Raw genomic sequence first — 144,179 nt, forward strand, 5'->3', positions numbered from 1 at the left:
CAGCCTGGGCTACAACAGAGAGGAACCTTGGCCCAAGAACAAAACAAAACAAAACCAAGCAACACCCTTTCTTCTTTCCTGTGAGCGCCACTGCCTTCAGCTGATGTGGGAGCAATCTGAGCCCCTGGTCTTACAAAACTCAGTTCCAGCATCACATCTTTGACGTCACTGCTCCGCACCAACTCCACACACACAAAAACAGACACTGAAAGAGGATGTTCAGCATGTGTAAGTCATCTCAATGAAGCTGTTTGCCCTTAGAGATGGAGGGCGCCCAGCTTAGAGGCACGGGGGCCCATCCATGTCAGCGGGGCACACTAGTGATCCTGAACCAGCAGGTTCCCCCCAAGCCAAGGGCCCCATCTCCATTAGCTGCTTTTCCCACTTCTGTGACAAATAACTGGCAAAAAGCAACCTAATGGAGAGTGTGTTTGGGTTTACAGCCTGAGGAGACAGCTCACCATGGTGGCAAGGCGTGGGGCAGTTGGCAGGAGCTTGTGGTGACTGCTTGCTGACAACTCAATGGAACAGAAAACAAAACAAAACAAAACTAGCCACCAGTTAGCTTTCTCCCTTTTCCCTTCTCATTTAGGCTAGCACTAATGGGATACAGCCACTCATATTCAAGGTGTATGCTCTGCCTTCAGTTAATACAAGGAATGTCAACAGACACCCAAAGATGTGTCTCACCAGACACCCTGGATGTTACTTAATCCAGTCAGGGTGACAATCATATCATACTGTGTCCTCCCTCCTCCTTGCTGCCCCTACAAAGAGTGTCCCAAGGACAAGAACTTTTCATTCTTTGTCCTCTTTTGTACCCATCTCCTAGTAATACATGGTAGTCATGTCAGATGTTTGTGAAATGCATTAATTTAAAAACCTCAAATCTCTGTGGCCCCAGTGGATGTGGCTTGCCTGTTTAGTCAGCATTGCTGCAGACAGGGTCTGACAGTTCTCTCCTGGCAGTCGACAGTACCTTCTAGCACTATGGGGGCTAGCCAGCAGGGAAGAGCTTCCATGCCCAGTTCCCAGTGTCAGCTTGATTTTCCTGTCCTGTAACTAAGGCATGTGGTATCTTTAGCAGTAGGTTTTGCTGCTGGTTCTGAGAGCCAATTGCCTGTATTGTTTTGGATGCTTCAGGGGCCACTCTGACCAACTCCCAGGGAGGCAGCCCACCTGTGGCACTGGGGTTTTCATTGAATAAACTATGGCTTCTGGGAGCAGCATTTTTGTTTGTTGGTTGGGGTTTTTTTTTTTTTTTGTGTGTGTGTGTGTGTGTGTGGTTGTTTTTTTGTTTTGTTTTGTTTTGTTTGAGACAGGGTTTCTCTGTGTAACAGCCAGATCAACCTGGACCTAGCTCTTGTAGACCACGCTGGCCTCAAACTCACAGAGACCTGCCTGCCCCTGCCTTTTGAGCACTGGAATTAAAGACGTATGCCACCACTACCCTGCTTCTGGGAGCAGCTTTATCCACTGACAAAGGTACAGTATCAATATTCAATTTTGTGTGTGTTTTCTCCTTTATGATTTGATTAACTTATCAAGAATCAGATTTGTGACTTTTTCATACACCATTAGTTTTGATTCTCCCTCATCCCCACTTTCCGCCCTAGCCTTTCCGTCTCCAGTATTCTCCTTTCCCCTTTCATCTCTCATTGTTCCACTACCCTCTCCACACTAAAGAATCTTTTCCCCTTCTCATGCACCCCTTTCTTCTTTCCTGAGCTCCAGACACACACTCACTCCTACAGAAATATGCACAGACGTAACTGGAGACTGTGCTTTGGCCTCCCAGCCACCCAGACCCAAGTAATCACACAGAAACTATATTAGTTACAACACTGCTTGGCCAATGACTCAGGCATATTCCTAGCTAGCTCTTACATTTTAAATTAGCCATTTCTATTCATTTCTGTATCATCACGAGGCTGTGGCCTACCGGTAGGGTTCTGGCATCTTTCTCCTTTGCCAGATATATGGTGTCTGCTTTGACTCTGCCTTATTTCTCCCTGCATTCAGTTTGGTTTTCCCGCCTAGCTCTACTCTGCCCTGCCATAGGCCAAAGCAGCTTCTTTATTAACCAATGGTAATAAAGCATATTCACAGCATACAGAGGGGAACCCCACATCACACATAGAAAAGAAACTAGGGTCCAGAAAGGAGAAAGAACTTGCACTGTTGTCTTACAGAGCCTAAGCTACTTTACTTACTGTATCTTCCAGTTCCATTCATTTTCATCCATTCATATGCTGTCTCTGTCTTTACTATTGTGTAGAGCAGCAATACCAAGAATATACAAGTATCTCTGTAGTAGGATATATAAAAAGAAAAGCACTCTGCCAACTGAACCACACCCCCAGAAACTTGTTCTGATTGAAGACACTAAGGACATGTGGAAGCCAAATTCAATATGTTATTCCAGACTGGACCCCTGCCTCCTTCTTTCCTGAGACATGGTCTTATGTAGCTCAGGCTGGCCTCAAATGTACTATGATCTTCTGGCTTCCATCTCCTGAGTGCATGGGATCAGTATCTTATTCTTGAAAAAAGCACTACCAACTGTCTTTGCAACTTTGCTCTATGGGATGAGAGGGGTGGCAAAGGAAGCTCCGACACCCTGAGAGAAGAGGTAAAATCAGCCTTGATAACAACTGTGTCACCATAGGGGGCATTTTGCTTTGTTTTGATTTTTTTGGTTGCTGAGTTTTTTTTTCTTTTCTTTCTTTTTTTTTTTTTTTGAAACAGGATTTTTTTATGTAGCCCAGGCTGGCCTTGAGTTCAAAATCTACCTGTCTCTGTCTCAAGAGGGTTGTGACTACAGGTTTTTCCACCATGCCTGGCTGTACGGGGCTCTGGCATATGGACAAAAACAAATGCTACAGAAGATTCCAGAATTACATAGAAGTGATGTATTGTGAACAAGAAGATAGTTAATTAAAAATCAGTCATTTTGGAAAAAAAGTTTGGATCCATTCTTCTTTGTATAGACAAACACAAATTCTATATAGATCAACCAGATGCTTGAAAATATCAAATACGTGCCGCAATGACACTCCTTCATCAAGTCTAAATGGCATCCCCTGGTTAAAAGGGTGGAGTCACAGTTGGTTACCCATTCACAACAGCCGGTCACTTCACTGGGTGTCACAAAACTGTCACAGCTGGAATGAGAATGGCCCCCAGCCAGTGGCACTGTTTGGGGAGGTTCTAAAACACCTCAGGTATAGAGTGTAGGTGGCAGACCTTGGGCAGTAGGAGTAAGGCTAACGGACTGTACTCGGCCCTGTTCCTGCCAGCTGGAGATGGCTCACTCATGAATGAGCCGCTTCACACTCCTGCCACAGCCACAAGGTGTGAATTCTCCCGTGCCTTCCCCATCGGAACTCACTGCATTTTCTCAAACCATGAAACGAAACAAGTCCTTCCTCTCTCAAGTCGCTTCTTCAGGTATTTTATCAGAGCGACAAGAAAAAAAAAACGATGGTTTTCCAACTTTGTCCTTTTGCTTGAGTGTGTGTGTCTATGTGCGCACGCCGTGTGTTTGTGGGTACCTGGGGGAGCTAGATGAGGGAAGTCAGAACCCCTGGAGCTGTTGTGAGCCATCCAACATGGGTTGCTGGGAAGTGAATACATCTTCAGTCCTAACACACATTCCTATCCAATGCTTACCGCTCCCGAGTCCCAACACAAACCCATGGATGAGATGGGGACCTGAGAGTCTGTCTCCTGAACCCCAGTGCTGCTGTGCACGGGGACATTTCACTTTCCTAGGAACACCAGGTTTCCCGTTTTCAGATCTCAAGCACATGATGTACAGCCTTTAACTGCTCTCGACTTTCTAGGCTTTCTTCCAGAAAGACTTCCTAAAGTTTAAGAGTTGCTTATATACCTGAGTTGTGCTAACACTCAGACTTGTACACGGAAAAATAAAGACGATAATTAAGACTTGGCCAATAAAAATGTGAAGTGATGTCCTTAAAAATCCAAAAAAAAAAAAACCCCACTTTTTTTGCAATATGACACTGTCGTCTACATATGTGGTGGGCTATGGTCATACCTACCCTGGAGATATGAGGCCCACAGGCAGCAGAACATACCTAAATGGTTACGTGGGTAACTCAGAAACGCTGGCGTGCAGAAAATTTTCATAAAAAGAGAGGCTCCTCCCACATCCGTCTCATCAGATTAACAGTGACAGAGGGAAGGAGGGAGAGATCATGCCATCTCTTTTCTCATGGTTCCCCCATTGCTTCTCACCCAGGAAACTGGTTCCAAACCCTTCTAGCAAAGCTGCCCATTTCTTGGCCCATGACTTCCTCTCTACACTGGCCTGCAAGCCCATTCCTGGGACAGTTCACCTTGAATGGGTCTACTTGGTGGACCCCGCCCTCCCCCTGCAAGCAGGCAGTGGCCCAGAACATACACCACCGAGGAAGGGACTTTCCACAACTGTCACCTCTCTCTGCTGAACTTGTCCACCGCTCACCTGGGTTAATTATTCAGAAAGCATTTTTGTATATGCAAGGGATTTATCAACAACCTTTGGAAAATGAAATGCTAAAATCTTTACTGTTACGGTAAGGTAATATTGTATACAACCCTTTGTCTAAGTGAAGAAGACAACATTACAATTTGGTGCCACGTGTCTTTTGTTTAGACTTGCTTGGATGTACGTGATTTCAGAGCTGACCATTTGCTATTGGATAGCCATTTCCTGGGCTGACCCCTGGGGCAGACGGAGTCTCCCTCTCTCAGCAATGGTTAGTTTCCTGGAGCTCTGTGTCAATGCGATCCTGTGAGATGTCCCCATCTACGCTGCAGGCCAGCTGTGCTGTCACGGTTCAGGTCTTGTTTAGGCGGCCACATCGTTAGGGTACGATAGGTGTAGCTTGTGCCATTTCTAAGTACCACAATCTCAGAGCTGACGTCCTGGTCCCCTGGCTCTTCCAACTCTTACACTCTTTCTGCCCACCCCTCTTCTGCTATGTTCCTTAGGCCTCACATCTGGGGCTCTGCTGCAGCTGTGTTGATGGGGACTGGGGACCCCATGGTCAGTTGTGGATTTCTGTTATGGCCTCCCTCTGCTACACAGAGAAGTTTCCTTCATAAGGGATGAGAGAGAAACTGATCTGTGGGCAAACGATAAGCACTCAGCATGCAGCTAGGAATCACGCTGGTTTAGTAACGTGACAGTACTAGGCTCTCCTCTAAGACCCTCACTTGCTTTTTCCCAAAAGAAAAACATTCAAATTAAAACACGAACATTTAATTGCCTTTAAATAATACATGAAATAATTTACATGCTATACATCCCAAAACACAATGAACATAAATCCAATTTTATAAGACATTCACACAGACTTTTGCCAACATACGCCCTGTACGTCACCCAGGATGTTATCTGTGTGTGAGCACACAAACACACATGTGTATGTGAAGCTGAAGATTAGCATACTGAACCAAAATGATGACTATAGGAAGTCTGCCATAGAAGAGTCTAAAACCACACCTGATAGAACCAAGGCACAAAAGCTTCCTGTTGTGGCCACAGAGATTACGTTTCCTTTCCCAATGTCTAAACACCATTAATTATATGTTATATTTTTATAGTACATTTCTGTTACTTTTTAAAATGCAGTGTTTTTATTACATAGGTTTTACGGAAGTGAACTGTAAAAATAAACAGGACTAGATAAAAATCACATACAATAAAGCTTTCTTCTTTTTCAAAAACAGATACGTATGTTCAAAACTAATACAAGAAATATTACAGATACAGGTGTAATCAGGAGATATGTAAGATAACTTATGTAGATTTCTTAGTGCCCTTGAACTGTACCTCACGCCTTCCATGGTATTAGGCTCTGTTTTAAAGCCAGCTGGTAATACTGTCAACTGGAGGAGATTTTTGGAAAAGATGTGTACGCCCTAGTGCACAGAATAACAATGACTGTAACAAAGAGAACAAACCCTTCCCAGAGCGAAAGCTGCTTTTGTTGGACATTAACTGGCTCCCCTCAGTGCTCCCTTCCTGTTCCTTCTATATTTTAAGAGAAAAGAGACATATTCCACATAAAAATGATTGTTTCAAAACTCACATAACCAAGCAAAATCCCCCACTATCAGTCTGCCCCTTTTTACCTCACCTGAAAGTTCGTAGGCAGGTACACGACAGGGAAATGTTCTAGGAGATCAGGCAGTTCCGAATGTAGTTAGTACTCAGAACACATTAGAGCTTTGCCACTTCAAACGTACAGTTATCAAAGGATTAAAGCCAACCACGAAGAAAGAATTAAGAGAATGCAATAATCTGAAAGTAAATGCCAAATGTGCTTATACTAGTCTAAGAAATCAGTCCTCTAAGCTGTAAATAATGAACTGTCAGCTGCAGCTCGAACCAACGACACCCAGAACAAAGGAGGCCTTAGCGCTGAACATGGGTGGGCTTGGCCAATTGTGAACTACCAGAGTCTAGGCTCTCTATGCAGGAGCGCCGCCGCAGCGTGCGACTGTCAGGGAATGAGAGTGCGGATCTTTCCATGAAGTAAGGCTAACTAAGGAGAAATCAGACATCTTGTCTGTGGCTATAACGCCAAAAGAAAAAGCTGAGAATTTACTTTAAGGCTGTCTCAGAAGTACTTCTCATGGCACTTCCATGTAAAATGTTACTATGTGGCAAACACGCAAAATCACACATCTCCAGGCCTAAAAGCACATGCCGCGCCAATCATTAAGGGGTCACATGGTCAGGTCTGTTTTCTCAGAGTTAAACTACACTTAAGGAAAGCTATGTGAGCTTAGTTGTAATTAACATCTGAACCAACAGCCTGTCGCTCACTGGTGTACTGTGTAAACCATTTTCAGTAAGTGCACCCAATACCACCCACTTCCTACAGAAACGAACATCGCTCTTGCTACAAATGGCACTTAGCTGACTTATTCCTCTCAAGAGCAGTCATGATCCTTTTCTCAACTATTCACCTGCTGTTAAGCCCCAAAGTCATTAGAGAAATTCCCCTGCCGCGTGTACAGAGCATCCTCCTCCAGCTACACACTTCTTACACGACAGTCAGTCCAGGCGACACTGAAGGGACCTAACAAGTCATCCTTGCCACACCGTACTCCAAGCTGACCACAGCAGGCTCTGACTTGGAGAACTCCTCAGGGTAGTCGCAGTACCGATTATCCGCTGGGCTGCTGCCCTCTATAGCGCGAAGCGTGTCGTTCACCGGGAGCAGACTCTGCTCTTTCAGACACAGGGAGGTTTTGAGGGCAGGCGGTTCAGGGTGAACGCCAAGCAGCAAGTCCTTCGTTAGGATGCCATTTTTGCACTGCGTAATTTTCTAAGACAGAACATGGAGAAAACATTAGTAACTACAGATACTAGGTGATCAGTCTAGGTTAAATGAAGAAAATCTGCTTTTGCAAATGTTCCCCTTGTACATGAGACACAATTATAAACTCAGCAACTAAAAATCCCAATTTAAAATGTATCAAAGAAAATTTATCAAAGAAAACTTTATTAAATTTTTACAGTTGTCAACTGAGTCAACCAGATTTGACTGGAAAGGTAGCTAGGTTTTCACATGCCAGAAGCACAAATGTACTTAAGTTTAACAAGCAATCATTTTATAAGGACTCGGATGTAGAGGACATGCTCAACCTGAAGTCACTATAACACAACAATGAACACACATTATTCAGCTAAGGGTTCTGCTGACCATGACAAGATTCCCAGAGGGTGTCCCTCACTAAGGGCTGCAAAGTGACCTTTGGGAGGTCACATAATCTTTTTACATTTTTTTCTTTTTTAAACATAAGATTTAAAGTGCCTTTTGGCAGGGCATTACACTCTCCAAATCAACTATCTCCAGACAATTGTCTCATGTGTCTGTCTTGCCCTTCCTCGCCTTAACACTAACATGTCCCTACAGCTGCCTCAGCAGCAGATAGGACAGTCCCCTAAACAGAAACAACTGTCGAGCATTTAAACATATATGTGTGTATATGTATACAGATATATACAGACAGACATGTTTGTTCATTTAGCTAATATATGATGGCAGAGAAATGACTATAGGAAAATCTTATCATGGAGCGAGATTTAATACACACATGTAACAGAGCATAAAGGTAATAGTAGGGTGGAAAAGAGAATAGGCCAGACAAAGCTATTTTCATTAAACTGAGCAGAGAATTAGTGCCTCATATATAAGGAACCCTGAAAAATCATAACGAAAAAAGGCAAACAGGCCAAGAGAAAGTGAGACAACTTGGAAGTTTATTCTCAACAGAAGGAAGTAAAATGTCTAATCAACTTTCTTCATCTGTAATTGAGGAAACCCAAAATGGAAGACACCTTCATGTAGTACATTGAACAAATGTTCTATTAGACAACTCAAAATACTTACAGCTTCTAGGTCTTTAATGTCTTCCTCTAATTGCTTGTTTTGCTCATTCATATTCATAATTATATTCAATACAGACTGTCGAGGATGGAGCGTCCGATCAAACTGGTGATACATGTTTCTCCAAAACCTTTATGACAAAGAAGTTTTTACCAAACACCGTTCGATGGAATAGTGAGCTCTGAGCTCTTAGCACAAGTGGGAACAGCTCACCTGGCCTGTTCTGAGCTCTATAAACAACTGAAAGTAACTCACACACAGTAACGATGCTCCAATCTGATTAGGACATGCTGTACACAGGTTCTAAAATAACACACTGTTTATAAACATACAGTGTTCATTAAAATCAAGAGAACAGTGTAAAAGCATGGGAATGCTAACTTTCTTCATTTGGTCATACAACAATCGCATTTCACCCCATAAATAGGTTTAATTAATGTAACAGTTTTAGGGGCTGGAGAGATGGCTCAGTGGTGAAAAGCACTGGCTGTTCTTCCAGAGGCCCTGGGTTCAGTTCCCAGCACCCACAAAGAAGCACACAACTGTCTGTAATTCCAGTTACAGGGAATCTGATGCCCTCTTCTGGCTTCCATAGGCAACACACACGCACGCACGCACACACACACACACACACACCCCGCACGCACGCACGCACGCACGCACGCGCACGCACGCACACGCACACAGTGTACAGATACCCACACAGGCAAAATACTCATGCAAATAATAATAATAAAATAAATACTTTTTAAAGTCCCTAAAATTTGTTTTTATAAAATCACATATAAATGCTTCAAAGGTGCCAACTTACTTAAAATTGAAAGAAACTGTATTTGGCTCCAAGACTGTCAGTCTCTCAGATTTGGAACTGTAGAGAGGATTTAAGTACTTCTGTCTGTCATCCAAAAGAAAGGGCCACAGGGAGTAAGTCTTCTCCTTCAACCTTCGAGAACAAGGACAATACAGAAGTCTCACCCAGGTGCACAGTATGCTGCTAATTCTACAGATGAGGCCGTAGCTCCCAGTGACTTCCAGCTGTAGATTAATCGCTCCTGTCTGAGCTCTCCTTTCCCTGTGTTTTCTTTCTCATTTGTGACAACGTGTGAGAAACAAGTACTGTTTCTCACCCTTGTTCACCTGGGGATTCTTCTCACACACCAGGACTGCCCAGCCCCACCATGTCTACTCGGGGATTCTCACGCACCACGAATGCCCAGCCCCACTGCAGGGCATTGATGCAGCTGCTCCCCCTTGTTCTCACAACCCCATGCTGGGCCATGAGAGTTATTACACAGGACAGAAACACATTTCGGAAGAAGAATTTGAAATGCCAGTTACATGCTTGTCTAAAGCACACAGACAGCTGGCTGCAGAGGAGGCGTCTACACAGCAGGTGGGCCTTACAGATGTTACAGGCATGTACCAGTGCCACGTGCCCTAGGATGTAGAAGAACGACTGCTAAGAAATATCCATTGTTATTTTCCTCTTCTCATTGTTTCAGGGTGTTTGGTACCAATTGAGAAGGTTTTCCTAAAATAAATTTTGTACCCCAAGAAAAGTCAGCTGGCCTATTACAGTAAGTCATTGCGACTACAGTGCACAGCTAATGCCGTCTTATTTGTTACTGCTCATCTCTGCACAATGCGCTCATCTCTTACTCCCTGCACACCTTTAGAATTTCCCATGTCTCCTTGGTTTTGCTGTCAGCTCTCCTGGAAGTGTGGGCATGTGGCTGTCTTCTACCTACAGCCAGGGCTGGCCTCTCTCTATGTCACGCAGGAGTCCTAGATTCGCTGTTACTGTAATAAATCTAAACTCTGAATCCAAACCCAAAACACAATCTCGTTAGGAAAGATCACGCATGTAGGCAGTGAGATTTACTGAGCTGGCTACATATCCTACATGCACTTTTCTGGATACTATTATTCTTCAAAATATATTTCAAAATGTATTTTTAATATTACTTGGGAAGACATTAGTAAGGTACTTTAACTTCAAAACTACAGACAATAAACTCTGAAGTAAAACTCAGTCCTATCTGAAACTGTTGAGGCATTTCATTTTGCAGCCATGATTTAGGGTGGGCTGACTTGGGGCGTGCAGGAGGAAAAGGCCCATTTTATCACCCACTTACTTGAGTTCCTCTCTTTCCTTCTGACAGTTCCCAATGAAGTTCCCGAACTGGCATGAATGAACATGCTCGTGGATCTGAAGGAGAAACGCTTCGTTGAACTCAAAGGCTTGTGGGAACTGCTCAGTCAGATGCCACACACACTCCAAGAACTGAGTAAACACCGGGGAGACTTCCTTCGGGTCACCGTCCAAATGGCCACACCTAGCCCCCCGCAGAGAGCACATGCTTTTAAAAATGCCTCTGAAAGAAGTTCACTACTTAGGTATTGCCAATGTAAACACACAACACTAATACATACATCACATATAATACAGACATATAAAAGTCCACCTGTAACCATCATTTTAGTGCACATCTGTAACCACTGCAGGAGGACCAGAAGTACAAGGACAGCAGTGCTACAAGATTGTCTTCGTCTCAGGAAAAACTCAATGGCCATGAGAACTAGCAGAGATGCACATCTGGCTCCATTCAGTTCATAGCTACAGTTCTCGCACCACAGAGATGTGAAAATCCCCAAGAGGAACACAGTGGTACAATTTTGCAAAGACAGAATTGCCACTCACCTCTCTGAAAATTTATGCCCAAATGATATCCAGTCTTTTTCTATTAAAACCTAGTGAGAGAAAGCAAAAGCAACTATATAACTTTTTTCAATGTAAAAAAAAAAAGTGACAATTCTGCTAAGAACAGAAACAAAAAGATAAAAATACTACAAGTAAAAACACGGCCAGACCCTACACTGGAGTACGGGCTACAGGAGAGTGAAGATCCACACGAAGTGCGCTCAGGACAGACTATTGCTGATGGGTTTAAGAGCACATCTGGTAGGGCAGAATTACATTTTTGTACCTATAAAAATGACACCAAAAAAGGCTAGGAAAAGCCAGGTGTGATCCAGCACTCAGAGGCTCAGGCAGGAGAACAGAGAATTCAAGACCATTCAGGACTTTATACGGAAACCCTGACCTCAAATAGAGTTTAGGCTGGGAGAGGGGAACTAGGAAAATGTAAATTAAAGCTCTAATAATGAGTAGTACAGGGGGATGGGTTTTTCAAGCCATTTGGCTTATTTGCACATTGTTTATATAAAACATGTAAGAAAATGAAGAGCAAGACTCCATCTCTTGGAAAACAAACCAAAGTCAATAAAAGTGACAGCTTTTACTCAGATCCCAATGCTGATGTCCAATACCTCAGGCTGAACTACACACTTGAGTCTTTATGTCATGGATTCTCGACCGAATAATCCCACCAAAATAAAAGCTTTTCCTTTTCTTTCTTTCCTTTTTTAACCAGCTTCTCAATATGAAACCTAGGTTGGCCTGAATGCTCCATGCTCCTGTCTGAGCTTCCCAAGTGCCCCACCACCGCCAGCGAGGGAACATGTCTCTAGTGTTTCCAGTCAGATCTGAAGCAACCTCTTAGAATCTCATCACACAGCCACCAAGCACGCTCTTGTCAAGATGGTCATCTTTTTTGGCATCACCAGTGTTGTCTTAAATCTATTTAACATAGCAAACTGGTCACGGATGCAGCTTCTCAAGCACATTCCCAGCTCTATCAGGGATGGCTTTGTCACCTCCACCCTGTGACCGCAGGTGGGGATACGGCTGTCACCCTGGACCTCCACCATCCTATGCATCCTAACTTAGTATCTCTCGAGCCTGCTGCTCTCCTTAGCTTGGAAACCTAGGTGAGGACTCCGATCCTCCACTCTCTTTAATCCATGGCTGCACTGGTCCTCCTTTGCCATCGTGCCCTGAGCCCATCACCCCGTCTACTTGCGTGTGCTCTGCTGACTTACTTTCAATTCTCCCTCTTCAGCGGGCCTAAAGCTGCTATCCTGGACCCCCAGCCTCCGTCCCACTCCCTTCTGACTTCAAGATGCCAGGGTAACTTTTTACAGAGCATCTATTTCTCATCAAGCAACTGTAGTTTTGTTGTATTACTTAACAGCTCTCAGTGCCCAGGGGGAAAGTACACATCCCAGCATCCTCTTCTTCAGATTCTCACCCTACAATTCGTGGGTACCAGGCTTACTCTCACACTCCCTCACACATACCTATATCTCCTAAAGGGGCTCTGCTGTGCTCCTGGTCATTTCTCACACAGCTTCATCCAAATGCCTGGCAATGAGCTAAGAATAACACTTGTCACTTATATTCTCAAAGTAAGCTTAACTGTATTTTTATTAGTACATTACAATAAGTAGTTTCTTATTTCCAGTTAGCTTGTTGTTATTCCATCTGATTCAGTATGATAGTTGAGCCAAATAACAGTGCTGATCCTTGTCACAGGATACTATTTAATAATTATAAGATTAAAAGCCTCTCGTGGCTGGAGAGATGCCTCAGTGGTTAAGAGCATTGAATGCTCTTCCAGAGGTCCTGAGTTCAATTCCCAGCAACCACATGGTGGCTCACAGCCATCTGTAATAAGATCTGGTGCCCTCTTCTGGTGTGCGTGCATACATGGAAGGAATGCTGTCTACATAATAAATGAATATTAAAAAAACTCTTTAATATCTCATCACACACTCACCGTGTATTTCTATGCAAATTTTTGTTTTGGTTTTAGATAGCTCAGGCTGGTTTCAAACTGATGACACAGTAAAGGATGACCGTGAACTCCGGACACTCCTCTCTTCACCTCCTAAATGCTATGCTTGCAGGCCTAGCTTAATACAGCTGGTTTAAATGTAAAATTTGAAAGTAAATCTAATCAAATACAAAACAGAAGATAAAATCCTGACTAGGAGAAAACTGTTCAACTAGAAATTTGGTTTCACAGAAGAAAATGACACCATGGTGTTTCCCTTCTCATCACGGTGCTGTGAAATAAACGTGGGGGAAAAGAGCAACAGTTTTGTTGGTAACAATTTAGAACGGTGGCGGTGGGAGGGGAGACGGGGACGACACATGCCAACCCTAGATCTGAAGTGTTTTGCCAAAAAAATGTGGCACAAATGGAGATCAGTCTAAGCGCAGGTCCTCTGCCATAGAAGCGCTGACATCAGGGGCCCCAGGGTCTTTAACCAGAGCTGTCCTGTGCAGGATCAACTGCCCAGCAGAATCTCCCAGCTGTACAACCTTAATATAAAGCTGTCTTTGAATATTGTCCAGCATCCCCGGGCGGATGAATCACTGGGTCCGATGGATAAGTCCTTACCATGAATCCTTCCATCGTCCTGTAGTAAGGCTCCAGCAAAAGCGAGCCCAGGGAACAAACTTGGGAAGTCCGATCCCAGCCATCCGAACAGTGCACCAGCACGCTCGCATTTTCAACCACTATTGCCTGGGGGGAAACGACACGTTCAGAGTCCTGTACAACACCCTTCACACAAATCAGCAAGGCTTGGACTAAAACTCACACCAGAAGGTGTATATCATAAAGAAGAGCTGGCCCTGCAATGACACTGTGGCCACAGCAATTAGAACAACACAAAGCAAACAAACAAAATGTTGTTTCTAAGTACCTGGGGATTGTAAACCTCTGTACTAGGTACCACTTCAAACTGAAGTGGACTCCATTAAAGAGTTCAAGAAGAGCGAGCAAAGGTTGTTTGAGCAGAACAAACCTCTGAACCTAGGCTAAGTCCATTTCTTCCCAAACATGACAAACCCCAAACCAATGCGAGACAGTTACCTTGGCTAAGAAGATTGCAGCATCCAAAACAGCCTTGATATGGCGAAGCCATCCCGAGCTCTCCAAACCAGAGTAGAAATCGTTGACAGACAGCCCCTTGTTGCCATTCACTACGAAACAGGGAGGAAGGTTTTCAATTAGGACGGGGCTAGAGCTCCCATCCATCCTTTCGGGATATCTCAAGGGGAGTGGAGTGGAGAAAATGCAAACAAATGAAAAGTGCTTCAGAGGCTGAATAACACTTTGGGGGACATTTTTCAGTCCTTGGGTGGAAAAGAAGTGTTCAATCACCTTAAAAAAAGGTAGTGCTAATGTTTAAATTTTTTAAAAATTACATCATAACTAGGATGTGCTGAATATTCAATGGTCTCTAACAACAGCGATTTGTAAAACCATTAGAACCATGCAGATAGAGAAGCTACAACCCAAAATGGGGCCACTGAGCACCTGAAATGTGGCTAGGCCAAAGTGAGCTATAAGTGTAAAAATATTACTGCTTTCTAGGACTTGATGACAAGGAAAGATGGCGCTGGCTGTGGCTGTGCAGACCTGGAATCCCAACACCTGAGACGCTGAAGCAAGAGGACCAGGACTTCAAGGCAAGCCTTGGCTACAGCGTGAGTTCACGGAAACTGGGAATCGAATAAAACCCTTCTCAAAAAGGTATGAGCAAGCAATTGAGTGAGAAAAATGGAGGGGGAAGGGAGAAAGAAAGAGAAGGAGGGAGAAGGGGGAGATGGAGAAAGAGAAGGGGAGGAAAGAAGGAAGAGGGAGGAGAGAGAGACTAGTCTACCAGTTTTTATACTGACTACATACTAAAATAATACTTTTACTGTCAAGTATATTATCAGCATCAATCCCATGTTCTCTTTACTTTATGAGTGTGACCAACAGAGAATTCAAAGCCCTATGTGACCATTACTGTATTTCTATCTTACAAAGTTTTCTAAAAGGTGTACAACAATCATACCTTCTAGTAATTTCTGAAGACTGGATCTCATGACATGAATATTTTCTATTCCAACAAACTGGAATCTAATATTCGAATAGTTGTCCTCGTTTTCGTAGCCTTTGCCGGCCGCTCTGTTCGCCATCGCATTCAGCTGAAATTCAAAAGTGTAGAAATTCACAATCCAATTATTGTTATCTTTAGTCTACCAAAAACACTAAATCACACATGTTAGGCAGGAGAGCATTTATTCAAGAAACTCATCAAAACTGAATTAGCTACTATTTTTTAACAAACAAAACTGCCAAATCCCCAGCAGTGACAAAGGGCAGTGTGTGGGGAAATGTAGCTGCCACACAGAAAACTCTAGTCCAGCAGACTCGCCAACTCAGGAAGACAATTCATCTACATTCTCATCAGCTTTCCATGTTTCCTTCCATAACAACTCAGAATTGGAATGAAAGGAATGGTTCCTGGAGAGCTCAGACTGCAGACTCAGACTGTGTGCTCAAAGCACAGGTGCCCTGAGAGCCAGATGTGGACTACGGCGCCATGCCATGAAGCTTGCGCACAGAGACTCGTCGCTGTGCTACAGCTGTGTTGTGTGCAGCATCACCCACCAGTTTGGCACAGCTCCGAGAATCCTGCCTATCATAAACTGGTCTCTAGAGGAAAAACAGACTGTTGACTCATCAGAGACCCTTAGGATTCGCTTGCTGGCTTCTGTCATACAATATGTTACTATAATTAGCATTCTTTTCATAGGAGTATGAATTAAAAAAATGATCTAAACTGGCAGAAACTAACTTTTCATTAAGTGAATGGGCCTTGGGTTGGTAACAAGTACAGGTGAATTGGACCCACGGACTCATGAGTTACCAGCATCCATGACTGAAGTAAAATGTAAAATGCTTCCACATCATCACTACTTAATTTTAATGTAGAAAAACAAGTGAAAAAAATCAGTATTTTCTGTATCGATGACAATTAGATAAATAAAAACTATTAGGTCTTAAGCTGCAAATCACAGTCAGACTTCATCTTCAAAATGTACATATTATAGTCATCTTTTATATCTAACATTGCCTAAATTTTGGTTCATTGGATTACAAGCCTCCAGTAACAAGGGGACACAGTTTTTCTTATGGGACATTACCAGCTCTTGAGTCCTCAGAAAGTCTTTTATACTTAACAAAAGATTATCAATACCAACTTCTAATTGTTAATACTTTCTAATTTACTCGCGCTATCCTCATCTTCCCTAGTCCCACGGTCCTGGGTGAGGCTGCACAGCGTGAGCATCACTGGAAACACCGTGTCCCTTCCACAGTCTGCCTAAAATCGCTCGAGGTCTACAGTGCTCACTCGCTTTCTCTCATCGCTTTCTCTTATTTTCTCATCATTCCAGATCTTTGAAGAGATCCTCACTATAATTCTGCCAATGTTCTTTTGTGTAGCCCACCAGCTCTGCATGCGATGCTATAACAGAAATCAGAATAAAGTTAGCTGTCACTGCTGAAGACTGTAATCACTCTAATTTCAGGGTCCTATGAGAATCAGCTCTCTACTGTGCATAGAAGCACAGACTCAGATTCGGTCTCAATAACAAGAATTTAGCCTCGTACCACAGATGCCAGGAGAGCAGCAATTTCCTGTTCATTACAGTTCTCTGGTTCAGTGTTTCCTGCATTAAATAATTGTTTCCTCGAGTTTTTAATCTTTCAATTATGGCCAAATTATTTCAATACTAAGTGTTCTGTCAACTGACAGTTTTAGTAACAAAGAGAGTAATCAGCTGGGGTTGGTGGCACATGCCTACATGTCTATAACTCTGGCATTTGGGAGTAGAGGCAGAATGACCACAATCCTTAGCTACACAGTACAAATGTACATGAGACCTTGTCTCAAACAAACAAACAAAACAAAAACAACTAAAACAGAGATGGCTCAGAGGTTAAGAGCATTGCCTGCTCTTCCAAAGGTCCTGAGTTCAATTCCCAGCAACCACATGGTGGCTCACAACCATCTGTAATGAGGTCTGGTGCCCTCTTCTGGCCTGAAGGCATACGCGCAGACAGAATATCGTATACATAATAAATAAATAGTTAAAAAAAAAAAAACTAAAACAACAACCAAAAAAAAAAAAAAGAAGAAGAAAACTAGGGGAAAGAGTAGTATGTAGTATTAAGATAAGACTTAATACATCTTTAAGAGTTCCATATATGGCAAGGCATGGTAGTACACATCTTTCACACATCTTTAATCTCAGCACTTGGGAGGCAGAGACAGGATGATCTCTGTGAGTCTGAGGTCAGCCTGGTCTACATAATGAGTTCTAGGACAGTCAGAGCTACATAGTGATAGCCTGTCATGAAAAAACAAAAACAGAAACAAAACAGAGTTCCATATAGGTGTGTAAAGGTGTGTGTGTGTGTGTGTGTGTGTGTGTGTGTGTGTTTCAGGAGACAGAGGAAATCATGACTTAGGGCACTGAGAACTGGTCTCCTAATTAGTATCCTTCAGAAGATTGATTTTCTTCATAACATTAGTCTCTGTTAACTTGAAACTACAGTTCAGGTATCTCTGGGCACATATATTTATTCCCATCAATTAAAGACATAAACAATAGAGATAACAGATGCACTTGGATACAAACCTTGGGCCTGGTATCCACAACATACATGTAATGGTTTCCTGAGTTGGCTGCACTAATGGCTTTAAGCAACTTCTCGTCCTCTACACACCGGGCACTGAAGCCTGACAGTGGCTGGCTACATCGACAAATGGCAGCCTAAAAAGACAAACCAGATTATACAAAGACTCTTAAAAGTTTTGAAAAACACCTAAAGTGTTAAAAAAAACAAACACACTATATATTTTAAAGTCAGAAAGAAAATAAGAAGGCATTAACTTTTGAATACTATTGATTTAAATACCTGTCAGAATCTAGGTGTTGTCGGCATTTCCTTTGGTGTTTGAATGAAAATGGTTCCCGCAGACTCACAGGGAGTGGCATTACTAGAGGTGTGGCCTTGATGGAGAAGGTGTGGCCTTGGAGAAAGTGCATCACTGGGCTTTGAGGGTTTAGATACTCAAGCCAGGCTCAGTATCATACTCTCTTCCCATTGCCTGCTGATCTAGATGCAGAACTCTCAGCTCCTTCTCCAGCACCATGTCTTCCTGCATGCCACCATGTTTCCCACCATGACAATAATGGACTAAACCTCTGATCCTGTAGGCCAGCCCAGTTAAATGCTGTCCCTTATAAGAGCTGCAGTGGTTATAGCGTCTCTTCACAGCAATAAAACCCTAGGGCACGTCCCAATATCCTCTTCTCCTAAGAAAACTAAATGTTTCCATACCTGGTTCACACACACACACACACACACACACACACATACACCCCAAATTAAAAACACCATGGCTCCAAGGAGCAGCACTTGGTCAGCTGTCTATAAAGGAGGACACACGTGTATTCTAGGGGTTCTATAAGCTACAAAAAAAACCTCTCAGCTCAAGTTCAAGTAAAGAAGATGGGCTAGCAATAGATATGGAACAGAAAATTCTAAGATGTTGCTGTGAATACTACGGGTACTGGGAACTGAACTAAGTCTTCTGAATGAGCAGGAAGCACTCTTAATCATGAGCCATGTATTCCGCCCTTAAAGGAACTTAAATTAACAACATCTTGGGCTGGAGAGATGACTCAGCAGGTCAGAGCACCTTCTTCCAGAGGACCAGGTTTCGGTTCCCAGCACCTGCACGGAGACTCACAACCTTTTGAAACTCCAGTTCTGGGGAATCCAATAGGCACCAGGCACGCACCTGGTGCACAGACATACATTCAAGAAAAGCACCTATACATGTAAATAAGAATTAAAGTATAAATTAACAACATCTGAAATTTTATTTCCCTACTAAAAATCAGAAAGTTTTTTATAAGGTGAGGCATAAAGATGAGGAAAGATGATCTAAGAGGAGGCATATCTATAAAAAACCAGTGGTTTGTCTTTTACTATATTTTACTTCCTTAAAAAAACTGAAAGATTTAGAAGCATGTATCTTTCTTCACTCTTCTCCCTATCCCCACCAGCTTAACTCTACAGAAACACACCAATGGAGCAGCAGGGGGAAAGTGTTACAAATACATATCTGTATATTTTTCTTGCACACACAAAATACTATCATAAAAACTACAATGGCAGAAGAAAATGAGGACTGTTATGTTGTTTTTAATGTTTTCCCCTATCTTCTGACGATACACAACTTTTAGTCAGTTTTCTGTTGTTTAGTGTGGTGTCCTAGCTCTCTGAGCATAAACAGGCTTCTTGTTGTTGTTTTAAAAGAACATTCTACATGCCTTTTACACCTAGCCTCTATTACTAAGTCAACCACTGACTACTTTCAGCATCTGTCCAATAAACAATGTGTGCTAAAAGGGTGTGCCCAAGAAACTCCCTATGGCTTAAGGTACTAGAAGTAAGTTAGAAACTTCTGTTTAAAAATTTACCTGAACAAAGTTCTAAGAAATACAAAGCCTATGAAGCCACCAGGACAATCAAGGACAAAGAAGTTCCAACAGAGGTGTGGTGACATCTGGGGCAACAGCAGACTGGCAACAGGCGACTGGCTTGGCAGAGGAAGTGCCTGCTACAGGAAGAAGCACCGGGAATCGAGCAGCAAGGCAAGGTCATAGCTGGCACCTGCTGGAGCAGGGTGTAGCTCAAAAGACAAGCAGCTAAACACACATAAAGATGAGCTGTGACTTCCAGATCTTCCCTCGCTAAACACAAAGTTTAGTCTACAAAGAGGATTAACTTCACGAATGGACCCAGCAATGGATGGGAATGAAGCCTTGAACTTCTCTAACAAGAAGATAAAATGTAGCCTACCCAGAAGAATGTAAACTCCCACCACCCCTGCAACTGTGACATCACACTAAGGCCTTTGGCTGATCCACCAGCAAAAGCACACTGAGAGGAAGGCAAATGCACAGAAGAAAAAGAAAAAGTGCAAAGGCTTCAGACTCCTAACAGCTAGAACACGAGGAGAGGGAGAGGCACACGAAATTCCATAAACACACACACACACACACAAAGCCTGTCTGCTTGAGAGCTGTTGACACCAAATCAGAAAACAGGAAATAAACTAAAGAAATTCAATAAAAGTAAAGAACAAGGAATAAAGAACCTGAGAGTTGGATGAGAATACAGTTAAACTCTTCCGAAAACAGAAAGATATGGAAAGCAGGAGGAAACCTGTAGATATGGAGGCTTACACTGGAAGCCTGTCAACTTTAAAAACCAAAAATACAAAGAAAATGAACAGAGAAAAGAAAATGCTGCAGAAACAGAAGTGTCTTCTCCAAGCTGAGATCAGAGTTTCTGGGTCACATGTAAATGACATGCACACGCTCCTCTCTTGTAATTCATTTAACGTCACGAAGGGAAGTCACACCATGCAACCAGGTTCTCATACAGGTCTACTGGAAGAGGAGAGAGAACGGGGCAAAAAAGCAGCGGGGTGGGGGGGGAAACGACACATACCAGTTCCTGGGGACAGAGTGGTGGAAGACAGAGAGAGAGAGAGAGAGAGAGAGGAAAACAGAGAAAGAGGGGAAAGTAGCAAATGTGCACAGGGGTGCTCTTAGTGGCTGCAGCTGAGGGCATAACCTATCAGGACCCCAAGGGCAGGCCCGTACAGATGCCTGAATACTAACAAAATCAAAATGAAATTCCTGAACCCAGGAAAAAAACCTTCTGGGTGGGAAGGGGAATGTGTTTAAAAGTGTGTTTACAAAGGCTTAGGAGTCAAAAATGGCAAGGTACTCAACCTACCCGTGTAGAAGCTGCCCTGAACCTCAGCCATCAGCAAAACCTGCTTTCTGAGCTTGCAAAGATGCACACAAGACACATTTAACACAGCACGTAAGCTGGGAAGGTAAGTTCCCAAGGGGTGAGGGTGAAGCTCAGGGTAGAGCAGGGGACCCTGGGTTCCAGTATCAACAACAGGTGTGTGCAGACACACAAGAAGAGCAAACCCTGCCACCGCAGCAGTGTGGACATGCCTCCTCTACCTGCTCTTACCAAATTCTTCCCATGGGAAGGGCTCACACTGTTCAGACAGAGCCCAGATGCCCTGGGTTCCCTTCCTGCTTTCAGGGCCTGCCTTGGCACAAGCAAGCGATCCAATTTCTCTAAGTATACATAGGACTAAAGGAAAACTAGAGAAAAGAAACAGACTTATCTATTCACTGGTCCCATTATTAAAGAATTTCTGGAAGAGAAAAGATAGGAAAAGAGAATTTCAGGGTAGTCTTCTTGTAAAACTTCAAAGACAATACTGAAAAGTCAGCATGTTTGTTAGCAACATTTTAATGGCAAACCTGTGAAGTAAAAGCTAGCATTCACTGCCCGGTGTGGTCGCATACACCTTTAATTCCAGCACTCAGGAGGCAAAGGCAGGCAGATCTCATGAGTTCAAGGCCTGCTTAGTCTACATAGTGAGTTCTAGAACAGCTAGAGTTACACAGTGAAACTCTTATCTCAAACAAACAAACAAAAAAGTTGATGTTCTTCTGGATGCTTAGAGCATTACCTGGGTTCACTGCACTTACAAAGTTAGAGAAGTCTCTTACCTCAGTGCCCTGACGGCAGTAGGACAGGACCGGAAGTCTGCCCTTGCTCCGGAAGTTGGAACTGCCCATGATCATTGGCGGGGTGGCTGTCTTTGGAACATACAGCTCTCTTGGGTAAGTCTCACAGACCTGGAAATATCAAATGTGAGTACTTAACTCCAACCGGAAGCTGTGAGGACAGAGGAAGCAGATGGGCTCACTGCAGATCTTTAGCGCTCCTCCACCCATCCACATGCTGTCCCCAAGGCGCATACCCAGCTCCATAGCAGACCTGCTGCTGTGCCTCCCTCACTCTGTGTCCACATCCTGAGGAACCTACGGAGATCCCGGTGGAGCACCCTGCTTTCCTCCCTCCTATGAACCCACTCATGCCTCCTCCCCATTCCAAAGTATCAGCTCCCAATACCTAGAAACACATTTTACCCACACTCCCAGTGACCACACCTATCAGGACCCCATATAGACCTCCCACCAGGCAGCACACAGTGATCACATTCTCCTAAGAACCAGAGAGGAAACAGTAACCAAGGAACAAAACACACACCCAACAAAGACGAAACCAGACATCAGCACCTAGAATTACAATCACCCCAAAACCAAATGGCTAGATGTCAGAGTGAAAGCAACCCTACCAGCAGGCTGTGAGTATTCCAACACCGATGAAGCTCAAGAGAAAGACCTTGAAACAGTCTCTATGAATATAGTAGGTCTTCTAAGAGGAAATGAGTAAATCCCGTAAAGAAATCTATGAACACACACACACACACACACACACACACACAAACACACAAAAAAACCCACTAGAAATAAATAAATAAAACTGATCAAGACCTGAAGGTGGAAACAGAATTAATAAGGAAAACCCAAACTTAGAGAAGTGTGGAAATGAAAAATTCAGGAATTCAAACAGGAATGTCAGAGGCCAGCTTCAGCACCAGAATACAAGAGATGAAAGAGAGAATCTCAGATACTGAAAACATGGTAGAATAAATGGATACAATGGTCAAAGAAAATGTTAGCTAAAGAAACTCCTGCACAAAATATCTAGGAAACCTGGGACACTATGAAAAGACCAAATGTAGGAACAGAAGAAGAAACCCAGATAAAGGGCACAGAAAATACTTTCAACAACATCCTGGAAGAAAATTTCCCTTACCTAAAGGAATGCCTATCAAAGCACAAGAAACCTACAGACCAGCAAACAGACTAGACTAGAACAGAAGGTCCCCTCAGCATACAATAATCAAACCACTAAATATACAGAACAAAGAACAAATATTAAAAACTGCAAGAGAAAAAAAGCAAGTAACACATAAAGGCAGATCTATTAGAATTACATCTGACTTCTCAATGAAGATTCTAAAAGCCACTAGAACCTGGACAGATGTTCTGCAGTCTCTAAGAGACCACAGATGCAAGGCCAGACTATTATACCCAGCAAAGCTTTAAGTCACCATAGATGGAGAAAATGAGACATTTCATGATAAAACCAAATATAAGCAATATTTATCTATAAATCCACTCATACTAAAGGTGCTAGAAGGAAAACTCCAACCTAAAGAGGCTAACCACACCCAAGAAAACACAGGAATAAATAATCCCAGACTAGTGAACTCAAGAGGGGAAGTGCGCACATGCACATAATCACACATGCATGTTGAAGCATGCATGCGTGTGTGTGCACACACACACATACACACAAAAGCACTGTCACCACCACCACTATTAAAATGGCAGGAAATAAAAATCATTAGTCACTGATATCTCTCAATATCAAAGGTCTCACTTCCCCAATAAAAATACACAGACTAACAGAATGGATGGGAAAACAGGATCCATCCTTCTGCTGCATCCAAGAAACACACTTCAACATCAAGGACCTATCACCTCAGTCAGGGAAAAAAATAGAAAAAGATATTCCAAGCAAATAAACCTAAGAAGTAAGCAGTGTAGCCATCTTAATATCTGGCAAAATAGACTTCAAACCAAAACTAATAAGAAGAGAAAGGGAAGGACACTACATACACATCAAAGGATAATCTCACCAAGAGAACATTGCAATTATTAACATCTACGCACCAAACACAAGGGCATGCACATCCATAAAAGAAAGACTACTATATCTTAAATCACATATTGACCCCCACACACTGAGAGTGGAAAACTTCAATATCCTACTCTTACAAGTAGACCGGTCGGTCATCCAGACAAAAACTGAACAGAGAAATGCCAGAGCTGATGGACACTGTAAACCAAATGAACCTCAAGGATATTTACAGAACATTTCATCCTCACACAAACAAACATGTCTTTTTCTTTGCATCTCAAATTTCTCTAAACTTGACCACGTACTCCGACACAAAGCCAAGTCTCAACAATACAGGAAAATTGAAATAATACCTTGCACCCTATCTAACCACCATGAATTAAAACTGGGTATCAATAACAGAAATAACAGGAAGCTTACAAACTCATGAAAACTGAACAACTCATGACCTAATATGAATCAAGAAATTAAAGACCTTCTAGAATTGAATGGAAATAATATACAATATACCCAAACTTATAGGTGTTGCACGATATTTGCTCACACTATGAACCCCAAGATTATGTTATCGACTGGAAAAACCTGCCTCTAGCTGTGGTGTGGCCCAGCTCTAGTATACACCCTTAATCCAAGAGCTTTCTGCTTATGGTCAACAAAATTAGATAAACTCAATCATAGGTCAAGAGGCAGAGCAAACAACCAGTTGACAGGAAGTAGTCATAGAGAGTCAGAGGGAGTCAGGGAGACGGATAGATGCACAGGAAGTAGTAGGGAGGGACTCTGAGTTTGGGGCAACAGAGGAGGAAGATCAGATGGCCGCTCCCTCTGCCCCTCTGAGCTAGCAGGTTTTCTCCCCAGCACTTGGCCCTTCAGTCTTTATTGGTAAAATAGAAAGACAGAGACGTAGTTAAACAACATTCGTCTCTCTACATGGAGGCAGCCAGGCGGTGGCTGCAGTGGCTCAGTCAGCAGCTGAGGCAGAGGTAAGATCGGGTGTAGCAGCTGTGCCTCAGACATAAAACAACATATGGGACCCAATGAAGGAAGTTCTAAGAGGCAAGTTCATAGCACTGAGTGTCTATATAAAATACTGGAGAGATTTAAAAAGTAGACAAAAACCATGAGGCTAAGTTAAAAAAACGTCCAAAAAACTTCAGGACATTTAAAGAAGTGACAGCAGTACCTGCTCTTCAGATGGCTGGAGGAGCCCTGCCGCATGCTGCCCGCTGGAACTATGTTTTGACCTGCCCCAGAGGCTGGCTTACCTTGTACTCTCGGTTGGCATCAGACAGTTTCCAATTCTCATTGGGCACGCCCATCCTCTCATATTCCTTAGCAAGGTCAATGACCTGCCAACCCTTCAGTCGTTCAGAATCATTTTGTTTGGGATTATAAGAGAATGCATAGAGATCTTCATATTTTGCTGTAAAACAATAAAACTCAATACAATGTAATTTATAAGGCAGTAGACTACAAACAAAACTAATTTCCAGGATTTTTCCCTTTTATTTTTTCTTTAGAATTTTCAACAAAGAGGTGGCTAAGACATGTACATATCTGAATTTAATATTTTCTGAGTTCCATAAAACCAATGACTATAGCTAAAGTCCTATGTATAGACCCAAGATTTATGTCATAGCAAAAGGTATTATCAAAGTTAAATCTTCTATTGCATGCTTTTCTCTTTTCTTGAATATTAGATTTTTAAAACAAAAATAGACACATCTTATTCATCCTTTTCCCCAAATTCAATGCAAACAAAACGCCATAACAACTATAAATGGCCAGGTGTGGTACCCGCCTAAAGCTCCAGCATGCACAAGACCCAGGCAGGGCTCTGTTTGAGAGCAGCCTAGACAACACAGTGAGAGCACATCTAAGAAAGAAACAGAGAAGGATCGAACAGGAACTAACAGAATGAAGATGGCAGAGAATATGAAACTGCATAACACATTGTTTTCAATTACTTTAACATGTATGGCTGTTCTGTTTGCACCTAAATATATGCAACACTTGTTCTTGGCACCTGTTCAGGCCAGAAGAGGGCATTGGATCCTCTGGAACTGGAATCATTGATGGTTGTGAACCATCATGTGGGTGCTGGGAATCAAACTCAGGACCTCTGGAAGAGCAGAGAGTGCTCTTAACTGCTGAATCACCTCCTCCAGTCCCAGAATAACCCATTCTTATAGGTCAGTATAGACCCAAACAAGCAAGGCCATCGGCACATAACTATCTCTGTTATATACCTTGATTCCACTAGGACAATGGAATGTATCAGGCTCTGTGTGCTCAGAGAGAACATGGACCTGCTCCTAAATCACTCATAAGGGCCTCCATCTAAACCGAAATCCACGCTAACAAGTAATCCAAGTATGCTTGGGGCAGAAGTGTGAGGCCCACAGAAGGGGGTCCGCTCCTCCTTTACTGGAGGTCAGAGAGCTTCAGCCTACTCGCCTACTCTTGTTCTTTCAAAATTATTGAGAAGAAGTCTGACGTAAGGAGCGGCTGCAAACAAGATATCCTGACCTAGGGTGTGGTTACTTAGTGTTTTGGATATTAAAATAGTCCATAGAGGTGGATCTGCTCCACCTTGACTAAAAGTCAGAGAATTTAAGCCTAATCCTTCAAGGATATGACAGAGGTTTGAGCCAGGAAGTGGCTGCCTACAGAATACTTGGTCTAACTGGTTATTACATATCCCGCCTAACAGAATACTTAACTAAAGGATATAGTTGCTTGATATTTCAAGTACTGAAGCAAGAAATTGTTTCGTTTGTCCTTTGTGTCATGTTAAAGCAGTCTTTTGCCTTCTTCCCCGCCCCGTTTCTGGACTGGAGTGTATAAGCATATGGAGAATAAATGTGGACGTATTCGGTATTCACTGGATTGCTCTCCTGGTACTATCCTATGTCTCTGCATTCCTTTTGTATTCTGTCCTTCCTCCCTAATTTTTCTAATCCAGTTGCCCCTACCCTGGAACATGCAAGCCCCGTCAAGGCTGGACCCCAACATAGAAGCCTTCAGAGCCCTAAGCCGGGGTAATGGTAAGATTCATTTTTAGGGCTTCTATCCTTCCCAGCCCTCCATCTACTAAGACAGGATTCACTCTTGTCTCTGATACATCTACCACCCTCACCACTGCTGCTAGAGGACCGTGACCTTCTGGGACTTTCCATTTAGTAATACCGCTTTCATTAATAGAGAACACCCACATTTAGAACACAAGTGAGCAGCTAGGGAGGTAGGTTGGTCAGTAAAGTACTTTCTATGAAAACAAGAAGACCTGCGTTCAATCCCCAGCATCCAGGTGAAAGGCCAGGTGTGGTAGCACATGGCTGGAACCCCAGTGCTGGAAAAGTAGGGACAGAAGGCTCCCTGGGGCTTGCAGCAAGCCAGCTTCACCTGAACTGGCAAGTCCCAGGTCCCAAATGACTGTCTCAAACAACAAAGTGGGTGGCTCCTAAGTAAAGGCACTGGACCCTGGCCTCCATACACACAGGCACACATATGCCAGCACATATGCACACACACAAAGTGCTAATATAATCTAATAATATAATCTAAAGTAACATCAGGCTGTACTATATAAAAGTCTTCCCTTAACATTGTTCCTTCATTGGACACCATTCTTACAGTTCAAAGCAATTGTTTCTGTTATTTCTAAACCATTGTGGGGTATTTCTAGACCACTGAGGGAGTTGACAGTACATACAACCTAACTATAATGTAACGATAAAATAATAGTACCTTAACGTAATCTGGAAACTCCATTTCAGGTGAGATTGAGAGCTTGGCTCTCTAAGAAGCACATACCTTGTTTTGACAGTTGCAGCAGAGAGTTATAGATATCATGGCAATCTCTTTCCCTGGGAACAATGAAATGCACAATTCTGAAGTTCTTGCACTGAATCACGAGTGGGCATCCAGAAGTGGTGAGGGCAAGTTTCTCCACAGAGGCAATATGGTGGTGTAGTATCTACGGCACAAATGACCGCCCACGTCATCAGCACGCAAAGCACTGACACGTGCTCTTCTCCCGAGTGCATACACGTGAATGCTCCAATGACACCTCAAATGCTATGTGCTACCATACTTAACACATTGCAGTGACTTGGTGCCTGAGCCAAGACTGTGTTGTCATTTTTGCTAGTTTGTTTCCATGTCAGTATTGGCTGGCTGGATGAGGGGCTGGGGCAGAGTTCAGCAGCAGAATACCTACCTGGCATGCACAAGGTCCTGGCTTCCAGCCCAAGCACCTCAAAAGTTTTAATTAATTAATGTTTACCATGCGTACGAATAAAATCTCTCACTATAGACTATGCCTTGATGGCATTTTGAAAACCTAAGATCATCTCCACTGCTACTGACACTTGTTCGCTACTAAGAAATTTTACTCTTTCTCAATACCATTCCTAGCCACTTAAAATATTTAAAGAAAAATTTCTGGAGAAGAGGTTTTAGGTTCCTGAGTGATATAAACTCAGTCACAGGAGAGCTCCAGCCGTTCTAAATGCTCCTTAAAACGAAAGCAAAATAAAATAAAATTAAAATAAAAGCAAAGGCTGCAGCAGCAACCTCCACCCTGCTGAGTAGGTTTTTTCTATCTGCTCATCTTCAGTCGAAAGGTGAGGGACGGATGACTGACTACCTGTGTGCTACGTAAGTATGGTTATATTATGCTAAGATTACCAATTATATTAACTGTACATATTAAACCTAAGGCTGACATGCAAGAATAAGCACATATAAGTAATCAAGGAAAGCTTGAAAGAGCCTTAATGAGATAAAGTGTCCATGAAAACTGCACAAATGGCTCACACACAGAGCTCACACTCAGGAACTAGCTCCACTAACATTTGCACAAAGTTGCTCATAACCATCCGACAGTGTCGTCTCCACAGAGAACTAGGGACAAGAACCTGTAAGATATACGACGTAGAGAGAATATTGTATCATTATTAGGATCCCAGCTAGGACCCCAGATCATTTCTGGAGAGCGACAAAGGGGCCTGACGTCACGTGAGTGTAAAAGAAAGCCTATTTGTACAGAGAGAAAGAGGGCCCAGTGTCAGAAAGGCTGTTTCTAGGACCACAGTGCTCCCGCTACAGAGACCCCAGGAGAGACCAAAGGGCTACACTGCTAAGACGGCAGGAGAGAGAGAAGAGAGGGGAGCAGCAGCATCTCTTCGCTGACCCTCAATCTGCAAGCCTCTTATCTTACTCACTGCACTCACGCGTCAATGATGGCCAACTCTACAAGAGAAAACAAGAGCCTGCGTACTCTGAGCTGTACCGCAGGTGTGTGTGGTTCCCTGGGAGGCAGACACGACATCTCATCTCGGTTCTGCTGCTCAGAAAAGGCTAAGAACAGCTGGGATTTACTGAGCTGCTACTTTAACAGATGCTTTGCCTATCTTCTCTTATTTAACGTTTACAAAAGTGTTCCATGATAAGTGACAGATACTATGCCCTTTACAGAGAGGTATCAAGCAGAAACACTCGGTCTGCCATTCCCTTCCCTTCTCTCCTTGCAATAATCTACCTTCACCAAAATACCAAAAATGTCAGGACAGGCAATGGTGGCACACATATTTAGTACCAGCACTTAGGAAGCAGAGACAGGAGGATTTTTGTGAGTTTCAGGCCAGCCTGGTCTACAGAGTGAGTTCCAGGACAAGCTCCAAAGCTATACAAAAAACCCTGTCTCAAAAAACCAAAAGGAAAAAAAAAAAAAGTCAGGAACCTGTATGTATGTATGTGTGTGTATATATACATATACATATATGTATTCTGCAATGTTTAGTTACTGTATTTAATTACTATACTTAAATATTTAACCCTGCAAACATCCTTCTGTAATGTTTAGTTACTTCCCCCTCCTGAGGCTGACCACCAATGTTCAGCTATCAAAGAATTGAAATCCAGCAATCAAAAGCCCCTTTGACCCTAAATAATAAATCTCCTCATTGTAATCTGGCATTAAAATGCTATAGAATATGCTATACAATCCATATGGTTGTTAATGTGCACAAACATTACCTAGACTTTTAAAAAACTAAAGGAAGAAAGAGGCATTTTTTTACATTTTTACAGATGTTAAAAAGTCTAGTATTCTACGTAATTCCATATTACAAATGATATAAATGACCCAGAGAAGGGAGGCAGAGTCACTTGAGAAGAAAAAATTTGATTGATCTATGAGTGGATGCACAGGCCTGTAATCCCAGCTCTCCAGAAGATGACAAACTGCAAATTCAAGGACAGCCTGGGCCATTTAGCAAGACCCTGTCCAAAAACAAAAGCAAAACTAGCAAAAAAAAATTGGTTAAGATAAATAACCAGTGATTAAACAACTGTTAGCCCATTGTTACAGCGACAGTAGACAGTCCTGCTAAGGTCCACCTTACCCAGGTTTCTTTTTGCTGAGTGTCAATAAATAACAGATGTGTGGCCGTAAGATACAGGGTTCCCGTCAGTGACTTGTTGTTGGTACTAAACCGGTCAAGTAACTTCACTTGTTCAACCTAAGAATGAAAAAGATGTTATTTTTCATTTCAAACATAATTATTTTTATTTCTGTTGCTGACCAAAACACTGACCAAAAGCAGCATAGGGGAGAAATAGGTTTATTTGGCTTATAGTTCTAGGTCAAAGTCCACCACTGAGGGAAATCAGGGCAGAAACTTGAAGCAGAAGCCATGGAGAAACGCTGCATTCTGGCTTGCTCACATGCTCCCAGGCTGACTTAGCTGGCTTGCTTACACAGTCCAATACCATCTGCCCAAGGAGTGGTGCTGCCCACAGTGTGCTGGGCCCTTCTACATCAATTAACAATCAAGATTCACAGTTACCAATTTTTATGTAGTGTGACCAGTGTTGGGGTGGGCTTTTGGTGTGGGAGATCCTTCTGTATATGGGTTACTTTTAACGGTTAATGAATAAAAAAATCTGCCTTGGCCTGTGATAGGACAGAATAGAACTAGGAGGGGAAAACTAAACTGAATGCTGGGAGAAAGGAGGTAGAGTCAAGGAGATGTCATGTAGCCACTGCCGGGAACAGACATGCTGGAACCTTGCCAGTAAGCCACAGCCATGTGGCAATACAGAAATGAATAGGAATGGGTAAAATTAAGACGTAAGAGTTAGCCAATAAGAAGCTAGAGCGAATGAGCCTAGCAGAGATTTAATTAATACAGTTTCTATGTGGGTATTTTGGGGCTGAGCAGCCAGGAACAAACAGCGGCCTCCTACAACAGGTTTGGTGATGCAGCTGTCTTGGAGCCATGTATGATGTTGTGAGTAATCCTTCACTTACATTCCTGTAAGTAACTACAATAAACGTCATGGTTCACCAAGTTGGACTTTGGCGGTATCCTGTACTTTGGTCTGTTGTGGGCTCCCTATCTGAGCTGAGTAGAGATGTATGTAGTGTCTCCCCAGGAAGTTTTGTCACACGACACTATCCAATCATATAAAGTTCTAGAAGTATACGACTGGGTAAATTAAACCAAGAAACCACTGTTTGCAAGCTCCAGCTTATGCTCTATATTCTCCCTGCTGCACAGACATGGCTGTTGTGCAGCCAGCTCTGGCTCTTGCTCTCCTACAAGGCTCTCTTCCAATCAGCCCATGACAAGCCCTATCCTAGACTCATCTATGCCTTACCACCAAAAGTAACTCTTACTTAGAAAGTTAATTTGTTACTTATGTCACCTTGTCTCTTTGCTGAGTCCCCTGACACAAACTGTCCTAAGTTGCATTGGCTTCCTATGGTGTCCAGGATGCTGAGAACCACAACATGTTATACAGAAGTATAACAGCATTCATGTCTATTAATACTGGTGTACACACACACACACACACACACACACACACAGAGAGAGAGAGAGAGAGAGAGAGAGAGAGAGAGAGAGAGAGAGAGAGAGAGAACGCTACTACAGGAGTGCAGAGTGGGACTGGGACTAGTCAGGAGACTACAGCTTTAAAATTTAATGTCATCCACTTTATAGGAAAAACACATAAAATAAGTGCCTACCAACAAAGTTTTTAATGTACAGCTCTATCACAGGAGGCTGTGGACTATCCTTGACATTGTGTAGATCTTCAGACCAGAGAGCTCCCCACTATATCATTAATTCTATACTTCCCTGACATGTTACTGTTCTCCCACCAGCTCAAGAACAATATACTCCCATTATGAAATGATTAATCAATTGCCACCACTCAGAAGGCTGATCATCTCACCCTTCTTTACTCTCTATAATTTATTTCCACGGAGAATGAGCACTTATAATACCACTGTTCAAATGAGTCAAAACTTCAATGTAATTAAAAATATTTAATACAAGACTTTATTTGTGTGGTTAAGACAATAAGCTTATTGTGGATACTTCCCACTAGAAACTGAGAGATATGATCTAACATGCAACTCAGGTCTGACAGTGCATTTGACATATAATAAGTGATCATTTTACATAGACTGTCAGGAAAACAGGAAAGCCAGGTGTGGCGGTGCCCTGGAGCGGCTGAGGAAGGAGGATCAGGGGTTTAAGAGCAATGCATGGGGAGGGGGTGCTAAGAAAGTTTTGGGCTCCATGAAGATTTCTCCTAAAGGTCAACATTTCCTTAGTTGTCTAGGCCATTTCTTTCTTAAGTAAAAATATGTGCAGTGATATTTATTTTAATAAATAAAGCTTGTCTGGAGTCCAGAGAGTAAAACAGCCGCACTGATCAGTCTTCCAGACCAGGCGGTGGTGACACATCCCTTTAATCCCAGTAGTCACACGAGTTTGCCAAAGAAACCGGGTGGTAGTGGTGCACACCTTTAATCCCAGCACTAGAGAGGAATATAAAACGGGAGGAGACAGCTCTCAGGCCCAGTCTCATTCTGAGGTTCCTGGAGGCAGGACCGCCATTTCAGATTGAGGTAGAGGTAAGAACCAGTGGCTAGCTGTTTTGCTCTTCTGACCTTCAAGCTGAACCCCAATTTCTGTCTCTGGGCTTTTATTAATCATGCTATCAATATAACTTCATTTTATCACACTGAAAACTGAAACTTTAATTTATATACCTTTAAAGATAAACATTCCTCTCCAACTGTCAAGAGCTGGCTGAAAAGGGACAAAGTCAGCAACCAAGACCAGACCCCAGTGGGCTCTCAGGGTAGGCTCTCTCTTACCTCACTTCCTTTCACAAGAGCGGTAGTGAACACGCATGGAGCTAAAAAGTATCAACACCACTGAGAACATCAGTGACTGGAGTACTTCAAAGAGCTCCTCAGAGAAAATAAAACAGGGTTTTAAAGGGTGTGGCTATGAGCAAACAGGAAGTCTGCTTAAAAAGGAAGCCCATGTGAAGCTAAAGACAGAAATGCTTCTCTAACTCCAGCCTTAAACTGTCATTTTTTTTTTTTTCATATTCGGTGCAATTTCTTGCAAAGCTTGTCTGTAAGGGAGACAATCCCAGAGTTTACACTCCAGTTTAACTACTGGTCCCTTGCAGCTCTGCATTCCCAGTACAGACTAATACATCCTAGCTGTGCTGGTCTCCTGCTGTGCTGGCCTCCTGCAGTGCTGGAGACAGGGAAGTGCTGCACGTGTCTCTATGGAAACTGGTGCACATCAACAGCCAGTCTCAAATTGAGGGAAGAAGAAAGACAGGAAGCATCTTATTCACCCAGATGAAGATTACACCTACTATTCACTATTACTTTTGCTCGCAGGCTCATTCTCCTTTATGGAGGGTACGGGAATAGTTTTGCTACGTAGCCAAGGTTACGTTGGACCTTTCCATTCTTCTTGATGCAGACTCCTGAGACCTGGGATTGAGGCATTACAGGCGCGCCTTGCCTTGAGCAGCTAAGGATCCATTCCCCATATGAATCTTGTCCATTACCATTATATTACAATATACTATCACTATATCATTATATATCCCCAAACTCTGACTGAACTCTCCAAGTTCTTACTATTTGCTATACATGTAAAAATATTTTCTCGCCGGGCAGTGATGGCACACACCTTTAATCCCAGCACTCAGGAGCAGACACGGGCAGATCTCTGTGAGTTCGAGGCCAGCCTGGTCTACAGAGTAAGTCCCAAGACAGCTACAGAGAAACCCTGTCTCAAAAAATCAAAACAAAACAAAAAAGAATATTTATTTCCTGACATAGTAGTATGATAAATTCTTGCCATCCATTATTTTCATCTTCACAAGCCCAGTGGGGACTTACTACGGACACACAACTAGCAGCAGCTAGCTGCTAACCAGGACAGATGTTCCACCTTGTGTGGGTTCACTCCTGAATTACAACACTTGGCCTGGCATTATGTTGTCTGCACTTGAGCATCTTAGGAGTCACGAATGGCTGGTTCCCCTCCCTCCCCTCACAAACACAACCCAAATTCTGCATTTCACACGTGACTCATGTCATGCCATCCTCATCAAGTTGCCAGCACTGGAAATCACCCTGCTGACTTCCTGACTCACCCATCACCCACTCAAGCACTGCTCCTCCCATATGAGAGTACAGACAGAGCTAAGATGACCGCCTGCTCCAGTGCCCGTCTCTCCCACTAAAACTGGAACGTATCTCAGGGCAACCACTGCCTCCTTTTTCCTTCTGAGTCCCCCCAGATGGCTAGAATAGCTGTTGATACAACGAAAGTTTACTGACCTAGATGACTGCCACTGAGAACTTACTTCTCACAAGGGAAAACCAAATGGAAGATGTAACACAACACCTGACGATGGAAGTCACAAAAGAATCCCATACCTGTTCAGAATGATGAATAACAGGGTTTTTTATTTAAGGGGAAAACTTATAGATCACTGTCTTAGACAACAGTCCTCTGTACCAACAGGAGCCGAGTCTAGCAGCCAGAAGCAGGAGCCCGAAGCAAGAGAGGGGGCACATGCTTTACAACTGCTTTTAGAGTATCAGAAACCACGCCCAAGTGGGCTGGTATCTTAAAGGCTATTGGCTCAAGGAGAAGAATGTACTCCCACACCACCTCCACCTTTTGTTTAAATAAGAGAATTCCAAACCCAATACAAAACTATATACACTAGGAACAGATATCAAGTATAATTAGGATTACAACCAGCATAAACAATATTAAGCAAGGAGCAAAAGTTAAATGTTTTAATAAACATTCTATCCTAAGGAGTCTAAGTCTTGTATAGGAAATGGCTTGGCTACATCATAAGAGGGTGGTAATTATGACTATCTTATCTTCAACCCCACTGAAGGCCTGAGAAGGGAGATAATATTACTTGAGCAGGCAGGAAGTACAACCAAGCAGCTTCCAAAGCAAGCAATATATGACGGAGACAATAGCTACCTGAGCAATCACCCAAACTCTCATTTGCAACTGGCATGGACATAGCGCAAATATGATAGCAATAATCTGGAAAATGCCCTAGCAAAGATAGTCATTGTACAAGACAGCCACAGCAGCTGTCTGGCTGATGGCAATTCCGGAGTAGCCACTACAGCCACAGTGATCCCAAAGTCTCTCTCAGCTGGGGCAGCTCCACCAGGACGGGCACCACTGGGCTGGGGCAACACGCCTCCCACCACTGCTGGGGGCGCTGAAGAGATTGCTCAGTGGTTAAGAGCACTGACTGCTCTTCCAGAGGTCCTGAGTTCAATTCCCAGCAACCATATGGTGGCTCACAACCATCCATAATGAAATCCGGTGCCCTCTTCTGGCCTGCAGGCAGACATGCAGGCAGAACACTGTATACATAATAAATAATTCCTTAAACATAGACACAGTTAGGGTTAGGGTTAGGGTCAGGGTCAGGGTAAAAAAAAAGAAAAAAAAATAATAATAATAAAAAAACATAGACACAGACATATGTCCCTGAACATGTACATAAATACACAGTATTAAAGAAAGGGTACTTAATGGGTCTCTCAGTAAAAATCTATTGGCTATTAACTCAAGGCTAACCCATCTGGTCTCATTCCCTCACCTGGAACACAAAAGCAACTATTACTAAAGTAGGAACAGGTTATATAGTGAATGCCAAGTATTATACCCTGGGTGTCCTACAAATAGAGGCAATAAAATAAATGAAACAAACCTTTGCAAAATTACAACAGTTATCTGGTAAGGCAGCCTGTGGCCTGCACATCCTTGTTTACCTATCTAAGCTCAAAAAGAGGGAGGAAAAGTGTATGTGGTGTTTAAGGAGCAAATTCAGGGGCCGCAAGTAAAGATGCTTGCATCTCTCCAGGCATGCCCAGCTGAAGCCAATTCCTAGGCCCACACATGGGGGAAGGAGTGAACTGGCACACGTTGTTCTTCGACCTTCACACACGTGCCATGGCAAATGTGTACCACAGCACATATTCCTCATCCTACCCACCCCGCACACCAAATAATTTCTTTTTAAAAAGCAAATTTAGTACTTAATTAATTAAGCTGTAATGTGGAACAAACAGAATTGTTGATGGAGGAGCCACAATAGCGTTTTATCTGACGGAGGAACACAAACAGGCTTTTTTAAGTGCCCCAGTGTCAACAGGGAGGGGAAACGCTGGGCTGGGCGGGGTAACCATCAGAGACTAAGGAACTGCAGGTGTGGATGAGGGCGACAATCGGGCCTGAAATAAGCAGAGCAGAGAGGTCTAATGATTCTGGTCTAACAGCAAAACTGATGTCAGGAAGGAGAAACTGAAGAATCCTGTTTATTCATTAGTGTGGCCTTTAAGCTTGTCAGAATGGGCACCGAGAAGGGAAAGTGAGTCAGTCTTGAGCACGGTTGATGATGGAGAGTTAATCACTACCTTATTAAGTGCCAGGTTACGTTCAGACCAGGAACAACGGTGAAAATAATGACATATAACCAGCAGGTTCTACAGCATCTCGGCATACGGATGTTACAAAAATGGACACATTACTCTCAAGTTAAGCCAAAACATTTACTTTCTGCTTAAAGTTATGGAGAATATAAGAGTGGTTTGTGGGAAACACTCATCATTCTGTCCTTTGCTGCAAATCGGCCTCCAAAAGACAGAAGTGCACCATTTTCTCTGCTATAATCATCAGCATACAAATGACAAGCCAGACTAGAGCCCAGCTGCTCCTTTCCATTTCCCCACCCTGGGAGGAAGTACCCAGCTTTTCTTGCGGGTGCCTGAAGGTACCTGTTTTGGAAGCAACTACAACTATATTAGGTCACTACCACTGAAGCATCATAAAAACAGCATCAGAGGGGGCTGGAGAGATGGTTCTGTGGTTAAGAGCATTGCCTGCTCTTCCAAAGGTCCCGAGTTCTTTTCCCGACAACCACATGGTGGCTCACAACCATCTGTAATGAGGTCTGGTGCCCTCTTCTGGCCTGCAGACATACAGACAGAATATTGTATACATTGTAAATAAATATTTAAAAAAAAAAACAGCATCAGGCCTCTTAGAAAGCAAAAATCAAGTGGGGGAAAGATAATGGCAAAAGAATGAAAAAATAATGGGGCAAGGAGAAAGAAACTGGAAGGTGTGGCCACTTTGTCCAGGGGTGATAAGTGCCAGCCCACGTCACTTAACTGAACTGTTGCCAACTACAGGCTAAGGGCCTAGAGGAGAAATTCAAACTTCAGCTGATTAAAACACAGGCCATCACAAACAGAAAATTATAGTATAAGAAGTTCAGACCCTGTTCTTCCTTCTCTGTGACGGGAAGGGACCAAGGGCCTCCTTCGACCAAACTTCTGCGACCAAGGACTGTGGCTACCCTAGCTATGCTACACTGTGGGCGGTGGCTCTGGCGCACAGACCACAGTTAGCTACTGGGAGGACTCGGCTCCCTCCCTCCAGCCAGATGGCTCCTAAGACATTCAGACTGCTCCACAGACATCTTATGCAGAACTAGCTGTAGAAAAGGAAGAGGACATTACGCTGGTGTGTACGCAGCAGACACTAAGTGAGGTACCGCCTCTTCGATCCTGTGTCCTCAGTTGCTGGGACTGGCAGCGTAAATTACCAGTAAAGCAATTACGGACTTCATAAGACAGGAAAGAGCAGTCTCGGATCCTAAGTCCCGTGGGGACTTGTCAGTTCTATTTTACTTTGCTCTTCTGCAGTGCTGAGCACAGAACTTCCTATCTCTGAGAGAAAGCAGAGGTTTATAGAGGTGGCTCCATGGGTAAAGTCACTTGCTGCCAAGCCTGATGACCTGAGTTCAATCCTCAGGACTCATGGTTGAAGAGAAGGGTAGAAGAGACACCTCCTGAAAGTTGTCCTTTGACTTCTATACATACACTGCAGCGCACATGTCTCTGTCTCTGTCTCCCCCCGCTCCCTCCCCACAACTTTAAAAAGTTAAAAAGGTTTTGCAGTAGCTTGCCCTCCCCCAATGTTAATACTCTATAGAAACCCCTTTACCTACCCCGCTCTGGCTTCCTCACTAGTTCTTACCTACAAGGCCAGCGAAGGGGAAGGTTGTTGTCTCTGTTGTCCGCCCCCCACTCCCTCCCTTCCGATTTGTGTTGTCCATCCCACAGTGCCCTGGTAACCTCCAGAGTCCCTGCTGGCTTCGTTTGCTCTCCCATCAACTCTATTGTTGTCTCTCCTGGTTCAATATACCATTTTCTCAGAGCAGCTTTCGTCTGTGCAGTTCGCTGCCGTCCGCCTGGTCTCCTAGTGTGGAGGACAGTGCCTGGCCGGAGCAGACGGCAGAGGGCACAGTGGGCACAGAGAAGGGAGTTAGGGCAAGGACGGAGCTCTCCGGCCATCTCATGCACAGCTCTTCCACCTCAGCGCCCTGACTGGCATGCACCTGTCTGCGGGTCCCTGGGCCCTAACACTCCTCTTTTCTACAGTCTCAAAGCGCTCTCTTAAACAGACTCTCAATGATTACCTAGACATCCACACCTGCTTCTCTCCCTCAACCTCTCCCCTTGCTCAACAACCTCCAGACTAACTGGTTCGAGCCCCACGTGGGCACCATTTTATAAACAGACTGCTCTTTTGTTGCCAACCATCCAGACCCGAATAATCACACAAAAACTATATTAATTACAACACTGTTTAGCCTGTTACCTCAGGCTTCTTACTAACTAACTCTTACATCTTAAATTAACCCATTTCTCTTTACCTGTATGTATCGGCATGAGGCTGTGGCTTATTGGTAAGGGTCCAGCGTCTGTCTCCTTCAGCAGCTACATGGTGTCTCCCTGACTCCACCGACTCTTTCTCTATATCTCTGTTCAGATTTTCTGCCTGGCCTTGCTCTGCTAAGCCATTGGCCAAAACAGCTTTATTCATCAACCAATAAAAGCAACACATATACAGGACATTGCACATTAGTTTGAATTTCCAGCACCCACTTAAAAAGTTGCTCGGCCACATGTGCCTGTGGCCCCAGCCTTGGGGGAGCCAGACAGGAGACCTAAGGAGCCTGGCCAGCCTGTCTGAAAAGCTGAGCTTCTGGTCCAGTGAGAGACACCGTTTCAAAGCAAATGTGACGAAAATAGAGCGACATACTTAACACTGAATTTTGGAGCTAGTAAATTATTTAATTAATACTCAGCTAAAAAACTAATCTCTAATAGCAGACCACAAAGCAAATCATAACTCTAAATGATGAAAAAACAAGAATATAAAACTATTACTTATTATAAATTTAAAAAGGAAATCCTTTCAGCCATTATTTCCTAAGCAAATACTAATTTAACAATTTTATTAAAACTATTCATTCTGGGAAAAGCATACCTAGCTTCTGAAATGAGACATCAATTTAAACTCTGACCGCCGTACTGTATGTAGCTAACCCGGCAGGTCATCCAAACTCATCAATGTCTTCCTTCTCTACAAATGGAGACTCTAAAACCACTGCCAGGGTCCATTCTTAAATCAGTGACTGTTCTAATTCCATTTCTGTCACTGTGATAAAAAATACTCTGACATAAAGCAAGGGTTGATTTGGCTTAAAATTCCAGGTCACAGCCACCATTGTCGGGAAGTCACAGCAGCAGGGGCTTGAGAGTCAAGAGCAGAGAGAAAATGAATGCACGAAAGCTGTCCCCTTACTTTCTCTACTTTATACATTCAGAACCCAGACCACAAAATGCTGCCACCCACATCAGGATGGACCTCTTACCCCAACCCAATTAAGAAAAAAAAACCAATTAGGAAAAAACAAAATCCCTCACAGGTATGTTCTCAAGCCAACATGATCCAGGCAGTCCCTCATCGGGGCATGCATGTTTTCAGGCCAACGTGACCCAGGCAGTCCCTCATTGGACATCCCTCCCCAAGTGATTCTATACTGTGGCATGTTGATAATTAAAAGGAACCACCATAGTCATAATATCTAATGAATTCATATATTTGTGAAATGTGAACATTGGGAAATTATGACAATATTACATAACTGTGTCCACTGATGTAATTGCCGATAAAAGGTAACTATAATTTTTCAGAAAACAGCTGTTAAACAACATAAAACATCACTAAACAGTCAAACAGCATTATAGCCAATTAAAAATGTTTATTACATTTACTTGGGGTGGGGCAGGGTGGGCAAGCACAGGCCATGTGTGGAGGTCAAAGGGCCACTTTCAGACATCAGTTCTCTCCTTCAGCCATGTGGTTCTGGAGAACCAGTTCAGGCGGTCAGGTTTGGCGGCAGCCGCCTTTTCCCACTGAGCCATCTTGACGGCTCTACAAACAATTTCAGACCATGCTAACTAATCTACGCAGCAGAGTTGAAAACAGCAATCTATTTCCGGCTTTGAAATACAAATTTTTTGCAGCAAATTAAATATGTCTAGATTAAAACTACACATAACAAAAACAAAAACGTTGGCTATGTTCAAAGCGATCGTGTAGGATTATGCTCTTTTTTACAAACAAGGACTTACGGTAATGGTACAGTCTATATGATATATATATACAGTATCAGGCTACATGGCGAGGTTCATGTTGATCTTGCTGTGGTCTGCCTAGTGTCAGTCAAGTGTGTACACACTAGTACCTAGCAAACCTCTGTTCCACTGTAGTCCACATATACACACTTAAGATTATTCCAGAGAAGTGATTGGCTGCCACAACAATCACACGGAGCTCCCCTGAGAAGCAACTTCGGTAGGAAACCAGCTGAAAAGCTCTTAGCCTTTAAAAAGTCCTTAAAGGACCCTTATCCAAACACCAGCAAAAACAGCCTACCTAACGCCAGCATTGGCCAGCCATGAAAAGTCAGGCTTAATCAAGAACAGTCTTCAAGATCGTAAAAGCTCCAGTTACATACACACACCCCAAAGCCAGAGATATTTCTCAACCATAAACTGAAGGAGGGAATTTCTTAAATAATAAAGCAAATCAAAAAAAAAAAACTAAAAAAAAAAATAAAGCAAATCATCGAGATTTTTCCACCAGTGTTCACTCTCGCCATTCACTTAGGGATAGGGCGTGTTCTGCTCAGTGGATTCAGTGTGCTTTCACTGCGTGTGTGTGTGTGTGTGTGTGTGTGTGTGTGTGTGTGTGTGTGATTCATAGCAGCAAGCAAATGAGAGCTACAATGAGGTTCAAAGAGTAGAAGGCAGTTTCTGAGCCAACAGCTGCTAGAGCCCTGTGACCTGGACAAAAACTGGTTCTCATGTCCACTGATCCCTTCCCTACCTTAGTGCCTTCTACTGGGTATCCAATCACCCTCCCGTTTCAAATTTTAAATATCAGCAACTTAAACTCCCCAATTATTTTATTTTCCTTCTCTTTAAAAAAAAAAAGTCTTGGAAAGGAGTTGAATTTTCAGCATTTCCAATTTTACTACAAACAGGTTAGGCAAACTCCAAAATAAGTGCTAACAACAGTCCGTGTTATGTTATCCATAACATAAAGAGCTGTGAAATGTTTTGCAGAACAGTGAAGATAATTCAGCTTGTTCCCAAATGACCTGTAACTTTAAGACCTTTAGGACAGGTAGCCAGTGACTGGTATGGCTTTCGCAAAGCCAGGAGAGTTAATTTTCCTATCTTAAAATGATATTCAAACCTATTGATCTCCGTTTCTGCTTTGGTCTCTTATGAAGCTGGAATTTGGCTAACACACTGTTGGTAACAGTCCGGTGTCATTTCAGTTTTTAAACTTAAAAAAAATCATTAAAAAAATTCGTTCACTCTCTAAATTCCTTTCTCACAGAAAAATGAAGCACGAACTTGACAAGCTCGGTTATGGGGAAATTCCATGGACCTTTTACAATATGACACAGCCTTTCCCCTTCTGCATAACTGCTGTCAAGCCGGCTCCCAACACTTAGGGCGATGCCTAAAGTTGGAAGCACAGAAGTACCAGATCTAAGTGGCTGGCGGACTGGAAAAGTGAGCGGGCTCGGATGCTCTAACATTAGCACCCCGAATATGCGGGCGAGGCACGTAAGCTAGAGTATGGCCAGTTCACCCCGCACATGACGCAGGAGCCACCCGGCCGGGGTCGAACCAGCCGGCGATCGGCCGAAACCCCAAAGTAAAAAGCAGCCCCAATCTTGCCCAAGAGAGTGGAGCTCGCTGGGCTGCCACCGTCCGTCGACTCCCCAAGCACCTCTGCCAAGGCGCCTGCGCCGTTCTCACGGCCTCCGCACCCCCAAACTGCCGGCCCGCAGCTGAGGCCCCGTACCCCTAAACTGCCCGCCCGTCTCCGCCGGATGGACCCCGGCGGCAGCGAGGATCTCCGCCGGCTACCTTGGTCGTCCGGATGTGCTCCATCACGGGGCGACGCCCGCAGGCAGCTGGCTTCAGGAGCGCACCATCGGGAGAGAAACGGGGCGGTGACAGCCACCGGCAGGAACTCCCTCAACCCGCCAGCGTCAGCCAGCCCGGCGGCGGCGACCACTGCGCAGGCGTCGTCTGCGAGCGCTGTCGCCTAGAAACACTTCCGCAAACCCCAACCACCGAGGGGATCCTAGCTGCGAGCAGAGCGTCTCCAACTGAGATGGGTGCTGACCGGGTCGCACCCATGGCAGATTATGCAGCGCCCTCGCTGGTGGAGGACTGACATTGCCAAGGCCGACCCCCATTCAGCCAAACACCAACAAAGCTGGGTCCCTAAGGGGCTAGAAGACATTTCTAGGTTTGAAGATCAGTCCGAAAGGAATTGGCCAGTGAGGGAGAGACTGGATGTTTCTGAACTCCATTACCATGCCAGTTTAAATAACATTTAGAAACCCACGGGGCACCGGGCTAGTGTAATGAACTATTAAAATCTATCATGGTTATTAATATTAAATCTGACTACATTTTATTTGATCTTTGTTGCCAAGTGTTAGGATATAACGCTTAGTGGTTTGTAGATACGTCTGTGCTTTGACTTAAGATACTATATGAATGCCTTTTTTTATTTGAAAGACTTTTTTTTTTCAGGGCTGGAGAGATGGTTTATCAGTTAAGTTTGTATTGAAAACTTTCCTGATGTTTGTTTTCCCGTAAATAAGCAAAGGTAGCTGGGGATAAACAGTTTAACTTCCTAATAGTTGTAGACCCTTGCTCCTCTGGCTGCCTTCTGCTAAAGATTCTTCAATTAAACCAACGCTTTTAAAACTGTGCCAAAGCAACACAGAGAAACCCTGTCTCGAAAAACAAAAACAAAAACAAAAATTGTGCATGGGTTGGGGGTAGCTGACCAAAACTTAATTAAAAACCAAATATGCGGTCAATCCAAAGGATACAGCCTGTTTCTGGTTTTACTTTTCTTTGTGGACTTCGTTCATGCCAGTAACGACTGGTGCAGTGCCTCTGCTCAGATTTCATCTCTATATGTTATGAATTGTTTTCACCGTTTGTATAAAATGTTCTGCTCTTACAGAAACAGTGATTTAACTACAGAAAGCAAAACTTTTCATATTTTCCTGTTATCATTCTTTAGCACGTATCAAATTAGTGTGTCTTTGGTTTGAGCTGTATTAGAAAAACATACCTTTCTCTCTTTTAGTCATTAATAAGTAGTTACAACAAATGTATCCAAAAGAATTGTTTTAAGAAACAATTTATGGTCCCCTGTGTTGGGGCATGCCTTTAGTCCCAGCTCCAAAGGCAGAGGCAGGTGGTTCTCTTTAAGTCTCAGGCCACCCGGACCCACACAGTAAGACCGTAAAGAACAAACAAAACTATGATCAGCAAATGTCTGATTTGTACACCTATTTTAACATGCATATATAACCAAGGACAACAATTTTTCTGCTACAAAGGGGTCATAAGAGGAATGTTTTAAAAAAAGATTTTTTAAACAGGCTACCCTTAAACCAGAATCAATACATTTTTTTTCGGTTTTGGTTTGTGTTCATGTTCTCCTTAAGTGATACTTTTAATAATTTGGGATCTTTCACAAAAACTTTCTTTTAAAGGGAGATGCCATTAAGTTAATGTTTGGCAGAAATGAAATGATTCTCAGTAAAATTCTGGCCACATAACCAGACCTGATTTAGAGGTGGGAGCCAAATTAACATGAGCTGTCTTTAGCCCCCTAAATAATTGTACTGCCTGCCTGTACTACGTGACAGTATGGTACTACTCCTGTATTGCAGCGCCTGCACTACAGGACCATTCCCCAGCCTCGGGCAAGGGCCTGGAGATTTAAACACACAAAGACACACAGACGGAGACACAGGCCATCCTTGAAACAGGAATGCCCCTTTATTGTATACCAGAGCCGCTTATATAGGGATCCTTAACTGATAGCCACTCCCCAGCCAAACCCACCAGAAACCACTCTCCTGCCATCAGGAACTTCTGAGGGTCTCATGCTCAGAGGAGCTGCAGGCTGTCTCAGAGCAGAGGAAAACAAATTTTGTATAAGAAATTCAGGATCTGGGGGTTCACTGCTCCCAACAAATAATTAATCAACTGATTGCCCATTTTTGTGTGTGACCTGACACACTTATATCGGATGCATTTATCCTTTTAGAATGTACAAACAAGAACCCTAGCTTCCACCAACCCAGGCCGATACTGTCATCAGAGAGCACCTGACACCAAAGCACAGCCCAGTCTGCCTGGCTGTATCTTCCCCTTCGGATGTTTCCACCAATGAAACTGCAAAATGGCTTGATTTATAATGTTCTTTCTACTATAGTATTTGGGGTAACCTGGGTCTGTGTTCCTTGGGCACACTCACTCATATCTGGCTCTAGAATAAACTCTTCATTTATATTCAACCATATTATATTTCCAACTCCTGCCCATCGACTTATATTCATCATATACTATGATCTGTGACAAAAAATGTAAATTTCTCATTTAAAAATATTGTTCTTCCCCCAAAAAAAAAAAAAACATAATAAAAGCCGGGCAATGGTGGCGCACGCCTTTAATCCCAGCACTCGGGAGGCAGAGGCAGGCAGATCTCTGTGAGTTCGAGACCAGCCTGGTCTACAAGAGCTAGTTCCAGGACAGGCTCTAAAGCCACAGAGAAACCCTGTCTCGAAAAACCAAAAAAAAAAAATATTGTTCTTCCCACTTTTTTGTTTTGGTTTTTTGAGATAGGGTTTCTCTGTGTGCAGCCCTGGCTGTCCTGGAACTCACTCTGTAGACCAGGCTAGCAGCAAACTCACAGAGATCCACCTGCTCCCAAGTGCTGGGACTAAAGGCATATGCCACCATTACCCAGCTGTTCTTATCTTTAACATCAAGTTGACTGAATTCCTGTTATTTATTAGTAATATTCTGACAACCTTCTTTTTTATGATTTTGTGTTTATGTATATGTGTTTGTCTGTGTGAGTAGACACAACAGGTATGAAGGTGTCAGAGAGGATCAGAAGAGGGTGTTGGGTCCCTGGAACTGGAGCTGCAGGAGGCTGTGAGCCTTTGACTTGTATGGGAAGCTGGTCATCTGGAAGAGCAGAGCAGCACATGCTCCTAACTGATAAGCTATCCGTTATCAGTTATCTCCTGCCCTACCAAAATGTCTCTCAAATTTAAAAAAAGGCCCTTATGTAGCATCTTAAATCAATGTTCAGCCTTATCTAAAAGCCTGTCAGTGTTGCATCCTGCTACTTGGCAGCAAAGACCCCATAAAATGCACTCAGAGCCTAATACCACTATACAATCAAAGGCTGTTATAGAACGCTGGCCTCTGAGCACAACAGTTATAGCCATCCTAATCAGGGCGGTTGTGATACATGCAAGGGACCCTCTGGTAGGAAAAGGGGGTGGAGAGTGGTTAGACCCTCAGCTCAGAGTCCAGCCACTTCTTTCTGGGCTTCATCTCAGTTGTATGTGATTCCGGCCCCACTTCTGGTCTTGGTGGTGCCAGAGCATACTGGAAAGGGGGTATCAGCACTGCAGCATACTGGAAAGGGGGTATCAGCACTGCAGCATACTGGAAAGGGGGTATCAGCACTGCAGCATACTAGAAAGGGGGTATCAGCACTGCAGCATACTGGAAAGGGGGTATCAGCACTGCAGCTTTTTGGGGATCCTCCACATTACATTCACATCGCTCAACCTCCACCCAGGCTCCTGTAAGTGTAGCTTTGATCTAATTATTCTTAATTAAAAAAAAAAACGGGTGTTAGATATGGGGGTAAGACCCTGAACGATCAGAGAACGGTGGAGAAGCCATCAGTGACCTATCTATTCCATTCCTCCGTCCTTTCTCAGCCCTGCATTACTACTTCCTGTCTCCTATTTGTCCTCAGTCCTCCAAAATCTCTATGGTTAATTTTGGTCGGCTAGTGGTTAACTCCATCCTTTGATTCAAAGCCAATTTTATTGTCAGAATGCAATCAAAATATCACACAACGTGTAAGTACGTCCAAAAAAACCCACTGGTGCCCCACACTCTACTTGGGTGGAACTGTAACCTTTGTCGTTGGTGCTTTCTCTGAGGTGAGAGGATATCATTCATAACCTCTCCCCCCCACCCCCGAGCCGTTAACACTGCCATTTTCTATGCAGACTTTTTAAAATCCCTTTTAAAAAGTCACTAGCACATCATTGGGCAAATGTCCAGATGCTGAATTCAGCATTATCTTTTCTTCTCCTTTCCCGTTCTTCATTTCACCATCGTCATCGTCATCTCCCTTTAAAATGCATTGATCGCTATGTGGACATTTAAAGCACAGTAAGTCAACACTGCTGAGGGCGGCATCCTCAGAGCTTAAGAGCTAACATCTTCATCAGGGCCGCTGCGATGCTTGCATGCTCAGGCCTGTTGACAAGCCCCCAACGGAGGAAGGAGCGAGGAGGGTCATGGGTCCATGAGATCCAGCCAGTCCCTCCAGTACCGTCTATTGTCATTGGTTGTATGTTTCTGCCCTGATCGCACATGGTCTCATGTCTCCAGACATGCTGGAATATGTAGTGTGTGAAGGTTCACTGACAGAGAGACTTTATCTGTGCATCTGGGGAAGTAAGAGGCAAGAGCTGCTGGGAACGTGAGAAGCAGCATTGGGGTCGCCTATGCTCTGTAAGTAATTCACTCACTGGTTTGTCAGGTTAGACTTTGGTGGAATCACACTCGGGTTTGTTGGTCGTGTCCTGTAAGGAAGAGGCAGACATTTGTTTATGTCTCCCCAGAGAAAGAGTTCCTCAAACAGTTAAAAATAAATTAAATGGGGCCGGAAAGGTAGCTTGGAAATTAAGAGAACTGGTTGCAATTCCAAAGGACCCTGGTTCAATTCCTAGCACCCACATGACAGCTCATAACCATCTCTAGCTCCAGTTCCTAGGGATCTAATGTCCTCTTCTGACCCTCACAGGCATGTGGGGTACACACATACATGCGGGCAAAACACCCACATACATAAATATATAACAATTTTTTGTTGTTGTTTTTTGAGTCAGGGTTTCTCTGTGGCTTTGGAGCCTGTCCTGGAACTAGCTCTTGTAGACCAGGCCGGCCTCGAACTCACAGAGATCCACCTGCCTCTGCCTCCCAAGTGCTAAGATTAAAGGCGTGCTCCACCACTGCCTGGCTGTCTAACAAATTTTAAAAATTAAAACCTAATTTATATAGCTGAAATTTACGTATAAAGTGGGTAGAAAAACTTACCCAGCAGAACATAGCAGCAAACATTGTCAAAGAGCATTTATGGCCCTGAGAAATAACAGAAAATCCATGAAGTCAGATTGCGTCCTCAAGATTTATTCTATGCTCCATTTTGCCATGCTTCCTTTAATTAAATCTATTAGTTAATATGGACAGTTCCACAGGTTAAGGACTGATGTTTAGTAAAATGCCCTTTGCCTAACTGCTAAAGATGGTAAGGAAAGCGTGTGTAGCAAAAAGGTAAAGAGCTTTAGCCCCGGAGAACAAAAAGCAAAATGAAATAAAAAGAGCAAAAACAAAAAGCAAACAGAAAAGCACTGTGACCAGAAAAATTCATAGTTAAAAAGAACAATTTGTTATGAACATGAAAATTTTTCCTACACATTCCAGATATACTGAAAAGATCAGCAGTGAAGGTGGTAATAAACACAAATACCATACTTTGTTTCCTGTTTTGCCTGTAGGTTAAGAGACTTTAGGACTAGAATTAGGATTTTAGGATTTACTCTACTATTTTCAGTGTGTGTGTGTGTGTGTGTGTGTGTGTGTGTGTGTGTGTGTGCATGCAGGCACCAAAGGCATCAGATCCCCCTGGCACTGAAGCTGGTTGTGAGCCTCTTGCCATGGATGCTGGTAACTCGCATTCTTTACAGGAGCAGCAAGTGCTTTTAACTGATGGCCCTCTCTTCAGCACCAACATTCCAGTTTCAAAAGATAACTTTGTTACACCCTGCCATTACAAATTCTGTCAAGAGGCTGGGCAGTGGTGGCACATGCCTTTAATCACAGCACTCAGGAGGCAGAGGCAGGCAGGTCTCTGAGAGTTCGAGAGTTCAGCAGCCTGCTCTACAAAGTGAGACAGAACAGCCAGAGTAACACAAAGAAACCCTGTCTCAAAAAACAAAACAAAACAAACAAAAAAATTCTGTCAATATTATCAAACTTTTAATTATGGGACTAATAAAGGCCGTATGTCCATGATTTAAACAAATAACCAAACCAAACCTAGAAAATTCACTTAACTCGTAAAGCATGAACCAATGTGTGATGTATTTTATTGTTCATATTTTATTTTTCAGACCCCTATGAATAAAATAGTAGTTGCTACTCCTAAAACACTGTCCGATTCTAAAACTTGTTAAAATAAAATAAACAGTAAATCACACCACATGTCAACAGCGTCATGGTTACCACATTGAACGCTGTTCTCACGTGCTTTGGGATCTGTGTCTTGACTTTTCAAACCAGCACCAGAAATTTTCAAAGGTCTCCAGATGGCTGAGAAAGGTACAAAACGATCGTGGCTTTTTGTGTCGGCTCCTGATGGTGCAGCCTTCAGCTAGCATTGGTTTAGCTTATGCCAGATATTTTGCTCTCACAAACCTGGGTGACCTCTGGATGATCCTTCAGAGGAAGCACTTGTGGGTGGCTTGCAGGGGGTGCTGCCATAACTGGTCCTAAAGAGACAGTCCTGTGACTGGTGCAAGCACAAATCCTTGTACATCTGTGTGCACATCTGTGGCAGATGCTATGCCCCTTCTCTTGCTGTATAAGCAGGATGCTCAGGCTCACTGGATCAGTCAGCTAGGAGACATCTCTTGTGCTCTTTCCTGTGGATAATTAGGCCCAATAAAAGGTTTCTTACAAGTTTCTTTTTGGGAAAGAAAGGGTCTCACCGTGTAGCTGTGGCTGTCCTGGAACTCGCTGTGTAGACCAGGCTGGCCTTGTAGAGATCTCCCTGCCTCTGCCTCTCCAGGCCTAATAATGCAGACAGAAGCGCTTGTGACAACAGGGGGCAGTGGCAGTGAAACAACATCTGGGAAGTTGGCAGGTCAAGCAAACTCTATAGGCAACACACACATACATACACACACATACACACATACACGCATACATACATACGCATACACACATACACACACACAAACACACATACATACACACATACACACATACATACACACATACATACATGCATACACACACATACATACACACACACACACAGCTGGCAGCCCAAGCAAATAGCCAGGGTGGAAATAAAAGAAAAAGCTGTAGTACACGGAATGGAGATCTGAGGCTAAAGATGAACAGAATGGTGGACAGAACAAGGCAAGAGACATGACAGGGCCAATCACTGAAAGACTATCTTAGATGTGACCGGTCTACATGAGAGAAGCTATAACACTGGCTGCCTCAAATGCTGGGGAATCCCTGAAGCGAGGCCAGCTTGGATGCTGAAATTGCTTCTGCTACCAAGAGCTAAGGGGCGCTACTTCTAGGCTCATCCCAGAACTGTGACAATTACACAGCTCTGCATGCCAGTACCTGGAGCCCGCATGAAAACTTAACTCTTAGTGGATGCTGCCTGAGGAGGCTTTCACCAAGTTGTCCTCAGCTATCAGACACTGAGGCTACACAGGCTGTCAGAAGACCAGCTTGTTCCTGCGCACTCCAGGATTTCTACACGGGTCTGTGGTGGAATAACCTTTTTGTACACTGTGAAGATGTGTCTTTGCCAAGGTGCCTTCTGATTGATTTCATAAAGAGCTGAATGGTCAATAGGGGAGGAGGTTAGGTGGTACTTCCAGACAGAGAGAGAGAGAGAGAGAGAGAGAGAGAGAGAGAGAGAGAGAGAGGGAGAGAGAGAGAGAGAGAGAGAAGAAATCTAGGCAGAAGAGAGCCACCAGAGGACATGGATAGGAAACAGGAGAAGCAAAAGAGGTAAAAAGACATGAGGCAAAATATAAATTAATATAAACAGGTTAATTTAAGTTATAGGAACTAACAGGACAAGCCTAAGTCATAGGCCAAGCTTTCATAATTAATAAGTCTCCCTGTCGTTTTTTTGTGAGTTGGCAGCCCAGAGAAAAATCCATCTGCACAGATCAATTAAAAGGATTCAGCCAGTTGGTTTGAAACACTTGCATTTCAGTTTGAGAAGCAATTTTACTATCCCCTAGGATTTACTTCAAAGAAATAAGACACTGTACGTTTTATGTGAAACAAATTCCTTATTTCTTCATAACTGCAGTGCATTCATTCAAATGTTAGTGTAGACACCCATTAAAACTGACCCTGGGGAGGAGGGCTGGGGGGACAGGGGGATGTGTACGGGGGTGGGGGAGTAAGGGGGTGGGAGAGTAAGGGGGTGGTGGAGTAAGGGGGTGGGGGAGTAAGGGGGTGGGCTGGGGCTGGAGAGGTGACTGGTGGCTTAGCAGTTAAAAGCACTCGCCGCTGTGAAGCAGAACTCAGCTTTCAGTACCCACATCAAAGTCGGATGTGGTCCTGTGCATGCTGGTAAACCCAAAGCTGAGGGCAGATGAAGACAGGATGGCCGAGGTCTTGCTGACCGCCAGCCTTACCGAAAAACACCATCTTCAAGTCCAGTGATAAATCCTACCTAAGAGGACCGAGGTAAGAATGATAGAGAGGGTCACCTGATGCCTGCCTCTGGCCTCCATGTATGCACCTCCTCCACACACACCTCATACACATAAACTAACTCTCTCTCTCAAACGGCGATGATGTATTTCTACAGGAACAAAAAGCTAACCACAGCACAGCAAATTCAACAAGACCATAAAATAGTTTGTAGGGGCTGCAAGCAGAACCACGGGAAACTTTTGTAATGCCTCTGACACCATTTAGGAGTGTTTTCTTTCCATGGGAGGTGAAATCTGAAGATGTTTTTGTTGTCTTGGCTGGGGGTTTGACATAATACCACTGACATCTAGTGGATCCAAGCCAGCTGCAGTGTGCCAGAGAAGCCCACACAACAAAGTCCTCCTTCCTGCCCTACAGGGCACCAGTGGAGAGGTGGAGAAGGCCTGCTCCATGCCCTTCAAGACTTCTGAACTCAGCACTTTCGCATTCGTAGTTAGAAAGTGGTACTTTTAGGTGGCTCAATGCGGAAAGCACTTGCAACAAAATTTTGACAATCTGAGTTCAATCCCTAGAACCTCTATACATGTCCTGTGGCACACATGTGCCACACACACACACACACACACACACACACACACACACACACACACACACACACTGCTCTGCAAAGAATGGAAATGAGGAGAGTACAGAAAGGCGAATTCTACTGCATAACTCACAGCAAGATTCCTACAAGGAAACTTTTCAAGTCGTTTTGATTCACTCTCTTATCTGCTTTTTGCCCTCCCTGCCTCTTACTTCATGACCGTTACCATTTTCTCTCTTCCAAATGATCAGGCAGTAATCCTGATGTCAGCTAATGTCTGCTGTGATTATAAGGTGACAGGAGGGCTGGAGGGATGGCTCAGCGGTTAAGAGCACTGGCTAACCTTCCAAAGGTCCTAAGTTCAATTCCCAGCAACCACATGGTGGCTCACAACCACCTGTAATGAGATCTGGTGCCCTCTTCTGGCCCACAGGCATACGTACAGATAAAACACTATATACTACATAATAAATAAATAAACCTTCCCCCAAAAAATAAGGCGACAGAAAGGACACTAAGTACCATTTCAGTGTTATGGGGCAAGTACTGTCACTTCTCTCATTTCAAAGATGACAAAACTGAGATACAATGAAGTAAGTTGTCTGATATCTCAGAGTAGGGAAAGCCAAGAGTCATGGCAGAAAGCCAGACAGCCTGACTCCAGAGCCTGTGTTCTTCTAAGACATTCTATATTGACTTGCTTTTCAAAACCCCTATTAACGTTCCATCTATTGGTAATAGGAGAGGCCAGAAAATCATTCTGCTTAAAACAAAGCTCAAGTAATGGAAAACAAACTCAAAGTCTATGGAGCACTGAATAACTGGTGAGATGGTAAGAACTTATATCTCGAAATCTGAAGGGATGCGTGCGTGCGTCTTCAGAGGGGAGCAGGGCACTGATGCTGATGCCACAGGAAGACCATTTCAGCCAGGTCAGTCTGTTTCGATACCCTCCCAGCACGCCCAGCTAAAAGCCCAAGTGCAGGGCCCAATTTAGGAGGGAATCTAACGGGAGACTCACCTACATAGCCATAGCCAGACAGAAACTCAGCCAATGCAATGCCCTGAAGAAGGAAATCTACCTTGGCATTGAGACAGGGAAATGCCTGACATTACAACATGACAATGTCACGAGACAGATTTACGTCCTGAATTCATTTTCAGTTACCCAAGAACTGAAAATCAAGTTCTTTAGAGGTAAATGGAGTTTAAATGGGCTGGGGTTAATTGAGCCTCAAGACTTTATTGTAGCAAACACAAATCCTTCCTGGTGGAATATGCCTCTGTAATGAGCCTCAAATAATTCTTACAATTAATCTCCTAAGGAACATTAAAATAAAACCACAGCAAAGTAGCATACGAGGAAAAGATCTTGAAGTAGGAGCAACACGATGACAAAAAGAGATTATATAATGATCAGGCTTAGCTTACTAAAAATATATGCTAGATATGTATAAGAAAATAAAAGACAATAGAAATATGTGTGGTACTTAGACCATCCTTGGAGAAGGCCTTGTTGCTTACACTGGACTAGGTTCTGTGTGACCTTGTCCTAGGGAGCTGTGAACTAATGTCTACTCACTCTAGGTAGAGCACAAAGGATACACCCCACCCAAGTCTAGTTTGGGCAGCCAACAAATTCACTGGGCTTCCTTTCAGGAACAGGCTGGGGGCAGTGATGAGCACAGAGCAGTTGCACACTGAAGTCATAGCTCAGTACGAGGAGTGACGTCTCCACAAGTGTATAGATGGAGTGCCCTCTTCACACAGTGTAGCTTCACACACTACACACGCCAGCACCTCCTGACACCACCTGCTGCTGGGGCAGAACTGCGTACGATTGGGAGGTGTCAATGGAGACAGGACTTTTTAAGTTTGCTGTTCCTGGTAGCATGCCCTAGGTAATACCGCTGATCAAACATTCCAGATTGGTTTTGTCTATGCCCTGAGTCTCTGTGGAATATGGGGCCACTTATCACTGTAGAGTAACTGAACTTTGCCATACATCAAACAAGAATATATGAAAATTTTATTAAGTTGAAAGAATAATTTTCTTGTTAACTTGGAGGGCTCATCTGAGAGCACAGCGTTTCTTCTTTTTCTACTTCTCCTTCTGCAGAACCTTTTATTCGAGTTAGGTTGAAATTTTTAGTAAACTTTGAATTTTAAAGTTATAGATTTACAGATTACTGAGTGTAGTTGTTTTTTGTTTGTTTGTTTTCTTTTGGGGGGCCTGCCACCCAGCTCCCAAAGAAATACATGAAGACATACCTCTACTTATGAATGCCCGGCCTTAGCTTGACTTATTTCTAGCCAGCTTTTCTAACTTAAATTATTCTATTTCTCTTTAACTACATTTTGCCCCTGGGCTTTTTAACTTTCTTTTTAAATATCTTTTTCTTTCCTTCTTACCCCATGGCTGACTATGTGGCTCTGTGGCTGGTCCCTGGCGACCTCCTCTCCTTCTCCTTTTCTTGATCTTCCCTTTCTTTTCCCCAGATTTTTCCTATGTATTCTTTCTGCCTGCCAGTCTTGACAATCCTTTCTCCTGCCTAGATACTGGCCAGTCAGCTCTTTATTAGACCAGTCAGGTGTTTTAGACAGGCAAAGTAACTCAGCTTCACAGAGCTAAACGAATGTAGATAAAAGAATGCAACACATCTTTGCATCATTGAAACAAATGTTCCATAGCATATAAGAAAGTAGCACATCTTAAACTAATATTCCACAACTGGCTGTTCCAATATGCCCACAGCCAGTTTTTCTAATCATGAACTATTCGTCTCTACTATATTTTAACATAATCAACCCTTCCCACTGACTTCATGTGTCCTAAGTGCCAGACACGTTGCTCTGGCTAATTTTATGTTGGTATCTTCAAGCTTTGGAAAGAGTACATTTGAGAATTAAGAGACTATCTTTCTATAAAAATCTGTACTCATCTTTAAAGTTTTTTTTTTTTCAGTCAAAAGGAAATATTCTCAGACGTAAGACAGCTGCCCCACTACCCTACCCTCTAGCTATGGTGGTCTCTAGAATTTAAACACATAATAACTATTTGTTCTCTAGAATTTAAACACATAATAACTATTTGTTCTCTAGAATTTAAACACATAATAACTATTTGTTCTCTAGAATTTAAACACATAATAACTATTTGTTCTCTAGAATTTAAACACATAATAACTATTTGTTCTCTAGAATTTAAACACATAATAACTATTTGTTCTCTAGAATTTAAACACATAATAACTATTTGTTCTCTAGAATTTAAACACATAATAACTATTTGTTCTCTAGAATTTAAACACATAATAACTATTTGTTCTCTAGAATTTAAACACATAATAACTATTTGTTCTCTAGAATTTAAACACATAATAACTATTTGTTCTCTAGAATTTAAACACATAATAACTATTTGTTCTCTAGAATTTAAACACATAATAACTATTTGTTCTCTAGAATTTAAACACATAATAACTATTTGTTCTCTAGAATTTAAACACATAATAACTATTTGTTCTCTAGAATTTAAACACATAATAACTATTTGTTCTCTAGAATTTAAACACATAATAACTATTTGTTCTCTAGAATTTAAACACATAATAACTATTTGTTCTCTAGAATTTAAACACATAATAACTATTTGTTCTCTAGAATTTAAACACATAATAACTATTTGTTCTCTAGAATTTAAACACATAATAACTATTTGTTCTCTAGAATTTAAACACATAATAACTATTTGTTCTCTAGAATTTAAACACATAATAACTATTTGTTCTCTAGAATTTAAACACATAATAACTATTTGTTCTCTAGAATTTAAACACATAATAACTATTTGTTCTCTAGAATTTAAACACATAATAACTATTTGTTCTCTAGAATTTAAACACATAATAACTATTTGTTCTCTAGAATTTAAACACATAATAACTATTTGTTCTCTAGAATTTAAACACATAATAACTATTTGTTCTCTAGAATTTAAACACATAATAACTATTTGTTCTCTAGAATTTAAACACATAATAACTATTTGTTTTCTCCATTTCAGCAGCTATGATTTTTCCCTGTACCAGTTCACATCTACTTTCTTTAAAAAAAAATCATTTCCATTATCACTTTTGTTTCAAGTGCTATTTACTTTTCCTCTAACATAATTTTTTATTCATTCTTTGATAATTTCATATATGTAGACAATGTGTTTAGGTCATACTAACCCCCATTCCACGTCCAACTCCTTCCATATCCTCCACCACATGCTCCCCCCAACTTTACAGTGTCTTTTCACGGTTCAGTGAGTCCCGTCAGCGTTCTCTTTATGTGCGTGTATAGACCACACACTGGAGCACGGGCGCTCTAAGAGAGGGTTCCTCTCTGAAGAAAACAGACTCTTCTACCCCAGAAATTATCAACTGCCAAAGCTCCCTAGCTAGGAGCAGGACTTCATGAGCCCTTCTCTCACCTGCACAGGCATTTTGGCTGCTTAATCTTGTGTAGGTCTTGTGTGGCTAACCATATCCACTGAGTGCAATGGATCTTACTTGTCTAGAAGCCAACCTTCCTAAACCCATCTCTTATCTTTCTGTCTCTTCCTTCAAGATGTTCTCTGAGCTACGTGTGTGTGTGTGGGGGGGGGGATAATATAAATATTTAGGAGTATGCATTTCAACACCACTCATTTTCTCCACTCTGCTAGCTGCAGGTCCATGTTAATTTCTGTCTGCTGCAAAATTAAACTTGTCGGATGAGGACAGAGTGCTGCACTAATATGTGAATATAGAACTGGGCATTAGAAGGCAGTTTGATACTATGCCTGGTTAGCAACGTAATATCAGATTATCCTCTTGGCCAACCATGGGGTTCTTGGCCAGTTTTATAGTGTCAGACATGAGTTCTACCCTATGGATTGCGTGTTAAATTCAAGCAGAAGGGGGCTGGTTGCCCCTATATCCTTCATGCTGCTACTGCACCAATAGAGGTATCTTGCCAGGTTAGTTCATGTAGCTTGCATGGTTCATGGCTGAGAAACTTGTTGATTTTTCTCATTTAGTAGACTGTAAAGCACCTTCTGGCACTATGTACGCTAGTTGGCAGGGAGGAAATTTTCTGGTCATTACCTGCTTGATCCCTTCGTATCCTGTGATCTGTGTTTGTGTGTGTGTGGTATCTTCTCCAACAGGGTCTTACCACTAGTTCTGGTGAGTAACCAAGAGAAAATGGCAATAGCCCTTTTTGTTTGGGCAGTCTATGGGACCTCTCTATCAACGCCTAGACGGTGTGTTAGTATGCTTGGGCTACTGGAACTAAATGTGTTCTTACAAATGCAATATACCAGAGTGGTAAAATGTGTGCTTCTCACTGCGTTGGAGTTTGAGAGACCAAGATCAAGGTGCCCACAGACTGAGTTCCTGCAAATGGTCTCACGCCTGCCTTTCAGAAAGCCCCTCCCAAGGTGGAGAGCTCTGTAATCTTAGAGGGTACTAATCTCATCCTTCGCAAAACACACCTTCTGATGACATCTGACTTTAACCACCTACCAAAGGGAAATGATGAGGAACAGTGCGTTAACATTATAAGTGAAGGGACACTAGCCCACTGGAGCACATGGCTCTGACACGCCTTGCCCTTCTCTCCCTCTGCCTATCTAAAAACCCTTATATTACATTTGGAAAGCTAACCTTAAAGTCTGTTTCCTTAATCTGGCCACTTCCTCCTCCTAAGGCTGACCACCAAGGTCTATTTGTTAAAGTACTGAAGTCCCGCAATCAAAGCCCCGTTTGGCTCATCTAATTAACATGTCCAATTAAAATTAAACAGCTCATCCTAACCTGGTGTTTCCCCTTCTACCTTTATAAACCGCCATTTTTCTGTTATCCATGCTGTCTCCTCTCTGTCCAGAGCCAGTTCTTTGTCCTACTCTGGAACAAATATTCCTGCCCCTCTCTCTTATGCCTTTTCCCTTCTCCCTTGTCCTCTATATTTTGTCTTTGTCTCTTGTTTTCTGTCCTCTGTCCCACTGGAACAAATAAATGTTTGTGCTGAGATCTTGATTTTGGTGTGTCCTTAGCCTATATCCCCTTACAATAAGTATTTGGGGGACAAGATAGGACTATACTATGGATTTGGATGATGCCCTAATTCAGTCCATTGCAGGTCTTAATGCCCAAGGTTAACACAAAAGAAGTGCTGAATTATGGTTGCGTTGTGAGAAAGGAAGTTCCAAGAATTTGTCATATACAGGGCACTGAGTGCTAGATCTAGAGGCCTGTAAGCTTTTGTTCAGAGCACGACAGTAGTAGATTGCGCTTTAGAATAAATCTGAGGGATGGGATGATGGGATCAACTTCATTGAACGTTACCCTGCAGGTAGGCAAAGCTTTGCAGGAACAATACGCCAACTTTTGATGGAGAGCTAAGAGCCACATCATGATGGCGGCGCCTCTAGACCCCCTCTAGGAAGCTTTTCTTGGTGCTCACGTTAGACCAGGTCCCCGAACATTCTATTTCGTAGATCGTACGTTTCTGTCGTTGTATTTTTCACTTTGCAGTTCCTCTAGTAAATAGCCCAAGGTGTGGGAAAACCATGCGACCACGAAGCAGCCATCAGGGAAGGTCCCCAAGAATGGCAAACGCCACACCCCCTCAGTGGCAGCGGAGACAGGGAGTGCAACGCCGCTCGAGAGCCCCTCTGGAGGCACACTGTGAGCGAGTCGGGAGCATCAGGAGAGGATCTGGCCGGAAGCGTGTGTGAATTAAAATCCGTGGATTTCCGGACCATCAGAAAATACACACCCTTTTATATGGGATGCAATGACACCCAACGAAACCCAGATGCCCCCTTGAAGGAATATGAGGTGATGACCAAGGTCCTTTCCAATTCTGCGGGTTTTCGCAAGGTTTTGGGCCGGAGGCGGGAAAGAAACAGCCCTTGGGTGGGTGGGTGGGTGGGGGGGTCTTTATTCAGGAAGTAAGGCACAAAATACCGCGAGAATCTCTTGAGCAGGCGGCACTCCGGGTGTTTACCTCTTTAAGAGAGTAGGCGGGGCGCCCACCCAGGCTGCCTGACGCTAGCACCACCTCCAATCCGGTCCCAGGGTTCCCTGCGCGGCGGGTTCGCTTCCGGTTCTTTCGGCGCGCGCGGACGGCGGCGCGCTTGTGGCTCCGCCTCCTCCGGTCTCGCCGCGCAGCTGCAGGGGTTGAACTTCCCGCCGGGTCCCTGCTGGGCCACGGCGATGCTGCAGGTCCTGGCGCGGCTGTGAGGGGACGAAAGCGTCCCAGGTCTCTCCACCGTTGTTGACGGCTTCGCGCCCAGGACCGCCATGTCCACGGGGTTCTCCTTTGGGTCCGGGGCGCTGGGCTCCACCACCGTGGCCCCTGGAGGGACCGGCACGGGCAGCGGGTTCTCCTTTGGGACCGGCACGTCTAGGTAACTGTGTTAACAATTCTTCAATGGCCTGGTGCTTCCCCGCGTGGCTCGGCTTGTCGAGCTCTGCCTCCAGGCTGCCTGATGCCCTGCCAACCCCGCAGCGGGCCGGAGACTGCGGCGTTGGGGACCTGTGCTGCCTGGGCTCTGCGGTCCCCAGCCGCGCGGAGGCCCGACTGCGGGAGGAGGCCTGGCATCGCACCTTACACCTTCGCGACACCTCTGTCTCAGGAGTGAAACGGGTGTCGAATGAATGACAGCTTGTTGCTGGCTTTTCGGAATAGTAAAATAGGAGGGGCCAAGTAAACATTTCCCCTTGATGGTTCAGGTTTCATTACAGTGTTTACGATTACGGTGCATTTTGAATTTGCGATTATTTTTGTTTAACGAGATTTTCAAGTCTTTGTGCCACGGAGGACCCAATCCCGTCCTTTTAAGCCTTTATAGCACTTCTTAGTAGTAATTTTGTACCGTATGCATAACATCCTAAACACTTTTGTATTATAACCATCAACATTATTTTTTTTTCTTTTTTTGGTTTTTCGAGACAGGGTTTCTCTGCAGCTTTTTTAGAGCCTGTCCTGGAACTAGCTCTTGTAGACCAGGCTGGCCTCGAACTCACAGAGATCCGCCTGCCTCTGCCTCCCGAGTGCTGGGATTAAAGGCGTGCGCCACCACCGCCCGGCAACCATCAACATTATTGTTTCCTTTCACTCCAAGCTTAAGTAGTACATTCATCAGTTTGTGTAATATATTCAGGTCAAGTGACAGATGCATTGCTAGGGATTTCAGACGGCCATTTCAATGAAGGAGCTAAAGGTTAAAATGCAAGTTTTTTGTAAACAGTTCATAAAATCAGGAGCTGTGTACTCGAAGGACAGGGTATCTTCTGAAGCTTAACGATAATGCGGATATAGACTAAAATGGCTAGGGATTTAATATCCCAAGAAAGCTCATTTTTTTCCCCATCCCATATTAGATACAGCAGATCAAAAATAACAGTACTATCAGACTGCTCCAGTCATGTTTTTTCACATGCTTTCTTGTATTACCTATGCTGTCCGGACACTGGCCACTGTGTGCTGTATGGTCTTTTTTTTTAAATTTCACTTTTTTTCTTGTTTGGTTAATTGGCTTTAGGTCTGTCGTTTTAATTGTGTTTCTTACTGAGTTCTTTCTTATTACTTATTTTTGTTTAATGTGTGTGTGTATGTGTGTATGTTTTGCCTGCTTCTGTGCACCATGCGTGTACATTGCCCTCAGGGGCCAGAAGAGGGCGTCAGATTTCCCCCCAGGCCTGGAGTTAAGGCCCACTGTTGAGCTCCCACGTTTTAAATTGTGTGTGTGTGTAAGTGTGTAAGATCAGAGGCTGTGTTAAGTCATCTCGTGTGGGCACTGAGACAAGAAGCACTTTACCTTGCTCTTTTACACTGACCCATCTCTCTAGCTCTACTTGGTTTTAACTGTAGTCAATTGTTTGTTGTACAAATACTTTCGAGCCAGTGGACAACCAGCACAATGGAGTGCTCCTGCTATTGAACTCAATCCTGAGTTCCAGCTTTTCAGGAAGCTTCTTTGTCACCGGGGAACCACTCATTAGGCTTCATCTGCTACTTCAGCTTCCTTTTTGAACATATACATTTCTACTGCTTGAATTGCAGCTTTTCCCCTTTTGTGCCGAAAGCTGAATGACTCAACTGACTGGGATTGATGGTTTCTGGACTTCAGTAACTTGGAGTAATATTCTGACCAGGACTGTGATTGTCTTAATTTAGCTAGCCAACAGTATGTTTGTTGAGTAGGAGCTGTCTTGGGGGTTGCACCCTGAGGCTTTGTGCTTGGTAGGTGAGCCTCCACTCCTGAGCCATGCCCTGCCTCTTTTTAGGGTTTTCAAACAAGTATTCTGCTGCATTCAGCAGAAGGTGTTACCCATGTGCTCCATTACCGAACTGTATCCCCAACATCCTTTTTTATTTCATGGTAATCTCAGATGTCCAGGTTGACCTTGAAATCACTCTGTAGCTCAGGTAGGCCTTGATTTGGCATCTTTTGAGACACTCTAAGAAGCCTAGGCTAGCCTCAAACTTGTAATTCTTATGTCTCAGCTTCCTGAATAACTGGTTGCAAGCATGTTAGCATGCCTGGCATGATTTTGGTTTTCTAAAAGGGCAGAATTGGAAGTAATGAATATATAACATGAGTAGTAAGATTGTAGCATGAATAATAAAACCCAGAGACAGGTATTGGGGTTCAACCTAAAGATCAGAAAGGCAATGCAGACAGCAGCTGTTTCTTACCTCCTCTACCTCAGACTGAAATGGTGGTCCTGCCTCCACAAATCTTCAGAATGAGTCTGAGCTGAGACTTGTCTTTTCCTGTCTTATATTCATTCCTTTTTAGTGCTGGAATTAAAGGCGACTACCACTGTTGCCCAGCCTCTATGACTAACTGGTGTGGCTACTGGGATTAAAGGTGTGTGCCACCACTGCCTGGTCTGTATGGCTGGTTTACTCTCTGAACTTCAGACAAGCTTTAATTATTAAAATGCAAATGAAATATCACTACATAAAATTTCTGATTGTGTTTTATATGTTATATATAATCTCTTTTAATTTACTACGTGATTTTCAAGGTGTCAGATTGTTGAAACTTTTTATTTTCATAGCCCCTCCCCCCATGGATAGCAAACACGGGCCTCTGAGGCTGCTATGAACAATTAAGAAGCTTTGAACTTCCCATTCCCTGTTTTTACCAGCTGTTCTTTATTCAGGTTTCCAGAAGTCTGTTCAGTTTCTTCTGTGAATACAGTCTTGACAGAGGACTGGTACTATAGCAGTGATGGGGTAGCAGGGGAGAGACCTAGAATATTGGAATGTGTGTCTTTCCACATGTGTGTTCTCACAAGAGCTACATGAGCAGCTGTTGAACTATTGTACTTAAGCGTGAACTGTACTTAATGTAGTTAAAAGGAAAACAATCATTTTTGGCTATTTCAAGTATTCTAGGGTTCAGATTAAAAACTTCAGAGCCACATGTTTGTGACCTGCTGCTGATTGTCTTAACAGTCCAGTCCTCATTGCTGAAGATTCTGTAGTAGTGAGGTGGGAGCGTCACATGCGAAACACATGCTCACTGCTTCACTGTACCCCAAGCCACACAGTTTTCTTTTTAAATCTTAAGATGTGGTCTCATTAAGCTGCCCGAACTGACCTTGCACTCACTCTGGTCCAGCCGTGTAGTTGTGATTCCTTTGCTTTAGGCTCCCAAAGAACTAACAGGTTCAGGTGTGTTTCCATATTGTATTATTTAAGATTAGCTTTACATTTGGCTTGTTTTTAAGGAGAAAAGGGAGGTATTTGAACTTGTTAGAAATATTCCTCTTAATATCTTTTGGATCTAGATGTTTTGAGAGAAAACAGTTCTAAGCAGTTGGTTTTTTATTTTTCCAAAGTAAATACTACCCTTTATAGACTTTTTGTTTTGTTTTGTTTTTTATAAACAAGCACGCCTTCTGTGGGACTCAACTTTGGAACCCTCGGAAGCTCTGCCACCCCAGCATCTACATCTGCTTCTACCAGTGGTTTTGGAACAGGACTCTTTGGAGCTAAGCCTTCCACTGGCTTCACTCTAGGAGGAACAAGTTCAGGTAAGATGGATAGTCTTGTTCTCCGGGGTAAATGAGGTATTTCTTTCCTGGTTTCCACCTCTCTTTAAGAGGCCGTCACTGACTGTAGAACTCTAAAAAGAAGTAAAGGTTTGGAGGATCGGGTGAAGGAGCACCTGCAGACAAGTACTTGAAAATAGTAAGTGTGAATCAGGATGATTTTTGTAGTAGATTATATAATGCAGTATATTTTTCTTCTTTAGTAAAGATTGCTTAAGGCACTTTTACCTATTTGTTTTAATTTTTGATATTAAACCAGTTGTTTTAGCAGAAAAAAGTGTAGTTCTTGAAAATTTCCGGCACACATTTGAGTGATAGCTTTTGTTGCCAGTACTTCGGAGCTTTGGTACTAGATGCTTCAGATAGCTGCTTCCTTGTTTACCTTCCATTTTCTATCTCCAGAACCTCTGGTTTCAGGTGCTGTCTCTCATTGGCTCTTCAGTGTGTGGAGCACATTTCACAGGCATGCCCAGGAAATGAGATAACAGCAGGAACACCAACCAGTGATCTCGATGAGCTAGTTCTCAGTTCCAGGGTTCCCCTCAGAATAGCACCCCCCATACCCTCCGTACCTGCCCTTAACTTTGTTATAACTAATACTTGTTTGCGTTTTATTCTCTTTTTAGTTAAATTATACACAGCTTGTTTTATCAGAACCATTGCCCTAGAAGAAATGCTTGTGTTTGTTGCTAGAATACACATAATTGATCTTATTAGAAGCATGTTAGTTTCTGAAGGTGGGGTCTAGAAGGAAGCTATTGTCATTGGTCATTCAATTTTATCTGTGTTTCTGGGAGTAACAGCTACAATCATAAAATTAATTTTGGGTAAGAATTTTTGAGAAGAGATCAAACTCTGGTTTTCTAATGAATTGAATAACTTTTCTCCTCTCATCTAGTATTTCAGAGTAGGAGCAAGGAAAATAATTATAAAGAACTTTTTCTGGATCCCACATAATTGTTTTTCAAAACCTTTTCAGTATTTGAGTATAAAAAAAAAAACAAAAACCAATGCTTCTATATCATGCCTTTTTCAGTTACAGAAGTATTTTAAGCATAGATGGCTTTTGATGTGGAGGTTTTTGTCACACTACATTTCCAGGTATATGACTTTAGTGGGAAAAGTACCAGACTAGGTGAGAGGATTAGGATTAAGCTCTGGTGGCATCTCTGAAAAGCTTTGAGTTGTTAACTGTCCTAACCTATCTTTGGAGCAAAGCTTTTTGTTATCTATTATATTACAGAGTTATTGGACTTGGGACATAGCTCAGTGAAAGAGCACTTGCTTGTCTGCATGTGTGTGTGGGAGGCTTAATCCTTGCTGCTGTCAAAATGAAAAAAATACATTAATGAAAATTTTGGATTCTCTTTCACCTTGAAGACATAGTAGTTTCTTAGTGATAAGCTTAAGGGAAGGTGGACAACTAGAGTGTCAGCCTGTCTTCAGGCTGGGTGGCAGCAGATAGTGGGTGGCCACAAAATAGAAAGAGTGAAGGGATGTTAAAGCCCAGTGTGGTGTATGTCTGTAGTCCAAACACTCAGGAAGATCACAGGTTGAATACCAGTGTGGGCTATTCAGTGACTCTTAGGCCAGCCAGGGATAGCTAGCAGGATTGTCTCGAAAGAGAGGTATATTGCGTGTGTGTTAAGTCTTGTGTAAGATTAAGGTCATCATTGGCAGACTTTCCAACTGTTTACCAGTTAACTAGAGTTTTGACAACATTGGCTGTGAGGGCAAACAGCAGACCTTGTTCTTGTACAGCCCATCCTCACTTAGTTGTAAAGCACTGTACCTGGTGATGAGCTCCCAGTTGTCCTGAGGGCTACCCAGAAGCCTGGTTCCTGACTTCTCAGTAACTCCAGGAGAAGCTCAAATATGGGTTGCATTTCTTTATTTAATATTATTTGAGCAGTTAGTGCTTCTGAACTGTGTAGCCTGCAATATACATTATGCCTTGGACATTCAGTAGTAACTTGAATTTACAGTGGCGAACATGGCAGTAAGAAGATGATTGTGTCAAAACCACTAGTGCAGGAACGACGCATTTGTGAGCTCTGATATGGAGGAACATGTTCTTGTGTCTGATACAGTACTAAAGGACAGGGATGGCAGTGTGGAAGACAGAGGAGAGAAGGCTTATCTGGAGTTGGGAAATATTTCACACAAAGCAGATAAAAAAACAAAGTCGATGCTGGGCGCTGGTGGCGCACGCCTTTAATCCCAGCACTCGGGAGGCAGAGGCAGGCGGATCTCTGTGAGTTCGAGACCAGCCTGGTCTACAAGAGCTAGTTCCAGGACAGGTTCCAAAGCCACAGAAAAACCCTGTCTCGAAGAAAAAAAAAATACAAAGTCGAAGTCATAAACAGTCTAAGAGAATGTAAAAAATATTTTTCTTAGAACTTAGGATTCAGCGGTTGAAATGGAAGGAATAATTGATATGTGAAGATCTGGTTAAGACCACAGAAGAATGAGCAGTGTTTTGCCAGGCCTTTAGACTTTAGACATTGAGAGCTCATGGGATCCTTAAGGTGGACAGAGTTACCAGATGTTGTAGAGCCCTGTCCTCTTAGCTTTTGCTGTTTTAAAATGAGGTTAATTGTGGTCAACCACCTGGGCTCATAAGATTGGACCCACTAACATTTCCTCTTGGGAAGGGGAGGCTCACTTACACTGGGTTGCTTGCAAAGGCAGGCCTCAGGTCCTACGAGTATACAAGCAGTTTGTAAATGCTGTAGCAGAGAAACTGTTTTTCCAGTGTTGTAGTTGCCCATGCTCCTATAGCTAAGCCATCGATCACTCATGCTTCTTTGGGTCTCCCCAACTAAACTCATTGTTGACCAATGATTTCTTTTGTTTGTTTGTTTGTTTTCATATGGGATGAATAAACATTAGCTCATGTCTCCTAAAGGAAAGTTAATGCCAATACCAAGCTGCCGTTAAAGTGACTGAGAAAATCCTAAGAGTAGATGAGAGATTGGAAGAGACCGACGGGTTAAGAGGTTGTTGTTAAGAGATGGCAGGTGCCAGTAATTCAGCAATATTTTTGAAATAGAATTATTAATAAGATTTGGAATTAAAGCAATGAACAAGTAGGAAAAGTATCAAGCGTTCTGCCTTGAGTGATGGAATTGACCGGGGTGAGGAACTTAGGTTTTGCTGTGGTGAAATGCATGAGTCAAAGGGACATTAAGGTCCAGCAATCAGTGGGGATTCAGGTAGACAGATTTAGACTCATAGGGAGGCTAAACCAGCAGCTTTGTGAATTCAAGGCTAGCCTAGGTTACTTAGTGAGATCCTGCCAGTAAAACAAAGAAGCTGGTGGTGGTTAGGGCTAGACTCATGTACCTGTAGTTGGAATGATGACAGTGGAGAGAGCAGTGGAGGAAGCAGCAACAGAACCTGGGAGTACACTTAAGGCCTGAGTGGAGGAAGGAGATCTACAGGCACAGACGGGAAAGGCAGAGTAGGAAGAAGCTTGGTGTTGACAGAAGTAGGGTCCAGAAAGAAGAGGATTTTCAGGAGTATGGAATGGTGCTTGTGTGGTCTGGGAGAGCAAGGAGAATGAAGGGGATAAGTGCTGTTATAGGTGAGTGTTTCTTTTTCTTTGTTTTTGTTTATTTTTTAGATAGGGTGTCAAGTCTTTCAGGCTATCCTGGAACCCACTCTGTCTACCAAGCTGGTCTAGAACTCACAAGAGATCTGCCTGCCTCTGCCTTCAGAGTGTTGGGATCAAAGGTGTGTGCCACCACATCCATCTTCTTTTCCAAAGGACCATCTTTTTTATATTCAGCATGATTTAGTTCCAGCTTAAGCCTTTTGTTTCATACCTAAAATCCTTTTATCCTACTTGTGCTAGAGAAAAGGATCACAGACATAAGGATACTAATTAAAACCAGCATAATATCTATATGGTTGAGGTAAAATGAGATTTTGTTTTGTTTGTTTTTTAAAACAGGAACACCAGCTACTACATCTGCATCTACAACAGGCTTCAGTTTAGGATTCAGTAAACCTGCAGCATCTGCCACACCATTTACCCTGCCTGGCACTTCTACCTCAGCGAGTGGGCTCACTCTTTCATCTGCTCTGACATCCACTCCAGCAGGTGAGACAGAATGGGAAGAAAATTGAATTAGAAGAAAATTACATTAAAATTTTATCCAGTTAGAGAACATCAGTAACTATTTATATTAAACATACTATCAGGCAGGGGAGATGGTTCAGTGGGTAAAGTGTTCATTGTACAAGCATTAAAAAAATTAAAAACAAGCATTCTTTGGGAATTTTTTAATTGAATTAGTTAGCAATTTTGTCTTACTGAACTCTTGGCTTTTTAGAGCCAGGCTTAGTGGTCCACACCTAATGATTTGGGAGGATGCTTCAGTAGGATGTGGAGTTCAAGGCAAGGTTTGCCTATGCAATAAGACTTTATGAGGACTGAAGTTAGCATTGGCCATTAGAGCAGTAGAGCCATCTTGGCACATGGCTCTAGTCAGTAAAGAGGGCCAGAGGGGTGAAGTGCGGAGATGTTTTATCTCTGTTTTCAAGAGGTTGTTTACAGCAGGAAGTATAAAGGTATTTGGAAATCCACCTGGCTCAGCATTCATTTGCTTTTAAAGACAGAATTTTAAAGGCTGGGATTATAAACTGTTGCCGTTTAGAATCAGTTACCAGATCCATTGTAATAGTGCCCAAAGCTGTTGTGTTGAGTGAAGGGGCAGAGGGCAGGGTTCTGCCTTGAAGCTACCTTTCCTCTTTATTCTTAGCATTTCCAAAGCTTTCTTGAGCAAGTGGTTTCCCCAAAGATTCAGCTGTGTCAATGGGATTCTGTTTTTGAGAATGTACTATTTTTCTGTGGTGTTAAGTGCTATTTCTATATGAAGGCTTATTCCTCTCTCTCTCTCTCTTTTATTCTCAGCATCCACAGGATTTACTCTAAATAATTTGGGAACAACACCAGCCACAACTACAACAGCATCAACAGGGCTTTCTTTAGGGGGAGCCTTAGCTGGTTTGGGAGGCTCACTTTTCCAGAGTGCAAACACAGCAACATCGGGTAATTGATTGTATTTTTTTTTCCAGAACAGTAAATAGTTGTATTTAAATTTACTTTATTTTAGCTTGTTAAAAAGAACACTTTTTAAAGATAATCTATTTTTCCTTAAGTATGAAAACCAAAATAATGGTTTTCCCATGTAAGGGAACATCTTAGCCATGTTTTAGAATAGTTGTCATTTGTCCCCAGTGAGCCTATTTAAGGAAATATTCAGAAAGCTTTCTCAGAAATTTGTCTTTTAAATGAATGTCAACTAAGTCGTCTTGGGCAGGGGATGTGGCTCAGTGGTGAAATTTGCTTAGTTGGAGTTACAAGGAAGGCTTACATCCTCACTTCATGTGGTATAGCCAGGTAAGCCTGACCTTTTTTTTTTTTTTTTTTTTTTGGTTTTTCGAGACAGGGTTTCTCTGTAGCTTTGGAGCCTGTCCTGGAACTAGCTCTGTAGACCAGGCTGGTCTCGAACTCACAGAGATCCGCCTGCCTCTGCCTCCCGAGTGCTGGGATTAAAGGCGTGCGCCACCGCTGCCCGGCTGTAAGCCTGACTTTTAAGTGTGGTTTTCTTTCTGGAAGTCAAGAGAGGGCGTTTTTGAGAGTAAGTAAAGCTTTCCTGTTACTTGAAGACATTGTGTAATTATTTCACATAGGAATGTAATTTCAGGAGTTTCTGGTTAACGGTTCACCAATTAGAAAAGGTTTATATTTATTAAATTACAAAAACCTGAAAATATATCATGGGAAACAAATTTTGTAGAAAAAGTTAAATAAAAATTACCTATGTCAAATTAGATATAGTTGGGCCCTTTGATAATGAAAGATCCCCAACTTCTACACTAAATATATTGTTAAATCCAATGAGATTATCAGTATTTACCCAAATTCTTTGCTATAGAGTTGTTTCATGTTATTTTCCTAAAACAGATAGTAAGAAATTTTTTATCTTAAAGTATTGAGTCTTTGGTCAGTAAGAGGGGATTCTTTTAAAGTCAGGAAAGTTGATAAATGGTATTTGGTTCATTTACAGGCCTCGGACAGAATGCTTTAAGCTTATCTTTGGGAACTACGGCACCTGTTTCAACTGCAGGCAACGAAGGCCTTGGTGGTATAGATTTTAGCACCTCCTCAGATAAAAAGAGTGAGTGATGTTACTCCAGTTTCCTGCAATGACAGCACTGTGAAGACGCTTCCTCAGTTTCCTGCCTGAAAGAAACTGTATAGCCATTAGTACCTTTAAATTTGTTTATAATTATCATCAATATTTCACAAAGTTGAGCATAAAGTACTGGCTTTTGTGAATAGTTTAAATTTGCATGTGTATATGTCTTACATAGCTACAGTAACGAGAATGTCAGCGCTTATTTATAAATCGAGATCATGATCAGTGTGTTTTGTAATCTACTCTTACTCAGCTAACATTGGAAATACTTATGTCAGCAATTTTAGTTGACTTTTTTTTAACTCTGAAGAGAGGAGTAAGAGAAATGTACATATTTATTTCCTTTCTTTCCCCATCCCCATTGTCCTACTTTTATCCTGTGTCTGCGCTGGAGTAGAACAAAGACGATGTGAGAATAGGTACCCATGGTCACGTGTACCACCTTCCATTTCCCTTCGTTGGGATTGTCTGTTAGGAGTCGTTTGTTAAATCACAGGATGTTTCCCCCCTTTCTCTGTTATGTGTATATGTGTGTATTGGAGGATGTAAAGGCTCACAGAGTTCAGAAAAAGAATCAGATCCCCTGGAGCTGGAACCACAGACACGGGCTCTAGTAACCTAACTGGGGCTCTGTGAGAGCAGTATGTGATCGTAGTCCACTTGTGCTGGTTAGTTTTGTCAGTTGAGAAAAATGACCCCTTAGATTGGCCATGGGCAAGTCTGTTAGGCATTTTCTTGATTGTTGGTTGATACAGGAGGGTCCAACTTACTGTGCACTGGGCTGGTGGTCCTGGGATCTCTAAAAGAAACCCTTTCCCTCATTGTTGCTCCCATTGTTGATTTTGGTCAGGTTTTTTTTTTTTTTTTTTTTTTTTTTTTTTTTTTTTTTTTTTTCCTTTCACAACAGTAGAAGCCTAACTAAGATACCATTGATTGTGTCTCCAGCCCTAGGTGCCTCTTTTTATCTAGTAGCTATAGCAGTTAGTTCTGGGCTTATATCCATGGGATTTAGCCAGATAGAGAAAGAATAGTAGGAAATAAAGAAGAGGCAACATGGAGTAAGATTTTGCCCTTCTGAAGAATTAACAGAGGACAATATAGGCACAGGCATCAGATGTCAGAAGTTATTAATCACTTTTTATACCACATTGAGTTTTGTAATTAAGCTGGAGGGTTTTGATGATTTGTTTTAAGATTTCAGAATATTTGTTACTGTTCATTTTAGTCAAGAGATGGAACTAGCCTAGGTATCAGCAGATGAATGGATAAAAATAAAAGGTGGCGTATTCACAGTGCAGTTGGGTTCAGTTGTAAAGAAGGAAATGATACTAGAGTAAAATTAGGTGATCCTGGAGATTATGTTAAGCAGATAACCCAAATATCCCTTGATTCCCTCCCGCTTCCCCTCTCATGTGTAGGGGGTGGTGGTCATGAAAGGAGAAGAGGACTAAGTCTAAAGGAATAGGGGAGCAGGAACAAAAAAAATAATCAAATGTGTATGCCATGGAAGCAGGAGTGGGAAGTATTTGAGGGGAAGAAAGGGACCACCGGGACGAGAGATGGGGAGTGAGGAAATAAAGCAAGTTTAGTGATACATGTGTGTGGGAAATAAAAGGGGGGAGTGGAGGGTAGAGGATGAAGAACATTTGGCTGCGTGAAAAGTAGCAAACCAAAGACTGCAAGAGTAGGCATAGGAATGTTTGTAAGTATATTTACTGAGGCAAAGAGGGTGGACGGATAGGGCCTATGATAATGTAGCCCTTTTTACATGTTGTATATAGAGAATTACAGCTCAAAAGTATCAAAGAAACATGATTAATTACTATTCTATTGCTGTGCTATAACTGTGACCAAGGCAGCATCTAGTTGATAGAGGACATCTCAATTCAGACCACCATAGTATATCAGTTTTAAGAAAATGCGCTATTGGGTTAAAAAAAATTAAATCCTTATTTTTATTATCTTGTCTCATCAAATCTTAGACATCATTTATAGAAAAGGAAGGTTCCAAATTCAAAAATGTTGAGCTGTGAAAGATAATGATGACCTAATCCTCCATATTTTTATGGGAAATAAGCGTGAGTAGTCACGTGGAGGAGCTAAGTCAGCACTGTGTGCACACTAGTGCCGCTGCAGAGCAGAGGGCTGGAGTCTGCGTGCGTTCACACAGCATCCGGAGGTCAGTGTGTGTCAGGTCCAGGTTGAGAAGCGATGATGAAATGTGATATGTCTGAAACAAAACACGCTTACCATTGAATAGTGTGACAGTAAGAACACTGCCTCAGGGGTAATGTATGGATCACAGGTGTGAGCAGTTCACAGATGTAGACAACATATTGCTGTAAGAGAAAGGTGGATTGGCATTCAGTCTGATGCCCATTGCTGAGTGAGATGCATCTGTGCTTGGGCAGATGGAAATGTCCACGGACACAGTCAGCTGTCTTCAAGGAGTCACAGAATGCTTTATTGGTTGTTAGGTTGGAGGCGTTAGGGCATCGATACTAGTGATGGTGGTATTTAAGTGTCTAGAATTAAACTGATGGACAGAGACATTAAAAACTGTCCTTGCAGGAACCTTTTTTGCAAAGTTTCTTGAGGGAAGTGGAAGCAGCTGAGCTCTGTAGTGTGTTTGCTTGATGTCAGATCACCATCATCATGCTGTGTTCTTCCTCCGAGGTTAGGACAGGAAAAATCACATTGCTTGATGTTAAAATACTTGTGTTTGTATTTTATTTAATTTCTGTTCATTTAGAACTTGGCATGTGTTAATGTATTGTTAAATGACCTATTTTTACATTTTTATCTAGGTGATAAAACAGGAACAAGGCCAGAGTAAGTTCAAAATTAAAATATTTTAATTACATTTTATTTACTAAATTGTTGGCAGATTGTATAGATAGAAGTAAATTATTACAAAGTGTGCATTTAGAAGGCAAAAATTAGTGTCTACTAAAAATGATAAATATATGTTTGGGAAAACCTCTGAAATGTCAGATCTTTGAGGAAATATAAAGCTTTTTTTTTGGAAAAGGTAGTTGGCATTTCCCAAATAACACAAGTGCTTTAGTTTTAGCCGTCTCAGTTGTGAGTGTTGGGCCCAGGGCACTGTGCTTGCTAAGTGTGCGCTCTACTACCAGGCCATTCCTGCGGCCTCACACTGTTGGTTCCCACCACACGTTACTATGCGCTATGTGCATGTCTGGAATATGATCACTGCTTTGCTCACCAGTCACTGCGAATCTCTTTATTGCCAATTACCCGCCCCGCTTGTGTTCTTCAGTCATGTGAGGACCGTCAGGTCCGCTTCTCAGAAACGTGTATTGCTCTAACCTCTCAAGGTCGAGGATCCATGACACCAGAAGTTTTTCAGATTTTGGATATTTGTATAGATTAACAAGTTGAACATCTGTCTCTAACCCCAAATTCAAAGCTTTAAAAAGTTTTGAATGAAGCACCTGAGAGAGATTGGGGGTTCTAGCCAGCATTGTAAAATGACTTTCTTATAGCGTGCCAACCTTTATTTTCTGTGTTATTTGTAATTACTTAAGTAGGCTATATTTTCCCATTTCAGAGAAGGTTATAAAGTACTAAACTATGTTGAGTACCTTGTGAAAAATGCTGTAGGTTTTCTTTAATTAATATCTGTTTTTTAATTGAATATCAATCATAGAATCTTTAAATAAGTAGAAACATAGTTCAACATTTCATTCAGTCTACATTTTTCTGATTTTTTTTCAGGCATTTATTTAAATATTTGTAAGAATATTTATGATGGACACCAGTCTTTAGTAAGAAATGTTGGTGTCAGATAAATTAATACAATTATTTACAAGTCAGGAAAATTATTTTCTTTATAAAGACTTTGAAATCAAAGAAAATACTAGTAGAGAACATTGTTATATTTTCATTTCTTAATATAGGAAAATACAACTCAACTTGTCAGTTCTTAGAATCTGCATAGTATTGATGCATTTGTGGATGGCATTAATGTGGGTGTGACTTTTTCTTAGGGATAGTAAAGCACTGAAGGACGAGAATCTGCCTCCTGTCATCTGTCAGGATGTTGAAAATCTCCAGTAAGTACCAAGTATAAATGGATAAATAAAACTGGAAAAACTCTTGGGTACATTTTAGGGGAAACATCTTTGTGCTAAATATTTTGTGGGCTGGGCCTTCCCACATTAATCAAAAAAAAAAAAAAAAAGAAAGGAAGAAAAAGAAAAAAAAGCCCAACAGACTTGTCCACAGGACAATCCAATGGAGGCAGTTCCTTATTTGAGGTTCCTCTTCTCTTTATAAATGTCTCTAGTTTGTGTCAATCTTATAAAAATTAGCAGGCACACAAACAAATAATGTTGAAAAAAATTTAAGCGGAAAAGTAAGGATTATAACTCTTAAGTATCATGCTATTAAAAAGTGTGAATTGTAGTTTCGAGCATTAGACTTTTGACCAACTTATTTTAAATGTACTTCTTTTTCTCTAGGAAAAAAACCCTTTTTAAAAAAAAAATTTTGGTTTCTTTTAATTTTTATTTATTTATTTTTTGCTTAAACTTTTCTTCTGGAGATTTACTTTACATGTATGAGTGTTTTGCCTCTCTGCATGTCTGTGCATTGTGTGTGTCCTGGTGTCTGCTGCGCACATCAGAAGAATACCTTGGGCTGGAGTTGGAGCTAGTTGTGGGCTGAGTGTGAGCATAGCATGTTGCTCTTCCGGGCTGAGCTGTCTCCATTCCGCAGCTGCAGCCCCGTCCCCATTCTTGTCACTTGTTGTGCTCTTTTGTTCTTTTAGGAAATTTGTCAAAGAACAAAAACAAGTCCAAGAAGAAATTAGTCGAATGTCTTCCAAAGCGATGCTTAAAGTCCAGGAAGACATCAAGGCTCTGAAGCAGCTTCTGTCGTTGGCTGCCAGTGGGCTGCAGAGGAATACCCTCAATATTGACAAACTGAAGTTAGAAACAGCTCAGGTATGCTAGTCATCAGCCATATTACTGTGTGCATTTGGTTTGATTTTTTTTTTTTACCCCCTGAAATAAGAGTTTACTTAATTATAAAGTTTGATATGTACACACCAATAAGAAAACTAGAGCATTCATAAAACTTTAAATTACCATTTCAAGTTATGTATGTGCTTGATACATATGTGTAACAATATCTTAAATAGCTTATTCTCTTTTTAGTGTAGGTTAGTGTTCATGACAGCCATTTGGGGTAGATACTGTTGCCTTATGCAATTAGGTACACAAAGAGCTTTGTTAAGAGGCTGAGGAGCATTCCCTGCTAGTCTTAGCCTTAACCATAAACTCTCCTAGAAGCTTCTTGCTGAGGTTATATGACAAAGGAGGAAAATAACTGGACAGAAAGTGTTTTCTCTCTTGTTAGTTATTAGATTAAAAACTAGGACATACCTTGTTAATAATAAGCTTAACTTGTGGTTATCTGCTAGTCTTGGTTAAACTCACCTAATGAGAATAACAGTAAGACTGATGTCATCTGTCACTTGAGCTTACCGAATTTTTCCACCTGTGACATCATATAGATAATACAGTTAAGTGGTTCTTAACTGCACCATGGAAGAACAGTGATAATATATGACTTAATATAAAAAAGTTTTTCTTAGTCACGTTTCCTTTACCATTAGGTACTTTTAAGGAAAAATAATGTTAATTATGCTTTAGACGAGTGAATATTTAGGCATTGATTAAACATAAAATCATATGAAACTGAATATTTTATGTGAAATACATGAGTTTATATGTTTATAAAAAGTTTTAATTAGGCAATAATGGAGGTAGAAAACTAAGGCAACCTGTGTTAGCCAAGGTTTTCTAGAGGAAATATAGAACGCACATAGACACAGACACACACACATCCATATACTCGTTCCATAAATATATATGTAGAGAGAGAGTAAGAAAGGGAATTTATTAGAATGGCTTACAAACTGTGGTCTAGCTTTTCCAATAATGGCTGTTTACCTACTAGAGATCCAAGAATCTAGTGGTTGTTAAGTCTGCGAAGCTGGATGCCTCAGCTGGTCCTCAGTATATGTTTGAATCTTCAAAGAGATCCCTCCTAGGAAATAAAGGGATTGTTCAGTAAAGTGTGACAGACCAAAATCTGATGGATACAAAGACTCATAAATACTTTGTTTATTCTTGTTTTTGGCAGAGTAACTCAAGAGTTGAAGTAGGTTGTATTCCTTGATGGCAGGAGATGCCAGATGGTTTTAGGTGCTGTGTTACTGGATTTAGTTGTCATAGCATTCAGTGAACTCTGTTTTAAAAATCTGTATTTTTTCAGGGACTTTGGGTTTTAGGGACCAAAGGACTAATTCTACTAAAACAACAGCAAAATTCAAACAAACAAAACTTAAATAAATGAAACATAATATGTTAGGGCACAAAGGGCTTAAATCGGCACTTTTACCTTGAGTGTCACGTGATATGTTTGAATCTCGAAGGTTTTAAGTGTTGTGGGGGCATGTGTGCAGGACAGAGAAGGGGCAATGGCCTGGAGTGTGACATGGGTGTGTGAAGACCTGCTGGCAGCTCATTGCTGCAGCATGCCTGTCCAGAACCATGCTGTGGTGGCAGGAGCCCAGGGGTAAAAAGGCAGGAGGCTGAGTCGGGGGGATTATGAGCTGAAGCTGGGTAACACGTTTAGAGCATTGTCTTAAAAACAAACAAAAAGGTCGGGCGGTGGTGGTGCACACCTTTAATCCCACCACTCAGAGACAGGCGGATCTCTGTGAGTTCAAGGCCAGCTTGGTCTACAGAGCAAGTTCCAGGACAGGCTTCAAAACTACAGAGAAACCCTGTCTTGAAAAACCAAAAAAAGTAAAATAAAAGAAAGAAGGAAATCAAAAAGTAAAATGGTACAGAGAACCAGTTAGACTTAATAGTTTGGTAGTTTAATAAGGTTAAAAAAGTTAAATATTGGGAGCATAAATTTAAGGTACTTATGTTAAAAAATAAGTTAAAAAATAAATGTAGCTGGGTAGTGGGGGCATAAGTCTTTAATCCCAGCACTTGGGAGATAGAGACAGGTGGATATCTGAGAGTTTCCGGCCAACCTAGTCTATAGAGGGGAATTCCAGGACAGCCAGGGCCAGGGTTGTTACACAAGGAAATTTTGTGTAGAAAAACTACCAAAAAAAAAAAAAAACCAAAAACCAAAAAACAAAACCTATAAAAGGAGAGAAGAAAGCAGCGGGATGACAAGAGCGGGTATAAAGGGTTAAAACAGAATGTTACTCCTAAGGGACTCATGGATAGGTGCTCAGATGGCAGTGAGGAGGAGGAGAGGACCAGCACTCGTCTCTCAGGCTTCCTACCCACTGCATTAGGCAAGTGAGGTCTGTGCAGACCCACTTCCTCATTTAAGAAGAGAAGCAGGATGGCAGGAGTAAAGCCTCAAGCAGTGTCTTATCTGGAGTGGGTAGCTACCCGGATTGAAATCCCTGCTGATACCGCCCGGCCTCTGCTTGGTTCTGCCTGTTTGCCTTTCCTAAAATAGTGCTTTCCACATTTGCTCGTGGAGACTCTAAAACAGGACCATACTCCTTTTTCTGTGGTTGAATTCATTTTATCAGTTTGCAGAATTTTGTGCATAGTTCTTCAAAAACATTATCATAAAATTTATTGAAAGTTTAATTTGTCTTCTTTAGAGTTTTCAGCAATATGTAAAGCAGCTTGTTCTATTCCATTTTTAAAGCATGTCTATCCAATTGTTTGACATCTCAGTCCAGAAATAGTTTGTATACTAACCTAACTCTTACCTTGCTTTTTTGTTTGTTTCCTATGTGTGTTTAAAAAAAAACATCTCTGCTGTATTAGGAGTTAAAGAATGCTGAAATAGCTTTAAGAACCCAGAAAACACCTCCTGGACTTCAACATGAAAATACAGCTCCTGCTGAGTAAGTTACTGGGTCTTTTTTTTTTTTTTTAACGAAAGTTTTTCATTTAAGCAGAGCAATAATCACACACAGAATTTTTTTGAGAAGGCTTAACTTGAATCTTTATTTTGAGTTCTCCTAATTATCCTAAGAGGCTAGTTTATTTTTGGCTCACTGAAAAGAAAGGCTAAGTAAGATCTGAATTTCCAGCCGTCTTTGATAAGATAGCAGCATGAAGTAGTCCACATGCTCACTCTCTGCTGGCAGCATGCTCAACTTTGCTCCTGAGCTACCTCATCTTTCAGTCTGTGACTTCTAGTCTTCATGACCTTGGAGTTCACAGAAGCAGGTCAGAGTGTGTGTGTGTGTGTGTGTGTGTGTGTGTGTGTGTGTGTGTGCGCGCGCGCCTGTGTGGGTGATTCTTGCCCCTGTACTTTTCCACTTTTTACTTTTCCTTCAGAAAGTTATTTTAGAATTGCAGAAAATTTCAACAACAGAAATTATCTATGTACCTTATCCAAATTGCCGACTTACTAAATTTATCTTGTGTATTTTGTGCTTATATTCTGTATGTTTACATCCCTTCCCAACACCTTGCATTATTTGCAAACATAATAGCTTATGTTTAACTGAATTTCTAAAATATAAAGATAATTGCTTATATTATGCTACAGTTACCCAAGTTGAGGCAATAACTGTGATACTGATCTTACTCAGATTAACATGACATGCATCCATAATGATTTCATCTTGCCTTTTTCATACCAACAACAGAATTCATGTTGCCAAAAGCTTTCATTCTTTCCTCCCGTCCCTCTTTCCTCTTTTTCCCTCTCCTCTCCCCTCTGTCCCATTTTCCTCCTCCTTTCCCTGGCAAGTAAGTGCTTTATCACTAAACTGCCCTCTATCTGTTACCCATTTTTTACAAAAAAAAAAAAAAAACAACAAATTTTCTTTATTACTCTAAAAGCTGTTAAGTACTTTTTTGTAAAATTTAGTGATAGCTGCACTCTAATTTTAAACTTTAGACTTTCAAAGAACTTATAAAAATAGTAGTACAAAGAATTTGCATAAGTTCCTTATTTCATTGTCACCAATATTAACATATTGTAGAACTATAAAACTAACATTGATAAAATGATTTTTTTTTTGTTTGATTTTGGTTTTTGTGTTTTTCGACATAAGGTTTCTGTGTGTAGCACTGGCTGTCCTGGAACTCTCTCTGTAGACCAGGTTGGTCTCTAATTTAGAGATCCACCTGCCTCTGCCTCCCAAGTGCTAGGATTTAAGGTGTGCACCACCACTACCCAGCTATAAAACGTTTGTAACTAAAACAACTTATTAGAATTTTATTGATTCCCCTCCTCCCCATTAATGTGCTTTTCAACTACCTAAGCTTCTATTGTGGGGTTATATTGCATTTATTTGTGGTTTCCTTAATCTCTACCTGTCTGTAATAGTTAAGTTCTAGCTTGTGTTGGATGACCTTTCTGTTTCTAAAGACTGTGAAGTCACTTTGTGTAATTTGTCCTCCATGATTGGAATAGTGATACATCAATAATATTTAGTTCTTGGGAGTTTGCTTCATTGGTATCTGTGAATTATATCTTCATCCTAAACTGAAAGCCCCACTTAAAAGAGGACAGTTACTACTTTTTTTTTAAGTTTAAAGGAAATAATGTTTTAAATATTTGATCTAACTTTTTATAGCTACTTCAGAGTCTTGGTTCAGCAGTTTGAAGTACAGCTTCAGCAGTACAGGCAGCAGATTGAAGAACTAGAAAATCATCTTGCCACTCAAGCAAACAATTCGCATATAACCCCTCAAGGTAACATCCCTACCATGGCAGTTTTTGAGGGCAACATTATGTTAATTGGTGGGTGGTTAAACTTGGATAGTAGACATGCATACAACTTCTAGTGCTTGTCCTAAGCTGCTTTAAGAAAATTTCATAGAAAGTTTTCGGTAAGTCTTGGTTCCCTGGAAATTTAGAACGCTTTCATTGAAAGTCATTGCTGTGATAACGGGGGCTTGGGGTGGGGTCTAGAACGTCTGTTTCCTTTCCAGGTCACTGATGGAAACGGCCTTCTCTCAGGCTTAGCCTACTGTCTTCTGTAGTTGTAGAGGAACATTGATAGAGTCTTTTCCAAAACTAGGACTGAGTAGTAGAAAAATAAAATAAAAATTGTTACATATTTGTTTCATAATTTTCTCTTATAGATTTATCGATGGCTATGCAGAAAATTTATCAAACATTTGTAGCTTTAGCTGCACAACTTCAGTCTATTCATGAAAATGTCAAGGTAAGTGTTCCTTGCCAGTTCACCTGTCTGTGTATGTAGATGCCAGTATTTATCTGGTAACATTGCCGTGCTTATTCAGGAACAGCTCAAATGATGTGTGAGTAAAAAGGCCAGCAGTACTATAACTCATGATCATACCCAAACACATTCATTAACAAAAACTAAAAAGAAAGAAAAAAGCTTTAAAATAGGACCTTGGGAATAATTTCGATATCAGTGCCTATTTTCCCTCATTACTATTTTTGATAATTTACAGACGGTGATTGTGTGTTTGTGTGATGCCTGTGTAACCAACATTCAGATTGTTTCCATCTCTCTCCCAGTATAAATAGCACTATAGAAAACAAACATCCATAGTGGCAAATTCTTTTTTATGCTGACCTAGTCTAATTGTGTTTTATTAATATTTATTTATCATAAAGTTAAAGTAAACTTGCTTAAAATTCCTTCTAAGTAGAGGAAATCTTCTTACCAAATAATATATTTGTTTAAGTAATGTATATTGAATAATGTGAATGAAGTAATTTTTCACTGAGTATTTTGATCTTTTTGTAATAATGCTAATTTTGAATTTTATTTATGTGCAGACCAGACAGATGGCTCTCTTTTAATTTAAGTGAAACGTAAAATAAAGTACACTTTTTCTTATTTGCAGCTAATTAAATAAATGTAAGTTTTTAGTTATCTATACTACAGAAAAACTTTGAAAATTCAAAGAAGCTAAACCTGAATCTAAGTAAATTATATAGACATTTCATTGAGTATGTTCGTATCTGCTTGTTTTGTGATAATGGAGTTTTTTTAAAAGTTAGCTTTTAAAATGGGTCATTTTTAAGTTCTTAGCACTTGTGAACAGATTGGAAACAAAAGCATTTTTAATTTAAATTTAATTTCTAAATGAAGATAATAAGATTTTCTTTAAAATCTCATCACTATAACAAATGTTGCTTTAAGATTTTAAATTGATAAAAATGATTTTGTGTCTGATATTAAAATTAGTTAATTATAAATGTTTCTAAAACAAACCTCAGCCATCACCAGAACCTGATTGTTTGACAATTATGCCACTCTCGGAGCTTTTGCTTCTTTGATTATTTAAAAAATTTTTTAGAAGTTATTTTATTTTTATGTGTATGAGTGTTTGCATGCATGTGTGTGCACTATGTGTGTGCCTAGTGCCTATGGAGACTGGAAGAGGGCATTACCTCCCCCTCGCCTGGAACTGGAGTTATAAATGGTTGTGAGCTAATAAGTTGCACAAGTCAGCCTTGAACTCCCTCTACATCCCAGGCAAGCTTATCCTCTAGAGTATCTGGTATTATAGACCTTTGACACCAGGCCTCGTCACAAAGTTGTCTACAATGTGGTTTGAAAAATAACATTTTTAGTAATGAGATCAGAAAATAGGCTGAGATTGCCATAAGTAGATATTTGAGTAGTCTGTTGTCTTTTCTCTGTTTTCTGTTTGAGTCAGTGTCTTGTATATAGCTAAATAGGCCTGGAGCTCCTGTTGCAGTCCTCTAGTTGTTTCCAGGAACTAAAGATTTTACTCTGATCAGGTTCGTATGTGTCTTAGTTAGGGTTTCTATTGCGGTGATAAACACCATGACCAAAAGCAACTTGGGGAGGAAAGGATTGATTTCCTCTTATAAATCTCTGGTCACACTCATTACTTAGGAAAGTCAGGATAAGAACTGAAGCAGAAGCCATACAGGAGTCTTGCTTACCGGCTTGCTTCTTACTGCTTGCTTAGCCTGCTCGCTCATACAACTTGGGATGACCTGGCCCGGGTTAGTACCACTCATAATGGCCTAGGTCCTCTCACATCAATAACTAATTAAGAAAATACTTGATAGACTTGGCAGTAAGTCAGTTTTATGAAGGCATACTCTAATTTGAGAGTCCATCTTTCCAAGTGAGTCTAGCTTGTGTCTTGATAGTTAACAGCTATCTAGGAAAGTATGTTACCGTTTATCTTCAGCCTGAGTAGAGTGAGCTGAACATAGACACTCTAGATTTGTGCATCTTCGCAAATCTCCAAAGAAACTGTCTCGTGAACTACCTTACCCAGCACACCCCAGTGACATTAACAAAGTGGGAAGTTTGAGAATTCATCATATAAACCATGACTGGTGTTAGGTATGTGGTTGGTTGCCCCCCCCCCCCATATGTTTTTGTGAAGTCTTAGGCCACTATTTCTCATTGGAAGTTGCACTATGTGTGGGAATGTATATGAAACGCAGGGAAAGTAAGAATGGATTTGAAGACAGTAATGAGATTGTTTCCTTTACCTGCTGCTAATGCCACATTTCTTAATATTCAGTTCTTAGCAGGTCCACTTTGGTCCTTTATAACAGTAGTGAAACTTGAAACTGGAGTATTAAAAATGGACAGCCACACAAAAGGATGATAATAACTTTAAGTTCTATAAGTAATAGTAAAAAAGTATGTTTCTGGTAGTGGTAAAGAGCTTAATATTTAAGAAAGGTAAGAAAAATGAAAACTCAACCTCTCTTCAGATCTATATAATTAGGTTAGATCTGTAATAAAAATGTTTAATAATTAATGTGAAATAGGGTTAATGGCTTTAATGGGACTTTATATTGCATTAGTACTTGGTAATTTTTTTTGTCCTGGAGTTGTAGAACTTATCTTAGGGGTGAGAAGGAAGACTTAGGTATACAGACTCATATATCCATTGTGTACTAGTCAATTAGAATTAACAAAGTTGAAGCTCTGCTTAACCCTCAGCCTTTCTGCGCTGAAGGTGTAAAATCTTGCTTTATCATGTGGTTCCCACTCATTTAAAAATGTTTACTTAACTGGTATATATTTAGTACTTCCATCTAAAAGTTATATAAAAAAAAACCTGGTTGCTTAAGGGGAAAGTTAGGTGATAAACTATAGTATCTATTTAAATATTCTGTTTGCCTATAATTTTAGCCTATGGAACCAGAATATTATAGGTGGAATATTGTAAAGATTTTGTGGCATTGTTCACGGTAGTGCTACCGCTCTCAAGCCCCGCCCTTGTCTGAGAGTGTCAGTGGTCAGTTAGTAGTAGTTTTATTTGTAGCTCACCTGGAGCTGGAATGTCTGATATGGCCACGGCCTTGGACTTTTGACAGCTTATTTCATATGAATACATATTCTCAACCTAGAACCTCATTTCTTTTTCCCTCCCTCCCCTCCTTTTTTAGGTGCTTAAAGAACAGTACCTTAGCTACAGAAAAATGTTTTTGGGTGATGCAGTAGATGTGTTTGAAGCCAGGAGAACAGAAGCCAAGAAGTGGCAGAATGCACCCAGAGTTACTACTGGACCTACTCCCTTCAGCACCATGCCAAATGCGGCAGCCGTTGCCATGGCTGCAACACTTACACAGCAGCAACAGCCTGCTACAGGTCTGAATGCATTCAAGTTATAGCTTCTTACTGTTCAAATGCAGAGAACATTATGTGCATTTTTATAAGTCTTCCTTTTGTGTGAGCACTGACAAAATTTCTATCAATAGTTGTTCCAATACAAATCTAAAAATTGTGGTAGACACAATTATAAACACACCTGAAACAAAAGGCAGGGTAGTCTAGCAATAATTATACATCAGATGTTGAATATTGTGAATTTAGTTACTGTTATTTGCTGTATTGCTATAGATGCCCTTTAGAACATAGTTTTTCACTACTGAATTATTTAAGAAAAACATTAGATTCTCAAGTTGTGATTGTATCCTTTATTGGTTTAAACTCAGAGGTAATCCCACCCATACGTTGTGTTTTTTAATGATAATAATAGATGGTGCATTCTTATTCTCATACATATTGATTGCAGAGTACTTGTATTCTGGACGCAGTATGTTTCTGTTGACTGTTGGTGTATTGAAGGTCAATAGGTTCATTTGGATGTTATTTGACTGGAAACAAAATAACAGGTCCTCTATAAGAGTCCAACCAGAGTTAAAGAAGATGCATGCTAGGGTTTTTATAACTCCAGCATGAACTGAACAGTAGCAAGATTAGGAAGAAGGTTTGAGATGGATTGTACATTATGTAGACCTTAGTGGTTGAACACCATTTGTAGTGTTTATGAGGTGTGATTTTTTGGTGATTCATTTGGAATTTTGGAAGTTGCTTAGTTGCCTTATTCTTGGTAATTTTTTTTTTTAAATTAGGTTTCATGTTTGACATAGAAAGTGCAGTCTTAATAGTTTAACTTTTTTCCCTTGGTCATTTACAGATTTTTGAGTGAGGCTTACTTATTCTGTAGTATATGTCTTTCTGACAAATTCTGTATAATCCAGTAAATTGCAATATTAAAAAGTGAAAACCAAACAAAGCCCATGTTTGGGTTACATTCAGGCCACCTATACTAAAGAAGCATGCTCTAGTTACTGTCTTCATATTTGAATGATGGCATTGACCTGCCATCAGAGTTGCTGATGGACTTAGGCCAAACCCTCCACATTCCATCCCTGCGTCTGTGTAAATGGTGGTTCCCATAAGCACTATCTAGTAGCTCTCTAGCTAGCTGGAGTATAGACTTCTGTGGACAGATTGTGGGGAGTCTGCTCTGGAGTAATGGAGGATCAATCCCAATAGTAGGATTTTTCATTTTCACTATTTTAACATCTTATAAGTCACAATTAGTCCTAAGATAGGTCAGAGAAATGTGATTTGGATAAGTGTTAATAAGTTATGGTTTATTTTCAAGAGAATAAACAAAGTTTGAGAAAAGTGAACTGTCCACACTCTTGTGCTTTAAGTTAACCTCTTCTGTGGTAAATAGCTAAATATGAAGCAAAATCTCTTGTCAAAGTGCTTTGTTTTTTCTTTTTCTTTGGGTTTTTTTTTTTTTTTTTTAGACTAGAGTTTCTCTGTGAATCCCTGGCTGTCCTAAAACCAGAGATCTGTCTGCCTCTTTCTCCAGAGTGCAAAGATTAAAGTCATGTGCCACCATGCCTGGCTTTTTTTCTTAAAATCGTGTAGATTGTGTAATCTCGAGATGTTTGTAGGACGCAGGCATGAAGACAAATGCTTATTCTATAAATGGATGTCTCCTCTGAGGTAGGTTTGTGGAATGCAAAGGTAGTCAGTGCAAGAAAGGCCTTTGCTTTGTGTCATTTAAAGAATATTTGTTGAACCTTGCAGGAATTATTGGGAGCTTTTGCTCATGTGCTTTAATTTTGCCTGTACTTTTACCAGGCTTCGCCCTCACCACACCCCACATCCTCTCACCAGGGGGCAATAACTGCTTTTAGTGTATCCTTGTAGTTTTAGGGTGTATATAAGACTTTCTAATTAGGTAGTAGGAATTGGAATTTATCAACCTCAGAAATAGTACAGTATGTACTTTTGAGTTGTATCAAGTTGTTGAACTATTGACAAACAACAGTGGTTACAATTATGCCTTCTGTTTCTTTCCCTTTTTTACTTTTTCCCTAAAAGCTTCTCCCAGGCTCTGTAGTCACTCTGTAACCCTCCCATTACAAACGCTTGTTTTGTTCTTACTTAGGACGCTGGATTGTGGTGGTTAGGAGTTCTGTTAGGTCCATTGGTAATGGTGTTATTAGCTGCATCCCATTTAGTATGTTATGTTTTGTTTTGTACCCAGGGAGGCACTCCTGTGCAGTACTTTCCATGAAATCCTTCTAAGTCCCAATTTAAAACAACTTGCATAATGTTTTTATACACAATCGTTATTGTATAGATGTGAGTATTAAAGTATTTCATTTACATACGGATTCTTGATTTAATTGGTGTGAACAGGGACACAAGGATGATAGCTTTTCTTAGATTGTTGCCTCTTTTTGAAGGTAGCTTTTTTTTTTCTCTTTCTAGAAGGTGGAAAGGTGGACTTAATTTTAAATGACTTGCTGGGTTTATGTTTTGTGTTTTTTTTGTTTTTTGTTTTTTGTCTTTTTGGTGGTGGTTCTGGGATTGAACCCAGGACGTTGTATATGCTAATAAACACTTACTCTACTACTGAACTCCTCCCCAACCCTTCATTCTTTTTTAATGAAAACAAATATACATTTGGGCTTAGGCATGTTCAATTTGTGGCTGTTTGCTGTGAAGGCTGAGTTCATAAAAACCCAGTCGGCTATTCATGCATAAGATAAGCATCGATGCCTGAGCAAGTTCATGCACACTCGCCCACAAATGCTCCTCAAACCTCCCAAAAAACTTAGTAGATTTTATATTGGGATTTTCAATATGAACTTGATTTAGGATAGATTTTTTTCAGTGTATTGAGGTTGAATTTTGTTGTTGTGTTTTCACACTTACGTGTTGTTGATGTTTACATAAGACTTTTCTCGTGTGACTTAGCTGCTGCTTTTACGGAGAGCTGAGGTGTTTGTGAGGAATTCCTGCTTTCTGACTCTAGGTGAAGGTTTGGACATTTAAGGTGTAGAGTTAAATCAGAAATGTTAAGTATTTCATCTTCGTTTCTTATGGATTTGTGATTTTGTTGTTTTAATAACCAAAGGAACATTCCCCATTAGAAGTAACAAGAATAAATTTTTCTTACCAGGGGAAGACATTTTTGTTATCTTAAAAGGTAACTTATGAGCAATGTTGGTAGTTATACTAGACATTTTTTGTGACCATGGGAAATTATAAGAAATTCTAGCACTTTAGCTATAAATGGAAGTTTTACATTAAATAAGGTAATATTTATTCTAGAAAACACGGATTACAGTGCAAACCTGATTTTGTTGTGTGAATTTATCATGGAAACTTTTGTAAAATGTTTCTTTACATGGAAATTTCACTTTAGGCAATCATTGGTTTATATTTATTGATTTGATTTCACTTGTGGAACTAAGAGCCTCTCATTGAATGACTATTCAGATTTCAAAGTGACTTGAATTGTTTACATAGCTTCTACCTGAAGGATTTAGAATCTGTTTTCTGATAGTGAAACTAATATATATATATATTGTGGCCAGAGTATCATATGTTAACACTTTGGCGTGGGAGATAAGTCATCATAAGCTTTTACTACTTAAAATGTTATACATTTGCCTACTAGTTTTATAAATGATGTTGCCTTCAGAATTCGTGTGAAGGTAGAAACTCAAACTATCTCGCATCTCTTGTGCAATGGGAGTCTGTCACTGTTAGATATGCTCTGTGTCCTTATATGATGATTGCAGAAACTGTTTTGTTGCTCTTAAAAATGGACCCACACATAACTAAACCATGGATTTGGGTGACTCCCGTTTGTAAGGCTGAGGACTGTGGTGGGCATTGGTCTTTAGCGTCTTCACCAGCAGTGCCTCCTGCTAAAATGTGACAGTCTCCCAGTGTTAAAGAAACTGGACATGTGCTCTCTCTGTTACTTTTGTTAGATGTAGAAAGTAATAAGCAAATTTCTTTTCCCTGTTGTAACATTTTACAAAAGAACTGCTAGTCAGGTCTTTATTCTTAAATTAATCTCAAACTGGATGTAAAAACTTAAAAATATTTTTTAATTTATTTTTTTAATAGTAGTGTAAGAACTCTGGCTGCTATTTAGTTATTCTGTTTTCTGGATAGGAGCTATTTGAAAAGTCCAGTTTCTGTCCCAGGGTAGTAAAATGTACTTCCTCATTTTGTTGTTTTGTGCTTTATAATTTTACACTACCTTTTGAGTATACAAACCTCATTCTTCATTGAACAGCATGAAGACTTTGATTATTTTGAAGTTAAATTTGAAGATGCATATGTCTTTGGCATTCCCTCGCCTCTGAGATGTACTAACCAATGAGTGCAGAGGCCAGAGCTAAGACTGTACTGTGAGACTTACTGAGGAGTTTCCATAAATCAGTATCAAATAACAGTCCTTAGATTTTTGTATTCTGCTTAGTTGACAAAAAAAAAAAAAGTGTAGTTACTTTGAGGGCCTAGTGTTGCTGTTCTTGCCAAACAAACTCAGCCGGAATCCCTACAGTGGCAGTGTGGAGAGGATGACACGTGGCTCTGTGGGGTGCATTTTCACAAATGTTGGAGCTTCTGCAGTCTTGAATGTATCGGGTCTGTCAAGGTACACACGTGCCTTTGTGAATGTTCATTCTGGATCTCACGGATCAGGCAATGAGTGGTGGAATGTAGCAGAGCTGGAGGATAGAACTCAACCATAACCTTGTGAACAAGTTGGAATTGTCATGTTACTGTGTAATTGGTTTGCTTTAAAAATGAACAATAAATTAAATAAAATAAAACATTGTCTTGTTTTTTATCTATTATATATACCATTTCTATACTATAAGAAATCATGCCTAATTTTTTGGGTACTTTATGAAGTAACATGATAGTTTTGCTATGTTAGTGTCAGTCTCTTGATTATTGGGACTTGACTCTAATACTGGGAGCTTGTTTTTTAAAAAGGAAAGTAAAATCTTACTTATTACACCAAATAGTTGTATCAGAAAACAGAGAGAACTAAAACAATTCTAGAAATAAAAAACCTATAATTTGTGATGCATTAAATATTTCAGACTATTAGTACATTAAACTTTTGAACATTTTTCATTGTGGTAAGCCTCTTAACTGTGTAGCTATATGCAGATTAATTAAAAATTCTTTTTCAGATAAAACATTTGGGATAGATAAGCAAGGTCAGAAAGGAATCTTGAGATCAAAGTTTTAACATGGAATTTGTTTAAAAAGTAATCAATGTTCAGTTTAAAAATAATCTCATATAGGAACTTTAATCTTGAAAGAGTAAGGCAAATTTGTTTTCCCCCCCGTTTTTTTTTTCATACCAGGGCCACAGCCATCTCTGGGAGTTAGTTTTGGAACGCCATTCGGCTCAGGTATTGGCACTGGCTTGCAATCAAGTGGCTTAGGTTCTTCAAACCTTGGAGGTACACTTTCCCTTTTCTCCTATTTCATTGAGCGATGACATTTGAACTGATGGTAGCTATAACACATTTCTGAGAGGATCTGCTGCTGCTTGGGAAGTTAAGGCTCCTTCCATCTGGCAAAAAGGATTCTCCAAACATAATCACTGCTTTCTAGCATTAGCTTCAGAGCTTAAAAAATTCTGTCCTCTATGGAAAGTAGATTTAAAAAAAAAATACTAAGCGGCAGGAAGGGTGTTAATCAGAATGCTGAAATGTGAACTTGAGAATTAGTTTAAATCAATTTAGTTTTAATTGGAGTTTTAAATATTAGTTCTAATGTAACTTTGAGATCCAATCTACATCTAGATTATATACATACTCCTGATCATTATCTTCTTACCTGATAGTGACCTCTTAAAACGTAATTAATTGTAGTGTAAATTAAATAGCTCAACTTTTGTCATTTCTATGTATGCCAGGCATATTTGACAGTATGCATACATAAGCAATTCAGATTATTCTAATTGTTTCATAAATTAGTAAGATAAGTCTATAAAACATGTTAATTATAAATACACTCACAATTCTTTGTGCATAACTGGGAATTTATTATATTTTGACAAAAGTATGATATTGTAAAGAAGGTTCCTGTATGAAGGCTTCACTAAAAGACAAAGAAAGGCTACATGCTATCACAGTTATTTCATACTGACTGTTCCAACTGAGAATTTTAGAACCACAGCAGGTAGCATAATCTCTTGACTACCGTCCACTTCCATAGTGATAGTTCACTTTCACCTTAAGTATTTCAGTAAAGCCGTTGCAGAATAGCAAGAGGAATTTGGCTTTGCTGGAGGTACATCTTAGCTGTAAAGTGCTTATCCAGCACACGTGAAGGCCTGGTTCCATCCCCAACTGCAAATAGAGAGTGGTGGTGCATACCTGGAATCCCAGCACTCAGGAAGCAGAGGATCAGAAGGTCATCTGCAGCTACGTGGGAAATAACATAAGACTGTAATAAAAATAATTTGGAATTTGTATAGAGAATTTCTGGTGAATTATCTTTGAGTACTTAGAATTTCTTCATGGGCTTTGTATGACAAAAATGTTTTAAGAGGGAAGACAGTTTTGTTAGTGTTAATATGGAGAGTAACATGGTAAAATTTACTGTAACACATAGATTGAGTTAGCTAACTGTCCTGTACTTAGTAATGAGCAGAGAGCATATACCTTGGAATATTGTAGTATTTACACCGTTGTGCAAGTCACACTTGCTTATGAATTTAGTCAGCCTTTTTATTTTTCCAAAATGAAGTAATGCTTTAACTAGGCATATATTTAATAGTCTAGTCATTTCAGTGGTCAGAATACCAATATGATCTTGACTTTAATAGCCTCATTTTTAAAAATTGCTGCTAGGTCATGAACTAGTCTGGATAAAGTAGTGTTTTATTCAGAATTAATCTGCTCAAGAAGTCTTAGGTAAGGGAGTAGGTCACAGACTGACTGAGTCATGTGTGAACACGTTGACTTGACCTGTGGTGGTGGTTGGTTTTCTTGCGTGCCCTGTGAACTGTGTTTTATGCGCACTGTGTATCTCTCTGTTACCTTCCACTAGGATTTGGAGCTAGCTCTGGTTTCGGATGCGGCACCACAGGGGCCTCCACATTTGGATTTGGAACAACAGATAAACCCTCAGGAAGTCTTAGTGCAGGTTTGTGTGCTTCTGCCTGAATTCCAGGCAGGCTAAAAAGTACAAATCATTTTACTAAAGATTACACACATTCTTATTCCCAGTAGCCCCTGGTGATCCCCAATTTACTTTCTACTCTGAGGAAGCATGTTCGATTGACAACTGACTAAATTGTGTAGCCTTACTTTTTTGGTTGTATGTAACAAGACCTGTAAACAGTTAACTAGAGAGTCATTTGAATCCTAGTGAGTGACTTTATGGTTGAAGGCTTCTTTCCTCCCTAGTAACCCAGTGGTTAGAGTTGGTGCTTTGTTTTTCCATGCTGGAGAACTTTTTTTTTGTACTGGGGGTGGACATTATGAATTCACCCATGCTAAGCAAGGAGTACACCACTGAGCTATTTCTCCAGCCTAGTTTTACCTCTCACCTTGAACCACAGTCTCACTGAGTTGTGCAGGTTGCTCCTGCCTCAGCCTCCTAAGGAGCTGATACAGTAGACCTCTGCCACCAGGCAGCCCAACTAGGAGATGCATCTTAGTCCAAGCAGGCCATCTTCGCTTGTTAGTACCTCTGATTTTAAGGGATAGAGTAGTTTATGAATAATGGCTAACTTGGTTCTTTGTTCATTTTAAATAGGTTTAATCTACTCCTAGTAGAAAACTCAAAATTATGTTTACCTTTCTATTCACTTTATATTTGTAAATATTACTTGTTTTGATATGTAATGTGTAGGGATAAATAGCATGTCTAAAATAATGATGTAACTGTTAAAAATGTGTTCAAATTTAAGAAAAAACCAGCACTGCCAGTGGAGTAAGATTTGTAATCATTGGTATCAGGACTAGAATCTAAATACTACATCGGGTAACCAGGCAGTCGAAACACTTGTTCTTCATTGTAAAGGCTCTTATAATGCACATTATTGCCTTCTCTTGAACACTGAGGTGGGTTGAGGCTTTGCTGAAAGGGCTTAGAATTTGAGGGCAGGTCCAGATGCCTTGAAGGCCTTTTCTAAAACGTTTTTGGTGAGCCTGAGTAGGAAGGTACTAACATAATGTGTATATAATGATGTAAGGTAATTTTATGCACATAGCACATAAAACGTTAGCATACAGACAAGGAAGTTTCTGGTAGCTTTAATTTTCCTGCAGATTTCAGTTATCTGTGCTAGCTTGCTTTCTTGGTCTGTATCATTGGACTTCTATCTCCAGATGCTCTTTAGCTGTTAGCTAAATTACTTTGCTGTGAAGTTCCATGTTAGAAATTCAGGGCTGTAGGCACTTTCTACTCTTAGAAATTGTATATTCTCAGGTAGAAATTCCCACTCATCCTTGTATTTTATATTTGTTTTTGTGATTTAACTTCTCATTTGAATATTTTCTTCCTTGAACATAAGGCTTTGGCAGCTCAAGTACGTCTGGGTTTAACTTCAGCAATCCTGGCATCACGGCATCAGCTGGTTTGACATTTGGGGTGTCCAATCCTGCCTCTGCAGGGTTTGGAACAGGAGGACAACTCCTTCAGTTGAAGAGACCTCCAGCTGGAAACAAAAGAGGAAAGAGATAAACATGCGGGTCGATGTGTTGGGAATGCTTAGCAGGCGCCGCTCATTCTATGATTCTATTTTTCTAATGATGTAGTAATTGAACTGCATCTCGGGAGATTTATAACGTTTTGATATTCTTACTCTGGAAATTGAACTTTGTTTACCTTACCAACATCTTTCTTGTGAATTCAAAATCCAGTTGCAGTTTTGTTGCTATTATTTTTGACTCTCCATGTAAGAAATATTGTGATTAAATTACTGATTGATAGCGGTTAAAAAAAACCATCAACCTATGATTTATTCTAGTGTTAATAGCAATGTTTTTATGGCTAAGGTTTATGCTGTGAATACATGCACATTGATTTCTTATGCAGATTGTATGAACTCCAGGGCTTTTGGTAGAAGTAGTTTGTTCCTTGACAAGGCCTTTAGAACTGTGCTGCAGGGCATTTTGTGGATATGTATGTAATTATATATAGCATAATGCACACAACGTGTGTGCACATGAAATATATATTTACACACCTACAACTCTTGCCTCAGACTGTTCTCCATTTCTAGTGTGCTCAGTTACTCATTTTATGCTTTAGACTCTCAGTGCTGTCGGAGGAGCTCGGGGTATCTTGTCATTTCGTTTGTTCACTGGAAGTGACTATCGGCATACATGTTTACTCCATTCAACTTTATTTATATTTTGACCCTTAGTAGTTACTCCAACTGAGGAATGCTCTAAGGTTCATCAAAAAGATTTTAGAAACCTTTATTATCCTATATATTCTCATGGTACTACTATGGAATCTTTTGTCATAGATGAGATGGACTTTAAGGAGTGTATGTGAACTCCAGACTCATGCTCTGGGGCAAAGAGCTATTAAGCCAAATTGAATCTATGCAGGTAAAGGATGCAATGTTAATTGAGTGAGAACTTGTTTAGCTTTTCCAATACAGAATTCTTTTTTATAGGTCTATTGAGAAACCAAATGAGGTGGCTTCTCAGCCTCTTAATATCTTGAGTGCTTAATTTGGACTAGAGAAACTGCATTTTAGGATAAGTCATTGTAGCAACCGTAAACTTCCTGGTTTCAAGAGTGGGTAGAGTTCCAGGGAGTGCCACACAAGTATGTTAGGTTGTGTCTGTGTGACCTCTGTCTGTGCCACCATCTGGTGTTGAGTGAGTGGAGAGGGAATTGCTATAGGACCATGTCAGCATGAAATGTCTCTCAATAGTTTTCAGGTATAAGGAAAACATGAATTGCACAAGAATAGTTTAAATTTTTATGTAGAACATTTCATACATAATGCTCATCAGTGAATATTTTAGAATCATTTTTCACCAAGGCACCTTTTTTCTAAAATAGGTGTGGTGTATATAGATGCATATATACACATATATTTTTAGTATAATGTTAGTTGGGTTTGAAGTATTGTTGGTCTGTTTTATTTATCTGCATATAACTGATTGGCATTCCTGAATTCAATATTTGCATCTTGATGTATTAACATAAGGAGAGCTATCTGTCTCTGAGTACTAAACTTGTTTTTATTTGTATATTTTTGTAATTCTGCAATCCTCAGTCTAGATTACAGGGGAGGATAGGAAAAAGGTGTACTTTGACATTTTAAATTACTGTTCAGTTACATATACCATTACAAAAATAATACTGCTTTGTTGTTTTTTAAGGACATTGTAATGTGCTGCAAATACCTGAATATTTATATTTCTCTTTTTTTCTTTATCTACATTTTCATGTGTTGAACCACTGGAGACTTGTAGCGTTCATTTGTGGCAGGAGTCGGTGTTGTCCTTGTCTCCTTTGTCTTCACCTTGTCCAGAGCCTGTATGGAAACAATAAAATTGTGCTAGCTGCTTTAAATCCTTGTAGGTCTCAGCAGTTGTGCATATATAGTTTTGTTATTGCTTCCTCTCTCCCTCTCCCCCCCCCCCTCCCTCTCCCCCTCCCTCCCTCCCTCCCTCACTTCCTCCCTCTCCCCTCTCTCTCTCCCTCCCTCCTTCCCTCCCTCTCTCTCTCTCTCTCTCTCTCTGTCTCTCTCTCTCTCTCTCTCTCTCTCTCTCTCTCTCTCTCTCTCCTTGAGACAGGGTTTCTCTGTGTAACCGCTGTGGCTGTGCTGGAACTTGCTCATGTAGACCAAGCTGGCCTCACTTCCTTATTCCCTTTGGTTGACTTTTAGTGTTTCCCACACTAGTAAGTTATAGTCTTGCTTTCTTCTTTTGTTTTTTAACAATCTAAAGAAAATGGAGTACAGATGGCCCAGTTGTTAATGTGCTTGGCAAGTGAGTGCTCTGTGTGTGTGTGTGTGTGTGTGTGTGTGTGTGTGTGTGTGTGTGTGATGGCCCTCCTGATTTCAGCCATGTGAGCTGGTTAGGGAGACTAACCACACCAGCAAGCTCTGGGTTTGACCCAGAGACCCTGCCTCAATGAATAAGGTAGAAAAGCATTCAAGAATGAATTCTAGCTTCAACCTCAGTGTAACCCCCCGCCCCAATACATATAAATGGGAAGAGGGAAAAGGAGGGTAGTAGGTTCTTTGCATTACACATCGTAATCAGGCAGGTGACCGCTGGAGTAAAAAGCTGAGGCTCCTTCAGCTCAGCCTCAGTCTTTTCTGACCAAGTGTGCTCTTTAATGGCGTGGGTCTGGCTTGCCACACTGTTCTACAAATATGCTTTCAGTGTGTACGAGTGATCGTTCTGCTTTTTTTCCCCCCTGCGGTATTCTCATTTTATTTTCTCGTAGCTTCTTTTTCAACAAGCAAGTTGCTAACAACAAAAATATCCTACGACTTTGATTTCCTCCCCTTTGTGGTATATTAACCCCCTCTTCCCATGTCAGTTCTTAGAGATTGCCATTTGGACATTTCCCTCCTCCGTAGCCCAATGGCTGTTCTCTGTTGTTGGTCACTTGGGTTCAGTTCTGTAGCTGTGGTGAGCATCCTCTCACATGTCATGGTAGAAAGCCCCGAGAAGTCAACAGGAAATGCCCGCAGCTGGTCAGCACTTCGCGGTATCTTACTGTCCTCTGTCGCCAGATTCCTTGCCCCTGCGCTACAAATGGCTATGGTTAATTCTGCTGCTTGCTTATGGGGCAGTTGAGCAGTCTCTATTAAACAAGCACAGTATAGTATAACCAATCAAAATACCTGTCCCTCTGGGTTGCTGTGGCTGGGGATGAGGGGTCAGAGCAGGTTAAAGGGCTCTCTGTTCAGCTGGATGGCCTTCAGCCTGTAGACTGTTGCCTGCTGGACTGTTGTATGCATACAAGTAAAACTGCTTCTGGCTCGCAGCTTGGGGTTTTCATCCCTTGGTTTCCTGTGGCATTTTTGATGAATTGACCAGGAAGTGGTTTCACTTCTTGTTTCCTCCCCCTCCCCCTTTCTCTTCCCCGGTGTGTGTGGGGCGGTGTTTTCAGGGCGTCGGGAGTGGCTACATGCCTGGCACCAATGGGCCATTTAATCTGTAAGAGATTGGCTTTTCTGATTGACTTTCCTGGGGAACTGGGACAAAGCTCCTGAATGTGCAGCTGAATCCAGACCCATGAACCAAGTCAGGAGCTCTCTCATCAGATTGGTAAGAGCTTGGTTTGTATGGTTTTGGTTCCAGTTAGCTCGTTCCATTGAGTGGAAGAGAAGTCTAAGAGTCCTAGAGCTGTCTGAATAACCTGGTTACGAACAACAGGACAACGGCTCTGCAGTGACTTTGAGCACTGGGCAAGGGGTGGGAGTGGAGTGAGTGTATTCTACCTGTGGACAAGGTGGGGAATCCTGTATATTTGAAGAACTGAGAAAGCTGAGTGGACAAACAGTGAGCCAACACCCGTAGATTGTCTTACAAACACCCGTAGATTGTCTTACAAACAGTTCCCAAAAGGGATACTCAGGGTTTGCAGTGAATGTGCAACTCCCCAAAACTTGGGCTTTTTGTGAAATATACTGGCTGAATTTGGAGGTGGGACAGCCCCATGATGAAGATATAGTAAGGTGTTTAAGACAGGAGATTGAGAACACCCCGGCCACAGGACACTGCCCTCTCAGTATGTGCTGCCTAAAGGCCTGCGTGGAAAAGAACGGTAAGATGATGATAGTAGGATAATCGTCTTCTTAATAGAGATCAGAGCCTAAGCCTGCCATGAGACCTGCTTGAGCTGAGGAGCCAGAAGTCCCTCCACCATGTATACAGTTGTACCCCCCTCACTGCCATCACTGATGCCATCAGCGCCTGTGGGAACGGAGCCCTGATACTCCTAGCCCTGCCAGTGCTAGCATCATCACGAGCACTCATAAGCAGACCCATCATTTGGAACTTCCCCTCCTTGGGAACAACCATTCCTTCTGAAACCCCTGTGACCACTGGATATAACTCCTTACACGCCAGTGGGAAAGAGCAGAGAAAGCCAAATCCCAGCCCATTGGACATGACAGATGTCCTGAATGCTCTGCAGGTACCATTCTGAGAGACTTGAACAAATAAGAACAGGTCCTAGGAGACAGTGTACCAACCTTTCTGCCACTGACTTCTTAAACTGGAAAAATCACACCCCTCACAAAAAAGGCCCAGCCTTGACTCAGTGCGTCTCTTATCTAAACCCAAGTTGGTAACACATGGACAGATTGCTTACCACTACTCCTAAGCATGCTTAGCCCCAAATGATGACATCCAAGGCCTGCTTCCTCAGGAGGTCCCATTGGGACCCCATTGATGGGGGTGGGGCGGGATTGGAGAGGCTCAGGTGATACACTGGAGATGCTTTTAATCTGAAACAAAGGAGGTAGAAAGGCAGTAAACATGGGGTGGGGGAGGAATATCAGAAGTGCTTTGGGGACCTGTGGAGAGCCTGAATCTATTCTGTGAGAGGCTCTGAAGCACCCTACACTCCATTTGACTTAGTGGCAGCTAAGAAAGTTGCTTTCTTGGAAGGACAACACAGTCAATGCAACCTTAGAGACGTCAGATTCAAGTTGCAGAAACTTGGGGAGGTTTTGAATGGATGTCTTAGAAAGTTTCTGAGACTAGGAAGCCAAATGTGCTGTTGCCCTGGTAGAACATTCAGGGCACGCATGGGGCAGTGTTCACCAAACTGGAACTGAGGCCAATAGGGAGGTTGGCAGGAACGCCTTGCTCGGAGGTGGAATCGGTCCAGCCAGTGCATATTGCCATACAAAAACTATTGGAAAAATGAATACCCATGCAAAGCAGAGAATGCCTGCTCAGGTCCAGGCAAGGAGAGCCTGGATGGTAGCAGCCTAGACTCTGAAAGTCAGAGGACCCAGGAAAATGAGATTATGGGCTTAGCTGATAGAGAAAACTGAGGAAGAGTAGACTAGGTCCATTCCATTGGGCCTGCAAGAGCATACAGTCAACTGCTGGAGCTGGCCCGTTGACCTTATATGGATGCTGGGATCACCTATTTGTTAGTGACCTAACCCATGGCCCCATGTCTGGCTGTTGGGCGTCTGGGAAACCATGAAGTTATCTGTTACTTTGTGTATCATCCTGATTGTACAGTGCCACTGCTGGGTCTACCTGGGAAAGCTGCAAGCTTAAATAACCTTTATTTAATTCCCCAGGACCAGGAAATTTAGACTCTGGGAAGACCTGAAACAAAAATGTTGACTCCTACTGCCCACTGAGGAAAGGAATGATGACTCTTAGGCCTGGCTGAGAAGCCACAACAGACACCTGAATTTCTTGGATTATGGACTGGGTCAGCTCACTAGGGCTCTCCTGAAATATTCCTCTAGTTAAGGCCAGGGATAGCCCTCTCGTCAGAGGCAATATTCCTCTCAAAGAAGCATAAGTTGGGCTTTAAAATGTTTAGGAAAAACTCCTAAAATACAGAATTCTCTAGTCCTGTTAAAGAGGTTGGGGGCGCCGGGTAGTGGTGGCGCATGCCTTTAATCCCAGCACTCGGGGGGCAGAGGCAGGCGGATCTCTGAGTTCAAGGCCAGCCTGGTCTACAAGAGCTAGTTCCAGGACAGGCTCTAGAAACTACAGAGAAACCCTGTCTCGAAAAACAAAACAAAACAAAACAAAAAAACAAACGAAACAAACAAAAAAGAGGTTGGGGGCACCTCTCCTGCTAGACCAGAAACACAGGATGACTTAGGGGCAGTAAATCACAGAAACTTCTCATCCAGCTGTCCCCAGCCCTTACATCGTCCTTCAGTGTCTGATCCTGCTCAGGCTGTTCACTTTAGATGGAAAGGATCAGCTTCTGGATTCACACCTCCCATCCCGGCAGCCTGTTTTTTGCCTTTCAATGGAAATTCCTGAAAACAGTGACAAAAGTCAATTAATTTAGACCAGATTGCCCCAGATTTAAAATTCCCTTACCATTTTTGGCACTGTGCTAATTGACCAGTGTAATTGTAGGCTGCTTCAATATGTAGATGATTTACTGCTGGCCGGAGCCGCCAAAGAGGACGGGAGGAACATAGCACGCTTTATCCTGCTGTGGAAAACTGAGTATAAGCGCTAATAAGAAGCCCCTATCTAGCCAGGTCTTCTGACCTTCAATCCCAGGACTTGGGAGGCAGAGGCAGGCAGACCAAATTGAGTCTGAGGACTGTGGTTTATATAGCAAGTTCCAGGCCAGCCAGAGCTACATAGAGAGACTCTGTCTCAAAACAACCCCCATGCCATACACGCAGACACACAAATCTGACAAGGTTAAATATCTCAGGTTCTAGTCACAAGGGCAACTCCAGCTTGGTCCTCAGAAAGCAGGCCATTCGCTCTGTTCAGTTCTGCAGACCCCCGTGTCAGGAGTTTCTTGGAGAGATTTGTCTGGGTACCAAATTTCTCTGTTCTGGTGGCGGGGGGGCATGACAACAGCTTTATAAAGGGGCAGAGCAGGGAGAAAGCCTTGCTGTGGAGAAAAAGGCCAATAAAAAGCTTTAGAAGAACTCAGGCTTCTGATTCCTTGTGTGTAAACATGCTGTCAGATGTGGGGTCTCTGCCTTCCCCATAGCTTCATAGACTGCTGGGCTCTGTGACTTTGTGCTGGCCGCCCTGCCTATGTGCATCTATGCTACAACACTCTTGGCAAGGCTGACAAATTGTGAGGATTTAACTCTTGGCTCCATTTTTTTTTTTTTCCATATTGGGTTTCATGGTCTAAGGTGATGAGGACAACTGACCGGGTTCCTTCTTCAAGAGGGCAACAGATCTCATTACAGATGGTTGCTGGGACCTGAACTCAGGACCTTTGGAAGAGCAGGCAGTGCCCTTATACTGATTCACAAATGCTAGGATGGCCAGATAGCAGGGAATGCTGTGTGAAGCATATGCATTTGCCTACAAGTGGTTCAAAATCTAAACCCTGCAGCATTGCCTGTTGGGCCAGGCTAGCCAAGTCATGACCCCGTTGATGCTGTGATGAGGTATTTTCTGGCAGGCCAGATCTAGCAGACATACCTAAAGAACCTGAGGTAGCCTGTCTTACTGATGGCAATAGTTTTATAGAAGGAGAAGGGTACTCTGATGACCCTCAAATCTTCCACTGAGGCAAAGAGTCTGCCCAAGGGGACCAACACAAAAGGTAGACCTCAGCTTCCATAAGAGTGCCGCAGGTGGTGGTGGGATGAACGGGAGCATATGTACAGGTTCGTGTGCCACACCCCATTGCATGTGCTCAGAGCTCTATATAAAGAAGGGTTGATCAACTCAGGAAGGAAAGGCATAAAACACAGCAAAGAAATCAGAACTCTTAGAGGATGTGTAGCCCCTAAGCAGATGGCTGCTGTGCAGCGCTGGGGACACCAGAAGGGAAGTGCTACAACTTTCGGGGGGAACTGTAGAGTGGGTCAAGAGGTGAAACTACCGGAAGGGCAGGTCTGGCAGGTGCTACAGACCCATTATTTCCCGGCCAGCTAGGGAAATGGCTTAAGACTGAAAATGGGGACTCCCGTGGGTGGTGGAAATTTCAAAGATGAAGATCACCATTGCTGAAGCCATTGCCTCTGTATGGGACCTCATGTCAGCCAGACATCTCTGGAAAGTATGTTAGGTTGATACTTACATTCCTGCTTCCCCATGTGGCTTGACGAACTTGTGAACACCCGTGCTTGGAACGACCTTTTGGAGGAACCCTATTTGAGACTGTGGTTGTTGACTTTACAGAGCTCCCCCCAAGCTAGGCGGCAAATGCTTGTTTGTCTTTGTATGTGCATCGTCAGGTTGGATAGAAGTCTTTCCTGTGCTTATGGGAAGGGCATCTGAAGTAATAATGGCTTCTAAGAGAAGTAATTTCTGGGTATGGGATTCCTATTGCTCTAGGGTCAGCCATTGGACCAGCATTTGCAGCAGAGAAAGTACAATTGGTAGCTAGGGGGTTAAAAATCACCTGGAAACTACACAGATCCCACCATCCATAGAGCTCTTGAAAGGCGGACTATGTGATCAGTAAAATTACAAAGAAGCAAAGTGGCAAAAGGCTCACAAAACATTGGGTCCAGTTGTTGACAGTTGCTTTGTTAAGAATCAGATCCACTACCAAACAAACAGGGTTTTCTCTTTGTGAAGTCTTCTGTGGGCATCCTCTTCTTGTCCGAGGAATACGGGAATTTAAAAGGATCGGGCACTATCCCTTTAAGACAGTAGATGCACGGGCTATGCTCAGCTCTGCTCCCGTTCCTCACAAAGCCAGGAAACCTAACTCCAAACACACACTCCTTTAAACCAGGAGATGCAGTCTGCCTAGAAGAATGGAATGTCCAGGCTCTGATGCCTTTAAGGAAAGGTCAACTCACTGTTACTTTATCCACTCCTACTGCAGTAAAGGCGGCCGGCGTGACTCCCAGGATTCATCAGAGCCAAGAGAATCCAGCCTCCAATAGCTGGGAATGTGCTCTTGATCCAGCGACGCCATGCAAGCTGACCATCCGAAGGAATCCAGCTGCACCACAAAAGGACTTGAAGAGATCAAGAGACACAACTAGACCAGAGAACAGCAACAGCCCAGCTCCAGCAAGCTGACTGACCTACTCATGCTGGAACCTTGGGGAATCAGCCATTGGTGGGACAAAAGCTGCTGCTCTTCCTACTGGCTCGTGAATGCTTTACCAACACCTTGCTCTTACCTCTTGCGATCCTCCTGCTTTGGGCCTTAGCTACAGGTGGCTGCCCCAGCAGACTGGTGGCCAGAGGCTCCTGTTAGCCATCTCTTACCTCTTTTGCACAAGATGCATGGCTGTCTATCTGTTTCTGGTAACTTGGCTCTCTGTCATGGTCTCTGAACCATTCATTCTGTGATTCTTGCATGGGGTTACCTGGACCCTGTTCTGTCACACTCATTTTGAATCTCAGGAAAATACCTCGAGAACTTGATTCTGAAGGCCAGTGTACCTGTTTTAACCCCCAGTGCCTGCCCCATTTTGTGAGTGGTTCGAAATTCAAAGATGGGACTGAACCCTTTTACAAAAACACAGCCTCTGATCCCTCTGCATCAAAGACAATCTCTTCTGATGTATGTGGAATCGTAAGACAAGCTCAGTCCGTTACAGCAGCTTATGTGGCAACCTCCAACAAGGACAGTCGTACAGTCAATAAAATAATTCCCATATAAACAACCCTAATTTGTGCTGGGTCTAGAACAAGCTAGCTATAAAATTCTTGGGGGCTCCCAGTTCCCCAAAGAAACTGAGGACAACAGACTAATGACTATCTTCAGTTGTGTCGTTGGGGTGCCTCCAGGTGGATGTAGCCACACCTTGCTGTGAGTCGGCCTGATTAGCATTTTGACTGTACTGTCTTTGAACCAGGAAGCCCAGAATCGAGAAAGGTCCTCTGAAATACACAGAGTCAGCTTGAACCCAGGGACTTTCCTGTAGGTTCAAGGGTTAATGTCTTGCACTGAGCCTCCCCCCATCCAGCCTTCTTTCTACTGTGTACCCACATCTGTTCTTAATCATGACAGCGACTATAGCCTCGTCTCTCAACATCTGTCCTTGTTACATATATGGGGGAATTGACACAGGAGAGGAATGGCCCTGGGATCCTAGATGGTTTAGTTTTCTAGAGCCCTATAATGAGATCAGATATCCCACCTAACTACAGGGGTCTGGCTCCTTTAAATCACTGGGGAAACGATTGCCCAGTGAGGAAGCAAACTCACTTCACCTGTGGAAATCTTGGCATGTTTGGGCCAGAGGCTTTAGGATGCTACCACCCAAAGAACTCTGGCGAGGATCTCCTCACTGCTATGCACCCAACTCCCATCCACTGGCACACTGTTCTCGCCTCTGACAGGGATGGAATGATGTGGAGCCCCATGTGGAGTGCGTTGGTTCTTTGGGAGAATAGCATGAACTCCACCAAATTAGCCAGACCTCTGCGTACTGATGGTGCCACACGGCCTTTTTCCTTCCTACCCCCTCTGGAACAGGGAACAGCCCGAGGATGCGTGTGCAAGGGCTGGATATTCAGGGAAAGGAAAAACACTAGCTGTAAAAACTAGTGACCAAGCTGGGCGGTGGTGGCGCACGCCTTTAATCCCAGCACTCGGGAGGCAGAGGCAGGCGGATCTCTGTGAGTTCGAGGCCAGCCTGGTCTACAAGAGCTAGTTCCAGGACAGGCTCCAAAAAAGCTGCAGAGAAACCCTGTCTCGAAAAACCAAAAAAAGAAAAAAGAAAAAAAAAAAACTAGTGACCAGGTTTTATGACTCAGTATTCTCCGGTCCAGCCACTAGGATAGTAGATAGGTCCCGGGGCTAGCACACTGTCTTCTGTATGTTAAACTAGAACATTAGGTCATACACTGTCTTTAGAATTATGATTAATACAACTCAACCCTGCTCTTGAGTTGCTAACCAATCAACAAGACAAGGTCTATAGTGCAATTTATCCAAACCATTTGGACTTAGACTGTCTGCTGTGTCTATGGAAAGTTCAGCCTACGCAGAACAGCAGAGACTGTAGAGGGCATCACAGATGGGATGACAAACTTACTCATCCCCAGTCCAAATCTGAAAGACACCGGGATCCCTGGGATTTGTTGGAAGATGGTTTTGGTGCTTGTGGGAATTCAAAAGCCTCTTAGGTGCTGTGCCTTTTAATCCTGGTTGGTTGCTTGATTCTGCCCTCTAGTTTCCTTGGCTAAAAACATCTGTGCTCATAGTAGAAGGCGCAATTGAGATAAAAACTGACATTTATGATAAGATGGGAATAAAAGCCTATAAGCCAAGACGATGTGTTGTGACCCGAAAAGGGATCTAGCATCAAAGCCCAGGAATGGAGCAGAAGGGCCTCGGGAAGCAACAGGCTTACATTCCTGTGATATCTCACTGTGCCTCTTCCTTCCTGCACTATAAATGGCTTCTAAATTCTGCTGCTTGGGTAAAAAATTCTGCCTATGGGGGAACTGGGCAAACTCTATTAAGCAAGCTCGATAAACCAGTCAAAAATACCTATCCCTCTGGATTGCTGTGGCTGGGGGTAAGGGATCAGAGCAGGTTAAAGGGCTCTGTCCAGTTGGAGGCCTTCAGCCAATAGACTTGTCTGCTGGGCTGTTGTATTAACACAGTAAAACTGCTTCTGGCTCTCAGCTTGGGGCTTTCTTCTCTTGGTTTGCTGTCTCTTGTGTCTATGTTTAATGCTTCTTTGTGATTGATTCTCAAAAGGATTTGCTAAATGGCGTGTAAAGTATGTTTCAAAATTAGATCGTCTCCCGCCATTGCCCTGTACATCACTACTGGTGTGTAGCAGTATCCATTCCCTCAGATTCTTTGTAATTCCAATCCTCAGCTGGAAATCAGTAGTTACCGGAGTGGAGCTTTTAAACATGTGTGCCCACCCATCTTAGCTGTGTGCCTTTGTGTAATTGCGTGCAGCAGCCTTTGCCTTTTTGAACACCAAGTCACCTGGCAGTTTTTCCTTGGTGGCTTATAGGATCTCTGTTAATGGGTACTGAGATTTTTTTTTTTTAATTGCTGTGAGATGTCTGGAGTCAGTTGGGTTCGGATCCGTGTCTTCACATGCGTGATCTTTTCTAACCCAGACCTCAGCCTTTTCAGCTGAAGGTGAACCTGACGTGCACGGTGGTTGTATTAAGAAAACGATGTACCAGAAACAGCTCAGGAAGAGTCCTGTCTTTTGTTCATTCTCTTTGCTTTTGTGTGGGAATGTCTGTTCTAGGACACTTTGATTTGCATGTTAATTTTCACTAACAGTTCCATTCATTTGTGAACATTAGCTGTTTTCACCCCCACCCTCCTTCCTCCTCTGCCTCCTCATCCCACGGAAGCCCTGTTTCCCAGCAAGCCCCCTTCTCATTTATTATTACGTGTGTATGGGGGTTTGCCTGCATTATGTCTATGCACCACATGCATACCTGGTGCTGTTGAAGCCCACAAAGGGACACTGGATCCCCCGGAACTGGAATTACAGACAGTTGTGAGCCACCATGTGGGTGCTGGCAGCTGAACCTGTGTCCTCTAGAAGAGCAGCCAGTGCTCTTAACCGCTGCGCCATCTCTCCAGCTCCAACCCCATTCCTATCATTTCTCCCTTTGTGTCGTTTTACTGAGTCAGTTTTTTGCCTGAGCACGAGTGGGAAGTTCTTTACTGGAACTGGGGCCACATATCACAGAAGAAAACGGCTCCTCCCCTCCACAGCTGTGGGAGGAGTGGGGCCTTGCTGGATGTTTTTGTTTTTCAGTTTATGGTTTGCTATGTCACTCAAAGTCATGTCTTCCTGGCTCTGCCCCCGAAGCCTGGGTTACAGGTGCTTGTCACTAATGGTCAGCATCTGGGACATTTGCTGTTTAAGATAAGCTTTTTGTTTTGTTTTTGTTTGTTTTCTCAAGACAGGGTTTCTCTGTGTAGCCCTGGCTGTCCTGGAACTCACTCTGTAGACCAGTCTGGCCTCGAACTCACAGAGATCCACCGGCCTCTGCCTCCCGAATGATGGCATTAAAGGTGTGCGCCACCACCGCCTGGCTAAGATAAGTTTTATCAAGCTTGATTTTTCTTTCTTTTTTTATTTTTTTAAATTTTTATTTATTTATTTATTATGTATACAATATTCTGTCTGTGTGTATGCCTTCAGGCCAGAAGAGGGCACCAGACCCCATTACAAATATTTGTGAGCCACCATGTGGTTGCTGGGAATTGAACTCGGGACCTTTGGAAGAGCAGGCAGTGCTCTTAACCTCCGAGCCATCTCTCCAGCCCTTGATTTTTCTTTCTAAAATAAAGTTTTAACTGAGATTTTGGTTATATTCACACAAAGTTATATTAGCATTCTGCTCTGAAGAGAAGTGAAATCCATGTAAAACAGTGGCAGAGCCCTTGTCTGGCATGTAAAAAGCCCGAGTTCCATTCCTGCTTCCCTTCCAAAACCACGCATTGCAGGTAACTAACATCCTACCCATCTCAAACTATTTATTTATTTTCCTCCAAAATGTGAATTTGGTACCTTTGAAAATACTGTTCTGGGATACTTGTCTTGTGACATGCTTTGTGTCAGTGCTGGACTTGTATCCTGTGTTCCTCTCCTGTGTGTAAGCCAGTCTGAACCCAGTTGAAGGCTTGTTCAGAAAGCGGTCCTTACGCAGCACAGGGTGTCATGTTTACTGTGTAGAAACTGTTCTGGCCGCCACACTTGGCCCTCACGTGCCTGACCTTATACATAGGTCCTAGTACCACCCCATGAGCAAAAATCTCTCGAGGGGCTTCCTTTGTTTTATTTATGCCACAATGAGATTGAACGCAGGGCCTCACTTAGGGAAGGCAAGTGATTTACCACTGAGCTCTGCCCCCAGCCCTCTTTTTTTTTTTTTTTTTTTTTTTAATCTTAAAACAGGGTCTTGCCCAGTTGCTCAGACTGGCCGTGCACTCTAGCTCAGTGGACGTTAAACTTGTGATTCTCCTGCCTCAGCCTTCAGAGTAGCACAGGTTATAGACCTGTGCCCCCAGGCCTGGCTGGAAATCTTCAGTTTATAGATGAAGGAACCGAGGCTGGAGTTAAGCAACTTGAGGCCATAGGACTGGTAGGTCACAGGCCCAAGGGTTGAACCTGGATTGGTTTAATTCTGCAGAATGGTTTACAGCCCGTGCCTGCGGCTTGGCACGGTGCATTGATGATGTTCATGCCCAGCTGCTACAAAGCACGAGAGGAATGGAGTCGCATGACTTATGTGCATGATTGTAAGCAAACCACAGACTGTAGATCAGGGCAAGGGGTAAGTAGCAAAGGCTGTGGGGTTTTTCAGGGGGAAGGGAGTACAAAGGGTGTCCTGAAGAAGAGGTAGTCCATCCATGACCCTTCACGGAGAGTTTCATGGAGAAAATACACTTACCCTAGCAAGCAGGGTTAGGGGTTTGTCTGCCCTGGAGAGGGTTGAGGGGCGGCTGTAACTATTTGATTTTTAGGAGTTGTTGAAGAGACCTTTACAAGAACATCTACAGGAAGCTTGTGTGACTCCTGCTGCAGACTAGCTCTTTCACCTGTGGCTAGAACTCCAACTGGCCCTTGAAATAAGAGAACCATAGGATGAAGAGAAAGGATTGCTGTTCTAGATGGCCTACTACTTTTCTTTCTCGCTCTCATGCGTTTCTTGCTTTTCTAAGTGGTCTACTTGTCAACGAAATCAGAATGTCTTCAGCGGCTCAGCAAGATCGCAGTGTTCCCACTGTTTGAACTAGTGATACTATCTTGTCTGTTTCCCTTTGTGATAAGTTAATTGACTTCAGTACACATTTTTCCGTCACTTGGTGTTGTCAACCACTAGTGTGAAGTTAGGGGATATCAGTAATGGGACGATGCTGTCTGTATCTACTGGTAGTTGTCTGTAACATGAGGGCTGGGCTTGTTGGGGTTTCTGTCCTGCCCAGCCCAGTTCTTACAGCCAGCAGGTCCCAAAGAAAATCACACAGAGGTCTCCATAAGTTATAAACAGAATGGCCCATTAGCTCAGGCTTCGTATTAGCTCTTATAACTTATATAGCCCATTATTCTAGTATATGTTAGCTACATGACACGGTACCTTTTTTAGCAGGGTAGATCACATCCTGCTTCTTCTGTGGTCTGGGCAGGACTGGGGAAAGAGCTTCCTTCTTCCCAGAATACTCCTGTTCTCATTGCCCCACCTTTACTTCCTGTCTGGTTGTTCCACCTTTACTTCCTGCCTGGCCAATCAGCACTTATTTAAGACATGATTGACAGAATACAGACAATTCTCCTGCACCAGTTGTCAGTACCTACTCTTAGGTGGTCCATACATTAATTCCTCAGCCCTATGAGGTGAGTACCACCTCTAACACGAGGAACTGAGCACAGAGACAAATACATTAACAGGGACTGAACAAATAAATGGATAAGCCTAGATTCAAATGAGCAAGCTATGATAGGCTTTTAACTACACACCGGAAGAAAGATTCTTGTTAATTGATAGAGATGCAATTAATCTGCTTAGGTGGCGACCGAACAATAGTTGGTTTGTAGCAATGAGTATGAGTTAGATTCATGAAGTATCATAATATTAAAGAGCTAAACATTTTAATTTCAAGAAATCCTTGGGGTTGCCGGGGTAGCTTAGAGGTGGAGCACTTGCCAATACACATGAGGGCCTGGGTTCAGCACTGAAAATAATCATCTAAATTTGAACATATTAAAAGGGCTCCAAAATGTTAACTTGTGCTCCACTTTCCATGTTCCTGTTCAGCTTTTTTCATCTTGTTCCATAGTTCTTGGTTACTTATGATTGTTTCTTTTGTTTACGATTAGAAGTTGTCCTTCTGCTAGGCTAGGTGACGTCGGTGTCTAGTCATGGTAACTCTAGTTACTGTGTGTGATCTGGCAACAGAAGCAGCTCAGTGAATGTTGTGCTAAGTCATGATGCTAAGACGCTCTAGCCCCAGGTCCCTTTCACGCAGAACCCTTAGTCTGTAGTTCCCCGTGTTAATAATGCTCTCTGTGTTCTGAAAAGTTGAAAAGGCAAAAGAAAGCTTCCTCTGTGGCCAGTAAGCATTTCCCCCACCTGTTTCTTTTGCAATTTTGCCCTGTAACTGAACACACGGACTTAAAGATACCAAATCCAGATAAAGAACACAAGTGTGAATCCCACATCTCTGCAGGTACTGCTTGGAGAGTGAACCTCCCTGGACCTCTGGACTATGCTTGCTGGAGGTGATGGTTCTGCTGAGTTGTTTTTTTTTTTTTTTTTTGTTTTGTTTTTTTTGGTTTTTCGAGACAGGGTTTCTCTGCAGCTTTTTTAGAGCCTGTCCTGGAACTAGCTCTTGTAGACCAGGCTGGCCTCGAACTCACAGAGATCCGCCTGCCTCTGCCTCCCGAGTGCTGGGATTAAAGGCGTGCGCCACCACCGCCCGGCTGGTTCTGCTGAGTTTTAAAAACTGTCACTTTAAAGCATATTTTGTACTGTAACTACTATGAGTGTATACATAAACTTGAATACAATTTAAAGCATGATTGGAAATTGTCCCTGTCTTTTTTTATTGAAAAATTATGAATTAGCACACACCATTTTATTATGGTATTTAGATAGAACTGTTGATTCTCACCCCTTCTTCTCAGCCCTCCCCTCCCGCCCCCTCGTGCACTCTCCCATACCCCGTAGCCCCCTTGACACTTTCCTGTCACGTGCACCCTGATGCCCACCCTCCACTGCTCCACTCTGTATCTGTGGTCTTCCTAGTTTCAGAAGTATGTCGTCACTCCTCTCTCACAGAAGTGTATACACATAAGCCAGGATCCACATATGAGATGACAGGAGACTTTGTCTCTGTGAGTCTGGGTTGCTTGATTTAATCTTCACGCTTTCAAGGTCACCCATTTTTGCCTCCATTTCTGAAGATGCCCCACGAACACTCAGTTATCCTTTGAAATGTGTCTTTAATGAGAGCTGCATGCAACATGCTTTCGGTGTTTGGGTCCCTACCTTCCCACTGACCTCCTCCCACCCCTCCTCCCTGCCACAACAACCTTTTAAATTACCTGCTGGCTCTGCTTTTTTGTAACTATCCATATGCTTATGGGTGTGTGTGTGTGTATACACATACATACTGGGGCCATCCAGTAGGACATGGTCAACCTACCAGGAGTCTGCACCCTTGAGGAAAACTCGCTCTCCTAATCCCAGAAGCCTGTCCATTGCTCCTCAGGGGCGGAGCACCATGCACCCCTTCCAGTCCATTACAGAACGTTGACCTACTTGATTTTGTTCAGGCAACCATCACTGTTGTGGGCTGATGAATACTGAGGCCTGTCGTGCCCAGCAGACCCCATTCTCCCTGCTCTCTGGTGCATCCCATCTTCCCACTCCCCTCTTCCTAAATAGTCTGTGAACCTTGTGGAGGTGGTGTGACACAGATGTCCCATTGTGGCTGAGTGTTCCACTCACACATTCTCGGCACTTCGACCAGTTGTGAGCGTCTGTGATACCCACTGTCCACTGCAGAAAGAAACCTCTCTGGTGAGGTCCGAGCCGCACCAGTCCACCAGTAGAGAGCTAGGAGCTGGGAAGGCGGTTTGACACTATGTGCATTTAGTGGGGTAAGAGCAGTAGGCTCACTTGTGAGTGTGTAAGCTCACCAACCGTGGGTTCTCGGCCAGAGTTACAGTACCAGGTACATGTTTCTTCCTATGGATCAGGGATTAAATCCAAGCAGACAGCAGTGAGTGACTGCCCTTCATGGCAGCTGTGCCTCTATTGCATGGCCTGTCATGCCACGGTGGTCATTATTGTAACTCACAGAGTTCATAGCTGAGTGTGGCCATTGATAACTTTCCCCTACAGCAGTCCTCATTGCACTCTCCAGTAAGAAAAACTAGTCAGCAAGAAGGAAGCTTTCTGGTCAGTACCAATTTGATCTCCCCGTGATGAACTGTGACCCAGGTGTGTGCTGTCTTCAGCAGCGGGGTCTTACCATCAACTTCTGATGAGCAGTCAAAGCAGTGGCAATATCCCATACTGTTTGGGGCTTCTCTGTTTAACAGCTCAAGGGAAGTACCCTGTACCTAGCACTGGCATCTTTATTTGACAACCTGTGTCTTCTGGGAAGAGCATCACACCCCGTAGAGGGTAACACCAATTAAACTCCTTTATATGAATACATATTCGTGTGTATATACATTTTATATGTGCATATCATGTAAAGGAAACTTTAAAAATTATAGGGTTTCCATGTGGTTTTTTAAAAAACCCTTTGTGTTATTTCTCAACCTTCTTTTCTTTCCTAACCCTCCTATCCCTCTTTCCACTCCAACCTGATCCCTTTCTAGTCTCTTGAATTCTACAGGAATCTGTATAAAGACACAGACATATAAATCTGTTTATATTTTCTATATAAATCTGTATAAAGATCCACAACGGAGTGAGAATGAGAACATGCAACTTTTGTCTCCCTGGGTCTGAGTTTACTTTGTTTATTTTATATAACAGTATTGTTATCTCAAGTTAGTGGTAGTATGGTTGGTTTATTCTCTTGGGAATACTATAGTGAGTTTCCATTTTTAAAAATTCAAAGTTATTTTGAAACTTTGGAAAGTAGTTTTTTAAGTTTTACTCAGAGATACGGCTTTTTAAAACTATTCTGAGAATTTTATAAAATGATGGTTTGTTTTCTCTCTGACCCCTTGACACCATGGCATACTGTAAACACGTCACTATTACACCATATCTCTCCTTTTGTTTATCTCCGAGATCTCATGTTAATATTGTAATATAAAACATAGTCCAATTCAGAGTCACGTGATCTTTAAAAATTTCGATACTTTACACGTCCAAGTTTCATTAAAAAAATCCAACTTCTCTTTAAAAGTCTAATGTTTCTCAAGTAAAATTAATAAACAAATTACCAAAAAACAAATTATATACTTTTTATTCCAAGAGGAAAGAACCCAGGCATACATCTACTGCACTTAAGAAAAACCAGTATCCAGCGGCGTAGCTCCAAGTCTTACGGTTCAGGGTCTGACATCTGGTACCTGTGATCTTCTGGGCTTCAAGGGGTTTGGGCAACTCCGTTTCTCTGATGCCATCCATAATATACACAGCTTGTCTCACAGGCTCAGGCCAACTCCATTCCACATCTGCTGTTATCCTTGGTGGTCATAGCATGTGTGTGCTGTCCCGTGGTCTTGGCAACTCCATTGTGCTGGGGCCTCCACTGCAACTGGGGCTGCACCTTCACCAGCGTCCTCTCCTGGCCTCAGCTGCTCTCCATGGCCCCTTTATGTCTTTACAGCCAGTGCCATCTTACCTATTACCAAGTTCTGCTTCCAGCTTGAGATGACGCCAGAGCCCCCCTCTGAACCCTTGCTTCTGTGTGGTGACCCTGAGTAAACACTTGGAAGAAGATTTGACCTCAGTAACGCTTGTTTCCCATAGCCACACCTGACATTTTGGCTGTGGCTATGACAGTTAGTTTCTAGCACTAACTGTCCAGGGAAGCAAAGGTTTCACTGTAGAGGCGCTAGTCTCCTGTCAATCACAGCTGATTCTTCAGTCTCAGCTGACAATGAGAAACCACAGATTCTTTTTTAAAAATATTTATTTGTTTATTATGTATACAATATTCTGTCTGCCATGTGTGCCTGCAGGCCAGAAGAGGGCACCAGACCTCATTACAGGTGGTTGTAAGGACCTTTGGAAGACCAGGCAATGCTCTTAACCGCTGAGCCATCTCTCCAGCCCGAAACCACAGATTCTTAATCCAGATATATCGCATGAATAACCCTGAAAGAGTCTTGGCTTCCCTCTGAAACTTCACGTTCCAGGTCTCCGCCATCTGCATTTCTCTCTACACTCTTCTACGATTTCCAAACACTTCTACCATTCCTACCTAAAGCAGCATGGTCAAGTCTGGCACAATAATAATACTCCAAACTCCTGGTATCAATTTTTGTCCTAGTATGCTTTCTATTGCTGTGATGAGTACTGTCACCACAACAACTTGGTGAGGAGAAGGTTTCTTTGGCTTACACATCCCAATTACACTCCATCTTTGAGGAAGTCGGGGCAGGAACTTAAGTAGGACCCTTTGGAGAAAGAGGCTTACTGGCTTGCTCGCCATGGCTTGTTTGTTCAGCTTGCACCGTTTGCCTAGGGGTGGCACCCATCCACAGTGGGCTAGGCCCTCACATCAACCATCAGTTTACAAAGTGTCCCCCACCCCTGCTCCACAGGCCAATTAGATAGAGGAATTTTCTCAATTGAGATCCCCTCTTCCCAGTTACTCTAATTTGTGTCAAATTGACAAAAACCTAGCCATCACAGTTCCTATTCTTTCCAACTCCAACAAACACATTTTTCTTCTAGACTTTATGTGATCTTTTTTAAAATTTTTTTTAAAAATTTATTCTATGTTAATGGGTGCTTTACTTGCATGTGTGTTTGTCCACCAGCACGACTGATGCCCTCAGAGGTCAAAAGAGAGCATTGGGTCTATCTATAACTGGAGTTTCTGATACATTGTGAGCTGCCACGTGGGTGCTGAGTCTTAAACCTGAGTCCTCGGTAAGAACAGCCAGTTAATGCTGAGCCATTGTTTCAGCTCTGTGTTCTCCCTTTCTCTTTTCTTTTTCTAAATCCCACTGAGTGTACTTATTGCTGCCAGAATGTTCGTGGTTGCAGGACCACATAGTACTGGAGCATGAGTAGCCTTTCAGAGATTCTCCTCTCAGCAGGCATCAGCTGCCCATAGTTCCTTAGCCGGCGCTGGGACTTAATGAGTCCCAGCTGAAATGCTGGCTGGTTTGCTCTTGTACATGCAGCCACAGCCTCTGTGAGGTCAGAAACAGTTGGGGAAGTCTGATAGGACTCTAGGGTTTCCACAAAGAAAATAGTCTCTAGTTTTTCTGTTTTGAAATGACCGTTTTCAGTCCCATCTTTACACTGGTAGAAATACAAATGACAATTAAGGTTAAAATTTAGCTTTCATGATCTCCTGATTTGGCCATTTCTTTATTTGCTTGCTTCCTGTTCTCAGTGTCTTTGCAGTTTGTGGGCACCCTTTGAGGTTTTAATGTCCTTAGAACATTACCCAAAATTCATCTAATTTAAGCTTCTTTCCTTTTCCACTTTTAGAAGTTCTCATTGGCCCCTTAAAATCATGTCTGTCCACTTTTCAGTAATAATACTCAACACATTTGTATTTGTCATTGATAACTTTAATATTTAAAGTGATCAAGAGACTGGGCATATTGTACATGCCTATAGTCTTAGCATTTGGGAGGCAGAGGCAGGAGGATCTACCTAAGTTTAAGGCCATATACAAGTTCTAGACCAGCCAGGGCTTCATGGCAATACCTCATCTCAAAAAGTCAAAGTATTTGGGAGGCAGAGGTAGGTGGATCTCTGAGTTCAAGGCTAGCCTGGTCTACAGAGTGAGTTCCAGGACATCCAGGCTACACAGAGAAACCCTGTCCTAAAACCGCTCCCCCCCAAAAAGTCAAAGCAAACGTTTGAGGGTCACCTTGTGTTTGTATCTTGCTGACATTTCCTCAGAGTGACTAGTCTCCCCCTTTTGTATTTATTTTTTGTGAACTTGTCTTTGATGGGCATTTATCATTTGGAAATTCCTTGAGGCTGGTGATAAATTCTTCAGAGGAAATTTCATTTGTTTCTGTGAGGTTCCTGAGCACATACCCCAACAGGACTGCATTAAAATAAACTCCACTTAGAGAGTCTGCTTGAGAAATAGGAAGTTCATGCCACAGTTTGTCTCTCTTTTACTTCCCTTTCCTTTTAACTTGCTTGCTTGATTTTTTGTTTTTTTTATTGTTTTTTTTTTGATTATTTATTTGTTTTTTAGTTTTGAAATAGCATATATCCCTGACTGGCTTAGAACTATGTAGTCCAGGATGGCTTTAATCTTGGCGTAGTCCTCCTGGCTCTGCATTCAGAGTTCTAGGAGTGTTGGAAGTGTGTGCCACCCCTTGGCCCGCAGTTCCTTCTGAGAATTACACCAAAATAATGAATTCTCTGAACATAGATTAGTTTTTCCTTTTAAGGAGTCAAGGCTGCAAGAGCCAAGTTATGTATTTATTTATTTTTGTATGTATTTATTTGTAAGACACCTTTGTGGGTAAGAGAGGGCAATGGTGTTAACAAAAGGTTGACAAACTATGAAATATGAACCAAAGCCATCCCACCGACTGTTTTTGTAAATAAAGCTTTATTGGAGCACAGCCATGTCTGTTTATTGGCAAGTTACCTTTGGTACTCCTGTAGTATGTGGTAGAGTTCAGTTGGGAAGGCAAACATAGTCTTCTGACTCATTACAGAAAATAACTTGCTGATTATCCTGGCTTATGGGGCTCACTGATCTTTCCGCACATGGCTTTAAAAGGGCAGAAAGCTTTGTTAACTGACTTAAATGTCATGGTCTAAAGGTTATTTCTCTGACACGATCATTCAGGCCGAGTGGGTGTGGCTGTTCGGTGGGGTCAGATGCTCAGACTTTCTAGGGAAGACCTGCCAGTCCTAGAGTAATTTCTTCTCAACAGCAGAGTCAGTGTGCTTTCTGGCTCAGCACAGAAAGGCACAGTGGAGAGTCCACCTTCTTTCTTTGTAAGGCTGTTATCCGAAGGTGACCTGCACACTGCTGCGTACCACACTGACCAGAACCTCGTCACACGGCTGCAAGTGGGGCCGTGGCATTGTCCTTTGATAGTTGTCCTGAACTCTGAATCCTGCAGGAAAACAAAAGGGGATTTACTAAGGGACTGTGGGTACAGCACACTGCCACAAGCACCTGGCCTTGCTTGTCCACTGAGAACCACTAGAAGCTTTGACGGCCACCAGTCTTGGTGCACCACATATGTGCCTGGTCCTTGTGGATGCCAGAAGAGGCCATTAGATCCCTGGAAGTCTCTATTTTTAAATCCCCTCTCAGAAAACAATGAGATATGTGTTAGGAGATACCATGAGATTCGAGCCCCATGTTGAGTGCCACTTGTTACAGATGTCACAAGAGTCTGTTAAGGGTCCTCAAGAATTTATTCAGGTATAAAATAGGGGTAAACACTCATTGATACAGATGGTTTAGACACCGCCCCTGATCCAGCTGCCTTTATCTGGTCGTTCTGTCCAGGGGTGAAGGGCAAACCGCCTGCTCTGCTCCGACCGCCCAAGAGAGCACAGGAGCAAGAGAGGGCGAGACCCTCTCTCTGCCTAAGCTTAAATGTTGTCACGTTTACAGACAGTACCATGCCCTAGGATTTGTAATCCCCAAAAGCCATTGACTAAAGGGATCAAAATCCCACAGCATACCTGTCATAAGCTAACCAAGAATTTGGTAAGTAATTCTTCTGTAGGTGAAAAAAAAAATGGAATCTGCACCATCTAAAATGGTAACTCCTAGCCACATTGGGCTTGAAATATGAAAAGTTCAACTAGGAATGGAGCTTTAAAATGACGTTTTAAAAAGTTTTAAAAATGCATTTAAAATGGCACTTATCTAAAATATCAAACGTTCAAATGTGTTTAGAACAACTTGGGTTTAGGAATCTGTATTTTCTTCTTTTTTTGTTTTTTGAGACAGGTGTTGGTTGTCCTGAAACTTGCTTTGTAGATCAAGAAGTCCTTGGACTCACAGAGATCCACCTACCCCTGCCTCTGGAGTGTTGGGATTAAAGACATAAGCCACCATTGCCTGGCTTAGAATCTGCATTTTCAATGTATTTATTTTAAACCAAATGCAAACCAAGTAGTTTCCAGGAAAACCTGAGGTCATTTACATGTAAAATTCACATTGGATTTTAAAGATTTATTTTAAAAATTATGCAAATTTCATATGATGGCATGTGTGTATTGGTTATAATGTATTTTGCTGAACCTAGGGCCTTATTCATGTTAGACAAGCGCAAGCCACATCCCCAGACCCTTAATACAATCAGTGTAACCTTTAAAATTATGTAAGCAGTTTGTCCTGTACCTCTGTCAAGGCATGCTGTCTTCTTTCCGCACTACTAGCCATGATTGTAAGCCCACCCCTGGTTTACATACTTCAAAGAGGAAGGAATTCCAGGTGTCTAATTCACTCCTTGTCTTTTAAACTCTTAAATCAACTGTTCACACAGCGTCTGGTCTGGAATCCTGCTCTCATTGCTATACCCCTGTTTCTCCTCAGAGATCGTACACTTCATCTCTTCGGAATGCAAGGATGATCACATGAAGCCCATACTCATGGCCACTCGTTGTTCCATATTGTAGCTCGTCACACACAAGGGCCCTCAGTCTGGCTCTTACTCCCTTCGCCAAACCTCCGGTCTGGACCTCTCATTCAGAGACCTTTCCAAAACCTTGTGTGCCCTTGGACAGTTTCAGCTCACAACATGGGTGGTTTCTCTCACCTGAGATAAACGTTAGCTTGTGGGTGCCCCCTTTCTTTACCCTTCCTCAGGTCCTACAGCAGACAGTCCGCAGCCACCTCATTCTGGCGGATGGTAGACCTGTGTATGACAAATACCGCATTCATTAGGTTTTTGCTGCCGTGCCCAAGGCAAACTCACAGAAAGAGGAGTTTGCTTGGTTTCATTAGTTCCAGGGGGGATGAGAGTCCATCCTCATCAGAGGTGGGGGGGGAGGCATGGCAAGCAGACAGGCCTGGCAGCTGGAGCAGCAAGCTGAGAGCTCGTATCTTGAGCCACCAGCATGCAGCGGAAAGAGTGAAGCAAGAACGATGAGTGTCTTTAACTTTCTCAACAACGCCATCCTTCCTAAGCCTCCCCAAACAATGCCACCAACCAGGGACCAAGTATCCAAGTACAGGAGACTGTGGGTGATAGCTGATTCAAACCACACCCGCCATGTTGTGGTTTCTATTGTTTGGTGATACACTGATGTCCCTTGTTAATCCCAGAGGTTCTACCTTGTTTTTATGTGTTTGGGGTGTATCATCAACACTTAGCGTGGGATTCAATTTTATGAATATTTCTTTTTTTTTTTGGTTTTTCGAGACAGAGTTTCTCTGTGGCTTTGGAGCCTGTCCTGGAACTAACTCTTGTAGACCAGGCTGGCCTAGAACTCACAGAGATCCATCTGCCTCCGCCTCCCGAGTGCTGGGATTAAAGGCGTGCGCCATCACCGCCCGGCATGAATATTTCTTAATTGGTAATCAATCACCCTCCTCCATACAGGCATTCAACTGTGTGTCTAGGGTTGGATCTCATTACCACCACTAAACAGAGCTGCCATTAGGCCAATGGTTGAGCATTTTTAGTAAAAAAGGAGGTAACGCTCGCCTTATAGAGCAAACATTTGGATGAGTTAGCACTGATAAGTGTGTAAATGTAGGCCTGGTCTAGGCCAGAATGTGATAAATAATAGTTATTATTTTCGTAGCAGTCTAAACTATTTCTCTCTTTCTCTCAGGCCAAAAATCACATGTTTTAACTGGATTTCGAAAGCCTAGTGTTACAGAAACCAATGAACTGGGAAGAAAAATCCAGTTCTGAGCAGTCACTGAAATCAACAAGTATCTACTTTGCAAGGAACGTCTGACACTCCTTTTGTGACTCTTGTTATTTCAGAAGAACGATGTGAGGCATAGAGTGAGTTGGCTCCAGATGCTTAGAATTCAGGAAGGAAAACTTGGCCTCCGTGTTTTAGGATAAACTAATAGATCATGTATTAGACCCAGGGGTTGGGAAGATGGCTACCGATTCAGTTATAGTGGATTGTGGGAAATACACAGATGAAGTAGGCAGCATTGATACGAAATAAAATGGACCCAGTAGAGTGAACTGAATATTTATAATTTTAATTGTGCCACTCTGAAAGTCTTGTTGAGATACAATGCACGTTTGTCTAATAGCAGTTTACAGTTCAGTGGGTTTTTATTTATTTACTGACGACTCAAACTCCACTGTCATTAGCTTTCATCCCCCGTTTCTTAGCACTATCTCTCTGCCTCCCTTAGCTCTCTGTTCCCCACCTCTCTCTCTCTTCCTATCTGAGTATTCCACATAGTTTCCTTTCAACTAGCACGATGATTTCAAGGACACTACATATCAGTACTTTGTTCCTTTCTTTGCTAAACGATATTTGGTTGTGTGGCTCTGACCTGTTGATCTATATAGGTCAGCAAACATACAGTTTCCTCTTTTCAGCGAGTACAGCTAATGTTACTGTGAGCAATCATGGACAGGAGTTTCTGTGTGAGCAAGTGATTTTGGTTGTCCCGTAGTTTGTACTATGAAGTAGAGACTCTGGGTCATGTGGTAACTATATTGACTATCTTAAGGGACTGTCGAACTTTGCCAAGCGGCAGCACATTCTCCATTCTTACCAGCACTGCACGAGTACCCCGGTTTCTGTCTATGTTTTGTTGTCGTCACCTGAGGGGGTTTGAAGTAGAATCTCACTGTGACTTCAAGAAGATTTATTTTTGGTGTGTGTGTGTCTGTGCACGCGTGCACACGCACGTGCAGTTGGGAGTTGGAGTAACAGGTGGTTGAGTGAGTTACCCCACAAGACTTGGGAAATGAAGGAACCCATGTTCTCTGGAGGAACAATATGCGCTCCTAACCACTGAGCCACCTCTCTGGCCCTCGCTGTAGTGTTAATTTACATTCATCTGCTGGTCAGTCACTTCGACCATCTTTCCATGTTTATGGACAGCCACTCAGTAAGCGATGCACTCTTGTGAATACGCCCTGCCCATGTTCTTCCTATTAGCCAGCAGATACTTGCTGGACACCTACTCTGTGCCATGCATTGTAAGTATTGGAACGTCTAAGTATGCACATCCAGGAAAATTTCCTTGGGGAAGGAACATACATTCTAGTTTGAGTACACTGGCAATGCCTGGAATAGGTTAATGTCAGAATGTCAGGTGACCCCTTCCGCGAATCATGAACTCCAGTGGTGTCTATGTAGTTCTCCCCAGGCTTTCTATTGACTTTGTCCAGTTTCATCAGAAGAATCATTGCTATGGTAGCTTCAGTCTTGGGAAAGAAAATTTCTCTAAAAGCCTTGAAATCAAAATAACTCCTTAAGCTATGCCCCACAGGATGGACGCTGTAGCAGCAGCTATGCAAACTACACTGATTTCATTATCTGTCACCACTAAAGCTCTTGGGTGTGCTGTCAGTCAGCACTGATATTTGGAAAGGTGTCTTTATCTGTGAGCAAGAGGTCTCAGCAGTGGGCCCGAAGGAGTCACTAATCCCTAAACGGATGTTACCTTTCAGGCTTTGTTGTTCCATTTATAGGACACAGGCAGGTAGAGTTTGCTTCCTTTCTGAGTGCTGCAGGATGTCAGACAGGAAATAAGCCCTGACTGCAGTGTAAAGTCAAGAGTCCCAGTGACAAACCTCTAACAGGAGAGTCTGCCCATGCTTCGCAGCTTTGGAGCCAGGTACTGCCTTCTCTCTAGCCGTGAAAGTCCTAGATGGCATCCCCTTCCTCCCGACTGAAAGCCGGCTTCCCATCTAGATCTGGGCTTGACCCAGCTTCTTCCCCCAGCAACTTGCTGCCAGTATCGGGTGTTTCTTATTGCCATGGCAAGATCCCTGGCAGAAACAACTCCAGGATTTCATTTGTCCCACAGCATTGGAAGGTTCAGGCCATGGTCACGGGGCCTCGTGAACTTGGGCAAAACCTCATGGCAGCGGGCGTCTATGATGGAGGGGAGCTGCTCACGTCAGACAGGTGGAGAAGAGGGACCAAGACAAAGCAGCTAGGGATGCTGTACAACGGGAACCCATCCTTAGTGAACTTTCCTCCAACGAGGCACCCGCGCCAAAAGTTCCTACAACTCCAAAATGTAGCACTGCCAGTTTGAGTCCAAGCATTAAGAACACGAGTTCGTGGGTGTGTTGCCCTTTCAACCCACATTTCCTCATCTTGCATTGGTTTCAGAGGGACAGCTTTTCCCCTTAACCCTCCCAAAGTAACCTCAGTCAGCTTCACACTTGCCTTCTGCAGCTTTTCATATATGTCTACCTTTATTATTTAGAAAAATGTTCTTAAAAATAATTTTTACATGTATTTATTTGGGAGGGGTGACATGTGCACGTAACAATGTGCATATGAAGGTCAGACAACAGAGTCTGCTCTGTCCTTCTACCATGTGAGCTCCAGAGATTGCGCTCAGGTCCCGCGGCTTCGTGGCAAGCACCTATACCCACCAAGCTGTCTTACTGGCTCTCTCTACCTTGGTTTAATTGAAGAAAACTGGGTCCTTGATCTGGATGAAGCTTTGGCTTTTAAAGGAATTGGTGGTTGCTTTGATCTTCTGTCAAGACCGTCCAAGCTTTCGTAGCATTCGCGGACTCCCTGGGATATGACTTGTAATTTCTTCTGAGGTCTTTTCCTTTGCATTCATGACTTGGCTGTTTGACTCAGAGATGCACCTTGAGGCTCTTCTTTGCTTTTGACGTGCCGTACCTCTCACTAAGCCCAACCATGTATAACTGTAAGTCTGTCATGGGACTCTTTCTGCACTTGAGCACAGAGTTATTTGTAGGGTTGCTAACTAGCTGCATCTCGATAACTGCTTTGGAGAATAGAGATGCTGAAGGTGAATGGAATAACCTGAGCACACCCACCACCCTCTCTGGGGTAGATGTCTTCTCTCCTAATCAGTTGCAACAGGAACTTGAGATATTTCAGATCATCAAAGCATGACAATACTGAGAATGTTTAAAACATTGTGAGACCTGCCAAGATATGGCACAGAACCGTGAGCTCTTGCTGTTGCAAGAAATAGCACAAACTTGCTCAGTTACAGGGTGGCCAACAGGCTCCAATTTTTAAAGTCCCAGTAAAATACAATAAGGCCAGATACAGTAACAAAACATGCCTGAAGTAGACGAACTGACAGGCTAGAATCCAGTGGTCCAGAGGGTAGCCTGGAGCAAACTGAGGTAACAATAAAGAAACCAAAGAACTGTGGATATTTGAAGATGGAGTTGCTGAAATTCAGCATGTCTGATGGCAATGGGAAAAGGTCAAAGGTAACTGTAGGCTTTTATTCCTAGTGTTGGGCCAGGTGGAGGTGGAAGCAATTGAAAAATATTGGGACTGGAGGAGGAGCAAATGAGGAGAGGGCTGAGGGTGCGAGCCAGCTCTTTAAGTGTGGGTGCTACACAGGCCTGTGAATAGGCTTACCTGGGGTCCAGAAGAGAGTCCTGCATGTGATGTCAGCATGGGGGTTCCCAGGCTAGATGATCTACAGAGGGGCAGACCGGGAAAGAGGCTCCGTCTGGGACTCTCCAACATGAACCAGTCAGTGTGGTGGGCAGGAAGCCACAAACACACATGGGATGCTCGTCCAGCCAGAGAAAGGTCAGAGGGCATCTCTGGCCATCCTGTAGTGTGTGGTTGGGCGAGTGGTGAGAAGGAAAGGCTGACTAGAACGGGTCGTGGGAGGCTTGAGGGGTCCTGTGGTGTGCATTACACCTGGTTCTCCTCACTGATCACCAATAGCAACTCTGCACACAACATGGAACCCGAGTTGAAAAGTGTGTGACAGATTGTAGAAGGGACATAGGGACATAGAGCCTGGGGCCCTACAGGGACTGTATCCCATTGTTCTGCTTTCTAATTAGGGAGTGTTTGTTTGTTTGTTTCTTTTCTTATCAATGCTAGGTACAATGGTTAATTAATAAAGAAACTTCTTTGACTTGTGATAGGGCAGACTAGAGCTAGGTGGGAAAAACTAAACTGAATGCTGGGAGAAAGAAGGTGGAGTCAAGAGATGCCATGTTGCTGCCAGAGGGAAAAGACATCAGGCAAAACCCTGCTGGTAAGCCACGGCCACGTGGCAATACACAGATGAATAAAAATGGGTTAAATTAAGATATAAAAGCTAGCTAATTAAAAATCTAGACCTAATAGGCCAAATAGTAACTTAATTAATACAGTTTCTGTATGGTTATTTTGGGGCTGAACAGCCGAAAACAAACAAGCAGCCTTCTACTACATGACCATATAATTCAGGTGGCTAAAACTCAAATAGTAACTCATGAGTCTTTCTGGTAAGGGGGATTCTGTGAGCTGGAGTGTGTATATTGGGTAAGGCCAGATACCTGAGGAGGGAAAGAGAGAGAAGGGAAGTTTGTAAAAATCATGTGTGTGCAGGGCAGATGCAAGTGTGGAGGCAGACACAGAGGCAATGTGGGATTAACCAGGCCAATGGACCACAGATATACAGGTATCAGTATGCTTTATGGAATTTGAACAGAACCCGGGGCATGTGGTCTAAACACTGTGCTCAGGACACAGTAAAGATCTATGTGACACATTTACAGAGAACCAAGTCAAGGGAAGATGCCCCATGACTCCAAAGAGACCCATGGAAACATCAAAACAAGAAATCCAACTGGAGAAAGAAAGGCTGCAGAGAACCAGTGCCCATCAAAAATAACCTAAAAGTCACTGTAAATGGTAGGAAAGTGGGTATGTTAGAGGCGCCCACGGATGGGGTTTCCCATGGAAGTTGTTACAGCTCTGTTCGGTTCTGCTCCAGAGAAGTGTTACAGCTGGGCTCTGCTCTGGTAAAAATGTCATACCTCAACAAACCTCACTCTAAGAGTGTGACTGGAAAAGAAGAATCTGGGAAGGTGGCTGCCTCCACTGAGAAAACAACAGCAAACTGAATAGGGTACAGACCTTATATAGGATTTCTTGGGTAGGGTGGAGCTTTCTAGGGCAGCTTGGGGCTGGTGGATTTTTATAGTCAGATTTTGGGCCAAGCTTAGGGATTGGTGGCCTTATGTGCTTAGAGACTGGGGGCATTTCAAGCTCAGGATCCTCAGGGATTGTTGAGATTCTATAGCCTGACTCTAGGGCAAGCTCAGGGATTGGTGGGATTTCAAGCCCAGGTCCTGGGGTCAAGTCAGGGTCAGGTGTTTTTCTTTGACCCTTTTTACCTTACAGAAGAATAACAGCAAATAGAAACTGGATCTTATTTAGCTCTTTAAAACACATATAACTATTTAGACCCAAAACTACAGCATTGTCTGATAGGGTTATCTGTTGTACACAGGATCACTCCACATAAAGGACATTTGGGAAAAGGTCAAGAAATTTACATAGCTAAAAGTTTCTAGGATTTATGACACCATATAAACCTGAAAGTGTAAGTGTATATTCTAATTGCAACAATACTAACACCATCAACAAAAATACAAAGAGATATAATGGGATTCCAACAAAGTTGAATGTTAAATGTATGTGTGTGTGTGTGTTTTGATTTGAGTAAGAATGGCCCTTTAGCCTCATGTATTTGAACACATGGTCCCCAGGAGGGCCTTGTTGGCGGAAGAATGTTACTGGAGGCAGGCTTTAAGAGTTTAAAGGCTTGCACCATCAAATCATGCAATTTCCAGTTATTCTCCCTAGTTCATACCTGCTGTTTGAAGTTGCAGCGTCATCCCTTAGGCTGCCTCTCTGCTATCACAGACTCCTCCTTTTGGACTGTAAGCCAAGGAAAATCTCTTCTTGAGTTAACTTGGTCCTGGTGTTTTATGATGGCAACAGTGTTCAGCGGACACAAGGTAACACACTTGGGAATGACGCTAATGATTTCTCCTGTAAATACAGATGCCACATCTTACTATGCTGGTTACTTTGTGTCACTGTGACAGAAATCCCTACGGAAACAAACAAGGACTTTTCTTTGAATGTGGTCAGAAAGTGTTCAGTCTATCATGGCAGGGAAGGTGTGGTGGAGCAGCTGTTCTCATGGCAGAGGGAAGGCAGAGACTGGATTGGTGTGGAACATCTATTAACTAGGCAAAGATGTGTCATATTTGTTTATGCTGCAGAATAATACTTTAGGGGTGTAAAGATGTGTTGTTGTTTTGTTAATGCTGCATTTGTTTGTATATAGAGATTGTGCTTTCATTTCCCAGCTGCCCAGACCCAAATAATCACACAGAAACTATATTAATTACACTATTTGGCCAATGACTCAGGCATATTCCTAGCTAGCTCTTATATCTTAAATTAACACATATCTATTAATGTATTTATCACCATGGGGCTGTGACTTACTAGCAATGTTCTGACATATTTTTCCATCAGCAGCTACATGGTGTCTCTTTGACTCCGCCTACTATCTCTACATATCTCTGATTTTCCACCTGGCCTTACTCTGCTAAGTCATTGACTGAAACAGTTTTATTCATCAACCAATAAAAGCAACACATATACAGAAGGATATCCCACATCATTTGTTTAATGATGTAAAGATATGTTGTATTTGTTTTACATTGCCTGCCTAGGGCACCTGATTGTTTTAATAAAAAGCTGAACGGTCAAGAGCTAGGCAGAGAAAGGATAGGTGGGGCTAACAGGCAGAGAGAATAAATAGGAGGAGAAATCTAGGTTAAGAAAGAGTGAAAAGGGAAGAACAAGGAGAGAATGAGGAATACACCCAGAGCAAGAAGCCAGGCAGATGCCAGCCAGACATGGAGAATCAGTGAAAGTAAGATATACAGATGTAAGAAAGGTAATAAGCCCCGAGGCAAAAGGTAGATAAAGAGAAACAGGTTGATTATAAGAGCTAGCTAGAAACGTGCCTAAGCTAGGCTGAGCATTCATTACTAATAATAAGTCTCTGTGTCATGATTTGGGAGCTGGTTCGTGATCCCAAAGAAAAATCCTGGTACACAGAATGCTGGCATTTGGCTCTCTGTTTTAGAGAGGAAGGACTCAGGACTTAGGATGGGGAAGAGCAGAGAGGCTCAGTAGCGAAGGGGTGCTTTGCCCCTTTTGAGGCTGCTGTCAGGGATTCACCACCCTGGTAGAGATGGCCAGTCATTCTCCTTTAGGCTGGCTGATTTGAGCATTTGACAGTTTTGGTTTGAATCAAGTCTCAGGTTCTTTCGTGCAGGGACAAGGGGGCTGGGGAAGGATGGGGGAGGGTGGGGTTAGACTGTAGAAGACTACTAAATAAGGATAATATGATTGCCAATTCTGAGGAATAATGATATACATTGGTGAAGTCAGTATTCAATTTAGAGAGTAGAACAAGATAAATACTACTGAAACTTGGGGGGCTGGGTTTGGTCTAAGCGCATTATATGCATACACGTATGAATGTTAAATATTTAAAAACATGATTGAAACTGTCTTCTCATCCAGCCTTGTCTCCTGGGAGGATAAGCCAAGGTCCTGGGATTTAATTTTACATTTTCTTTGATGTCTTAAAAATAACTGTATGACTTGTGCATACTTCCCTAAACACTTCACTTTTATTATTTTTGAGTGCTGTGAGTATATTGTTTGTTCTTTTACAAATCGCTTATACTTGCTCATATTTTCAGTATTTTACCCATGTTACATTTGTGCACAGCTCGTGAGTTCTTCCCTGTACTCATCAGTTGTGACTACTTAGCTACCCTTTCTCCAGACAGCAGACACCTACTGACCCCACATTGCTTCCTATTATGAAAAATGGTTGGCACGAATGTTTTTCACACGTTTCCTGAGACATCATGTGAGAGATCATCTTGGGAGGTGTTTTGTCAAACTGTGGGTCATGATACATAAGCCACGAAAGTCAATTTAGAGGACAGCGTTAGCACTGCAGAAGCAAAGGGGGTTTAGGAATGAGGCTCCAGGTTCCAGCCAGATCTGCATCCGTTCTAGGTCTCTACCTGCTCAGTAGGAAGCCACACACAGGACGCTGTAGGCATTCAGGAATGAGGAGGGGCCTACCTGGAGACCTCACAGACGTTTCCATGGCAAAAAGTGGAATCTAGAATGTCAGACACTACGGCTGAGTTTGGTGGCTCCAACAGCTGCTTGCCAAGAGGATGGATGTGTTTTCTGAGTGTCTGGGCACTGTCACAAGCTGAGACGGTTCCTGAAAGTGAAGAAGAACCATGGACGCCAAACGGAAGCCAAAAGAGAGAGACTCGCGGGCTCAAAGGAAACAGCTGAGCGCTCAACCCCGGGGAAGCCGCTTCGTAAAGCACCAGGGTAAGGAATCAGCGCACCTCCATAAATTTCTGCAGGAAGGGTGTAAAAGGCGTGAAAAACCAGAAAATGTCATCATGTATCACACATAGTAAGAGCAAGTGCGTTTTCGTTAAACCAATTTCACTTGTAAGCATTCTGAGCTTGCTATTTCTAGCTCTGCACCGAGGTACAGGCTCGCTCTTTTTCTTTTTTTTCCTTGTTTTTTTTGAGACAGGGTTTCTCTGTGTGTCCTGAAACTTGCCCCGTAGACCTGGTCTTGAACTCGGAGATCCATGAGGTACAGGTTATTTCTTACCCCACACTGAGGTACAGGGTATTTCTAATGGTGGTGGTGTCAGTAAGAAGACAGGTTGGGGGATGCGCCTGTGCAGTTTTTCCATGTGAATTGTGCCTGCGCTCTTCCCGTGTTCCTGCCGTATAACTACCTGGCATGCTCAACAAGAGATCCCTTGACTGTTGGTCATCTAGTTGGTTCTCAGTGGTGTCTCCTAGTGGTGCTCATTTTAAAACTCGCGTTTTCAGATCTATCCCTATCACATGAACTGGCTGTTTGGAGCTCATTTCCTCTACAGAGACACCTTGCTCAGCCTAGACACAGGCAGGAGGGCCTGGGTCAGGCATTAATGCAGTGATGAAACAGACTTCATTGACTCCCCGTGGGAGGCCATACCTTCTCTGAGGAGATGGGAGCGGCCAGGGGAAGGTGTTGGGAGCCGGATAAGGGGAAGGAAGGAGAACTAGGATTAATCTTTAAAATTAAGAAACAAACAAAACACCAAAGCATTAAAAAAAAAAAAAAACCCTCACGTTTTCTTTTTCTTATTAATGCGAGCATTGCAGCTGTTCACCCTTGGCTGGTTATGTTAGTCCTAGTTTGTGTCTTCTTTTCCCCACCTATGATGTCTTCTGATGGAGAGAAGTAGTTCTTGGCTTTAAGGCCATTGACTTCATTGTTTTTCCTTCATGGGTTTGTATGGTTTTTAAAAATGTTTTTTATTACAAAGACACAGGACATCCTTATCTATTGCATTGTTGTGGTTTTAGCCTTTCTGATGGAAACAGACTTATGTGCGGTGCGAGAAATCAAACTTCTTTTTCTTTCTTTAACTCTTTGTGGAAACTCAGCAGTTTATTGACTCATCTGTTCACTCCTCACTGCTTGAATGTGAACAGTTTTATGGAGCTTTCTGGTGTGTACTGTATGTGTGTGTGTGTGTATTGTGTGTGTGTGTATTGTATGTGTGTGTGTGTGTGTGTGTGTTATGTTGCAAGGACCTGAACCTCAGCCCGCTGCATGCTGGGCAAATACTCTCCCACTGATCTTATCCCAGCCTCTTATACTCCCTTCTCACCTAATGTGTGTTCAGCCTTTTCTGGTTCTGTGTGGAGATGGAAAGAATATGTTTTTTATTTTAAAATTACACCTATGTATTTATTGTATATGTACACATACATACTCAAGCACACCTTTATATGCGTGGTGGTCAGAGAACAGCTTGTGGGAGTTAGTTTTCTCCTACCACATGGTCTTGGGCTTGAAGCTAATCATCAGGCTTGGTGGCAAATGCCTAAACGTGTTGAGCCATCTCAAAGCCTAGAAGGCATGTTGATTATTTTCAATGTGCAAAATCCTAATACATATCCTATACATCCTGCTTTATTGGTTACATTGCTTAGGTCGTCATCCTTATTTTTGCCCATATCACTTGATTTGCATCGAGAATGGTAACTGAAAATAAAATCTGTTATTAGCTTGATGTCTTTTTCTCCTTACAGCTCCCATAGCTTTATGCTTTGTAAAAGTGACTGAGAGTTTACACAGATCTTCACTATCTCAAGTGAAGTCAAGGCTTTGAGAATTATAATGTTTTTGTTATATGTAATACTTTTATGGGCTGAAATTCTGCTTTGATGTCATAATCTCAACATTAGTGGTCTTATTTTACTTTACCCTTCCTTTGGTCTAGCCCTTTGGAGTCACTGGGTTTTATGTGTTTGTTATAGACAGCATATAATGAATCTACTATGCGAGCCAAATTGAACCATTCCCCCCTTTTAGTGTGTTAAGTGAGCCCATCACATTTATTGATATAGTTAGTATATTTAAGCCTAACTCAATTGCGTTATTTTATGCTGTAATTATTTTATTTTGTGTTTGTTGTGTTTCTCCATATGTTTTTCATTATGGGTAAGATTTTAACTTCTAGCCGGGCGGTGGTGGCGCAAGCCTTTAATCCCAGCACTCGGGACGCAGAGGCAGGTGGATCTCTGTGAGTTCGAGACCAGCCTGGTTTACAAGAGCTAGCTCCAGGACAGGCTCTAAAGCTGCAGAGAAACCCTGTCTCGAAAAACAAAATTAAAAAAATAAAAAAAAGATTTTAACTTCTGATAGTAAGGAAGACTTCAGTTTAAGGGGAGCTAAAGATGTCTCAATAGTTAAGAGCTCTGGCTGTTTCCCAGAGGACCTGGGTTTGATTCCCAGCACCCGTGACTCACACCTGTCCTTAACTCCAGTCCCAGGGGTTCTGACACCATCTTCTGTCCCCCTTAGGCACCATGTACACAGGAGGTACACACACACACACACACACACACACACATATGTACATATATACATATATATACACATATACATATATGTAGACAAAACATCCACACACATAAAATAAAATTTAAAAAATGACTTCAGTTCTGTTCTAGTACTTAGTACTTAGACCTTCTTACTGCCTTTGCTCTCCATTTTCCCACTTAACAGGTTCTCTGAAAGAGCATCAAGGGCTCTTAACCACGGAGTCATCTCCCCAGCCCCTTAAGGTTTATGTCTTTAAGGAGCAGAGCAGGCTCATTCTTGCCTCCTCTTTCCTTCATATTCTGGCCCAGTGTCTCTCTGCTCTCCTCTGTAGTGTTGCTTCTGTATGCTGCCTTTTCTATGTAATGCTTAGAGAGCAGTTCAAGTCTTTTGCCCTTGTAAGTTACTTGACTCCCTTTATATCTAAATAAAAGCTTTTTACATTTTTTATTTGGTATTTTGTTAGTTTGCTTTTGTTTTTTTGAGGTAGAGTTTCTCTGCTGTCCTGAACAGACAGGGCAGCCCTGACTGTTGTCTTGGAACTCACACTGTAGACCAGGTTGGCCTTCAACTTAGAAATCTGCCCGACTCTCTTCCTGAATGCTGGGATTAAATGTGCTTGCCACTACTGCCTGGCACAAGTCTAAAAGCTTTAACTAGGCTCCGTTTATTCCGACTGTGCAGTCAGGTTTTGTTTAATGTGAGGAACATTCTCTGTGTCATAAGTATAGCTTGAGAAACTCTCCTGATGGTCCTTTGTAAATGCCAGTATACATGTCAGACACTCAATTTTGTCTTGTTTCAACTCTATTTTTTTAACTTTAAATTTTATTTTATTTCTAGTCGTCTGTAGTGTTGTGCTCACAGGGCCCAGAAGAGGATGTCAGATGACCTGGAACTAGAATTACAGGTGGCTGTACGCTTCCAGATATGGGTGCTGGGCCCCCAACTCTGGTCTGATGGAAGAGCAGTGTCAGAGCCATCTCTTCAAGCCCCCATTCCAACCTTTTCTTCTCCTTAATTTCTTGTTTATGTTCTTTGCTGTTTTCCTTCTTTTATTTAATGCTCATTATAAAATTTCCATTTGAGTCTATTCTTCCTTTGCTGAGATGATGTTACCTTTTGCTATAATGTATTTCCTCATTTTAACTGGATTTTATCCCCTTCTTCCTGTCTGTAAGTGACCTGCAGCCAAGCCATGCTCCTCACACCAGTTCACTTTGAATCCTGTGCGAGTATTGTGCTAGCTAGCACTTCCTCCTGCTGCTCGAGGAGGGTACTGTGCACGAGTTCTTTGGTGTAAATGCTTTGGTTCTTATTTACTGGGTTTTTCAATTTTTTTGGTGTTTTTCCCTCAGTAGGTTTGCATAGGTGCACATTGGTTATATCTGTATGTGTGTATCAGTCAGCTCTTTATTTTTTTTTATTTTTTCAAGACAAGGTTTCTCTGTAGCTTTGGTGCCTGTCCTAGAACTAGTTCTTGTAGACCAGGTTGGCCTTGAACTCACAGAGATCTGCCTGCCTCTGCTTCCTGAGTGCTGGGATTAAAGGCATGCGCCATCACCGCCAGGCTAGCTCTTTATTTTTTGACAACAGCAAATCACCACAAAATTACTTGCTCAGTACCAAAATTTCAGTGGCTTGTAAGCATGTATTGCTGAGCGGATGGAGCTTCAGGTTCCTTACCTGGCTCATTCATGAAGCCACATTCAGCTTCTGGGTTGGCTGATGACAGGGATGGATAGCTTGGTCCCTCTGTCCCTGCAGCCTTTGGGCTAAAGGTGACATCCTAAGAAAATGTCAATGGAAACTGTGAACATGCATGAAGCCTCATCTCAGACCTTCCAGAGTGTCAATTCCATTGTGTCCTGGCAACAGAAATCACAGTACTACCCCAGATTCAAAGGAAGGAGAAATCAAGCCCCCAGGTATACTGAAGAGACTTAGGTATCTGAGAAGTGGGCTTGGTGCACTAGTCCTTGTGAATAGCATGGGAAATTCCTGGTTCAAAGGGACAGTGTGTATGAAAGAGATACATCAGACACTGTGTGTTATTCTTCTAAGGATGCTAAGGCGACAACTCCCGTGTCTGTTGCTGGCACGCTTTTATCTTTGGAACACTGAATCCACTACTATCAGCATTAGTTTGTTACTTCGTTACTAACTCTCCAAAAGGGAACTCACTTGCCAATCTTAGTTCCCCACGGTACCAGCTCAGGTCTCTCACACACAGTTAAGCCCTCCCTGTAGTCAGAGCTATGAGGCGTTAGCAGTCATTTTCAGCATTGTCACCCTTGGGAAGGAGTTTTCTTCCCTACTGGGTTTTTATTTTGATTTGTTTTTTGAGACGTATCTTACCTTCTATCCCAGATTGGCCTTTAACTCAGTGGTCCTGCCGCAGCCTCCCTAGAGCGGGAATGACGGGCATGCAGTACCATGCTGCCCAATTTTAGGTAAATCTTAAACCCTTGTTTCTTAGTTACTTTTCTATTGCTGTGATAAGACACCATGACCAAGGCAACTTAGAAAGAAAGAGTTTGATTGGGCTTCTGCCTCCAGAGGATTAGCGTCTACGATGGCAGAATGAAGGCGTGGCCACGGGTGTCTGGAGCAGTAGCTGAGAGCTCACGTTCTACTCACAAGCAGAAGGCCGAGGCCACACTGGGGCCACACCCCCTCATCCTTACCAAGCGCTTCTACCAGCTGGGGAATCAAACATCAAACACAAGAGCCTGTAGGGGGTTGTTCTCATTCAAACCACCACAACTTGTGTTCTTTGCCTTCTCTTCTATGGTGACTTTCTTAGTCTCCTGGCAAAGGCTGGGGCTGGGATCTTAGTTACATCTTTCCTGGAAGTTGCCATTTAGTTTTCTGTGTTCAGATTATTTGAGGTCTGTAGTCCTTTTTGTCTCCAGTATCTACAACTCATATAGAATGATTTATTTGTCCTTGGCTGTTTGGTGAACATTGTGTAGAGGTTCAGCTGTTGATGGCCACTACTGTCTTGGCCCTTTCGATGACTAATATTTCTGTCTTCTTCTCCATGTTGGACTTCTAATAACATTTTTAGATTTTTGAACAAATCCCCTTTCCAGCCGAAACAGCCATTTTTACTTAAGGTATATTTTTGTTTTGGAGGTTTCCAGCTTACCCAGGGAGTGCAGTTCTTACGTTGGGTTTCTTGGGGAAATACTGCCTCAGGGGAATCCTTGCCCATCTTACAAGATTCCTCATGGCTCATGGGTCTCATTTTGGCTCACTGCTTTTCCCTCACCCCGCATCTCTTGATACCTTTTTCTGTAAGCTTTCTTTTAATGCTTTCAAAAGTTTGATAATGTCACTTAGGAGGCCCAGGACTCATCCCCATGGGCTGTTTTCTATGGTAATCATCTTCATTGTCACTGGGCTGTTGGCAGCCTGATGAGAAAGAAGCATTAGGAGGAGCAGAAGTGACTGACTAGACGCGAAGAAACAGAAGAAATAAGTTGTAGATAGACTGAGGACTAACGAAACCTGTGGCATGAGGCAAACCAGAGTAGGACCTAGGAATCATTTGTGTCTCCTGGGGCTGCCTCTGAGGACACGGCTGCCAGGCTTATGTGACTGAGCACGCTGTGTTCTGATCTGGTGACGACGGAGGCTTGCTTTAATACATTCATTCGTTGTCTCGGTGGAGGAGGCTGATGACAAGCACAAAAGCCTGTCACCTATTTATAGCTCGATTGTGGCGTGTGTGGTTCCAGCTCGCAGTGCAAGATGCCTTTCGGGCCTTTTGAATCCTCTCCTCGGATCCCCAGAGACTGTTCTGTGGATTTTAGCCATTTTTTGCTGAGCAATCTCGAAGCTGCCAGTTTCTGATGCAAAGACTTTTTAAGTACCAATCCTCTCATTTCCCACAAGGCTGACTCACTCTTGTCTCCTGCCCTTGACTTCCACCTTTCTCTTTTATTGACATAATTTGCCATTTGATAGGTATAACCATAACCTAAGCCTGCCTGCATCCCTCAGAGCAGGATGGTGATGATTCTGTTTGGACAGAAAGAAACTGAGATGATTCGAGTCAGCCCACAGCCAGAAGTGGCACCACGAGAGAAATACAGAGTTCTTTCTTACAGGAGAGCTCTGGTAGTTGGGGTCATTGAATCACCACAACTAGACAAATGTCTTGGATGGGGATGTGGTGTGGAGAGTTACATTTCCTTATTTGCTTGGTTTTTGTTGTTTGTTGTGTGTGTGTGTGTGTATCTTGACATGCTCCTGGGGATCAAAGGACAACTTTCGGGAGTTGGTTCTCTCCTTCTGCCATCTGCGTGCCAGGGATGACATTTCAGTCTTCAGGTTAGGCAGCACACACAGTGCCCACCGAGCTGCTTTACAGGTCTGGCTTGGGGCAGGGGTGTTTGATAGCAATCTGTTTGCCTCTATAGGCCTTTGGGACCACTCTGCGGGTTAACAGAACATCCTTTCTGTCAGCAGGGCCTGGGTGGCACATGCCTGTAACTTGGTTCTCTAGAGAAGTTGGGGGTGTGAGGCCATCAGGGGCTATATAATAACCTGTCTAAACAAACACCCTTTCTATGGCCTAGGGGAAAGAGGGGGAAATAATTCTGAAAAATTTAAATGCCAGAGAAAAGCTCTCCCAAAGGGTCCAGCAGAGTGGCTGAAACCGTGGAATCATCACAATTAATGCTGCTTCCTATTTGAGTGGTCCCATGATAGAGAAGGACATATACAGAGCTCGCTGTCCACTTGCCCTTCTTCTGCAGCAATGGTCATCTTGTTAGCCAGTGTCCCTTCAGTCTTTAGGTCTGACAGACAAAGATCAGGACGTCAATGGGGAATGGTTTTTCAGGAAGTCAAAGGCTCCATCCCTGAGAAGGTCACATAAACACCCTGCCTTCTGAAAGACAAGACCATGATTGTCAATGGTAGAGACAGATGTGGCTTTTCAATGAGTTCTCTGCAATGGTTTTATAGGGCCCTGGAACAACCTACCCCTGCCTTGATTCGGTGGCTTCGTAACTAAGCAGGCAGAATGTCTCTGAACTCCATCTCTGTGACCCCAGTTGCCCACTATGGGCGGCTTCTGCAGAGTCTATAACGTGTGATGCATAGCTTACCTGTCCCATCCATGCCTTCTCAGCATCCCAGGGGAAATGCACAGTCCACTTTCCAGAAGGGTTAGAGAATATGTGAAGGACGAGAGAGATCTCGGTCCAGACTACATAGCTCCACTTAAAAATAAGATCTCTTGTTCTGCCAGTTCACCAACAAGACATTTTAGCACCCCTCAGCCCCTGCTCTGCAAAGAAATACACGCCTATTGGGAAAACTGGAAAAATACAGAAGGAAAAGAGGGAGGTATGGAGGGGAGGCAGGAAAGCGTTAATGCTATGGTGAGATCATCCATGGGTCTCCAATTACACTGAATATTAAATTCAACTAAATTGAATATTTTAAAATGCAATGTCCTAGCGAAACTTTAGCAGAGAGACTTTGGTATAGGAATATTTCCTGGTGTGACCTGAGCACACGGATCCTTTATGAAGATCAGGGTTAAAAACCTTACCATGAAAACAAGTTAAAGACCACAACCATAAATGATATTGCTTTCCCAACAGCCCCTCAGGTGGTGAAGGAAGACCACCCTAAACAGTGATTATAGAATACATGGGGTAAAGACAGGCAGCTGCGTCCTCTGCCATCACATTCTTAATTTTGCCCCCTGGAGTTTAGTAAACCTTTACTATCCTCCTAGAACCATCATGCAAAGAGGGATGAAGGTTCAACTTTGAACAGGGAGCACACAAACGATAACTTGAGAAACGGGTCATTGCTTTAGAGGGTGGCCTGGGATGAAGAGTGTTCTCCAACATGAATTCCATAACGTTCAAGGTGATTCCCTGAGAGAGTTTGACAGCATGAAGCACCTTGCCGTCTGTAGGCTTGCTTTCCTGGTCCTGTATCTCCTGGGTCCTGTGCTACCTGTGGTTGCCACCACTGACAGCCTCTTCCTGCTCCTGCAAGCTTGGTGGCCTGTTAATTCTTGGTCCCTCAAGCTCTGTCCAGGAGGTGTGTGAGGGCACAGTGTGAGAGACAGGTGGCTCAGTGGCCACCATAGTATCTGTATCTCAGAGCACCTAGGCCTTGCCCTAGCTCAGTGATTCACTGGTTTTGGGTATCTGAGGGTCATGCTCTAATTAATTCTGTGGGGGCTAATCATAGTCGGTGGCTGAAAGAAATCTCTAACAAATAATTGTTCTTGGGGTGGGGAATCTCATGCTCAGCTCTAAAACAAAACAAAATGGAAAAAATAACACAATATATAATTGAGAATGTCAATGGCAGCCAAACATAGAGGTGCAGGATTTTAGTTCCAGCACTCAGGAGGCAGAGGCAGGTGAACTTATGAGCTTGAGGCCAGTCTGGTCTACAGAGTTTCAGGACAGCCAGGGTTACATAGTGAGACCCTGAGGTTCTGTCTCAACAAAAAAAAATCACAAAAACGGATACTATCACCAACAATCATGAAAAAGCGTGTAGTTTTCTTGAGCAAAGCTATGCAAATTTTCCAAAATGGGCATTTGATGCCTCTGACTAGCTGCACTGTCAGGACGAGCCACTGGCTGCCTTACAAGGCTACTTGTTTGCTCTCAGGGGACTCTGTTCTGAAGTGGAACTCTATGCCCTTGACTTTCGTTAATGTGTGGTTTTTCTATGGCCAGGTCTTCCCCATCCCCTGAGCTTCTTCTCTTATCTGTAAGGGAGGAGGGAAGGGAGAGGTATGTGCTGGAGTCTTAGAGTCTGCTGAGTAAGCCTGGGTACTAGAGGAAAGGAAAAGAGAAGGGAGGGGCAAGGGTGGGGTGAGTAGAGGCCAGAAGAGGCAGCATTGCCTTTACTTGAATGTTCAGGCCCTCTAGGGCCTGGTGACCTCCTCCAGCAAATGAGGCCAGAAAAAAAAAAAACAACAGCAACAACAACAACAACAAAACCCACCAGAGATGCCATCATAACATGCAAGTGAGAGTGTGGGGGGTTGTTCCCAAGATCCGAAGGGAGCCTATGAGTCTTCCAGTCTCTGACACTTGGAAGTCAGCAATGCTCTTACTGCATTCTGCTTGTTCCTACTCTTTATTTGTTAAGTGAGCACTGTGTTTCCCATAATATGAGAGAAGAATTGGGCTGACTATATTCAATAGGCTTGATTTGCTAAAGGTCAGTCACCAATGAAATGGTATCTTTTGGCACTGTTTTCCGGGGAGAAATAATTGGATTCATTCTGGCAAATATTCACATGCGCGGTACAAAGAGAGCTGCTCAAATGCCACAGAAGTGGGGTTCACCCGCTCTGTGCTGGGTAGCCTCTGGCAGCTGAGGCCGCCCACTTTCTGCTAGGTTGCGGTTTGGTGGGCTGCACAAGCTGTGTAGCTGGAACTTATCTTGCCTCTGCACTTCCCCCCATGTCTGGTCTAGCTCAGACCTATCAAGTGCTAGCTCCTCCCCTTCCTCAATGGCCATCACATTCAGAAGGCCCAGAGATTGCTCCATTCCCTCAGTGTGCAACCCACAGCCTTTTTGGATGCTGAATTATTCAAGACTGGTCTTGGCTGAAATGTGTCTGCCTTTGCTATTTCTTTGTATTCAGATAGATATCAGAAAACAGTAAGGGAAAGATGTGGACACACATGGACACGAACTAAAGTGTTTTTAGCCCCCTGAAAATGATGGAGCTGTCTGCAAATCAACTTCGCAAGGTTACTTTCACAAAACTACCTTTAAATTTTGCCCATGTAAGAAATTCTCACCACTGAGGAGCCCCTTTGCTGAGATGGAGATGTTCCTGTTAAGGGGAGAGAGGAGTGTGTGTGAGTGTGTGTGTGTGTGTGTGTGGTCCAATACACACTTTTATGTGTTTAGTAAATTCCAGCATAGGCGCTCTGAGGTCCCCCCGCCCCCACTTTCCTTTTCTCAAGTAGGAAGAATTCCCACAACCCAAATCAAGCTGCAGTCCAGATAGTGGGCAGAGGAAAGAGACACATTGATTGTTAACTGATAGCGTCGTCGGGCTGTATCAAGAGAGAGAGCAAACACTGCTGGGTGCGCTTCTGAGTGCTGAGGCCCCGCCCCCAAAGCTGCAGGGCTTCTGTCTGCTCTTGGAGCCCTTTGTAGAGGGAGGGGCTCAGGGGCCTCCTCTAGACCCACTCCTTCCCAGGCTTCATCCTGTGTCATCCGGGCCCCATTCCTCTTCATCTAATAACCTGTGCTTCTCTCCGTGATTACGTCATAAAACAACCCAGTCTTTTCTTCGCTCTGCTGTGCATTTCCCCAGCTTCAGTGTGCCAAGCTGCTGGTAGCACAGGGACTCTGCCCTGGGATGGGTCCTTTCATTTTTGGTAGCATCTGTACACTTAATAGGCCCCTCATTTCTTTTTTTTTTTTTTTTTTTTTTTTTTCTGGAGGGAGTCCTTAGATTTATTTATTTTTTCTTTCTTTTTTTTTTTTTTTTTTGGTTTTTCAAGACAGGGTTTCTCTGCAGCATTTTTTTAGCCTGTCCTGGACCTAGCTCTTGTAGACCAGGCTGGCCTCGAACTCACAGAGATCCGCCTGCCTCTGCCTCCCGAGTGCTGGGATTAAAGGCGTGCGCCACCACCGCCCGGCTAGATTTATTTATTTATTTGTTTGTTTGTTTGTTTGTTTATTTTTAGGCCCCTCATTTCAAAGAACTCTTAAGACGCAAAGGCTTGATTTTAAACCAGGATTTAGATTTTGAATAATGTATATTTTTCTTTTTTATATATTTTTTTAAAAATTGATTCTTTGGGCATTTCACAACATGCACTCCAATCCTGCTCATTTTTTCTAGTCTTTCCATGTCCCCCTCCTCCACCCTTGTAGCCTCCCCCACAAAAGAAAATAAAAAAAAAAAACTATGATGTGCCTGAGTGTATGAATGTGTACCAGGAGCCCTGGAGGTCAGAACAGGGCATTGGATCCCTGGAACTGGACTGGCATATGGTTGTGACCCATGTGAGTGCTGGGTATTGAACCCAGGTCCTCTGCAAGAACTGTAAGTACCCTTAACTGCTGAGACCTCTTTCCACCCCTAAATAATACAGTCTTCAAATGATTGATTTTAAAGATGGCTCCTGCCTGCAAGGACGCAAGTCAAGGTGCCGTACTCCCCATGTGGTTAAAGTCTCCACCTACCCCAGGACAGAACCCACCGTGGTTCTGCCAGTGTCCTTGTTGCCTCTGGTATAAGCTGAGTTAACTTGCGCATATGGCTGCCCTGGTGGTATCTTGCTAGGAGAGCAAGAAGAGACCTTCTCAGAACTGAGACCCCTGTATGCCATCTATGCAGCTTACTGCCTGGCTTCTCAGAAGGGTCATGTTCAGCTCAGCTTCCAGCACTCAGTATGACTAGGCTCTTAACACGAGCAGAGACCGTGCATACTCCAGTTGTTTCCAGCAGCTTTTAATGGTGGAAAACGAAGCTGTGTCTCTACATCTGTTAGTTCTGCTTCCTCTAATGGATTCAATTAACTGCAGCTGGAAAACAGACACACTGTGTCTGTGCTGAACGCCCACAGACTTTGTCTTCTTGTCATCGCTTCCTAAACAATGCAACCTTAAAACTATTTGTATGACATCGGCATTGTATTGGGTACCACAAGCTACTTAGAATGATGCAAGGAGCCCAACCTTTTGGCATTGCATTACGACATCGTCACCTACAAAAATGCTGGACCATCGTCACAGATATCCTGGGATATCTATGGGCCACAGGTTGGACATGCCTGAAAATTATTCTTGAGGAAGCATATGCTTGAGGTGGTCTATGCAAGCACTACACAATTTTAGAGCAGGGATCTGAGTACCTGTGGATCCTGGTCTCTGCAGGTGCTCAGGAACCAGTTTTCTGGAGAGAGAAGGGCTCCTGCTTTATAGATGCATGCTGTGGGGACCCAGCGTGATAGGACATGGGACAACCAGTCTCTCTCTGATACAGATAGGACAACAGTGACAACGTGGATAATGGTGGCGTCTTCTAAGCCTGTCAGCGCAAGGTGAGCAGGTCTCCCTGGTCTTCCTGTACGCCTCCCTGCTCTGGGCTTCCTCTTCTGCCCTTGACTCAGTAGCAGACACTGGCTAAAGTGGTGCAGGGCTCAGCGTGTATAAAAGTGGCATACGCACTCCAAGCTTCCTTACTCCAAGATAAAAGTTAGTCCTGATGTGTAAGGACCCCCACCATCACTGAAAGACCAGCCCTAGAAGTCGCCTTCCCTTGCTGTCCAGGATTCGTCGGGGTCCTTCCTCCCTAGGCTGCGTCTCAAAACTGCGTCCTTGCCTGTTTCAGCCATTTGTCCTCTGAGTGGCAGTTCTGAGGTTTGGGAATCCACATTTTCCCTCCCCATCAGTCCAGGGTACTCAGAGAGACTGGAGCCCTTGGGCAGTGGTCATCCTAAAGGCAGACCAAAAATTCGCATCTTTTGAAAGCTCTCAGTCATTGACTGCTACATAGCTGGACCTGGAGGACACAGTGCTGAGTGAGATAAGGGAAACACAGAACAGACGGATGCTGATCGTCTTACTCATGTGAGGATGCTAACTGATGACCTCATCTACAGAGGATGAGGCAGTGGTTACCAGTTGGGAGAGGCTGGGAAGGGAGCAGGGAGAAAGTACGGCTACTGGGGACAGGGTGTGCAGGTTGGAGGGCTCTTTCTCAGCGCTCCAGACCACATCCATGTCTGGCGATATTTGGTTGTGGAGAAGGTTCCTGATGTCAGTGAAGACTGTGAATCTCTGTGATGCTGATTTCTCTGACCTGACATCACACCTCCCCGCGTTACTTGCCACACTGTGTGCTGTGAGTGCCCATAGTGAGTGTGCTGCCTGCATTACAAAATGTGAAAAGTATGGGCCGGGCGATGGTGGCACACGCCTTTAATCCCAGCACTCGGGAGGCAGAGGCAGGCGGATCTTTGTGAGTTCGAGACCAGCCTGGTCTACAGAGCTAGTTCCAGGACAGGCTCCAAAGCCACAGAGAAACCCTGTCTCGAAAAACCAAAAAAAAAAAAAAAATGTGAAAAGTACAGAGGAACAGTTCCCATTCTTTCCTGTATCCCTGGAGATTGAGGTGGTGATAAAGGCAGGGCAGGAGGACCGTGCCTCAGGAGCCCACCCTTTCCTTAAGCTGCTCAGGGGTGACTTAAATGGTCCATGACGCTGCAACCTTCATACTGGAATAAACCTGAGCTCATGTCAGGAGGTGGTGAGATAAAAGGATCTTAATTGAGTGAATTGTTTTAAAATTCTTTATTTATATGTATGATGTCTATGTGGGCATGTGTGTTCCCTAGCTCAGATGTGGAAGTCAGAGGGCCACACTGTGGGTTGGTTCTCTCCTACCATTATGTGGCTTCCAGGGATTGAATTCAGGTTGTCCAGCTCGTGCGCCACACACCTTTACTTACTGAGCCGTCTTAGTGGTCCTCTTTATTCCTATTGTTTTTGTACATGAGCTTCCACTTATCTCAGTATCATTTGAGGGGAATCTTAATGTATAAAGGAAAAAATAAATTTGCCTTTCTCATAACCACTGTGTGGACTTAGTGTCTGTCTCCTTGCTCTGCTTGCACAGCTGTGGTCATGGGCATGTTTGCTGTGCACTTCCTTTTGGGCAGGTACAGGGGGTGGATATCCACACTTCTCCCATGCCCATCTTGGGCATGTAGGAGAGAGGCCAGTCTTTGCATCCTTGACTATTTGGAGGTGCTGATTACACTATCTGATTTCAACTGTGGCAATGCTCACACAGTTAAGAAGTTTGCTAAGAGAAAAAGACTGGGGAATCACAGACTTTATTGGTAGATGGTGTGGTGTTGTGAGGTTACTCCTTCAGAGAACACACAGGCTCTTAAAGCCAATAGAAAGTCTTTAGATCCAGGTAGCTCTCTATAGTTTCCTGTTTAGGGTGGAGACATCTGGAGCCTCTAGCAAAGATGGGGGAAGTTCCTGGGACCCTGGAACATCTCCCATTGCACATCCTCTAGGAACTGTCCATTCCTTACATTATTGGCCCAGAGGATCCAAGCTTCTCCCATCCCAATCTCGCTGGGGCCTCCGGAATGTTTTGTGGTAACTCCTTCAAATAACACACTGAACTTTTTTAAATTTTGTTTTTTGTTTTTGGTCTTGTTTTTTTGAGACAAGATCTTTCTATGCAGTCCTGGTTGTCCTGAAACTCACTATGTAGACCAGGCTGGCCTTGAACATAGAGATCTACCTGCCTCTGCCTCCTGAGTGCTGGGATTTAGGGCATGTGCCCAGCTTTAAACACATGGACTCTGAAAGCCAATAGAAAGTCATTATTTACTGACTAGCGGGCTATGTAGGGAACTTCCCCAAATGATATAGCTCAAAGTCTCACTGTTCTTTTGCTTTTTGTGCCTAAAAAAACCACATTGTAATAGACACACTTTGTTTAGCAAGACCAGTTCATGAGAAGCAAAACTACAGAAGATAAAAAAAGAGGTTAGTACAAATGTGATGTAGAAGTCATTACTTCTACACATCCTTTTGTGTTCTATGCTCTCATCCTCCCTCCCTCAAACAGCAAGTCCTCCTGAGATGATTTCGGAGAGGGCCCAGTATCAAAGTCACCTTTTAGCCTCTGGCTGCAAAGACAGAGAGGCAAGAATGGTGTGGGTGGCAGCTGTACCTCCAAGGCTGTTTTCCTGGTTGTTTCTTGGAGCCCTGTGTGTCTTAGGGCAGAGCGACAAGTATGCACACCCCTACTCTTCTTCTGCTCACTGGAATGCCATAGAATAGGTGCTTGGACAGCTGCCTGTCTGCTCAGTCACAGAGAAACACCTCTGGGTTGAAGACGACTCCTGTTCTTGGTCATATGTGTATGCGCTGTGCTGTCACACCTCCCTTGAGATCACCGTGTCCTCATCTCAGCCCTCTTTCTTCTCTGGGTCCCCACACACTATCCCTGCAGTTACCCTCTAGGGTGCTCTCCATCTGAGCCCACCCACAGTGGTTCTGACTCTCTGCTAATCAGGTTCCTGAGCTTTGCTCACCAACCGAGGCCCCAGGAGGCAGAGACCTATCTGCAGGGTCAGTGACAGGAGAGAGCACACCTGCTTCCTGCTGATGCAAAACACAGACAACTGGGCCAAATCTGAAGTCGTTTTCTCAGAGTGAGGCACAGATTATGCATATGCAAATCACCCGGATGCTTCTAAAACTCAGATACACCGGACTCAAGCCAAAGTCATAATTAGGCAGAGGTAGGAAGTGGGGATCTGCAGGTCAGTAAATGCCCAGTTTAACGAGAGGAGAAAATTATGGACTAAAGTTGGACATCTACTAGCCTAAGACCTGAGAAGGAAAGGCGAGTGGACTGAGTTCTGCCATAAGGGGAGGCAGAGGCTTTGTACCGCGGTGAGTACAAAATCAAAACACAGAGCCAAGACGTACACGAGAGGCATTGGTACCCGAAGGGGTTGAGAAGAGCAGAGCGGTCATTTCCAAAGCAATGTCCTAGTTGCACAACGGGAGTGTGGGGATACCCACTCCCGAGCACAGTCAGAGGGAGTCTATTGCCGAGCATGCGCAGTTTCAGAACACGGAGCCTGTGTGAGAAATAGAAACACCTCGGGGCATGTTTAGCTTGTGCCATGAAATGTTAACTGACAGTAAAGAAAAGGCTACTGTGTAGGCACAGTGACAGAGGAGTCTGTCTCTTCTGGCACTGTCCTTATTTAGTGGCCAGCACTAGATGCTTTATACAATGTGCGTTTATCATTTTGTAACCATCGACTTTTAGAGTATGAAGGGATCTACTCACAGCATTTTTTGCTGTGGAGAAACAAGGCCAAAATTCATGTAGTGACTTGGCCAAGGAGTCACATTCTTTATCTCACATGTTCTTGGTGACAGCTCCATGAACGATCTACTTATTGATGGGGGAAGCAAATCGGTAAAAGAAAGGCTGAGGGAAAGAGAGATGAGCAAGCAAGGGTGGTATTATGCATCAATCACCTTCCAAATCCCTCTGCAAATGGAAGACCAACTTCCTCTGGTGATCAGATTGGCCTAGAATAAATGCGTGAAAATACAAGAACTGGACGGTCAAATCTGCCAAATCTGTTTTGCTCCACACTGAAAGGAGCTTAAGTCATGCAACTTGATCTTTCAGAAATAATATATCCAGGCATGGTAGTACAAGCCTCCCATCCCAGCACTCAGGAGGCTGAGGCAAGACTGGGAGTTTGAGGCCAGCCTGAGCCACATCATGAGTTCAAGACTAGCTTAGGATTGCAAGAATTAGCATGCCTTGCAAGAACATGTATTTTTAAAAAAGCATTTAAACGCTTATATATTTCTGTGACATTTCTAATGCCAATATTTAAAAATTAAAGAAGAAATATTTTAAAATTTAGCAAAAAAAAAAGCCCAGAAGACTGTCATATGGGTGCTTAGACACTGAGCCCTGAGCTTGTTGTAAAAAAAAGCAACAGATTAAGAAAATGTTTGATGAGCTGTGTCATTCCTGAAGTGAGGGGGCAGTTACTATTTTGGCTTCAGATTTCCTGTGTCACTCAGCACAACCTTGAACCTGTGATCAGTCTGCCTCTGCCTCCCAAGAGCTGGGATTACAGGTCTGCTCCATCACACCGAATCTGTGTGGTGTTGGGGACAGAATTCAAGGCCTCATGCATGCTAGGCCTGAGTTACAAGCTGAGCTACGTCTCAGGCCTGGAAGCAGTTACTTTAGTCAAGGAAAATGAGATAAATGAAGACAGCGAGGGAGAATTCTCATAGCCATGTTAAGCTGTGGTCTTAATTACTTTTCCTGTAAGCGTTACACTCTGGGAAACAAGAATACCCAAATATACATGTAGGTGCGAGATTACAGTTTTTCGTTTGTTTGTTTTTGAAGCATAATAGGTCAAGCATGGTACACTGGATATGGCTCACCTAGAGCCAGGCTAATCCCAGGGTTCTAGAATGGAGCTCCACAGTGGGTTACTAGTCGATGCTCATAAGCAAGCGTTGAGAAATGTCTTGAGAAGCAGTGGGTGGCTTCCCTTTCATGTTGACATGCTTGTGTATGCACATGTTCTGTAAAATGGCCTGCTCCAGGTGAGTGTGATGAAGAACATGGACAACAGAGAGTTCATGCTATTCTGCTGATGAATGTTACAGTAATTTGTATTGTCCTGGTTGTAGCTTGAGGACGGTTACTTCCCATTCCCAGCCATCTCCATTCTCCTTCCAGAAGTCTACACCCTAAGGGAAGCAGTCCTAGGGGTGAGCTATTCCATCCTTAAAACTTTTCCATACACGCATTCTAGAGCTGTAGATATTCTGGAAGTAACTGGAACTTACTGCCCTATGAAGTCCAGTAAAACAGATGGGGCCTCAGAAGGGCTGATTACCCGGGGCAAGCTGCATCATCAGAAACTCAGTCCCCAGGAAGCCCCTAGTTCATATCCTCTCCAAATGGAAAGTCTCTGCCTTTTGGTGTCTTGCTTTGCCTCTGAGTCAGAGCCCCAGACCTCTGGCAGGTCCTGCTTGGGTCATGTGCTCACCTCCAGATGGAGTGTTGGAGAGGCGATTCTGTGTGGTTGCTCTTTGAAGCCCATCACTAGGGAGCAGAGAGCCAGGGACCCATAGATGTTGTGGCCTTGTGAACCTCTGGGAGTAGCTATCAAAGAAAGCTCAGACGCCCAGTTGAAGCTTTCTGTGCTGCTGACATTAAAATACGGCTTTTGATTTGTGCTCTTGACAGTTGAGAATTAATGTTTGAACTTGTCGATTCTCTGTGGCAAGTCTGCTTTGGGCTAGCTCACATTCTGTTACGATCTGTTTGGTGGTGTGGGTAAACTCTTGAACTCCTCTGACCCAGAATTCCCTCATCTGCAAAGCAGATGCCGGCACGCTCAGCCCTTCGCGTTGTTTTGAAACTTAATGGAGAAAGTGCCAGCAATTCATTTATCCTGTTAGCTGCTCTGGAGTAGGCACTCTGTCATCACTGTTGTAGAAACAGATCATACGCAGAAGGCCAGCTGACATCATTCGGCTGCCGTGTTAGCAGTGGAAGTCCCCACGATCCGTGCCTGTGTGTGTCTACCAAAGAGATGCCATGTCTCTGTGGTTGTCTGCTTTCATGGTGCTGGGAATCAAATGTAGAGTCACTCACAAGCTAGGCAAGAGTTCTGCTATGGAGTCACAGCCTCGGCCCGCCCCCATCCTCTTGTCTAGACATTCATCTCTTCCCATCTCTCCACACCTGCACTACTCCATTTTCTGTTGATA

General features: G+C 42.8%; 2 protein-coding genes across 2 annotated transcripts; one reads left to right on the plus strand and one right to left on the minus strand.

Annotated features, from left to right (window-relative positions):
- Positions 1 to 5,253: 5,253 nt before the first annotated feature.
- Positions 5,254 to 42,657, minus strand: Mtmr6 (myotubularin related protein 6). Its single transcript, XM_038310568.1, has 14 exons — positions 42,516 to 42,657; positions 30,238 to 30,354; positions 27,644 to 27,806; positions 25,093 to 25,250; positions 21,781 to 21,909; positions 17,800 to 17,934; positions 15,165 to 15,297; positions 14,195 to 14,304; positions 13,718 to 13,843; positions 11,113 to 11,162; positions 10,547 to 10,747; positions 9,223 to 9,354; positions 8,415 to 8,541; positions 5,254 to 7,346 (listed from the first exon to the last, which is right to left on the minus strand). Exons 1-14 carry the CDS (start codon positions 42,537 to 42,539, stop codon positions 7,098 to 7,100), a joined length of 1,854 nt encoding a protein of 617 aa, XP_038166496.1. The 5' UTR covers positions 42,540 to 42,657; the 3' UTR covers positions 5,254 to 7,097.
- Positions 42,658 to 58,976: 16,319 nt separating this feature from the next.
- On the plus strand, positions 58,977 to 93,242 carry Nup58 (nucleoporin 58). Its single transcript, XM_038310230.2, has 15 exons — positions 58,977 to 59,233; positions 62,734 to 62,876; positions 66,850 to 66,999; positions 67,813 to 67,950; positions 68,972 to 69,082; positions 71,911 to 71,935; positions 73,114 to 73,179; positions 73,896 to 74,070; positions 76,942 to 77,021; positions 78,711 to 78,829; positions 79,222 to 79,304; positions 82,505 to 82,706; positions 88,052 to 88,150; positions 89,748 to 89,843; positions 91,219 to 93,242. Exons 1-15 carry the CDS (start codon positions 59,127 to 59,129, stop codon positions 91,386 to 91,388), a joined length of 1,764 nt encoding a protein of 587 aa, XP_038166158.1. The 5' UTR covers positions 58,977 to 59,126; the 3' UTR covers positions 91,389 to 93,242.
- Positions 93,243 to 144,179: the final 50,937 nt, after the last annotated feature.

Source organism: Arvicola amphibius, chromosome 13, assembly GCF_903992535.2.
Source record: "Arvicola amphibius chromosome 13, mArvAmp1.2, whole genome shotgun sequence".
NCBI classification, from domain to species: domain Eukaryota; kingdom Metazoa; phylum Chordata; class Mammalia; order Rodentia; family Cricetidae; genus Arvicola; species Arvicola amphibius.

Coding starts and splice junctions, on each gene's coding strand:
- Mtmr6 (XM_038310568.1), bottom strand. CDS start 42,539: ATGGAGCACATCCGGACGACCAAG. Junction 17,935..21,780: donor ACTGCCGTCAGGGCACTGAG/GTAAGAGACTTC, acceptor TTGTCTTTTTAG/GCTGCCATTTGTCGATGTAG. Junction 14,305..15,164: donor TCTTCAGAAATTACTAGAAG/GTATGATTGTTG, acceptor CCTGTTTCGTAG/TGAATGGCAACAAGGGGCTG.
- Nup58 (XM_038310230.2), top strand. CDS start 59,127: ATGTCCACGGGGTTCTCCTTTGGGTCCGGGGCGCTGGGCTCCACCACC. Junction 59,234..62,733: donor TTTGGGACCGGCACGTCTAG/GTAACTGTGTTA, acceptor TTTATAAACAAG/CACGCCTTCTGTGGGACTCA. Junction 89,844..91,218: donor CTCAGGAAGTCTTAGTGCAG/GTTTGTGTGCTT, acceptor CTTGAACATAAG/GCTTTGGCAGCTCAAGTACG.